General features: G+C 52.1%; 1 protein-coding gene across 1 annotated transcript; it reads left to right on the top strand.

Annotated features, from left to right (window-relative positions):
* The first annotated feature begins 41,169 nt into the window (after positions 1-41,169).
* SMAD6 (SMAD family member 6) lies at positions 41,170-116,708 on the top strand. Its single transcript, XM_042988580.1, has 4 exons — positions 41,170-43,247; positions 50,850-50,906; positions 54,559-54,636; positions 116,096-116,708. Exons 1-4 carry the CDS (start codon positions 42,422-42,424, stop codon positions 116,635-116,637), a joined length of 1,503 nt encoding a protein of 500 aa, XP_042844514.1. The 5' UTR covers positions 41,170-42,421; the 3' UTR covers positions 116,638-116,708.
* Positions 116,709-141,681: the final 24,973 nt, after the last annotated feature.

Here is a 141,681-nt window from a genome sequence, read left to right as displayed (position 1 = left end):
TGAGACCTCCCAGCGTCTCTCAACCGTTCAGAAGAATATTTCAAATACCAGCCTCATCAGGCGGGGCCTGACAAAGGCTGAGTTCTCCTCAAAGCCTTCTCTTTGACGGGCAAGAGCTCTGCTCCCCTCTAACCTGGAGGCCTCAGGGGCAAGTTCCGGGCCATCGCCTTGGTTACCACCTAGGCCCACTCTGCTCACCAGCTCTCAGTCAAGAGCTATTTGGCCTTAGAGATCCCTTGAATGGGGAGGCCAGAGTCTACAGAGGGAAGAGACTTTCCAAGATCACCCATCAAAACTGTGATCTCAGTAAGGGACTGGGGGGAGAAGGAGGTAGCATGGCGAGTACCTGCTACCTGCCAGGCACACTGCTTGATGCTCCAGAGACATTAACATGTTACCCCCACCCCCAGCCTTGTGAGGTCAAATTCATTCCCATTTTATAGTTGAGAACACTGAGGCTCAGAGACATGAAGTACCTTGCTGTAGGTCCTGCAGCAAGTGAATGACAGAGACGAGTTTCAGGAAGCCTGATCTGTATTCCCAATAAGGCCATGGTCTTTGCACTTAGACTGTGCTGTTCTCAAGGCTGGGCGGTGGTTGGGGGAATTATGGGGCTCTGTGAATTCCTTCCTGATTATTATTTTTACATTTCCTCATTAGAAGATTTGGCTGAAGTTCTTTGGGGGCTGGGCTCCAGATGAGTTCCTCTCTCTCCCTTTCTCTCAGCTCTGACCTTCCCCCCCCCACCCCCCGCCGTCAATATTTCTCATCCCAAGATGCCATTAATTGGGTGAGTAAGGATACAGAGGTGCCCATCTGTGCAATTCACACCTTCTCTCTGGGCCTCAGTTTCCCCACTGGTATTGCCCGGGGGGTTGGAATGGAAGACTTTGAAGATCTGTCCTAGCTCAGATATCTTTGGATTCTCACATCAAGTGTATGTGTGTGCGATTGTGTGTGCAATTGAAGGCAGTTAGGTGTGTGTATGATTGGGCGTGTGATTGTATGTGTGGGCTGGTGAGTATGTGGGTGTAATTGGGGGGGGAGCACATGCGTGTGGACTATGTGTGGGTGGTAGAATGTGTGTGTGTGATTGTATATGTGTATGGAGAAGGGGGATTATGCATGTATCTATGTGTGTTTGGGTGAGTGTGAGTATGTGTACAATTGTGTGTGTGTGTATGTGGGTTGTGTTATGTGAGTCTTGTGCAGTATGGGCAGTTTGTGAGTACGTTAGTATGAGAGATTACGTGTGTGTGCGTGTGTAGGGGGTGGCGATTTGGAGTGACTGTGTGTATGTGTGTCATTGCGTGTTGGAGGGCCATGAAGCCCCTTCTCAGCCTGCTTGATCGGGACCTGGCATGGGCAGACCAGGCAGAGGAGGGGACCCCGGCCGCCCATGATGCCAGCAGGGCAGCGAAGCATATCCCTTTGGTAATCAGCTCCAGACACAGCTGCGTCGCCTCCCTCTGACAGGAGGATGCTGGAAACGCGTTCTGGCCCCAGCCAGGTCTCTTTGGGGGAAAAAATTAAAGGGGGAGGAAAAATTCCCAAAAGGCAGATCGTTATTGAAGCATTTCGTGACACGCACACCAACTAATTGATTTCCTTATTAGTAGCAGATTTTTCTCCCGGCCTTTTCTCCTGCCCGAACTTATAAAAATGAAGGGTGGAGAGCCAGCTCGGTACAGACCCTGGGCCAAGTTTCTCTGGGATCCTCCCATGGCCAGGGAGACAGCAAAGGCACGATGTTTGTTTGCTTTTCCAGGTCTGAGTACAGGTAGAGAGGGCCTGGGCACCTGTGGGATCAGGTTTCAAGAGCCTGGGGAAGCCCCCTTGCCATCCCTCCATTTTTCCTTCCACCCCCTTTGGCCTGAAATCCCATTTACTGGGCTTTCTTTAGGTCAAAATGCAAATGCGCATGGGCAGGAGCTCTGGGGAACCTTAATCATTTCTAGGTAGTTCATGCTGTGGGACTCTTGGAGCCTCTGTTTTCTCATCTGTGCAATGGGAGGCTCCTGTTGCTGATGTAACAGGATGCTTGTGAAAATTAAGATGAGGCTTGTGACTCCCAAAGCCCTTTGTAAATGTAAGTTGTTCCCGTTATGATGACAGTGAATGGCACAATTCAAGGCCTGGGCGTTCACGGGGGGCGGGGGGGGGGGTGGATGCGCCTTCCATTTAACAGAGTAGGGATGTGTTGTGCAGTGGCCAAGTTCAGGTGTGGCCTCTCAGGAGATCCTTCACTCTACAGCCAGAAAGCCAAGGCTACCTCTGTGTCTGGGCCTGTGGCAGGAGTGGCTCAAGCTTGGGGCGCCTGGGTGGCGCAGTCGGTTAAGCGTCCGACTTCAGCCAGGTCACGATCTCGCGGTCCGTGAGTTCGAGCCCCGCGTCAGGCTCTGGGCTGACGGCTCGGAGCCTGGAGCCTGTTTCCGATTCTGTGTCTCCCTCTCTCTCTGCCCCTCCCCCGTTCATGCTCTGTCTCTCTCTGTCCCAAAAATAAATTAAAAAAAAAAAAAAAAAAAAAAGGAGTGGCTCAAGCTTTATCCAAGGGTTAGTGAAAAGAGAGAGAAAGACACTTCACCCAGATGCTTCAGGCCACCATCGTTAACCCCACTTGTGGGAGGAGGAAACCGAGGCAGAAGGCGATTTACAAACATCCCAAAGAGCATGTAACTATGAGAGGAGAGGCAGGGATTTGAATCCGGGCCTGAGTGGCTCTGAACCTACATGATGCTTTTTATTCATTAAAAAAAATAAAAAATGTGGCCCCTTCCATGGAGGTAGAGATAGAAAAGACACTCTGAGCCTTTCTCCCCAGAAGCTCTCAAGGGACAGACAGATAAGGGAATGGGTATTGGGGATCATGGTGTGACAAGTGCTGTGATGGGAGTAAGCATGGCCACTAGAAAGGGTACCAATACTGAGTGGTAGGATCAGGGAGGGCTTCCGGGAAGGGGTGACACCTGAGTGGGCAGAGGAGCCTGAGCCTGCCTGGCTGGCTGACCTCCAGCTGGCATGCACGGGCCTGTTGGTACCAGTGGTTAAAATATTGACGCACTTAGATATAGGCTGTAAATAACCGATGCCGATGTCCCCTCCCAGCTCTGATGCTCAGGCTCCCTGACCCCTCGCCCAGACCCCTGGACCTCTCCATATCCAGAACCTTTAATGACACATCCAGGTCCCTGCAAGAATAGTGAGTGAACATTCTGACTTATGAAGGTGCAGAAGGGGTCCCAAGGCCAGGATGATCTTGTTATCACCCCCTGGCAAGGAGAGCGAGGGACTGTGGCTGGGAGCTGGAATCTGGGCTGGGCAGATAGGCCTGCTGCTTGACGTGTCCCCTTCCATTCCACGTGAACTTCCTAGGAATGACTGGGGGCCTCTGTGCAGTTCCTGTTCCCAGCGGCTCGCCGTCGCCAGGCCCAGGGAGACAAAATGTCCCTGAATGTGGTGGGGCAGGGAACAATATGGGGCGGGTGGAGGAGGGCCACAGGAAGCACAGCGGGGACAGCCTGGGAGCTGGCCGCAGGGCTGGGGGTGACTCAGGAACTTGTGACTTGATAAGGTAAGATGACTCCAAAGGAAAACAGCCAGAGTCCAGGGGGTGGTGAAATGGCTGACAGGACGGGATTTCTGGCACCTGTTCAGACATTAGTTCTGGAGCCCTCACATGTCTCCACGCGGCAAAGGACCTTACACACCGTCCAACCAAACGTGTTCTAGTCATCGACCGTGTCGGGTAGGTAGGTACTACCACCCCAACTTCACAGAAGAAGAAACTGAGGTCAGGGAGGTGAGAGAGCCTGCCCAAGGTCACGCAGGAATGGCCGGGAGCCGAAGCACGTACAGACAGCTTGACTCCAGGGCTTACGTGCCAAACTAGGCTTCAAGACAGCACTACCCCTGGGAACCAGGCATGCCTGTATTTGACTGGGTCTTCACATCCCTGCCCGCAAAGCCAGGACCCCCCAAAAGAGCCCCAATAGGGCCACTTTGCCATTAGAACTCAGAGCTTAAAATCTTTGAAACTGGGACACTGCAAATGAAATGAATAAACGGTAAAAATCATATTCATTATAGGATCTGTGGGCTTAATACGCCTCATATTGAGTAGGGCAGGATCTCCAAAATAAGAATGCTCAGGGCCGAGAAAGGGCTGACGATGGCCTTGCCAAGCACCGTCGTCCTGCCTGCGTGTGAGCAACACCCCCAGAGGCCCGCTAAGGCTGGGGGTGCCGTCTGCTACGACCCTTGCGGCGGCCATGTCACCTTGCTCCCTCCATCGTCCCTGGTAAATGGGACCATGAAAGCCAGCCCGCTCCAGGGCGATGGGAGGGTTAAATGCAGTCCTGTGTGCGGAGCCTGGCCCCATGGTCGGGCTCCGCTATTGTTCTTGCCTCCTCAGGCCCTGACCAATTTCAGGAAGTCTTTTTTGGCTGGAAACTTCTTAGGATGAAAGAACGTTGGAGAGAGAAGGCTGTTAGAGATAAGGCAGAGCCACCTCTCACGTGGGAGGGTGACTTTGGGAACTCTGAAGGCTCAAGCCTCCAGCCCTGTTCCCACCCTCCCTCTGGGCCTAAACTCTGCCCCTCCAGCTTCTCCCGACCGGCCTCAGGCTCTGAGTAGGTCCTCCTCCTCCCCACAAGGGTTCTAGAAGCAGAGTCCAGGTCAGATTGATCTCTGGGTTTCTTTCTCTCATGTTTAAAAACAGCTCTGTTGAGATGTGGTTGACATACAATAAATTGCACGTACTTACAGTGGACAATGTGATAAGCTTGGACATGTGTTTACATTCATGAAACCATCACCGTAATCAAGAAAATGAACATGTCCATCACTGCCAAAAGTTTCCTCATGCCACTTTATAATCCTTCCCTCTCTCCTTCTCTCCCCACCTCCCTCTCAGTCCCCAGGCCACCACTGAGCTGCTTAGGTTGCCATGCGTTAGTTTGCATTTTCAAGAACTCGGTATAAATGGAGTCGGACAGCATATATGTTCTTGGGTGTAAGGCTTCTTTCACTCAGGGCAGTTATTTTGAGACTCATCCATACTGTGTATATATCAACCTTTTTTTTTTTTAAGTTTATTTATTTTGAGAGGGAGGGAGAGAGAGAGAGAGAGTGAGAGCAGGGGAAGGGGCAGGGAGACAGGGAAAGAGAGAGAGAATTCCAAGCAGGTTGTCAGTGCAAAGCCAGACACGGTGCTCAAACGCATAAACTGTGAGATCGTGACCTGAGCTGAAATCCGGAGTCGGGGGTGCTCAACTGACTGAGCCACCCAGGCGCCCCTATACATCAACCTTTTATTCCTTTTTATTGTTGGGTGGCATGCCATTGAATGGATAATTTGTTTATCTATTCACCTGTTGATGGGCGTTTTGGGATGTTTCCAGTTTCTTCCTATTGTAAATAAAGCTGCTATGAAAATTCACATACAGGGGCACCTGGGTGGCTCAGTCGGTTGAATGTCTGACTCTTGCTTTTGGCTCAGGTCATGATCTGACCAGAGTCGTGGGATCCAGCCCAGCCTTGGGCTCCATTCTGAGTATGGAGGCTGCTTGGGATTCTCTCTCTCTCGTTCAAATAAAAATACTACTAATAAAAAAAGACAATTCACAGATAATCTTGGTATGAACATAAGCTTTCATTACTCTTGGGTAAATACCTAGCTAGGCATGGGACGCTGAGTCACACGGTCGATGTATGTTTAACTTTTTAAAGAAACTGCTAAACTGTATTTCAACATGGTTGGATCATTTCATTTCAACCATCAGTAGAAAAAAAAATCCCAGTAGTTCCATATCAACACTTGACATAATTAGTCTTTTTCATTTGAATAGATTTTCTTAATGTTTATTTAATTTAATTTTATTTATTTTGGGGGGGGGCACAAGTGAGTGAGGGACAGAAAGAGAAAGAGAGGGGAGAGAGAGAGAAGTGGGGCTCACCTGAAGCAGGGCTTGAGCTCACCAGTGTGGGACTCAAAGTCACCAAACATGAGATCATGATCTGAACTGAAGTCAGACACTTAACGACCGAGCCACCCAGGCGCCCCAGTCTTTTTGATTTTAGACATTCTAACAGGTGTGTAGTGATATCTTATTGTGGTTTCATTTACATTTCTCTAATGACTAATGACATGGAGTGTTTTTTTCATGTGCTTAGTTGCCATCCGTGTATCTTCTTTGCTGAAGTGTCTGTTCAAGTCATTTGCCTGTTATCATTATAATTATTATCATTATTTTAATTTGCTCAGTTTTTTTATTAAATTTTTTTTTTAATGTTTATTTATTTTTGGTGGAGAGGGAGGGAGAGAGAAGACAGAACGCAAGCAGGGGAGGGACAAAGAGAAAGGGAGACACAGAATCTGAAGCGGGCTCCACATTCTGAGCTGTCAGCACAGAGCCCGACAGGGGGCTCGAACCCACAAAATGGGGGATCCTGACCTGAGCCGAAGTCAGACGCTCAACCAACTGAGCCACCCAGGCACCCCTAATTTGCTCAGTTTTAAATGGGTCATTTATTTTCTCATTATTGAGTTTTGAGAGTTCTCTGTATGTCCTAGATACAAATCCTTTATCAGATATCTGATTTGCAAGTATTTTCTTCCAGTCTGTGGCTTATCTGTTTATTCTCTTACCACTGCCTTTCAAAGAGCAGAAGTTCTTATGTTGCTCAAGTCCAATTTGTCATTTTTTTTCCTTGTATCAATCGTGTTTGGTGCCTATCTAAGAAATCTTTGCCTAACCCGAGGTCACAAAGATTTTCTCCTATGTTTTCTTCTAAGGCTTTATCATTTTAGGTTTTCCATTTAAGTCTATGATCCATTTTGAGTTAATTTTTATATTTGGTACAAAGTTTGGATAACAGGTTTTGTTTTGTGTTTTGTTTTGTTTGGCACGCAGATATCCAATTGTCCCGGCACCCACTTGTTGAAAAGACTCTTGTTCCTCCACTGAATTATCTTGGAACATTTGTCAAAAATCAATCGACTGTTTACATGTGGGCCTATTTCTGGACTCTCTTCTGTTTTGCTATTTGCCCGTCTCGAGGGTGATGCCACACTGCCCTGGTTCCTGTAGCTTTATGGTGAGTCTTGAAAGCAGGAGGTAATGTTAAGTCCTCCAGCTTTTGCTTATTTGTTTGTGTTCCAAACCGTTTTGGCTGTTTTAGGTCCTTTGGACTTCCCTGGAGGTTTGAGAATCGACTTGTCCATTTCAACCGAAAATCGCCTGCTGGGGTTTCGGCTGGGATTACATTGGATCTGTGTGTCAGTTTGGACGGAACTGACATCTTAGCAATACTGAGTGTTTTGATACACAAAGATGGCATGTCTTTCCATTTGTTTACGTATGCTTTAATTTCCTCTTAGCACTATTTTGTAGTTTTCACCGTACGGCTCTTGCGTATCTTCTGTCGGGCTTATCTGCATTGAATATTTTTAAAGACTTAAATTTTTTTCTGATTTATTTATGTACATAATCTCTACACCAACATTCATGACCTCAGAATCAAGAGTCACATGCTCTTCCAACAGAGCCGGCCAGGCGCCCCTGTATTTATTATTTTTAGATGCTATTTTAACTAGTACTTTTCTTGTTTTTGTTTTTGTTTTTTATTTTTTACTAGTAGTACTTTTTTTTTTTTTTAAGTTTGTTTATTTATTGAGAGAGAGAATTGAGCGGGGGAGAGGCAGAGAGAGAGAGAGAGGGAGAGAGAGGATCCCCAGCAGGCTCTGCGCGAGCAGCACAGAGCCCGAGGCGGGGCTCGAACTCCAGAAACATGAGATCATGTCCTGAGCTGAAATCAAGAGTCGGACGCTTAACCAACTGAGCCACCCGGGCACCCCTTTTTTTGTTTTAAATGTCAAATTCTGATTACCGACACTTTCACTTTCAGGAGCAGGGACTGGATTTGCCTGGCCACCTGAAAACAAGGGAACAGTCAGGCAAGATACAAGAAACAATGTCAAGATGTTGGATATCAGGCAGTGGAGGACAGTACAGCAAACAAATGAGATGAGCTACGAATGCCCCGGATTGCTGCCTGGAGAGCATTTCCAGGCCACAGCAAAGGGACAGTGACCCAGGCAGAGCCCAGCAGTCACCTTGAGTTGAGAAGTTGGATCTGGAAGTCTAAGGAAGCCAAGGTAGCTAGAATTCACAGGGAAGGGACCAGAGAAGAGGGAGCCACACAAGGAAAGTCAGAGTTCCCTCTCGTGTTTAATTGAATATTGATCAGCATGTGTGTGTGAGACGACTGCCCGAGGCTGGGAAAGAGCCCCTAAAGACTAGAAAGAAAAGTACCTAGCTCTACAGGGCTCAAAATAGTGCCTGTGCCAAAACCAGGGTATAAAACATCCCAACTCATGGGGCATATGAAAGCTCTCGTCTCAGTAGCAGGGAGACTTATCCTACACCAAATGTGACTCTTGTCCTGCCTAATGAAGCTTAAAATCAAGACCTCAAACAATCAAAGTCTTTCCAAGTAACTTAACCATGTCCCAAAACTAATCTGAAGAATAATTTTAGGAATCCAAAAGGATTTTACCCAACAAGTCACAATGCTTAGCATCCAAGCAAAATGACCAGGCGTGCAAAGAAGGAAAATACAACACACAGTGAGGAGAGAGTCCATGCAGACTGAAGAAAGGGTATTAAGGCACCTATTATATTACATTGTATTCCATAAGTTCAAGTAGCTAAAAGAAACACTGAACATGTTAAGTAGAGACATAAAACATAAAAAAGATCCAAATCAAACTAAAGATGAAAACCCCAGTGTCTGAGGGGGGCGCCTGGGTGGCTCAGTCAGTTGAGCATCCAACTCTTGTTTTCAGCTCAGGTCATGATTTCACAGTTGGTGAGATCGAGCCCCGAGTCAGGTTCTGCACTGACAGCATGGATCCTGCTTGGGATTCTCTCTCCTAGTCTCTCTCTCTGCTCCTTTCCCCCTTACGTGTACACATGCAGGCGCTCTGTCTCCTTCTCAAAATAAACCTTAAAAAGTCAATGTAATTCACCTTATTGACACCCTAAAAGTGAAAAACCGTATAATTATTTCGCTAAGTGCAAAAAAAGAACATTTGACAAAATCTAACATTCATTCCTAATGAAAATGCTCAATAAATTAGGAAGAGAAAGGAACTTCTCAACCTGATTAAGGACATCTGTAAAAATCCACCGCTGGGGCACCTGGGTGGCCCCAGCCGTTGAATGTTTGACTCTTGTTTTAGGCTTGGGTCATGATCTCATGGTTTGTGGGCTTGAGCCCCACATCGGGCTCAGTGCTGACCACACAGAGCCTGCTTGGGATTCTCTGTCTCCCTCTCTCTCTGCCCCTCCCCTGCTTTCTCCCTTTCTTTCAAAAAAAACTTTAAAAAAAAATTTTTTTTTTAACTTTTTTTATTTATTTTTGAGACAGAGAGAGACAGAGCATGAACGGGGAGGAGCAGAGAGAGAGGGAGACACAGAATCGGAAGCAGGCTCCAGGCTCTGGGCCATCAGCCCAGAGCCCGACGCGGGGCTCGAACTCACGGACCGCGAGATCGTGACCTGAGCTGAAGTCGGATGCTTAACCGACTGAGCCACCCAGGTGCCCCCCCAAAATTTTTTTTTAATGCTTATTTATTTTTGAGAGAGAGAGAGAGAGAGAGAGACAGAGTGAGAGTGGGGGAGGAGCAGACAGAATCTGAAGTAGGCTCCAGGCTCTGAGCTGTCAGCCCCGAGCCCGACGCGGGGCTCGAACTCACAAACTGTGAGATCAGACCTGAGCTGAAGTCGGACCCCTAACCGACTGAGCCACCCAGGCGCCCCTCTTTTTCTCTCTTTCAAAATAAAAAAACTTAAAAAAAAAAATTCCACAGCTAACATCTTAATGGTGAAAGACTGAAGGCTTTCCTCCCAAGATCAGAGACAGGACAAGGCTGTCCACTCTCACCATTGCTAGTCAACATCGTGCTAGAGTTTGTAGCTAGTGCAGTCAGGCAAGAAAAGGAAATAAAAACATCCAGACTGGAAAGGAAGAGTCTGGTCGGCTGCGCCTGGACCGCAGGCTTTTCTGAGCCTCTAGGGGGAATGTCAGTTTGTGTGCGCACACACATGCATATCTGTGCGTGCAGTATTGTATTGGTGCGTGTGGCACCTTGTTCCTTGGAAATGTGCCTCGGAACTGGGGAACGGAGAAATGTACCTCCACGATTTGGCAGACGTGACCCGTGCGACCCCTATGGTTTCTCCTAGGTCTCCGGGTTTCTCTTAAAGTTTCAGATGGTTTTTTGCACTTTATAATATTTGTGCTATTTTAATAAGGAAGCAGTATTTTAGGTGGCTTATGTCCAACCAGACATTACAGTGGGGGCAAGGAGGGTCACGTTTATTTGAATTCCAGGACCCCGGCCACCTGGATGGTGCAAATACCTTCTTGGGAGGCGCGGGCTTGCAGGGAGAATGAGCCCACAATTCACAGCACGTGCGCGTAGGCTACGAGCAAGCGAGCAAGCAAGACATTGGGCACTGACCTCATTTCTCCAATCCTCACTTTGCCGCCCTTTAAAGAGGGATAAGAATCTCTTCGTGGCCTCCGGCTCAGGATTGGTGAGGTATTGGTAACAGGTGAAAGTGCTCTGAGGGTCCGCTTTCTTCTTGCCCAGAGGTGGACTGCGAGTCCTTGGCCGGCCCCCGTGTGTTCTGTTCCTTGCAGGTTGTGAGGGGCTTCTCTGAGGGAGGCCCGGGCCTCCTACCCGCCCCAGCACTGGAGGCCTCAAGGGCACTGAGGCCCAGGCTGTCCCACCATCAGGTCTTTGGAGATGCTCCAGTGATTCCACAGATATTTAGGGATGGCAGTTTTGAGGAACAATCTGAGAAACGTCTGTGCGGTAAGCGGAACCAAGCCACCCCCCCCCCCCGCACCCTCCCCCAAACGTCCGCGTCCTAATCCCCAGAACCTGTGAATTGTTAGCTTACGTGGAGGTGGGGAATTCAAGCTGCCGATGGAATTAAGGTTACTATCAGCTGATCTTAAGAGGGAAAGATTATTTTCAATTAGCTGGATGGGCCCAATGTGATCACAAGAGTCTTTAAACATGGGAGAGGGAGGCAGGAGCAGAGAGGGAGAGCGGTCTGAGGAAGGAAGCAGAGTCAGGGCGGAGCAGTCTAAGGACTTGATCTGCTGTTGTTGGCTTTGAAGACGCTGGAAGAGACCCCGAGCCAGGGAGTGCAGGCGCTAGCTGCTAGAAAAGGCAGGGAAATGAATTCTCCCCTAGGGTGCCCAGAAGGAACACCGCCTTGTTGACACCTTGAGTTTAGGGACCCAGGTCAGACTTCTGACCTCTGGAACTGCAGGTAAGACATCTGTGTTACTAAGTTTGTGGCCGTTTGCTACGGCAGCAGCAGGAAAACAAATATATTCCAGAAGCTACTGCCCTGGCAGCTCTCTGCCTGTACTGGAAACGCCAGCAGATTCACGGGCACGGACTCCATCTGTGGGGCTTCAAGTGCATCGATGCACTTGAGAGTGGCCCTGAGGCCCTGCGGGCCTGTGGGTAATCAGGAAGAGGTGCTGGCCGGCCTGCGAGGAGGCCAGACCTCCAGCCGGGTCCCAGACTCACCCGGAGCCCCAGGAGGGAGCAGGCCTGCCACCTGCGTGGGGAAAAGGGCACTGACTGGACGGCCTGAATCTAAACCCTGGATCTGCCCTTTGTTGGGTGTATGATTGTGGGCAAGATACTTAGCTTCCCTCTTTCTCTGTTTCCTTACCTGTGAAATGGGGATAACAGTACATACCTCACAATATTGTTAGATTAAGTGAGTTCGTGCAGAAAGTTTGGAACGATGCCTGACGCATAAAGCTCAAAAAAAAAAATGTGTTAATTAGTGTTATTTGTATTAAGATGACATGAAAGGGCTGGTGTCTTTAGGTGATGAACGTCTAGTGGGGAGACCGGAGCGGGATGGGGAGCACGAAGCAGGAGGGAGGGATTCTTTCTCTGGGGGTCGGGGGCTCAGGAAAGGATGGGTAGAGGTCCACTGACGCTTGAGCTGAGCTTCCCTGTTGCACAGAAACATTTCTGTTCCTTTAGTCATTCAACAAACCTTGATTGAGCCCCTCCTTTGTGCCAAGCACTGCACTGGGAGCTAGGAATACGGCTGTGAACCAGACAAAGTCCTGCCTGCATGGAGCTTACAGTGTGATGGACGGCTCTGGCGACAGGGACCAACAAAGAAATGCAAAAGATCAGGGGGCCCAAGTGCTCTGATGGAAACCACAGTGGGTAAGAGGGGCGAGGTGTGTGGGGGGGGGCACTTTATACTGGATGGTGGAGGGAGCAGTGAGCCATTCTAATGGGGTAAGAGTGAATCCCGGAGTTTCACATACCAGCACCGCCACCGCTGGGAGGCCTTGAACAAGTCACTTGTCTCTGTGCCTCAGTTTGCTCATCTGCAGCGTCAGGATCATAATAGTATCTACCTGCCACAACCGTAGGGTTGTGGAGCGGAGTAAATGAATTAATACAGGTGAAGTGCTTAGACAGTGCCTGGCACGTGGGTAAGTGCTACAAGTGTCTGCTTCTTCTGCTTCCAGTTTTCTAGCAAATGGAACAGCCAGGGTGAAAGTCACGAGGTGGGAAAGGGCTTAGAATGTTGGAGGAGGAACAAGAAGGTCAGGAGCGGACAAAGGGAGTGTGCGGAAGGATGACGTTAGGAAGGCAGGGGTCTGGGTAGCTACCCCTCCATGGCTAGTCATTATCCAGGGTCAGCTAGGCCCTCTTACTGCTCAGAAGCCTGCCATGGCTCCCTACTGCCTAGTCATGGAATTTCCACCTCCCGGTGTGGTTTTCAAGGATCTCCATGTTTCAGCCTCTTCTCTCTCCTCCAGCGTGATTTGCCTGCCTCCCAATTTTCCATCTGCCCTGCTCACTTGGAGCCTCGGGTCTTCTTCTGGAAGTGCTTGGTGTCTGCTCGCCCAGGCTCTTCCTTTCACCAGGAAGCCTGGAGCCCAGAGAGGGGTATGACTAATCTAAGGCCACGCAGCAGAGTAGGGGCCAAGTCTGGAGCCCAGGTTTTCATAACGGAACCACAGTTGATAGTTTCCTGGGTGGGTCATTTTAACAGATGTTGTGTGTATCACAGTGTGATTTGAGTTGAGGAAAGGGCGAGAGGCAGGGAATGAGGAAGGTGGAATCCACTAATGGAAATTCTCCTCAAAAACATTTGTGTCTGGTCCCCTTTCATGCTCAGCACACTGTTCCTCAGAAACAGAAGCCATTTGTGAGGCTGGGACACAGGGAGTAGACCACATTGTCTGCCTTTGCTTGTGTCTATCCATTCCTTCCCTGGGAGAGCCGGAGATCCCCATCTGCTAACGGGCTGTTGTCCAGGCTCCAGGGTCACGCTTAGGGAGCAATGGCAGAGCCTGTCACAGTGGCCTGAAGAGGAGTGAGATTTAGAAAGGGGGGACTTCTGGGCACCTGGGTGGCTCAGTCGGTTAAGCGTCTGACTTCGGCTCGGGTCGTGATCTCTCAGTCTGCGAGTTCGAGCCCCACGTCGGGCTCTGTGTTGACAGCTCAGAGCCTGGAGCCTGCTTTAGATTCTGTGTCTCCCTCTCTCTCTGCCCCTCCCCTGCTCATGCTCTGTCTCTCTCTGTCTCAAAAATTAAAAAAAAAAAAATTAAAAAAGTACACTATAGAAAGGAGGGACTCCTCAAGGAAAACGCCACTAACCACTTGAAAATCTGCATTAGTCTATTGGGGCTGCCATAACAAAATACCACAGACTGGGGGCTTAAACAGTAGAAATTAATCTTCTCAAAGTTTGGGAGGCTGGAAGTCCAAGATCAAGGTGCCACAGGGTAGGGTTTCCTCTGTGGCACCTCTCCGTGGTTTGTAGATGGCCTCCCTCTTGCCGCCTCTCACATGGTCTTTTCTCGGTGGGCACACATCCCCTGTATCTCTTGGTATGTCCAAATTTCCTCTTTTGTAAGGATACCAATCAGATTGGATTAGGGACCACAGTGACCGCCTCATTTTAACGGAATCACTTATTAAAAGCCCTATCTTCAGGGCACCTGGCTGGCTCAGTCCGTAGAGCATGAGACTCTTGATCTCAGTGTCATAAGTTCGAGCCCCATGTTGGGCATGGAGCCTACTTAAAAGAAAAGAAAAGAAAACGCCCTATTTTCAAATAGACTGACATTCTGAGGTACAGGGTGGGGGTTGGGATTCAACATGTAAGTTTTGGGGGGGACACAGTTTAGCCCATACCAAAACCAAACGCCAGTCAATACTCAACCCTGGGCAGGACTGCAAGGACTGAGGACTCCCAGGAGGGGGGCATCAAGAGTTGGGCATTCTGGGAAAGTTGCCTGGAAGAGAGAAACTTGAACTTTTGGTCAAAGGGAAGAAGGCATTAACAAGGGCCTGGAAACACATGCATGATGTGTCCCTGGGGTCTCGGGGCTGGTGGCTGTTCCAAGGGGTGAAAGCAAGGGGGAGTTAAGCTGTGAAGGGCCTGGGAGGGCAGGAGAAGGGCTTGGGCTTGATTGTATGGGGCCACTGATGATATTTGGAGCACAAGAAAGATGGTGGCTGTGCTTTAGGCCAGAATCAGGGAAATGACAGATTCATGGTTCTCAAACTTGAGCACGCATCAGAATCACCTGCAGGGCTGGTGAAACCAGATTGCTAGACTCACCCTTCAGGGTTCCTGATTCAGTGGGTCTGGGATGGGGCTTGAGAATTTGCATTTCTGACAAGTTCTCAGGGGATCCTCTAGTGCTGTCTGTGTATCACCTTGTAGAGGACCCCTGGGAGCTTTGCTAGAGGACAAGAGTGGCGGTGGGGAGTGGGCAGACAGGGGTATATTTCATCTTCCAAAGCGTCCGAGGCACAAGCAGTGGGAAGTCTCGCCCCCACCAACTGCCATGCTTCACCGACAGGGAAACTGAAGCCTCGAAGGTGATGGCTTTAGTACTGGGTATTCCTGGAACCTCGGGCGCCTCGAACCTGGCATCTGGCACCTCATGCAGGAGGGCTCATTGGGGCACCTGCTTCTGGGTGTACTGAGCTAGGGAAAACAGGTCCCAAAGAGCTGGGTTTCTCTGAGTGTGAGACAGACAGCTGGCTAGGGAGCCGGAGCAGAACTAGCAGAAGGCGGAGCTTTCCTGCAGCTCTGGGGGCCAGGCGCGCCGTGGTCCCGCCCCGCCCCTCCACAGACTCCGCCCAGTCTGGCCCCGCCCCTTGCACGGCCCCGCCTCCCCGCTGGTTAGTGTCCTCACCCCGGTGCGTTGAATGTGGCCGCCTGCCTGGCTCCGCTGGTCTGGCTGAGTCAGGCTCCGGCTGCCAGCATAGTGACCCCGGGACAGCTGAGAATGGAGACTGGCGACAGACAGGAGAGAGAGGAAGGGGTGTGGCCAGGTTGGGGAAGGAGTGCTGGACCAGGAGCCAACCGACCAGTCCCATGGGGGTGTCATCTTGAAGGACCGTATGACCTAAAAGAACTTGTTGAACCTCTCTGGGCTGCATTCACTCGATGAAAACAGTAGACTCAGCGTGCGCCAGGTGCTGGGATGTGGTGGTGAACAGGACCCACGTGGTTTACAAGCTCTGGTTAAGGGTGTGACCACTGAATCCCAGCTTTCCACCCTACTGACTGGGCGACCTTGGGCAAGATAATCAACTTCTCTGTACTTCATTATCCCCTCATCTGTAATTTGGGAGTAATACCTACCTCCTAGGGCTGTGGGGGTTAAATAAATGTGCACTTGTAAAATCCTAGGAATAGTGTCTATTAAGCACTATTATTAAGTGCATAAGAATCTTCATTATTAGCTAATGCTATCTTCAGGCTCCCTCCTGGAGCTTGTATTCACTGACTTTAATTTAAAATTTCTGGGGCACCTGGGTGGCTCAGTTGGTTGAGTGTCTGACTTCAGCTCAGGTCATGATCTCACGGTTCATGAGTTCGAGTCCCACACCGGGCTTGTTGCCGTCAGCCTGTCAGCACAGAGCCCACCTTGGATCCTCTGGCCCCCTCTCTCTCAAAAAAATAAATAAAACATTAACCTTTGCTAGGGAGCCTGGGTGGCTCAGTCAGTTAAGCATCCGGCTCTTGATTTTGGCTCAGGTTGTGATCTCACAGTTAGTGAGATTGAGCCCTGCACTGACAGTGTGGAGCCTGCTTGGAATTCTCTCTCTCTCCCTCTCTCTCTCTCTCTGCCTGTCCTCCCCCACTCTCGCTCTCTCAAAGTGAATAAACTTTAAAAATTATTAAAAATAAAATTTCTTTATCATTATGAACCTATAAAGAAAGAACATAAACACTATGTCCCCATCACCCTATTTTAGGAATTAAGCATTATAAATACATTCCTTCTACTCTAACTTTAGTCACACCTTCATATCCCTTGCCCCTGAAGCCTCTAGAATCTCCTGCCTCCAACCCATCCTCTACAGGGCTCCTAGTCTGTGAGAGATCCAGATAGGAACCAAATTGGACCCTGCCATGACTCTGCTTGAAAATTTCCACCTATAAGATAGAAAACCCCCCTTGACATCCAGACCCTTCACTTCTCATCCTCACTGACTCTTCTTGTTCGGTCTTTGCCACCCAAGACCAAAGTTCCTCTTTCCCTTCTTCTTTTTTTTTTTTTTTTTACTGGGGATTTATTTTTGAGTGAAAGAGAGTGTGAGCAGGGTAGGAGCAGAGAGAGGGAAACACAGAATCCGAAGCAGGCTCCAGGCTCCAGGCTCCGAGCCATCAGCACAGAGCCTGATGCGAGACTCGAACTTACAAACTGCGAGATCATGACCTGAGCCGAAGTCAGACGCTTAACCGACTGAGCCACCCAGGCGCCCTTCTCTTACCATTTCTTAAGCATCCCTGTTCATTGTATGTGTTGGCCCCTCTGCCTGGGGGTCCTGTGCATCCCTTCTCTCTCTTTCACTCATTCTAGGAGGAGCATCATCTTTTGATTCCCCACCCCCCCCCCCAGGCTCCTGAGCAGGGTCCCCTTGGTGTGGGTGTGTGTCCGTGTGTCCATCCTCCCCTAGACTGTAAGCTCCTGGCAGCAGGCCCTCTGCTGACTCATTTTCATCTGCTCCTAGTAAAGGAAAGGCACGCACCACACTACATCGTTGGAGTTGACTGTATGGGGCACTGTGTGAGGGTATGGTAGGTGTGGTCACGCAGCGACTCCAATGCCATCATTTTCACGGGGAATTACAGTCCACCAGCAGTGAAACCGCTGAGGAAGAACACAGAGGTCATTAAATGGAGTCCCCGTTTTAAAGGCATGCCAGCACAGTGTGATTCCCCACCGTGCCCCGTCCCCGTCCCCGTCCCCAGCCCGTTCCTGCTCCATCCCTGTCTCCTCTCCCTGAGGACACTGGGTTCCTCATGATGAGTGGACATTCCCCAGGGACTAAGATGTAGGACGTGCAGTGACTTCGTGGCGGATCCAAGAGGCTTGTGGTTTTGTGGAAACCAAGTGGATGCCAAGCCTGGCCCCAGAAAGCCTAGGTTCTAGAAGCAAAGAAGAGATGCTTCCAGAGCAAGGGCTCCCAGCCTGTGTCCATCCTGTCAGCTATATTTGTGAAGCCAAACCTCTTCGCAGAAAGAGGGGAGCCTAAGTCCCCATTTAAGTACATTGGAAATAAACCAGTAAGTGCCTCAGACTCCAGGGAGGGAGCTGGGCACCTGGGGGAGGAGGAGAGGGACACTTCTGTGCCTCTATGGCCATTTTGAATTTTGTACTGTAGTCACATCTGATCTATTTAAAAAAAAAAAAAAATGAAAGGGGCGCCTGGGTGGCTCAGTCGGTTAAGCGGCCGACCTCGGCTCAGGTCATGATCTCGCGGTCCATGAGTTCGAGCCCCGCGTTGGGCTCTGTGCTGACAGCTCAGAGCCCAGAGCCTGTTTCATATTCTGTGTCTCCCTCTCTCTGACCCTCCCCCGTTCATGCTCTGTCTCTCCATGTCTCAAAAATAAATAAACGTTAAAAAAAATTAAAAAAAAAATAAAAATAAATTTAAAAAAATTAAAAAAATAAATGAAATCATATGTTGGCTGGTAATCCGAAGAGTCAGGTTCTAGTACTGCAAATACCAATTACTGGTCTGCTCACCTTGGTCTCTCTGGGCCTCACTTTAATAACCACCCAGTTCTCAGCTCAAAGAGTAGGCACAAGGAAGACCTTTGTAAACTCAGTGGGGCTGGGCGCACTTAATTATTATTTACTCTTCATGCAGCACGTCCCAGCTGACAATAACCGAGCCCTTCTCCTCTATGGCCACAGTGTATGGGTCTCTCCACACAAGTGTGGGTGTGTATGTCTGGGCCTGAGCGGATAGGTCTGGGTGTGTGCACTTCCGGACATGTCAGGGTAGTGTGGGGGATGACTGTGACGCTGGCCATTAGGGGTCCCTGCCCCAAGGATGGCTCCTGATGCAGCAGGACAGGTGACCAAATGAACCACGTCCTCTAACGCTTTTCACCTCTGTCAAAGGCCAAATAGAGGGATGCAAAATGTGGGTGCACAGAGGAGGGGACATAAATTCAAACAGGGGGCTTTGCACTGGCTGTTTCTCCTGCTTGGAATGCTCTTCCCCCAGGACCCTCAAGGCCCACCCCCTTGCCTCCTTCAACTCTTTGAGGAGATGTAACCTTCTCAAGGAGGCCCACTTGACCACCCCATTTAAGTAGCAACTCCACCCAGCCCTCCCCGAACTCATCTCTGCTTTACGTTTAGCCAAAGCCCTTACTTCCAATAGCAAAGTTACTTACAATAAAACTAACTTAAAACACTGTATATTTCACTCGTTTTACTGGTCTATTTCCCTCCTTAGAATGAAAGCTCCATGACGGAAGGGACAATATCTGTTTTGCTCACTGCTGTGTACCACCCCTCCCCCCCCCCCCGGGCCTAGAATAGTACCTGGCATAGAGTAAGACAGTCTGTACATATTTGGGAATATGGTGGTGACAGGGTGGTGCTCAGGGGCGGATGGCAGAGAGGCCAGGGCCAAGCCTGGGGAGGTAGCACGAGGTCTGAGACTGCAGCAGGGGAATAAAGGAGCACCTGTGATGTGGGGATCTGATGGGGAGGTGGATGGTAGAGGAGGGAACATTCCAGCGGACACGGGGAGGAACACACGGCCTGGAGCGGGGTGCCTGGGTGGTTCAGTCGGTTAAGCATCTGACTCTTGATTTCGGCTCAGGATATGATCTCGCAGTTTGTGGAATCAAGCCCCGTGTTGGGCTCTGAGCTGGTGGCTCAGAACCTGCTTGGAATTCTCTTCCTTTCTCTCTGCCCCTCCCCCAGCTCATGCTCTCTCTCGCACTCTCTCTCTGTCTTTCAATAAAATAAACATAAACAAACAAAAAAGACGTGGGCTGGAGAAAACCTGAGACATGTGGGGAGCCGTTCTCCAAATTCTAGCTCAGTGCCCATCCGTTCCCTTTGCTACTATGAGAATCTAAAACTGTTAATATGGGGGAGGAGAGATTCAGGGGCCCTTCTGGTTTGGGGAAGGTGATGGTGGACACATTTGCGAAGACCAAAGGCCACCAGCAGGTTCCTTGCTTATGAGAGAATACCTGTGGTGGGGGGGTTGGGGGCGGGAGTTGAGACATGTTTACAGGGGAGGAGGCACCAGGAGTCCCTGTGACGTTGGTGGCTGGATTATAGACTCGGGTGAGAGCAGAGATGTTTCTATGAACATGAAGAACAGAGAGCAAAGCCCAGGTAGAGGGCGCTCTTGGGACCAGAGGCCAGAGAAGAAATGGACCAGACACTGAGGCCAGGATGGGAAGGGCATCACAGGGCAGGTCAAGGAGTCAGGAGAGAACCCTGGGGGTCCGGAGAACACAGGAGTATCTGGAACTGAGAGTAGGAGGTGGCAAACAAAGGAAGGAAGCTATATTTGGGAAGAATCGCTTCTCAGGGGTCTTTACCAGTCTTTACTGAAGGGGGGTGGGGTGGGGGGAAGCATGCTCTCTAAGGCTTATAGACAGAGGAGGGGGGCAGAGTAGCCATTTCACTTTCGTGGCCCGTTCATTTACTTTATCACACACTTAATGTTTCTGGACTCTAGGCTGGGGTCTGGGGGATGCCATGAGGAATCAGTACTGAACTTTGACCCTATGCAAGAGAGCGGGTACCCTGGGAGAGATGTGACGGCTCCAGAGAGGCTGTGGTTACGCCCAGCTGGGCAACCAGGGAGGACTGCCTGGATAGGAGGCATCTGAGCTGGGCGCTGAATAATGGTCAGGGGTTTGAAAGTCGGCTGATCCGTAAGAGAGGCCATTTGACTCAGGCACTCCAAAGCCGGGGATTTTGATGTGCGGTATTTCATGTGATTCACCTAGCAACTCTCAGAAGAGGTTGATCTTGGGACCAAATCCAGAGAGGGTAAGTGCCCGGCCCTAGGTCACCAGCCTGAAAATAGCAGTTGATTGGAACCCAGGGCTGTTGGACTCCCGGCCAAGTGCTCACCCTGCGAGTCCACAGCCACCCCTGGTTATTTGGAGTTCTTTTCACTGCTGCTTTCCAAGCTGCTACGGAGGAGTTGCCGGCTAATCTCCAACCCCCAGGATCTTGATCTGCCTCTGTCTGACCCCGGAGAGGATCCAGGACACAGGCCGATGACCCGATCTCGGCTCCTCAGTGGTTGGCCAAGGGCAGGTAGTGGCCAGGACGGAAAAAGTTTGTCAGACTTTGAGTCCGAGGGCTTGTGGCCGGTTCCGGCTGTGCCATTAATGTCCTGGCTGTACAGCCTTCAAAGCACTTGACCTATCTGGGCCCTTCAAGTCTCCTTCACTGTCAAATGGGGGCGCGGTTCACCCCAGTATCCCCCGCCTTCAGGGAGTCAAGAAACTGAGGACAGAGGGGGCACGGCCGTCCCAGAGAAGAGTTCACTGTTATTATTTGGAGGGACTGGGGGTTGCCTGCACCACTAGAGTGATTAAGGGAATGTTACCAGACTGCCTCCTGCAAAGCTGACCTTCTCGGAGCCCTTACCAGGCTCGGAGCTAAGTGCTTTCCGCACCGTAATTCATTGAGGGCGCATGGATTGGAAAACACTGGAAGGAGTGCTATCATCAATATGTATGGTCTGTGAAGATGATGATGATAAAGCTGTCTTGCAAAGCATTGTAATTAATGGACTCAGAAGTCTTTGAGAGCAACTGAGAGCTTTGCAGACTGTGTGTCCTAGCCCGTTGGCACAGCCCTGGTCCTTCCCTTCCTTCATCTGAGCGACCGACGTTCTCAGTGTAAAGGCAGCCAGCTCCCCACCCTCGGCCCCCCACCCCTGGATGAGGTATTTCGGCCCCAAGCCAGGCCAGCTCTGAGATTCCTATTCCCGGGCAGTGCGGCTACGGCCCCAGGAGGACAGCCAACAAGGGGCCCAGCAGCTTATCGCTCTGCGGAGACTCTCCAGCGGGCAGACTGTCTCCACTGCTGCTGAGCCAAGCTGATAATGAGGACAGACCCTTGTGTTTACTGTGGCTGGGAGAGTGGGGCCTCCTGGGGGCGGTCCCGGCTCCTCTGGGAACAGACTGTCTGTTTGCTGAGATACCATCGCATTCCTGCAGCCTTGGCCACCCCAGGATGGATGGGGCGGGGGTGGAGGGTGGGGGGGGGTTGGGGTGGGGTGTGGAGATGGGAGAGGAGGAGGAAATATGACAGCTGCCGGCCCTCTGTCCCCCTGGGGCCCATGCTGGGGAGGCTGCCTTTGCACTGGATCCTCCGGGGGTCTATGGTTTTCTGGCCTGATCGTTAAGCCCTTCATACAGGTCATTAATAGCCAACACAGGCCCACTTCACTCTATAGTTTACAAAGTATTTTCTCAACAATGATCTATTTTGTTCTTCCAGGGAAACTTCCATGCAGGTAGTCTGGGGTGATGAAATGTCACGGAAGAGAGATGCCCAGCAAGGCCGGAGCAGAGGCCCACGGCTCGGCCAGACACCGGGGTAGGCGTTGCATGAGCCCCAGCTGACCCGGCAAACCCACGAAAACACTAACACGGAGAGTGCTTTCTGTAGTAGTGACTGTCAAGAGATTTTAGTCCACTTAATCCTCACGACAGATCGTATGAGGTCGGTGCTGTCACTGTATCCATCTTACAGCTCAGGAAACTGAGGCAGACGCAGGCAGAAACCAGGAGGGCTGAGACTGGAACCCTGGCAGTATTTCTCCAGAATCTCCCATTTACCCACTGAGCTACCCACCCAGCCAGCGTAAAGCCAGCTAATGATAGACAGGGTCCTACCTGGCTTACGAAGGCAGCTGGCATTTACAAGTGCACGGGTGGCCTAGCGGAGGCAAGAACGGGCTTTGGAATTAGGCCTGGATTCCACTCCCCGCACTGACACCAATGAACCCTGAGGCTGACCCTCCCCGGAGTCTGCATTTCCTTCACTGGGAAGTGGAAGGAACACCTGCCTTAGCAGTGGGTGTGAGAAAAGTTGGGTGAGAAGGTTCTGGCATATGGCAGATTTTCATTAAACGATTACTTTTATTACTTTGACAGATGAGCTGGGGAGGTGGCCTGCTCCAAACTGAGACTTGAGAAGGATCTCTCTTAAAAGAGAGGCCCAATCTTCCTCGGCTATGGGGGCGCAGAGGAGGGGTGACAGCTAGCTGAGGGGATCTGGTGGCTTCAGAGGACACAGCACGAGCAAGTGGTTGGGACTCTGGCTTCAGAGCTCAGCAGACTCGAGTTCAAGTTCCGGTATCCAGCACGTGCTCACTGGGTCTCCTTGGGGAGTCGCTTAACTTCTTGGAGTCTGTGAAATGAGGACGCTGAGAGTACCTTCCTCGTAGGGATGAGAAGAATGGGTGGAATCATTCAGGGAAAGGAGTGCTGGGCACACCGGCTGGCACATAGTAAGTACTCAACAAAATGCTGCCATCAGTGGGAGTGGGGGTGGGAGTGGGGTGGTAGACAGACGAATGGCCCCAGCAAAGGGGTCCATGTGCTCGAACCTGGAACCTGAGAATATGTTACATTACATGGAAAGGGGGATTGTGGATGCTGGTAGACTGGAGGTAGACCGCTGACCTTGAGCTGGGGAGATTATCCTGGCTTGTCAATGTGGACCCACTATAATCACCAGGGTCCTTACGAGTGGAAGCAGGAGGGAGAGAGAGAATTAGTGTCAGAGTGATATGAGGAGAAAGACTTCCCCGGCCATTCTTGGCGCTGAAGATGGGTGAAGGGGACGTGAGCCAAGGAACACGGGCTGCCTCTAGAAGCTGGAAAAGTTCCCTCCAGCCCCTGGAAAGGTGTGTGGCCCTTCCAACGCTCTGATTTTAGCCCAGTGACACCCGTTTTGGACTTCAGACTTCCCAAACCATAAGGCAATAAAATTTGAGTTGTCCTAAGCCACTAAGTTTGCGATCATTTGTTATAGCAGCAAAAGGAAACTAATACAGGCTGTGAGTTGGTCCTTGGAGACTGGCCGGATGGTAACAGGCAGAGGTGGGCCTCAGACACACAAGAAGAAGAAACTGTGCCCTACGGCCGTTAGGTGAGAAAGCACAAAGCATTTTTGAGGCCCGGTGGGAAAAGTCTGTTGGCCTCTTTGCAAAAATGGACACAGTTCTCCATCCTTGCCCATATCCTCTTTGCAGTGTGACTAGGCAGCTCTCCTCATCAAGAGATGGGAGAATCTGCACTTGGATCTATGGCTCGCATAGACAAGTTCTGAGCCTGGGCTTCAAGAGGTTTTATGTGCTTCTGCACGCCCTCTTGCGGTTTTTGAAACCCTGCCTCCAGTCTATGACCGAGGTCAGGTGTGCCAGGCAGCTCTAAAATGACTCCCAATGGGGCGCCTGGGTGGCTTGGTCGGTTAAGCATCCGACTTCGGCTCAGGTCATGATCTCACGCTCCGTGAGTTCGAGCCCCGCGTCGGGCTCTGTGCTGACAGCTCAGAGCCTGGAGCCTGTTTCAGATTCTGTGTCTCCCTCTCTCTCTGCCCCTACCCTGTTCATGCTCTGTCTCTCTTGCTCTCAAAAATAAATAAACATTAAAAAAAATTTTTAAAAAATAAAATAAAATGGCTCCCAATAATCCCCACCTCCTGAGATTAATGCTCTGTGTCACCTGCTCCCATTGAGTGTTGGCTGGGCCTGGTGCCTCGCTTCTCACAAATAGAACGCCGCAAAAGACGTGAGTCGGCCCTTCTGAGATCAGCTTACACAAAGAAAGACTGGGTCGGTTCCATCTTGCTTTCCCTTTCTTGTTCTCTTGCTGGCTTGCTTTGAGGGAATCCGGCTTCTGTGCTGCAGGTGTCTATGGAGGACTCCACGTGGCAAGGAAATGATGCCTCTGGCCGAGGGCTAGCAAGGACCCGAGACCTGCCAAAATCCACGTGAGTACGTTTAAAAGCAGATCCGCCACTGGAGCCTCGAGGTGACCAAAGCCCTAGTCGATGCCTTGACTCTAGCCCTGTGAGAGTCTTCGAGCTGAAGACACCCCCAAGGGGCATTAGGCTTCCTGATCCCCAGAGACCGTGTTTGTGGTTTTTAGCTGTGTAACTTGTTACGCAGCTATGGGTAACTAATACACCATCAGATGAGTCTGCTGGATGATGAGTGACACGTGGCCTGCTCACTTCCTTTCACCCAGCCAGACAACCGCTGGATGTGAGAGTGAGGCCATCCCAGACCAACTAGCCCTTAGTCAACCTGTCAGCTGCTTACAGACGTGGGGTTGGGCCAAGCCAGGATCAGCTGTGCCTGGCCCAGAGCAGCAGAAGTCCTGCCTGAACTTGGACCCGGCCGCAATGATATACATTGTTGTCTTAAGCTACTAAGCCTTGGGATGATTTTGTACCCAGCAGTAGCTGACTGATACAGCCTGTGTAGCCGGGGCTGTGTGCACACAGTAGGAAATGGGGCTGGGAAGCTGTGCAGGGGCCTAATGTGGAGGGCTTTGCTGCCAGGTTAAGGCATCTGGAGTCTAATTTGCGGGCAGTCGGGGCAGGTTTTGAGCAGGAGAAGAAGGTCATGATCAGAGCTGTGGTTGAAGACATTTCTTGTGGCAGTGGCATGAATTGGAGGCAGCGGGATCATTTAGGGGGCTGCTGTGTCATGAGGCCGATGGGCAGTGACGGAGGCTTGAAATTAGGAAACGGTGAGGAATGGGAGAGAACAGTGGAGGTGGAATCAGTGAAAACCGTTCTGGACTGGGTTGGGGGCCTGGCATTGGGAGAGTGGAAGTCGACACCCAGGTTTTGTTCCTGGGAGCCTGAATGGTCGGTGGTGCTGTTGACAAAGACGGGGAGATCAGCGCGGCGGATAGGGAGATGGGAGGGGCGATTTGGGGTGGACTGAGTGTTCAGTGCTAAAGAGGCCTGGGAAGAGGCTTAGGAGACAATGACTCAAGACTGCAAAGGGAGCTTTATCCCGTCTAGCGTACTGTCAGGTCTCAGATTGGGCAACTGAGAGAGCGTGAGCAAAGGCCTATTTACAAGGGTGTGCGAAGAGTTTGCGCATTGCACAGGGGCGGTGAGTTAGCCTGGGCTACCAATGGTGAATTAGCCTGGGGCTACCCACGGGCTACGAACAGCAGCTGTTATCACCCCCTAGGACTGAGAAGTCCCTAAGGACAGGAGCAGGAGCCAGAACCAGGAGGGGATGTGATATGGAGAGGGCTGCCTTCCAGGGGCTGTGGCCTTTGGTAGAAGATGCAGATGACCCATGGCAGCCCAGCAAGGAGAACACAGGGGAGTAAGTAGCCTGACCACTCCTTATTCCTGCCTGGGAGCACTTGGTGTCCCTCGTTGGCTGAGTCCACCCTGAAGGCAAGGGCAAGGTGGCCCATTGATGGAGTCCCTGCACAGCAGCCTCAAAGGATGCAGAGGGGCCAGAGTAGAGGAGAGTGAGTAGAAGGTACCTGGCCAGATGAAATTTCTGTAGCTTAAGTCAATCGGTGACCCCGGTTCTGGCAAAGGAGATTTGAGGGGATCTCTGCTAGAGAGGGTCTGGGAAAAGGTTCTCGACTGTTAGGAAGGAGACGGCAGAGGAGCTGTTCTTTGTTGTGTCTGATGTGATGGCTGGAACTGCGACAGCCCTCTTGCCACCGTGGGGGAAGCCAGCCGAAGTCAGAACCAACCCACTGAGGACAGAGAAGCAAAGAGATGGAAAGATGGGTCTTTGAGGAACTGCTCTGAGACCGTGTTCTGCCTCTGAGGTTCCTTTTTTTTTTTTTCCCCCATGAGATAATAAAGGTTCTTATTGTTAGAACCATTTTGAGCTGGGTTTCCCATTACGTGCAGCTCTAAGTTTCCTAATGGCCAGAGTTGCCATCCACCATCTCCAGGCCCATGGGCGAGCCCTCATGCCTCCCACAGCCTGCAGGCCAAGCTGCCGGCGGGGTTGCACTACAGGCTGCAGGAGATTCAGTGCAGAATCGCAAATGCTTTTTCGGTCTGTGACAAAAGAAAGAGTCAGAAGTGGGAGATAGGCTCTTATCTGCAAATACTACCCTGTAGCTACAGATGACTTCTGACTAGGAAGACAGATGTCCACAGAGGCCAGTGATACAGGGTGGTTGGGGGGCACAGACTGTCATGACCCTGCTGCCAGTCTACGTCTGCTGCCTTCCAACTCTGTGACTTTGGGGAAGTTAGTGAACCTCCCGGAGCCTTGGTTTTCTCCCTGGAGGTGGTGAGGGTTGCATCAGATAGAAGAAGGAAAAAACCAAGAGCTCTCACAGGAATCCCAGACCTGAGAGGCTGCCTTCAAAAGACTTCCTCCCCGCTCTCTCCCTCTTTCTTTCCATTGCTGGGTCGGATGTGAGGGAGGTTGGGAAGGGCCCAAAGGGATATGGGCAAGACAAACCACCCAGACAAAGGGAGGATGTGGGCTCCCAGATAGCAGTGACTTGACTTACCGCCCACAAGGGCCCCCACGTGTCTGATGTACGAATGTACGAACGAGTGGAAGAATAAATGGGAAACAAAGAATAAGAAGGTTAGAAAGATGGGGAATTTCACCCACAGAAAGAAAGGCGGATGGAGGGCTTTGTAAAATTCTAACGACCAATACCCAGGACGCAGGTGGCGGATCAGTCAGGAGAGGCTGGGTAACACGGTGGTAACAAACATTCCTGAATCCCAGTGGCTTTGTAACAACTATGTTTGTTTCCTGTTGAGGCACTGCATGGTGGGTTATTCGAAGTCACTCAGAGATTTAGCTGAGGGAACCTCCATGTTGACATGCTTCTATAATGACAGCAGCAGGGTACAAAGATGTGGCAAAAGCTCCACGCTGGAGCTGAGATCACCTGCCTGGCAGTGTTTCACATCACACCTGCTCCTACTTCATTGGCCAAAGCCAATCACATGGCCATACTTGAATCAAGTCGGTGGAGAAGCTCGATCCTATGTTCCAGAAAAGAGAACTGGCAGTTTGTCAGCATTCCTAACCCCCACCATCCGTGGTACCGGTCAGAGGGGTGCTTGGGCTGAATGCAGCTCAGACCTGGCTGGTTTGGCCTGTTTGGTACTTTAATTTTTTTTTATAATACTTTTTTTTTTTAATAATTTAATGAAAAAAAATGTTTTCATGTTTACTTTTATTTTTGAGAGAGAGACAGAGTGCGAGCAGGGGAGGGGGAAAAGACAGAGGGAGACACAGAATCCGAAGCAGGCTCCAGGCTCTGAGCTGTCGGCACAGAGCCCGACGTGGGGCTCGAACCCACGAACCGTGAGATCATGACCTGAGCCGAAGTCGGACGTTTAACTGACTGAGCCACCCAGGTGCCCTTATACTTTAATATTTTTTATGGGGTTTCCAATATATATGACATCAAGATATGTCATATACAAATCTGTATAAGCCTGGCTAAATTTGAAAAATTGGACTCTGTGGTAATAGTGAGTCCAGCTGTATTAATTAGGATTAAGTTGGATAGATTATAACAGAAAAACTCAAAATAACAGAAGCTTAAGTAGGATAGCTGTCTCTTATACGAAAGAAGACTGGAGATAAATAGGCAGCCCAGACTGCCTGGATTCAAGAATCATTAGGGTCTTAGGCTCCTTTTTAAGGGGCTCTATTACCTGCTCTGTTATCCTCAGTGTATAGCTCCCATTTGCAAAGATTGCTTCATGGTCCATGATGGCATGTAGGGCTCCAGCCAGCCCATTCATACTCTGGGCCAGAGAAGGAAAGGTTGAAGGCAAAAAAGGATGCCTCCCAGTTGAGTTGGCTCTCTTCCTACTGCCTTCCCAGAATTCCTGCACAAAGCTTCCACTCACATCTTATTGGCCAGAAATAGTCATATGACTATACCCAGTACAAGGGAGGCTAGAGATAGTCATGGGACTATGCTCGGGCAGAGGTAGTTTCTTTCTCCAGGATACAATTTGCCCAGCTGAAACTAAATCCTTATTCTGCTATTCAAGAGGAAGAGGGAGAACTGAGGTTGCCGTAGGTACCTGAGTCTTGCCAGGGGGTTGCAGTCCTGATTGTCTGGAGCAGAATAACAGATGCTTCACTTGCACTGGGTCTGAGCTCACCAATTTGCCACAGACTCCACCACTCCCTACTGTCTCCCGACCACTCAGTGTCAGTTACGATTTATCGTCGGGCTTGTGCTGGCTTTGGCTTTCTTTGTGGAATTAATAGGAAAAAGAAATATTTCCCATGTCTCTGTTAAAAATCAGAAGAGTAAAAGACATACCAACAGAGACATGTGTTTCCAGAAAGACAAGCATGGAAGCATATTTCTTTGGGGAAGAGAAAAATATTCCTAGCCGTGTATCATGCAAACAAGGTGTATTGAAAAAAAAAATGCAATTGAACACACTATTATGAAACAGCCGAGTTGCTTTTACTCACCGCTCTGGCCTGGCAGGCATTTTACTGGTTGCACAGCTCCCTGGGAAGACAGTGGGCCTCAGATCTTCCTGGTTCTACACGGCTCACCCCTCTCCCGGGAGGAGAACAGCCCCATTTTGTCCAACCCCTCTCGCCCCTCATTTGGAATGATGTCGCCCTTCTTTGTATTCAGGGCTTATTTTGAGCAAGTTCAAAACCGTCTTGCAAAGTTCAAGATCATTATGGCAGGCAAAAATGCAGTGAAATAGCACACCACTGTCAGTTAATTACTAAAAATCCTTTAATAGCTGACATTATTATAAATTATATACCCATTATGACAGGGACAATTGGGCTCTCTGTTTTTCTTGCCCTGCATTGGAACCCCAAACAATGCCGTCTTGTTGGGGAGAATGACCTGGGTGCACTTGGAGGCAAGTTGGGAGTTTACACGGGCTACCTATGCTGACCACAGCAGCCTGTGGGCCTCTGAGGACACCCTGTCCCCGGGTAGGGGTGAGGCAGCTGCCTGACAAGACCTCAGAACCAACCCCGTCTCCATTCCTACCTGTCTCCCCCACTGCTGTGGTTACAAGAGTCTCTTCCCATGGCCTTCCCAACTCCCTCTGCCCTGTTCCCTGCTCCTCTCCACATGTAGGCCTAACTCAAAGAACCCCTCCTCCAGGCAGCTTCCCCTGATTCCCCTTCCAAAGCTCAAGACACGTGGTTGGGTCTCTTTTGTTTTTGTTTTGAGTCAGGTGCACCTTAAGAGTCAACCTCAATGATTTTTCACAAATGTGTACGCTCTGTGGCCCCCTCCTGAATCAAGATGTAGAACTAACTCAAAAATGTTCATGTGCATGGATATCCCCTCGGAAGCAGGTAAAAAATGCAGCTTCTGACCTAGACCCAAGATGCTGATTCGGTGGCCTGGAAGGGCTGGTTAATTGCACCAGATCTTCAGGTGGAAGGGGACCCACGGCCAACCCTTGGAGAAACCCACTCAGTGCTTGCTGGTGAAGTCCCTGTTTCTTAGTTACTTTGCTGTTAGGCGGGAGGTATGCTCTGGGCCCTTCATGTCTGTGTGTCTGCCCAGCAAGGTTCTGGGCCAGGAGTGGCACCCACGGGGTGAATCCAGGCTGGGTGCAGTCTGAAGCTACATGATTTGGGGAGGCTATCCTTTTACTTTGAAGTGTTTATTATTTTTGTGAGAGAGAGAGAGAGGGAGCATGTGTGCACATGCTTGCAAGTAGGGGAGGGGCAGAGAGAGGGGGAGACAGATCTGCAATGACAGCAGGGAGCCCGACACGGGGCTTGAACTCATGAACTGTGAAATCATGACCTGAGTCGAAGTCGCATGCTTAGCCAACTGAGTCACTCAGGCGCCCCGGGGAGGCTATCTTTAGGATAAGTGCAGGGCCTTGGAAGGGCCCTCTACAAGGGACGTGTGCCCTACTTTGAATCTGCCTCTGGCAGCCACTAAGGGTTCATGGTCTTAGATGTCAGGGTGAGATGTCATCTACTGGGCAAATCAGAGCATCTCCCCTCACCCTGCTCACTCCTTCCATCTGCAGGAATATCTGTGCGATGCTCAGCCCTGACCCCTGTTAGAATCACCTAGGGGAGCTTGAAACAAAACCCAAGCCCTGACCTCACATCAGATATTTTGATTTAATTGCCCTGGGGTGGAAACCAGGTTCTAGTAGTTTTTTAAGCTCTCAGGTGATTCTAATGCGTCGTCAATGCTGAGAACCCCTGAGCAGGAGGCCTGACTTGGAATTTTAAGCTGTTTTTATCTGCTCCAGACTCATACAAAGAGAAGGTCCCCTGCCACCCTCTTCCTTTTGCCTCTCCCTCTGAAGGGGCCAGCCCCCCGGCTGTGGTCAGTGTCCTCGACGCCCACCTTCAGAGGTCTCCCTCTACTGGGGACAATCCACCGGTAATACTGGGCGATTATCCAGGGCCAACATCATCCTTTGGGCTCAGCAGATGCACTGCCCAGGGCCCAAAATAATTTTAGGGAACCTATGAAATTTTTTTAAATTAATTAATTTATTTTGAGAGAGAGAGAGAGAGAGAGAGAGAGAGCACAAGCAGGGAGAGACCAGGAGAGAGAAAGAGAGAGAGAGAGAGAATCCCAAAGCAGCCTGACTTGGGGCTTGATCTCATAAACCGTAAGATCATGACCCAAAAGAAAAAAATGACTGACAATAAATAGATAACAACGAATCTAGCCCACAGAGCATGGCTAGTGCTAGCGGGACTGAGGCCAGAAATGCTTACCACACACAGCCTGCGTAGCCCTGGGGAGGAAACGAGAGCATAAAGGGTGTCCTGGTCGGGGTAGGAAGAGAAGATACACACACAGGAAACCAAGGGCGAGACGAGACGGGATGCTCTCTCTGACGGTAGTCAAGTCTTACTTGTATCTCTTCTTATTTTTGTCACTTCCTTCGTCACTGGGTCACGTCCTCTTTGCTTTGGTTACTGAATTGTTTCATGTATCAATTCTTCAACCAACTATTCTTTTGTTGATTTATTCCTTTCTTCAGCCAGGGGTTGCTATTTTAATAATTCAGCTGTTTTTCTAAAAAAAAGAATATGTGTTGGATTTAATTATTTTTGAGTGGTAATTCTGCCCATGCTGCAAAGATTCAGAAGGTACCAAAGAGGGCAAGCCAAGAGGGCTGGAGGCAGGAGAAAGGGAGGCTTCTTTTGGGCTGAACCTTTGGCCTTGTTTAGATTTTGTACCGTGTGTGAGCATTACCTATTTAATAGAATGACATAATAGAATTTAATAACATAACATAAGCAAGCCAGCACACAAAATAACCAGTTATTGGTTGAAAAATAATCTCCCTCTCAGCTGGCTTCCACCCCCAGACAACCTCTTGATCAGCTTACCCTGTGTCTTTCGAAAGACGTTTTATGAATATGCGAACATGATAGTTAAAAAAAAAATTGTGCACATTGTAGCGTACTGCCGACATTGTTGTTAGTCATTTAATATCTTTTTTCATTAAAATTTATTTATTTATTTTGAGAGAGAGAGAGAGTATGTGTGTGTGTGAGCAGGGGAGAGGCAGAGAGAAAGGAGAGAGAGAAAATCCCAAGCAGGCTCTGCACTGTCAGCACAGAGCCCCATGTGGGGCTTGATCTCATGAACCGTGAGATCACGACCTGAGCCGAAATCAAGACTTGGACACTGGGGTGCCTGGGTGGCTCAGTTGGTGAAGCGTCTGACTCTTGGTCTCAGCTCAGGTCATGATCTCATGGTTTCATGAGCTCCAGCCCTGCATCAGACTCTCGTTGGCACCACGGAGCTTCCTTGGGATTCTCTCTCTCTCTCTCTATCCCTCCCCTACTTGTGCTGTCTCTGCCTCTCTCAAAATATATACATAAACCTAAAAAAAAAAAAAAGAGTTGGGCACTTAACTGACGGAGTCCCCAGGTGCCCCAGTCATTTAACATCTTGATCTTTTCATACTGAAAGTTGCCTTGCTCTTTTTCTTAAAAAAAATTTTTTTTAAGTTTATTTAATATTTTTCAGAGAGAGAGAGACAGAGTGTGAGCAGGGGAGGAGCAGAGAGAGAGGGAGACACAGCATCTGAAGCAGGCTCCAGGCTCTGAGATGTCAGCACAGAGCCTGACACGGGGCTCGAACTCTGGAACTGTGAGATCATGACCTGAGCCGAAGTCGGACGCTTAACCGACTGAGCCACGCAGGTGTCCCAAGCCTCTCTCGTTTTCAACCGCTGGATGATATGCCATCATTTATTTCATGAGACCCTCTGTTGACAAAGTTAAGATTGTTTACAATCTCTTTATAATAAAGTGACCTCGTAGAGCATAACCCCCCACTCTTTATGCATTATGTAACTACATGTGTACATCCTTTCACTCCTGTGCAAGCACATCTGAATGATGTTTGTATAAAGTGGAATCACTTTAGTCAACAGGCGCGGGCACTGCTACAGGGAGGGGAAGAGGGACAGCTTCTATGAGAGAGGCCAATTTGGCTGTATCTATCAAAAATGAAATCTCTAGGGGCGCCTGGGTGGCTCAGTCGGTTGAGCATTCGACTTCGGTTCAGGTCATGATCTCACGGTTCGTGAGTTTGAGCCCTGTGTCGGGCTCTGTGCTGACAGCTGGGAGCCTGGAGCCTGCTTTGGGTTCTGTGTCTCCTTCTCTTTCTGCCCCTCCCCTGCTCACGCTCTGTCTCTCTCTCTCTCTGTCAAAAATAAAATAAATATTAAAAAAAAATGAAATCCCTACTCTCAAATTTCTAGCACCTCCTGGTTCTAGGCTAAGGGTAGGGAGATGAACTCAGGCTGAGCTCTTGAGGGGCTCTCAGATGTGGACAAATTATTTCCAGCCCGGGGAAAGGAGGCACATAAGAATGCCAGGACAATGCAAGGAAAATAGCCTTGGGCCTGTCACTGGGGCGAGAGAGAAAATGTTTGTTCAGAGGAAGAGAAGGAAGGGCATTGCAGGCAGAAAGGTCAGCATGTGTGAAGACTGGATGTCAGAGAGTGGGACACAGGGGAGCTTTGGGGCATCCTGAGGAGCAGGCCTTCTCCTGTTCAGGGTCCACGTGGCGGGAGGGGACAGGAGGTAAGACCTGACCCTGGTGGGGTTGGGAAGCTACTTTTGAATGCATGGGCCATGGGGACCCATTGAAGGTTCTCATTGTGGGAACCTCAGGGTCAGAGAGAAATGCTAGAAGGTTCTTTCTGGCCACGATGGTATAGAGGAATGATTGAATACAGACATTTCTTCGGATAAACTCCCAGTCCCCGAGGGAGGGTTCCTTGCCCGAGTGCCTTTGGCCTCTAGCAAGTGTCCAGCAGAAACCTGTTGTTGAGACATAAAGGGGCCACATCCCTGGGCATTGTGTCTTCACTCGGGGTCCGTGAGGGCTGAAGGAGTGAACCTCCTCCAGGAGGCCCCCCGGGGTCAGCCTAGGGCAGGGTTCTCATGCTGTTCAAGCTGCCATTGTTTGCCAGTCTCCCTTCTCTGCCAGAAGCTCACAGGAACCTTGCATACTATTTCTTGATACATCTGGGTTAGCTTTATTTACTTATTGTTTAAGTTGATTTATTTTAAGAGAGAGAAGGTGCAAATAGGGGAGGAGAGAGAGAGAGAGAGAGAGAGAGAGAGAGAGAATCCCAAGCAGGTTCTGCATGCTCAGTGCAGAGCCCGGCGTGGGGCTCAAACCCATGAACCATGAGATCATGACCTGAGCCAGTCAGACACTTAACCGACTGAGCCACCCAGGTGCCCCTGGGTTAGCTTTAATATTAAACATGGACTGTATTACGATATATAAAAATAAATTTCTCCACCATCCTCGAGTCAAGTGAAGTCTCCGGAAAAATTCTTTGAGCCCTCCCCGCCCTACCGCCCCTGCCCAGCCTGAGAAGGACGTGAGTTACGTAGGGGGTACAGGTAACCCAGCCACACTGCGGCAAATCCACCGCCCTGAACTCTGTGCAACTACTTCCAGCCCTCTTAACAATCATAAGATTCATTCATTCAATCATTCATTCACTCATTCCGTATTTCTGAAAGCTGGTAACGTGCAGGGCGCTGCCCTCTCCTGGGGCATCCACACAGAGCAGAATAAGAATAACAGCTCTAAATGCTTTGCATAATAATCCCAGTCAATAATCACAGTGACCCCAGGGAGGTAGGTACTATTACTACTAAGCCCATTTTCGGGAGGGGGAGCTGACCTTTAGCGAGGATAGGTGAAGTGACCAAGGTGACTCTGTTAGGGGTGGAACCAGAATTAGAACCCAAGCAGTGACCCCAGGGCCTGCCCTCCTACTTCCTGCACTGCATCCTCAGCGCACTTGGGGTGAGACGACCGAAGCACTGGGAAAAGGGGCAAGGAGCCCTGCGTGTCAGAAAAACGTCCACTTGATTCCTGGCTTCCTGCAATTGGCCCTGTGATCTTGGGCAAGTAACCCTCCTTACCTGGTACTACATAATCTCCCCAGGCACCCCCATCCTGCCCCCTTCGGCTCTGCACTTGTGAAAGACTGTTTAGAGAGTGGAAAAACAGGTGCAGCCCAAGGGATGTGATCGGTAGTGCTGGAAAGGGAAGTTTCTTTTGGTCCCTTCCACAGCCAACCTTCCTTCTCCAGGCCACTTCTCACGGTGAGCTGCTGAGTCCTTCTGTGTGGTGGAACCTAACTCATCCCACTCCCACCCTGGACAAGGAGGTCCAAGATGAGGAAACTGATGTCAGTTTTGACAACCCTGTTTACCCAGGCTTAACCTGGTAAAGACTGACTCCACGCTCATTTCACTAATAATAGCCACTATTTACTGAGCACTTACTAGGTGCCAGACACGGTGCTAAGCATTTTATTTTTATTTTTTATTTATTTAAAAAATTATTTTTAATGTTTATTTTTGCGAGAGGGAGAGACAACGCGAGCAGGGGAGGGGCAGGGAGAGAGGCAGAATCCGAAGCAGGCTCCAGGCTCCAAGCTGTCAGCACAGAGCCTGATGCGGGGCTCAAACTCACCAACTGCGAGATCCATGACCTGGGCTGAAGTCAGACGCTTGACTGAGCCACCCAGGCGCCCATGTGCTAAGCATTTTAATCTTCAAACGATCTCCCAATATTATTATTAGCAGTTAAGTCTCAGGCTCCCCATCTGGAATCTATAACCTACAAGTAAGCTAGCACCTGGGGGGCACCTGGGTGGCTCAGTCAGTTAAGCGTCCGACTTTGGCTCAGGTCATGATTTCACGGTTTGTGAGTTCGAGCCCCACATCGGGTTCTGTGCTGACAGCTCGGAGCCTGGAGGCCACTTTGGATTCTGTGTCTCCCTCTCTCTGCCACTTCCCTGCTCGCACTCTCTCTCTCAAAAATAAATAAACATTAAAAAAAAAAAAAAGATAGCACCTGGTTGTAGGAGTTATCATAGGAGGTAAAGGAAGTTGCTCAAGGCCACATAGCTAAGAGGTGGCTGAACAGCATTTGAACCCAGGTCTGCTGGATTTAACAAAGTAATGGTTAAGAACCACTCTCTGTACTGCCCAAGCAGAGGTTGCCTGGAGGGCCAAGAATAAAACCAGCATTCACTTCATAGGGGCTGTGGTAATGGGTCCCATAATCATAGACAGGACCAGGAAAAAAAAATCATTCTTTCTGGGAGAAAGTAGTAAGAAAACAATCAAATAAACAAACGAAAAAGCCTGAAAGTAGGTGAGATTAGCAACTGGTTAAATTAGTGTTCTCAGCACTGCATGTATCCAGGTGGTCCCGGGGCTAATTTTATTTGGTGATGTGCAAAACTATTTTATGTATTTGCTCTAAACTGATAAATATAACTAGCACATTTGTGACTCTGTGGATATTGTTGCTTATGACAAGGCTAAATAAGAGTGAACAGATTTTTTTGTTTTAAGTCCCAGTGTGGCTTGAACTCACAACCTCGAGCTCAAGAGTTACATGTTCCACTGACTGAGCCAGCCTGGTGCCCTAAGTGAATTGATGTTAAAAGTCAAGTAAATAACTGTTAATAACATGTGTACACTGTTCAGATGTTCTCTCACACTCCCAGATATGTGACAGCAAATCATGCTGTTTCTGTCTTCAAATGTGTCCAGGATCCAACCTCCTGTCCCCAAGCTAGGCATGGCCTTGCCTGGGCCTCTGCAACCATCCCCCACCAGGCCTCCGCTCCCAGCTCTGTCCCCTGGAGTCTATTCTCCACATGGCCGCTAGAGGGAGCCAGTTAAAACAAGGCAGAACTTAATCCCTCCTCTTCTAGAACCTCCAGGGGTGCTCAGCTCACCCAGAGGACAAGCCAAAGACCCCACAACAGCCTGTGTGACCCTTCAATCTGTCCCCCAGCATTTCTCACATAGCATCAACTCTTTGATGGTCCCAAAACGTGCCAGGCACGTTCCCACCTCTGGAACCTTGTACCTGCTCTTCTCAGTGCCTGGAACATTCTTTCGCCACTATCAGTGGTTCCCCCACCATCAAGACTTTGTTCCAGGTGGCTGGGTGGCTCAGTCTGTTAAGGGTCTGATTTCTGCTCAGGTCATGATCTCGCGGCTCGGCTCGTGAGTTAGAGCCCCGCATTGGGCTCTGTGCTGTCAGTGCAGAGCCTGCTTTGGTTCTTCTGTCTCCTCTCTCTGCCCCTCCCCAGCTCATTCTCTCACTCTCTTTGTCAAAATTGAAATAATATATATATATTTTTAAAAAGAACATGTTTTTTTTTTTTTTTTAAAGACTTTATTCAAATGACACCTTCCCAGGGAAGCGTTTCCTGCCACTTTCTCCGAACCATACCTACCCTCTCCTGGCATTCCTCTCTCCTCTTCGTTGCTCTATTTTTGACCTTGGCACCTTTACCTTCCAATATGCTATATACCTGATTATTTTGTTTCTGGTCTGTCCTCCCACTAGACTCCTTGAACTTAGGAATTTTTGTGTTTTGTTTACTGCAGGATCCCTAGCATTTATAACATGGCTCAGCACCCCATGGGAACTCAGTAGGTATGTGTTGAATGAATGAACACAAGGTCCCATTGATGCACGTGTGCATGTTTTCAAGAGACAGGGGGTACAAAGCATTCACCAAAACCTCAGAAGTGTTGTCTGCCACCTCTGGGGGCCCTGACTCCCCTATTTAGGGCCAAGTAGATTTACCTTCCAAAAGGCCAGATGATACTACTTAGCCAGTTAGGCCTATAGTTGTGCTCTATGAGAGTTAATATGCGTGGCCTTGGTTTATCCATCAGGCTCCTGTGAACTGGGTTAGGATGAATCATTCACCTTGCCAATCCATCTGACGACAGCAAGATGTTGCCCAGACTTCTGTGGCGCTTCTGTTTATAAGCAGGGGTCCCTAGAGATTGCCTGTTCCCACCACCAAGAAGGAAGTGCTCCCTTGCATGATTTCTGTTGTTTCATGCCCGTGTCTTCCCAGCTAATATGGAAACTCCCAAGGGCAAAGGACCATGTTTTCTTATCCAGGACCAGGTGTTGAGAAGTTAAGCCTCAGGGCAAGCAGCCCTGGGTTCAAGTCCCAACTCTGCCATCTGTTGGCAATGTGACCAGAGACAAATTACTTATGCTCTCTGTTTCCTTCTCTAGAAAACAGGTCTAGTAAGAATGTTAAATTCTTCATTGTGCTGATTTGGGGGGGTGGGGTGGATTTGATTAGGTAGTGCATATAAATGTTTGATACAGGATGATGATGAGCACGAAGCTTGGTGAAGTGAGACATTTAAATTCAACCACCTCGAAGATACTGGGTGCCCATGACATGACAGGCGTTGTGCTAGGGACTGCAGAGAGGAATGGGCAACGTGGTCTCGTGTGATGGCACAGGGTGGTCTCCAATGGCCTGTTTCTGACTCTACTCCCTCAGCACTGCTGTGGGTGGCGGGGGGTTGGGGGGGAGGCTGATAGCTCACCATTTCTCCCCGTGTGGGGCTTACGTTCCAGAGGCAGAGGAGAATAGACATGGAATCGTACGGTTATGTATTGGGAGAAGCAGTGCAAAGAGAAAGCACCAGGTGCTTTGGGAAAATACTGGAATAATGGGGAGGGAGCAGTTTTGAATCTGAGGGGTTAGGATCACTTCTTTGTGAGTTACTTTGTGAGTAATGTGGCTGCGGGGGTCTGCGGAACATCAGCTGGCATAGCACTTTCCTCTTCTTCTATACCCCCAGGGAACTGGAGCTTGTTTTCTGGAGGGCAGTCCAGGAGGGTACCCTTAGGCTGTGGCTCCTAGGCCCTGCCCTGCTGGGCTCTCACACACCCTCTAGTGGTCGAAGTGCGGGCCAGTGCTGGGCTGGATGGGCCCTGAGAATCCAAGGATGGTGGACCGAACTATCAGTGCCCTTCCCTTCCTGATGCTATCTCCACTCAGAGGCATCTTCCTGTAATGAGGGATGACTTGGGTCCTCGTGTCATTTAATTTTGGTAACCGCCTGGAGCATGACCCCGATTCCCATTTTACAGATGAGAACCCAGAGGCTTTATAAAGCTGAGGGAAGTTTAGGAAGGTCACTACTGAACTTAGGCCTACCAGACTCTGGCTTCAGTGCTCCTCAGATGGCATCCAGCAGGCACCTAATGGCACCTCGCCCCTAATGTTGCATCTCTGCATGAATGAGAACAGAAGCCAAACTATGAGTTACTGCCCAGGGAAGAAGGTAACCCATCTCCAGCCTGCTGCCCCATGACATACCTTCATCCCTGCACCTACCCCGCTCAGCTGGCTGGGTTCAAATCCCACCTCTGCAACTAACTGAAAGCTAATGCAGGTTAAAGCCTCTGTGCCTCAGTGTCCTTATCTGTAAAATAGTGGTAACAACCATACCTACCCCCAAGTGTTTGGGGCCTCATCCCATAATACTTTGATTCAGCAGGTCCAATGGACCACATTTTGAAAATCACTGCCCTGGAAGGTATGCTCTGGAAACACAGACCCACACACCGTTAGCTTGTGGGGTGAGCATACATACTGGTTTATGCCTATCTGGTTTTAGCATTTTAGCACTCTCAACACTATCTGGTCAGTGGCGAATTAAATGGCAAGTTCCTGTGCCTCAGTTTCCTCATCTGTAAAGGGGAAATAATACTACCTATGAGGGTTGTTGGGAGAATTCAGTGACTGAATCCTTATGATGCCTGGAACGTGGCCTTGCCCGCAGTAAGGAGTCAATAAGCTCCGACTTATTTATTATTATTGCAATCCACAGCCAAAGCAGCGAATACCCCGATAAAAGAAAACACTTGACACTGAGTTATTCTTCGTATTCTTCCCCCAGGGGCGAGAAATGACCGAAAGGACCACGAGATGGGCTTCTGGGTGCTGGTTAGTTACATAAGTGTTGTATTCACTTGCGAAAATTCATCTCGCTGTTCACTTGCGATCTGTGCGCTTGAAATGCACCCTCTCCAAAGGATCCTCACGGTCCCGTGAGGAGCGCAGGGTAGGCACCGTCACCCTCGTTTTTCAAACAGGACACTGACAGCGATTTTGATTTGGCCAAAGCAGTAGTGGATGGGGGTGAGGAAGCTTCTCGGCCCGGACATCCTTCCGAAAGAAAAACCACGTCTCCCGGAGAGCGCGGCGCGAACAGTACCTGGCTCCAGGTACAGCTCAGCAAATGGCTCGGAGTCCTTCCTGAATACACCGCCCTTCCCCCAGCGCTCACAGAGACTCCGAGCCCCGCGGGGTACTCGCCCCGTCGCACACTCAAAGGGCCAGCCCCACACGTGGGCACCCCCGGGGGAGACCCGCGCGCCGGCGCCCCCGCGGCCCCCGCGGGGGAATGGCGCCCAGCCCCGGGCCAATGAGAGTAGCGGAATTTCTTTCATTCAGTGCGGGGCCAGGCTCCTGCCCGGAAAGGGGCGGGGTGCCGTGCCGGGGGCGGGGCCGCCGCGCGCCGCGGAGAGGGCGGTGCCCGCCCCGCGGCCCGGCCAATCGGCGCCGCGCCCGGGGGGGGAGGGGGGAACCAGGCCTTTTTTCCCTCCGCGCGGGACCAATCCCGACTTTACAAGCTTGAACTTTTGCCACCCTCGGACGAGCGAGCGCGCCCGAGGAGGTACCCCGCCGCGCCGGCTCCAGGGGCAGGAGCGGCCTTAACCCTTCCAGCGCCGGGCGGCCCGCTGCTGCCGCCGCGCCCCCTAGCCGGTCCCGGACCCAGTGGGCCGGGACCCTGCCCCCAACCCATCCCCATTTCCTTGGTGAAACGTCGCAGGGGAGAGCAAGACCCCTACCCACATCCCTCTCGGTGGTGCAGAGAATCACTTGGGGAAAGGGGAGGAGGAAGCACCCGGCCCCGAGGGGGCCCGGGACTGCTGGCCTCCCGCCTAGCTTCGAGGGAGAGCCGTGGCGACCGTGAGGAGCCGGAGAGGAGACACTCCCCGCCCCTACCCCACCCTCTGCAACTCGCTACCTCGGGCAAGCCTGGAGCCCCCTTGCACCAAGCGTCCCAGGTCCCTCATTTGGCCCAGCAGAGAGACCCCTGACTGCGGCCGGGGGTGTGGAGACCTTGTGCCATCAAGATCCCGCTACCGTAACAAATCGGCCGCCCCCTGCTCCCAAGAGACTCAGGCCAGGAAGGCACACACGCACACCCATTTTTATTAGCCTTCCCTGGGATGGGGGTTTGGCCCAACTCTAAAGTGCAATGTGTGTTTGTAAGTTTGTGCACAAGCCAGGGAGAGGCAAAGCGCCCCGTTTGCATCCAAGTCTCAGTGTGTCCACCGCGCCTTCGCGCCGCTAGCCCGTGGTTTGTGTAACTCGCGTGTGTGTGCGCGCGCGCGCGAGGGGGTGTGCTCGCTCGCATCCGTGCCCGCGGCGCAACGCGGGCTTGAAAGCGGGCCGTGGGCGCTGTCAGGCTCGGGGCGGGGGTGCCGGGGCGAGCGTGGGGCGGGAGCCCGAGCTCGGCCCGCCCCGGGAGCCGGCCCTTCGGAGCCTCGGGCCCTGCAATGGGACGTGTTCTCCTTTAAGAGTTAAGAAACTTGAAACCTTGTTTGCGCAACAATCAGCGCCGCGGAGCCGCCAAAGTGTCTAGACTGGCATATGATGGGAGGCAGCCAATGACTCCGCGGCGCTCCTCCGGGGGCCCTCAGTGTGCGTTTGAGGAGAACAAAAAAGAGAGAGAGCCGAGCGGGGGAGCGAGCGAGGGAGCCGAGCCGAGAGAAAGAGCCGCCGGGCGCTGCCTCGCCAGACCTCGCAGGGACCGCGGGGCCACCGGGAGGCACTTTTTGTGGAGGGGGGAGGGGGACGACCTCTGCAGCCGCGGCGCCCCGGGCGTCCGAGCGCAGCGTGGGGCGGGCTGCGACCTCTGCCTCGGTGGATTGCATTTTTAATTAAGGATTCCCAACAGCTCTTTGGGATTTTTACAGTTTCCACTCATGTGTTGACACCCGCGTTCAGGAGAAACTCGCTCCAAGTGCATCTAGCGCCTGGGACCTGAGACGGAGTTGGCTTTCCGTGCATGCAATTCCAGGATTTTGGTTTTGTTTGGGCTTTCTTTTTTTTTCTTCCCCCCCCCCCCCCCCCCCTTCTTTTGCAGGGAGTAAGAAGGAAGCTGAAGGTATCAACAAGCCGGCCTTTCGGATCCTGCAGGAAAAGCCCATGTAGTTAAGCGTTTGGGTTTTAAAGGCAGGGCTGCCCGGACACATCTGGGGGGTTCGGCGGGAGCGCTTTGTGCTCATGGACCAGTCGCGCAACTTTTGAAGGCTCGCCGGCCCATGCGGGGTCTTTCTGGCGGAGGGCAGCCTGCAGTCCCCCTCCAGCGCCGGGGCTGGAGTTGCTGAGTAGCCCGGCCGCCGGGGTCCATGTAGCCGCTGGCCCGGCGCGGACTGCGGCTCGGCGCGCGCGTGTTCCCCGCCGTCCCGGCCCGGCGAGCTCCCTCATGTTGCAGCCCTGCGGCGCCCCTTCGACGACAGGCTGTGCGCGACCTGCACGGCGCCCGGCGGCGGAGCTTCATGTGGGGCTGCGGCCCGCGCAGCCGGCGCCTCGCTGACGGAACGGACCCCCGGTAACCGGAGACTGCCTCCCCCCCACCCCCGGCGCCAAAGGATATCGTATGTTCAGGTCCAAACGCTCGGGGCTGGTGCGGCGACTTTGGCGAAGTCGTGTGGTCCCCGACCGGGAGGAAGGAGGCGGCGGCGGCGGCGGCGGCGGCGGCGGCGGCGACGAGGATGGGAGCTTGGGCAGCCGAGCTGAGCCGGCCCCGCGGGCACGAGAAGGCGGAGGCTGCGGCCGCTCCGAAGTCCGCCCGGTAGCCCCGCGGCGGCCCCGGGACGCGGTGGGACAGCGAGGCGCCCAGGGCGCGGGGAGGCGCCGGCGCGCAGGGGGCCCCCCGAGGCCCATGTCGGAGCTGGGGGCCGGCGCTGGGGGCTCCCCGCTGGACGTGGCGGAGCCGGGAGGCCCGGGCTGGCTGCCCGAAAGTGACTGCGAGACTGTGACTTGCTGTCTCTTCTCGGAGCGGGACGCCGCGGGCGCGCCGCGGGACGCCGGCGACCCCCTGGCCGGGGCGGCCCTGGAGGCGGCGGGCGGCGGGCGGAGTCGCGAAGCCCGCTCGCGGCTGCTGCTGCTCGAGCAGGAACTCAAGACGGTCACGTACTCGCTGCTGAAGCGGCTCAAGGAGCGTTCGCTGGACACGCTGCTGGAGGCGGTGGAGTCCCGCGGCGGCGTGCCGGGCGGCTGCGTGCTGGTGCCGCGCGCCGACCTCCGCCTGGGCGGCCAGCCTGCGCCGCCGCAGCTGCTGCTCGGCCGCCTCTTCCGCTGGCCCGACCTGCAGCACGCCGTGGAGCTGAAGCCCCTGTGCGGCTGCCACAGCTTCGCCGCCGCCGCCGACGGCCCCACCGTGTGCTGCAACCCCTACCACTTCAGCCGGCTCTGCGGGCCAGGTGAGCGCGCGCGCCGGCCGGGAGCGTTGCGGGGGGGGGGGGTTCCCCTCCCCGCCCCCTTCCGCGGCCCTTCGGTCCGCGACGCCGCGGGCTGGGGGAGCTGGGGCTGCAACCCCGGGTGCCCCTGGTGCGTGGGAGCCCGCGGTGGAAGCGCCTCACCCTGGCGGGACGGCCGGGAAGTGGGTATCGGGGCACACGTGTCAAATGGCACCTTCTTCTTACGGCTCCGACAGACTTAAAAGGCTGTGCATTGGAGTTTTCTCAGTGCAGCCTCAGGGACCTAACTTAACGCTGTAGCTTCATAGACAGTGAAAGAGAAGGGCAGGCCTGACGGAAGCCCAACACAGAGTCGTTCGCCCCCCTCCCGGTTTATCCCAGTCTATTCATACCTAACGCGATACTTTCCTATATCCAGGTGGATACAAGTTGTGAAATGGGGTGTAGAGATCATTCACGGCCAGAGTCACCGGTGTTCATAGATTGTCACACTTGTTCCTTTGTATACGCTGAAGCAAAGCTCCTCTCTCAAAGTGGAGACCACCTTCTTGCCTGACTGTTCCCAGCATCCCTTGGGTGTCAAATATCAGGGCCCGCCATGGTCATCACTGTCAATTCTATGTCCAGTTTTTCTAGAGGGTCCTGGAGGTGTCTGGAGGAGGAGGCGAGAAGGCCAGATATTTTATTTACCTCTGAGAACTGCCTCCCTTCTTTGTTCTCTCCCTGGGATTTCCCACACACACCCACCCCCAGCACTGCTTACCTGAGCAGGCTCTGGGTTCTGGAACAGAGGTGAGGACAGGTGGAGGCTTCTGGCAGGCCAGAAGCTTGCAGTTCCCCTGTTCTGACCTCTGCTCTGCAGGGCTTGCACATTTCGGCCTATAGCATCTTAGGGGTGTATGCATCTTAGGTGGCTTTGGGGGGCCTGTGGGGGTGAGACCTGCTGGAAGAATAAAGGCTCTTGGGCCTGGAAGGGCTCTGAGCTCCTCCAGTCTGTCCCCTCTGGAGAGTCTGCACCCAGCCTGGGGGCACATAGAGGGTCAGATCACAGATCTTCGGATACCTAGTGTGGAAGGGGAGGGTGGGCCCAGGATTTGTCCCAGATGTCTTGTTCGGTGCAGTGTAGTGCCTGGAGGGGAAAGGAATGTGCTTCAGTGGTGGTTCCTGAAGACAGCACTGATGGGGGGTAGGTGGGGAGAGGCAGCATTCATCTGGTTGCCCTGGTCCCCACATGGTCACTCCAGGCCTGATTCAAGGGCTTTGGGCAGTCCCTGACCTGTGACCTGTGGTAGGCTTTCTGTGTCCCTTGTTCCTCTTCCAGACAGCTTCTCCTGGAAGTGGCTTCCTCCCCTCTGCCACCCTGTCTCCTCCCTAACTCTGGGGCCCAGGTCCCCGTTTGTGGTTACCCTGTCCCTCATCATTTTTATTTAGTGGGAGATAATTGGTGGGGCTCACTGTGTGCTTTTTAGCAGGCTCTGGCAGGTATTTTCTCTCTTACCAGGTCAGTTTGCCAGTGACTGTTTGTTGAGCACTTGCTCTGTGCCAGGCACCGTACTGGGTGCTAGAGTGGGAAAAGCGGAAATAGGAGTACGGCCCATCCCCTTAAGAAACATAATCTGGGCAGGGAGATGGGGCAGAGATGGGGGAAGAAGGGCCAGGTCAGTGGGTCTGAACTATCAGAGCGCTGTGGGGTGTGCAGGTAACAGGATCCCCTCCAGGAGCTCCATAGCTCTGTTCGGAGACTACTTTGGAGGATGGGTTGGGGAGGTGGGCATGGAGGAGGAGGGGAGGGCCAGCCGAGAGTCAAGGTGCCAGGCAAGCTCAGGTGTGTGAGCCGGAAGGGATGGCATGGAAATGTTGGAGCAACAGACAGGCCCCCTCCCCCCACCCTGTTTCTACACCTTGGATTAGAAGTCACCTTAGGGGGTGGTTTGAGCCCCACAGACTGCCAGGTACAGGTTGGGGGGCAGTTTTTCCCCTGCAGTGGAAGTTCTTCACCACAGACCTGGTCCTAGGCTCTCTAGTAAGGATAGTTTGACCTTGGGTGAATAACCTCTCCTCACAGTCTCCTTGTGAGTGGAATGGGGGTGGCTCTAGAACACTCTCCACATCTCATTCTAGACTGAGCATTGTTGGCACTTGACTCCCTTTCTCCCTTTCTCCTCCCAAAAGGAGGCACTGGTGCAGGGGCTGTGTCTCCTGCCTGTTTGCCAGCCCTCCCCCTCCTTCCCCCATTCAAGCCACCCTGGGGGCAGTTGGGGGGACCCATGGTCTGGGAAGAGTGTTCAGTAGGCGCCAGGTTGACCCTGTTGCCTCATCCCCTGCCTGGTGGCTTGGGCCGCTGGGACCGAGAACTGGGGAGCCCTTTGCTGCCCACCCCACCCCTGCTGCCTGGCCGCCAGCCTGGCTCCTGAAGCTGGGCGGGTGCATAGCTGGAGCTCAGCCGTGCGCATCCTGATAAGGAGACTGCTCCTTCCAGGGCTCTGGGGGAAGAGGGCTGGGGCACTGGGGCAGACAAGACAGACACACTCATGGATAGCAGGCACATAGCTGGAGAGTATACCGGAATACCCAGCAGGCCAACTGAGGGCACCAGTGCCCACCGGATCCCCACAGGGAGCCCAAGTGACAAGAGGCCCCTTTCTGGGCAGTGCTGACCCCTGCTGCTCAGGGCAAACCCTGCTCCCATCCATCAACTTGTTTGGGACATTGGGGCCAGTTCCCCTTCCCATGGGTAAAGTGAGGAGGTGGACAGAATCCCTAGGGTCTGATATGGGCGGACTCCAGGTGACACAAGCCTGCCTCCCCTGCCCTGCCTTCTCCTCCATGCTTGTCTCAGAAAGTGGGGGTCTTTCCTCTGTGCCCGGCCCTACCCTGCACCTTCGACCCCTTGGGAGTCAGACCCCAGCTCTCCTTCCCTCTTGTGTGTCTTTCTGTCCCGGGAAAAGCCAGTTCGCTGAGCTCGGTGCCTATGTGGACGGAAATGTGGAGAAATACTTTAATCACAGTTTAACCTGTGTTTATACAGCTCCTTTCTCCTGAAAGTATCCATTAACTTTGGAATAAATCTCCTGCTCTTTGCTTCACTACTTTTTTTTTTTTTTTCTGTAATTATATTCAGTAAATTACTATTATCCAAATTGCGCCAGGGAAAGAGACAGAGCGAGAGAGAACTTCTAAACGACTGGAGGAGGCCGCCTAGGAAAACACAGGGTTCCCAGGCCAGGACTATAGGAATTAGAATGGGCTAAAAAGTTTTCCTTTTATTTGGCCTGGCATTATCCCTTTGAAATGAGATCAATTTCAAGTTGGGCTTCCAAGCCCCTGCCCCGCCCCTCTGGCGGCCCCTCGGCCCGCCCGCCCTGCTCCTCGGAGCTCCTCCTTGGAGGTGAGGAAGGGGTGATAATGTGCAGTTTGCCTCTTGCTGGCGCCAGCCGGCCGTGCTGTTTATCTGGCTGCCGGGGGAATCTGGGCAATTAGGCTCAGCCGGCCTTAAAGCGCCAGGAGCTCCTTTTCTGAGGCTCCCGTCCCGGGCTTGAGGTTGAGCCTTCAGGTTCTGGGGGTGGAGGGGAGGGCACTCGGGAGGCCCCCTCCCCACCCACAGCCACCCCCTGCGGAAGGTGGCAACCGGGAGGCCCAGGGAGGCAAGTGGATCCTTTCCTAAGGGAGATGATGGGCTCAAAGGGGGGGTGGGGGTGGAAGGCATTATCCCAAACTGAAACCTTACCAGGCACTGGGAGAGGCTGGGAGCTCTTCTGGCTTTAGAATTAGGGTCCAGATCCCGAAAGGCTAAGTATCACCCCCCTCCACCCACTAGGGGGCTAACCAGAGGCACGTTTGGGCCGAGCTGAGCTGAGCACTAACCTTCTGGTACACTTGGCCCCTGGCTGACTGCTCTTACTTCTGAAGGAAGTTGGAGGAGATTCCTGAAGTTGATGCCTGAGGCTGGATGTCTGAGGGGGCTGGAGTGTCTGATGTCTGTCTGTCTGTCTGTCTCTCTCATGCCCATTGCTTTCAGAGGAGCCTGCAGGGCTCTGGGGGAGGCTCTCCCCTTCAAGTTTAGAGCATCTAAGTTTATTACCGAAAAATCAACACAACTTTGGCACTCACTCATCAGGTAGCTTCTCGGAGGGGAGCGGAGAGAGGGCCTGGAGGCAGCCCACACTTACTCTTCTGTCCTTTTGTCTCGCATACTGAGTAGGCCACCTGAGTTAATGACCTAGGGCTCCACTCTCCCAGATCCGTGGGGCCTGGAAGTGTGGGAGTGAAGCAGAGGGGCCGGTTAAAAGTTACCCAGTACTGTTCATAGCAGCATTATTCCTAAAAGTCAGAAAACAGAAAGAGCCCTAATGTCTATTAGCTGATGAATGGGTAACCAAATGTGGTATATCCATCCAACGGAGTATCATTCGGCCATAAAGAAGAATGCAGCTATTGAACGGATGAGCCTTAAAAGCATTATGCTGGGTGAAAGAAGCCCCCCACAAAGAGCCTCCTACTATGTGAGTCTGTGTGAAATGTCCAGAATAGGCAAACCCACGGGGACTGAGAGTAGATTTGTGGTTGCCCACGGGTTGAGGGCATAGGGACCGACAGCCAACGGGACAGGGCTTCTTTGGGGTGATGAAAATGTCCAGTAATTGTATTGTGGTGGTGGTCTCACAACTCTGAATATACTAAAAAGCACTGAATTCAACACTTTCAAAGAGTGAATCTTAGGGTAGGTGAGCAGAAGAACTCAGGTGTTCAAAAAAGGTAACCGGGTGTTGGTTCCCGCCTGGCCTGGCCCTTTGTTGAGCTGAAGTAAAATAACATCTTGTGCCTTCCTCTGTGGCCTACCTGGCCGGACCTCGGGTGCCCCATCCGTTGAAAGCAGCGGTTGACCTGGGTGACCGCCTGACATTATAAATCCCCGTGTCTCGTGGCGGAGTCTGTGGGCCTTCATACTTTTGAACTTGCCCAGGTTGGAATGTAGCGTTCAGCTTCCAGCCTCTAAAGTTGTTAAACAGTTCTGTGCGAACTGTTCTGCTGGAGCACGTGGGGGCCTGGTCAGGTCCCTCCCCAAAGCTTTGCGGTGCTTCCCTCGCTGGTGAGATGGACGTTCCAAGTTTGTAGATGCGCTTTGTGTCTCATTCACATCAGGACACACCCAGCCTGCGTGTGGCCATGGGTGGCGGCTGTCTCAGGCAGCTCCTTCAAGAGGGGACTTCAGTAGCCCTTCTCCCCTGTATTTTCAGCTTTGGGCTCCAGGTAAGCAGCCCCTGGGTGAACTCCTGGGGTCGATTACAGTGGCTTGACTCCAGCCTCCACGGCCCATTGCTGGCAGGTTTCACTTTCGGGGGACAGATCTGGGAGGGCAGCTGTCCGGAGCACCCCCCCCACCTCCCCACCATGTGTGGCCTGAGCCTTAGCCGATCAGATTTTTGCAAAAGGAGCCCTGACCCAGGAATTGCAGGTCTTCTGCTAAGTGAGTGGGGTGGTGGGAAGGGCATGAGGCTGGGGATCAGGAGACCTGGCTTCTGGTCCCGACTTTGGCTCTACGACCAGTTCAGCGTGTGGCACTGAGGGAGCCGCTCCCACTGTCCAGGCCTCAGTGGTCACTGTACAGTGGGAGCGCCAGCCTCAACTGTCTTTCTTGGTTAAGCTCTAGCCCCGCTTGCGTACTGCTTCGTGTCCTGAAGCAAGGCTGGTCCTCGCTGAGTCTGGTCTCCAGCCCCTCCAAGGCCTGCGCCAGTGGGTGTGACGTGGGTCCTACTGAAGGCAGATAGTTCCCTTCCTCGAGTCTGGCTTGGCATCTCCTTGGGATCACCCCTTTGGCCTTCTAGGTCCTCTTTCTCCACACCTTTGTCTACACGGCCCGAACTTTGCCATTATCCTCGTCACCGTCATGAGGATAATGACTTTAGATGTTTACTGAGCTCTTTCTGTGCCCGTGACGCGCTGGACCTCGCTGGGGTGAGGCGGTGTGATACAGGGTGCCTCTTGTTGCTGCCTGTGTCATTGGGATGTAGAGCCAAGTCGGGCCCGGGCCCAAATTCCAGTTCCATCATGATTGGCTGGGAGACACTGGGCAAGTCAGTCTTCACATCTGTAAAATGGGAATAATAATGGCCATTGTATTTACTTTGGAGAAAGGACAAAATAAGAATAGGTACCCATGAGCATGATTAACCACTCTGTACCTAAGACCCAGAAGAATGAAAGACAATAAACGAAATAGAAAATGCCCTGCATGGAGGAAGAAACAGGGTAGGCATTCAGCGCATGTTTGCTTCTGTCCCCAGTGGCTATTCTGTGATTCACTTTTCCTTCTCTCAAACTCCTGTCCACAAAAGATTCCCTGTTTCTAGACCTCAGAGCCCTCACTTTGTTGAAGTAATTTCAGGCTGGAAATGCTGGGGTGGGGAAGAAGTCAAGCTGCATCGGGTGTACAGAGCAAAAAACAAATGCTCCTACAGCTAATTGTGCCTTATTATCATTGCGAAAAACACTTATTACCCCTTGTGTCATTACTGATACCTGCCTAATAATAGTTATTACCACTTTACTACCACCGAGAGTTTGTTTTAGTTTGCGATTTGATGGTGTTTAGTTTCATTTAGGGAAAATGAAGGGTCATTTCATTCATGCAAATTGTTACTTAGTTTAGCAAATTGTTACTTCCCCTAAAGCAAGAGGCTAAGGAATTCTTCTGAAGACAAAATATATGTTTTCAAGGAGGAGTATTTTGGGCAAATGAAAGGAAACCCAAAGAAAAATACCGTAGACGATAAGGAATCACAGAGGGTCTGAGATGGGAGGCCACGGAGAACTTGTGGGCCACCCCTTCTCTTTACAAAGGGGGAGACTGAGGCTGAGAGCTAGCTGGAAGTGACTGGCTTAAGGTCTCTCATCTAGGTAGCTGGGTTGACTTCCTGGGATCTAGCCAATCTTACCTTCCACCCTGCCCCCAAGAATGTCAGTTGTAATGCAGCTGATCTGGAAGGAGCTTCTGTGTCTCTCATGCTCGGTGCTGATTAGAGTTGCCAAATTTAGCAAATAAAACTAAAGAATGCCTAGTTGAATTTGAGTTTCTGACAGACAGCACGTAATTTTTTAGTGTAAGTATGTCCCAAATCTTGCAAGGGATATACTTATGCTAAAAATTACACCACGTATGTCCAAACTTCAAATTTAACAGAGCTTCCTGTGTTTTATCAGGGAACCGTAGCTCTGACTTGTTACAGTAACAGTTACTGTTTGTGCATGTATTTTTCCAGAATACCAAGAACTGTTTGACATAGTCTTCTTTTGCCCTCCTGGCACACCTGGAAGGTCTTTGTGATTATTGTCCCTGTTTTAGAGCTGAGGAAACAAGTTCAGAGAGGTGAAGCAACTTGCCTGAGGTCACACGGCCAAAGGTGGCAGAGGAGGGATTGAGTCCGGGTCTGTATGCCAAGCCTGTGGCCTCACCTGTTGGGCAGCAGAGGTGGTGGGAAAAGAGGAGAGTTTCCTGGGGGCTGGATTTATTATTTGAGGAAACCGATGATCAAAAGCAGGTCCACCCCCCCCAGGTGTGAACTCCCCCCGCACCCCAGCAGTGACATGTTGTCTCCTGTCTTTCAGAATCACCACCGCCCCCCTATTCTCGGCTGTCTCCTCACGACGAGTACAAGCCACTGGGTAAGTGTGTCCTCCTTCCCACCGGCTCCCTTTCAGTCCAGGGCCCAGCCTCAGTGCTCAGGGGTGTGGAGGGGAGGGGGGAAAGCAGGCCTGGTTGCCTTTGAGATGGGGCGAAGTTTTACAAACACACCTCCAGTCCGGCCAAAGCAGACCCAGGCTCTGCAGCCGGCTATTTACGTCTTGAAATTCCTCGGCTCATCATTAACCTCTCTGTGACCTTTAAACATGGGCCTGTGGGAGATGAATGGGTTTTGACTTAAGCACCTCATTGGAGATGGGTTTGGTATTTCCCTCTTTTCCTCTCTCCCTCCCCCAGCCCTTGGTTGTTCTCCTTTGACTTGTGTTAATTAGCACTATGACAGATAGGTAGAGCATATGAAGTCCCCTTTGAGAGGGGTGGTGTTTTTCCCCCCATTTTAAGCCAGGAAGTTCACCTGGGCAGAAACAACCGTCGGACTGTGCAGAAAATCCGTGTATTGGTGCAGAAAGCCCCTGGCGTGGTCCGACCCCGGCGTGTGCTCCGTGGAGGTGGTAATGTCATTGTAGGCAGGTCCCACTCAGAGTCAGAAGTGTTCTCTGGAAACCCTTGGGGCTAGATGAGCAGCTCGTATTCTGGAGTAGCTGCATGTGGTTTTACAAGTAGCAGTGGCTTGTTTTCTGGCCCTGCTGGGTCCCCCAGAGGAGGATACCAGGGATGGGGTGAGTTCGTTTGGCTTTACTAAGTACCAAGAGAGAAACTTTGCGACCCAGGCAGTTCCCGTGGGAGTCAAGCTTCCAAAGTCCGATAGCACAGCAGTGATGCTCACACATTCCACCAAGTGACCACAAGAAGTGGGTTTTGTTTTGTTTTTGGTAAAGGCCTCTTCCCAGTAGCCTGTGTCAGCATCATCTGGGAGGTCACTTCTAAGTGTCACAGACTCTCAGGCATCCAGGCCAGTTTTCTTTCCAGGCCGCCCCCCACCCCCACCCCGCCTGGTGCAGTCAGAAATGCCCACCGGGTCCCTTCAGGAGTTTGACCTCTTCAGCCTAGGAGGACAGAGCCTGTCCCATGACGGTGTGTGAGTCAGTGGTTTAATGATGGCAACTTCCTCATTGTTTTTCCCCACGGATGGTCATCCCGTGCATGGAGGAGCTTTATTTAGTTTTCTGGGGGAACCGAAGAGGTCATCTGGTGGGACCCTGTCACTTCATAGATGAGGAATCTGGCTGAGGGCTGGAGCAGGCCCTGTAGCTAATGAGCAGCAGGGCTGAGGCAGAAACCCCATTCAGCTCGGCGGTTCCCCATCCCTCCCTCACAGGCCTGTCTCAGCATTTCCCAAGTCAACATAATTGCACTGGTCGCTTAGAAGATCTGTAGATCCATTAGAGGGGGGGAAAACCCTCAAAGGTTCTTAGTAAATGTAGCCCCTCAGTTCGAATGTCGAGGATCATTGCCCCGAGGAATTGCAGGTCAGCCTGTGATAAAGCAGCAAAAATCAGGACACCGCCTGGCCCTGCAGAATGACCATTTGGAAATCAACAGGTGTCCCGGTTATTTTACAAATGGGACAACTGAGGCCCGGAAAAGAGGAAATGACATTTGCTGGTGGTCACATAGCTCAGGAATCTGTAGACTATGGCCTGCCATCTGTTTTTTGTATGTTTCGTGAGCTAAGGATGTTTTGTACTTTTCTTGATGGTTAAAAAAAAAAAAAAAAATCGAAAGAGTAATATTTCCCGACATGTGAAAATTACATGAAATTCAAAGTTTAGCATCCGTGAAAAAAAATCCCGCTGGAATATCACCGTGTTTGCCTGTTTCCATGTTGTCTGTAGCTGCTTCTATGCTATAGTGACACAGTTGAGTAGCTGTAACAGAGATCGTGTGGCTCACAAGGCTTGAAAATGCTATTCGCTCTGGGGCCTTTTGCAGAAGAAGTTGGTGAGCCCTGACTTTTATGACTGATGGTGGAGGTTGGACTCAAACCTGGGGCTCCAGCTTCAAAGCAGGGTCCCTCTCTGGGGCTCGAGCAGTGATCAAGGTTGGGAGTGTTCTTTTTCTCCATCAGCCACTGCAGGGTATCAGATGTCAGGGCCTCTCTAGAAGCAATAAATGGGAGGGTTTGGAAGGATGCAGGATAGGGACTTACTAGCTGTGAAAGGTGGGAACCGTTCCCATGCCTGGGACCCTCACAGAGCTGCCCACGTTGGCTCTACAGTGGCTCCCGCAAGGAATAGGGTCCAGCCTGTGATGTTGCACTTTGGGAACATTAGATCCGAAAAGCAAAACGCTTTTAAGAAGTTCCCACTTGGGCATTGGGGTTATTATTTTTGTTTCCAAGAGATTTTCCATGTGTCCGTAGTTTCCTCCTAACACATTTTAGCAGCAGATAACTTTTTCGTGTCCTGATAAATAGTCCGGGCTATTTTTTGTATTATTTTCTTTTCCTTGCATTGTTGCTTTTTCATAAACAAAAAGTCAGTTCACTTCTAAGCCTCTGTGATCACATGAGACCAAAAAGCAAAATAAAACCCAGAACACCCAGTCAGCATCTGGCAATTGGGAAACAACAACAAAAAAACCCCAAACCACCCCCCCCTCCCTAGAATTGGTTAATGTTTCATCTTCCCGTTCCCCAAACCATGTGGTAAAAGGGAAAAAAAAATCCTACAGGATCGAATGGAATTCTAGCTAGCCAGGGCCTTGGCTAACGGTTTTGGTCCCAGGAATCCCCAGGTTGGTCAGGTGGGACCCACTGAGCCAGACCTGGGTTGAGCTGGGTAAGAAGGTGATGAGCTGTCAACCTCACAGAACGTACCTTTTGACGCCTTCACATGGACAACGCCCCATAGCTGGTCGCAGAGGAAAAAATTTGCCAGTCTGCCTGCCCCCAAAAGGCATCGGCTTGTCAAGGTGGTAGCTTAGTGTCCAAGAGAAAACGTGCCAAAGATTTTCCTTTCCTCATCTCACCGCACTGCAGACAGGGAAAAACAAATAATGCATGCCATACGAAGTACTTAAAACTACTTAAAAAAAAAAAAAAAAGAATGCCTTAAAAAAACCAGTCCAGGCATTGAAAGTTGCTCCGTGAGCAGGTTTGGATGTTAAAGAGTGGAGGAGGGAAGAGCGAGAAAAAAAGTTAATCTGGGAGCAAATGCTTGAGCCCTTAATTAGAGGGGTGTAAGCGGGACAGAGTGAGGATGGCTGGTAACTTGTTAAAACAGAGCTTCCCGAGCTCCAGCGGGAGGAAGGAAGGAAGCAAGGAAGGAAGGAAGCAAGAAGGAACAACTTTAAGAATTTTAATGGTTGTAATTAAGCACAGCAACTATGAATTGTTTAGGGGCTTAATTTAACCTTACCCACAGAGGCTCCAAGTTGCTACTTGCTCAGTCCCCTGAACTTGGGTTATTTCTGTGGTCAGGGCAGTTGAAACTTTTTCAGGTGTGAGGGCTGCAGCAGTCAGCATTTTCCAGGGAAGTTCCAGGGCCGGCTGGCCTGGTCTCGCGTGATCGCGGGACGAAGTTACAGAGTGGCATCAGGAACCTGAGAGGGACACGTCGCCCTTTGCAAGCACTTGCGTGTGCACATGCACACGTACACACACAGATGCGTGAGAAGAAAAGAGAGGAGCGCCCCGCAGCCAACTAAGTTGTCTTTTTGTTTCTTCCGTAGATCTATCTGATTCCACATTGTCTTACACTGAAACGGAGGCCACCAACTCCCTCATCACCGCCCCGGGTGAATTCTCAGGTTGGCATTTCTGTCCTTGCACGTTGCTGTTGTGTTGAACTTCACAGAAAGGGGACAGGTTGGGGGCGGGGCTTGATGGAGGCCTTTTTGATTTCCTTCCTCCTTTTCTTTTCCCCTTTCCTCCCACCTCTTGGATAGGAAGACTGTCCCTGTCTTTATCCTTGGCGTCCTTGGGGTTAACGACAATCTGTACGAATGAGCTCTAAAGACGGTCACTTTGAAAGTGCCTGTTGGTCCACATGTTCATCAGTGGACTCCACCTTGTCTCATGGAAACAGGGAAAGCCTAGCACAACCCTCTATCCCTCATTTTAGCAGGGGAACCTCTTTTCTCAGCTGCCAAGAGGCCCCAGAGTGGATGTGTTTGTATATATTTATCTTTGTGGGTTTCTCCTCCTGTCCACACCTCTGGGGAAGGACAGATGTGGAGGGTCAGAAGAGTGGAGGTCGTGTGGGTAGAACAAGCTTGGACAGAGGGTCTGGCAAATGAGGAGTTTGCCAAAGGTTGGTAGCTTCCATGTCTCTCCCTGAGCAGTGGATGCTGGGCTAGGAAGCAGAGAGAACCCCAGTTTGGAGTCTCCCAATCCCCTGCAATTAAGAGTTGGCCACAGGGAGCCTCACATTCCTGGGCCTACCTAAACCAACCCTTCCTTAGGAGATCAGAGGTTGGTGGTGCACCGGGGGCATCGAGGGCCAGGAGGGACTCTGGTCCTGAGGTCTGTGGGACCCTTTGAGAACATGATGGATGGGTGTGCCGTGAAGACAGCTGGGGCTTGTGGCCTGGATCTGTGCTGTGTGGTGTGACAGCCACTCAGGCTGGAGCTGCCTCCCGAGTGGGCATGGCTGGGTCTCCACATGAAGGCCTCTGTCTGTCTGCATCTTCCCTTCCCCTGCCCCACGCCCATGTCATGATAGCAATAGCCGCGACCATAGCTGTTTAGTGTTTCCTCTGCACGGGCCCCTTTTTCATGCATCAGCTCAGAACAGCAGTAAAGGACTCGCTCAGGGTCACATAGTAGCAGAACCACTCGCCACTGTGCTTATAACCACTGCTCTGTCCCCCCTTTCCTGCAAGGGCTGACTGTATCCCCAATGCCTCCATTCCTTCACGTGAAGATCTGTCTTTCTTGCCACCCCCTCCCCATGACTCTAAGGGTGACACGATGCTGGCTGTGCATGGCTGCCTGGCCTTTTCCCGTGTCTGAGCCCCTCTTCATTCATTCCGTATTCCATCACAACCATGGAGGTCGCAAGAGTATGTCTGTTTCAAAGATAGGAAAACTAGAAGCTGAAGCAAGAAGTGACTTGCCCCGGGGTCACATAGTGGGGCTTAGCTGGTACTGAGGTCCAGGGCTTCGGGGTCCTCCCTGCCTTCTGGTCTCTGGTGGCCCCCTCTAATCGGAGGTTTCCTCTGTGCCTTTTGGCCCCTCCTTGGTTGCAGTGTTTTTCCCTGAAAGACCTTACTGGACGAATGTAAGAAGTTAATATTTCACTCCATTCTTTTCTCTCCTTTGCCTATGTAGAAGGAAGCCACATATAATTTTGAAGCAAGAGGCTTAACGGTATTTCTGAATGCATGATTCTGTGCCTTTGCCAGCCCTCAGGATGTGTTTAATTTAGGTGATTGCATTGGGGTAGGTTGGATGGATGGGTAATTTTTTGACATCCCCCCCCAACCCCCATCCCCCCAGTTAATGGTGGAAATTCTCATTTGCGGGGGTGCTGCAGAGTTCTGCAGTACGTTTGCAGATATAGTCTCTCTTTTTAAAAAAAAAAATTTTAATGTTTATTTAGTTTTGAGAGAGAGAGAGAGAAAAAAAATGAATGAGTGGGGGAGGGGCAGAGAGCGAGGGAGACATAGAATCCGAAGCAGGCTCCAGGCTCTGAGCTGTCAGCACAGAGCCCGATGCGGGACTTAAGCCCATGAGCCGTGAGGTCATGACCTGAGCTGAAGTCGGAAGCTCAACCTACTGAGCCACCCAGGCGCCCCAGTCTCTTTTGATCTATATCATCCCGGTGCTGATCTGGTGTGTGGCTCAGGCAGGAGGGAGCGGACCCCAGAGCACTTAGGGAAACCAGGAGAGAGCGCCCTCTAGAGGGACGTCTCTGGGAACCCTGGGGTCGATAGGTTTGGCTGCCTCTAGGGCCCAGGGGCCCTGTGTTTGGGATTACTGCCCAGTCATCCCAGAGCGGTGTGTGGTAATGGCCAGTGAGGAGGCCCCTGCTGTTCTTAACTGTGGACGAGGACTACTTGGTTCTCATGAGAAAATCGGGGGGGAGGGGCATCCAGTGACTTGGAATTCTGAAGGGCTAGGGGAGCTGGGGAGGAAGTTTGGGATTGGCACTGAGGGGATCAAATGGGATCTGGCGGGCTTTGGTCTGAGATCTGGGTTGTCTCAGTAGGCAAGTGGAACCTTCCCCACGTGGTCACCCAGGCCCCTTCCAGGGACTTAATGCATCTCCTCCCACACCGGGGGCTCCCTGTTCAGCTTTTCCAGCTTACTCGTGCTCTGGGAATCTGAGGACCAACGGGCAGTACGTTGGCACTGCCCCTGCCTCCTGGGAGCTCATAGGCTTGGGGCTGGAGTAGCTGTCACACTGGAGGACAGGCTCCGGGAGGGAGGCCCCGCAGGGTGAGGAGAAGGCCCAGAAGGGTGACAGGTCTCAGTGGATGAAGGTAGGAGTCGTCCATCTGGCTAGGATGTAATGCAGGGTTGTGCCTGGCAGGGTGGGAAGTGAGGTCAGAAAGATGATGGGCAGAATGTGTTGGGCCAGGCCAGGGTGTTTGATGGTCAAGGACAGATAATCATGCTGCCGCTGTTGTTGTCAACAGTTGACAGTTCTTGGCACTCACTACTGAGCACTTTGCGAAGAGCTGGTCATTCTCCATCTCGTTGACTCCTTACCACGAGCCAGTGAGACAGATGTGATTCCCCCTGTTTTATGGGTGAGGAAACTGAGGCTCATTGCTTGGGCAGGCTGCCCAAATTCCTGAATTGTGAGTGGCAGGCTTGGACTGGGACTGCCCAGCCCTCCAGCCCCGAGGGTCCTGCCTGGCATTCCGCAGCTATCGTTCCCATCCCCTTCCCTGAGGCACACCCTGGTGGGGCCTGGGGACAGGGTAGAGCCTTGGGACAGTCCATCCCTGTTTAAGAACTGAGGATGGGGGTGCGGGGCTGGCGAGAGGTGTAGGGCTTTGTGCTTATCCTTGTCATCACTGGGCAAACCCTGCAGACCACCCAGAGGCCACACCGGCCAGCCGCCTCAGCCCCCTCTGCCTCCCGGAGTCCTGAGGGGCAGCTGTTCCTGAGAGCCTGGCCCCTTTCTTGAGCAGGGTCTGCAGCCCTGCTTGTCGGCCTTGTTCAGTGTCAATCCCAGCGCCTGGCTTGGAGCATTCTATTTTGATCCAGCTCCAAGGTCTCGGCTTCACTTTCCTGTTCTGTGGTTGAGGCCACTTTAGGGGGATGGTGGGCATTTAGAGGCGCAGTCATAGCCGGGGCAGGTGAGGGCATGTGGGTGGCCGGGCGGGGGCGCGGGCAGCAGGACAGGAGGCTGTCTTGTGTCAGCTCTCTGCTGAGTGGTTGACAGGACACCCTCATCTGATCTGTTTATCAGCTCCACATTTAGATGCATGATCCCTGCTACACAGATGAGAACCCTGAAGCTCAGGAGGGACAGTGACTCCACCAAGATTACTCAGTGAGGGGCAGAATGCACAGCTTCCACTAGATCTAAAGACCCTGACACCCAGAGTCTTGACAACCTAGGAGTTCCTTTTGGGGTGCCTTCAAAAGCTTGATGCTCTGGATTCCTTCCCTAACTCAGGGCCTGGGACGCTGTCCCCTGACTATCTAAAGCCCCCTCAGGCCATCCTTTTCCCCTCCATGACACCTCTACCTTTCTCCCATTCCCTTGATTTCAGTTTAGTTTAGGGAGCAAAACAAGATTAGCTAGTTAAATTCACACTGAAGTGTGAGTGGCTGGTAGGCAACCCTTCTTGGCAACTTGAAAGTAGAATATGCTATAATTCAAAGAATCGTAGGATGAAGGGCCACATAGGCATGGTCATTCTGAGGAGGGATGAGTGAGGAGGGCAGGATTCTCTTAGCTCTTGGCTGCCCTAGGCTAGAAGAACAGAAAGAGCATACATAACACAAGGAGCATTATGCCCTGGGTGGGAAAGAGCAGCCAGACCAGGCTCCGTGCTGGGTGCGGAGTGAGCTTTGGGCCAAACGTTTAATGAGGGCCTGAAGTGCTGTGTTGCTTTAGAAGCCAGGCCTGCCCCATTCCAATGCTGTGGGGCTGGAGGGGTGCAGCCCTGGGCCAGCTTCAGGAACCAGTGACTCCCCTCTGGTAGCCTATTCTAGTGCCTATCAGATAGCTATTCAAGTGCCTTTAGTAAGTACCTATGGTATACAAGATGTGGTATAAGCTGCCAGTCACAGGGCTGTCCCATTGCCCGACTTTGGATGTGTGTACGGTCAGTCCTCAGAGCATGCTGTTTCTTTAGAGCTGTGCCGATGAGGGCGAGCCCCTCACTTTAAAGAGGGAAAAGCCCAGGGAAGGAAGGGAGCTACACAGGACCACGTGGTGGGGGGGGGGGGCGGGGGGGGGAGCTCAGCTGCGTGTATCTTTCCTCCATCAACCAGACTGTAAGCTTCTCGAGGGCACAATTCATTCTCTAGGATTCTTGCATTCTGTAGATTGACAGAGTTTGGGAACAGAGACTCAGAGAGGTTAGGAGAGTGGCTGAGGGCCACACAGCGAGCATAAGCAAGTAGAGCCAGGTTACAACCTAGGGGGGTCCATGCTGCCCAAACACCTGCCTCCTTTCCTCTCAGTGGTCTCTGAAGAGGTACCCTCTGGGGTTGGCGCTGTCTGATGTTCATCATTGGTGGCTCCGGAAGTTGGGAGAGGAGCATGTTGGTGTGGTATTGTTTCCTGCTGCTTCCTGATTCTAGGTTCCAAGATGCTCTCCTCAGACACCCCCATCCACCACAGACCCTAGAGCCCCTTGTTCTCCAGGGTGCTCAGTTCAGTTCACTCCATGTGTGCTGAGCTTCTCTAGCAAAGTGGCTGAAGAGCATGGGCTGTGCACCGTTGGACCCTGGGTTCCAGTCCCAGCTGTGCCCTTTCCTAGTTGTGGGGCTTTGGGACAGCCACTTAGCCACTATGAGATGATGCCCGTGAATCGGCCAAGGCTTGGCACACGGCATATGGTAGGTGTGGCCATTACAGCGTGGCAGGCACTGTGATTAAGGCTGGGAGCTCAGAAGATAAAAATTACATTATCTCTATCCTCATGGTACTCACAATCAGGGGAAGACGCAGTAATAATGAGGAGGGGTGTAACAGGCCGTCCAGAGGAAGAAGAGATTAGGGATGGACGCTTGGTGTGGTGAGAAGGCAGCCCAGGAGGACTTCCTGGAAGAGGTGATGTCCAAGTTGGGTTTTATGGGATGAATAGGAGCCTACAAAAGAGACAAGTTTGGGGGGGTGGGTAGATGCGTTCCAGGTAGAAGACATAGCAGGTGCCAAGGTCTGGAGGTGAGAAAACAGCCTGATGCTGAAAAAGCAAAGGGATTTAGAGGGGCTAGCAAGCAAAGCACCTGGTGTTGGCAGGAGATAAGGCAGGGGGAAGCCAAGTCCTGTTAAAAACTTTTTACTATAATACACAGAGTGCACAGGTAAGTGTCCGGCCCAGCCAGTTTTTATAAACCGATCGCACCCGGGTGACAGGCAGAGCCCGGAAAACATTGCAGGCACATGACAGTGTTCGTTGCCTGTAGGTCTAGGTGCTGTGTGCCGAGTGGTTTAGGAGGAAGCACTGGAGGGCAGAGGGGTAAAGTTTTAGCTGCAAGAGGGCTTTCGCTTGGCTTTGGAGAGCAGGAAGGAAGTCTTACCTGGAGTTCAAGGCAGACGGTGCCATGGCACATTTAGACTTGAACCCAGATTGGTGCCCACAAGTTAAGAGCTGGCTTTTGGGGGTGGTCCACCCTTGCTCTGTCCATCCCCCTGGGTCAGGCTCTGGCCTGGTGGTGGTGGACCTGGATGGATGCTGGGTTCCTGGGCCAGGACCAGCTTGTCATCTCCAATTCAAGACAGCCCCAGACTCCTTGACTTCTCTCAGGGCAGCAGTTGAGGAGAAGGACCAGTTGCCTCTGGTTCCAACATTGGCAGCATTTGGAACTTGCATCAAGCATGTTTGACTGTTTTTTTCAGTTTTGACCAACCAGAGCAGGGGAAAAGCCTTTTTCTCTCCTTAAAAACTCCTGGGATGTCACAAAAGGACCCATTCTTCCTAGGCTGGTTGTCTGAGGCTGGAATGGAGATAGTGAGGGGTGAAAGGCAGCAGTGACAGAGGTGTCTGTTCACCAAGAAGACAACAGGGTATAGACAGCATCCTGGGAGGACCAGGTGTTTGTGGAGGGGTCTGGTCATCCTGGCTTGGCAGGAAGCACTGTAGGATGGAGGGCAGCACACTGGAGTGGCTTCCGGGCTTGGTTTTGGCCTTTACCCTGTGGCATGACTTCAGGCAAGCACTTTACCTCTCCAGTCTCAGTTTGTTCAGCTGTATATTGGGCCATTAGGCCACTGATCTCAGGGCCTCCTCAGTAATGGTGTGTTCCAGGCAGAGGGTACCAGATCCTGGGCCTCGAGGGGTTGTGCAGGGAGCTGGGGCTTCTGGCCTGGTAGGATCTTAGCTCTCATCATTGTCCCAAAGCAAAACTATGCCTGGGACAAAGCCATGCAGAGGGAGGGGATCAGTGTCCTGTATCCCTCACCCCCTGGAGCACTAAAGCTTGGAGTGGGGGTACCCTTGACTGATGAAGAATCCAAGGCCCAGAGAAGGCAACTGAGTCACCGGAAATCACACAGCTTTTATACTCATTGGGGTCCCTGACAAAGGACCCCAGGGCCGGTGTGTTTCCTGATGGTAGGCTTTGGGATGACGTCAATGTTTTGAACATTTATTAGGAACCTACTGCATGCCAGTGGCAGGTGATATAAAGTGAAGAAAGCCTGGCCCTTCCCCTTTAGGAGCAATTGGTCTAGAAGGAGAGATGGACCGCAAGCAAAGAATGGTGAATGATTGCTGGTGCTCAGTGCTGGGGAAATATGGGCAAGGCTTAGCACCAGCACAGAGACAAGAGCTGGGGACTCTGTTGGGGTGGGAATGGGGTATGCAGGGAAAGCTTCAAGGAGAGAGTGATTCTGGGTTGGGTTTTGTAGGATGACTAGGAGTTCACCAAGAAGACAACAGGGTATAGACAGAATGTTGGAAACGAGGGACGGCTTATGCAGGAGCAGGGAGGTATATAATAGCACCATGTGTTCTGAATGTGTTTGTGGCCAGAAGGTTAATATGTGTGAGATGGGGGAATAGGGAAAGATGAATCCATCGAGATTGTCCTGAATCTGGAGGAACGGATTAGAGCAGAAGGCTTGTGGTCACTGGGGCCAGAGGACTCTGGAATATACTTGGTCCTGAAGGGGCTCTGGACCTTGTCTGGCATCCAGTACAGGGACTAGCCCATAGCTGGAGGTCGCTGTGGGATGGATGAAGGGATGAATGAATGATTTTTTCTTGCCCAGGACCAAGAGACCCAGAGTGAGAGAGAACACATAAGATCGTAGCACATATTCAAGAATCACGGGTAATCCCGAGGTCTGTGCCAGGCACCTTGTAAGTGCCATGCATATATTCACTCATGGAATCCTCCCGACAGCTCTGTGAGGTAGTTACTTTTATTAGCCAGAAATAACTGAGGCTCAGAGAGGTTAAGAAACCTACCCAAGGTCACCCAGCTAGAAAACTAGAACTGGGATTAGAACCCAGGCAGTCTGGCCCCTGTCGGGTTCCCCAGTCTCTGGCACAGGGCCCTTCCTGCCCCCTGAAAGATACAGGACTGACATGGTTGTTCCTCTGGCGCTTCTGTGGCCCTGGGTACCCCCCAGATTTGACAGGAACAACTGTCACCAGGCCCCAGAGAGGAGCTCTGCTCATCAGATGGTTGCTGGATGAGTAAATGAACGACCACTGGGATGGCAGGTGGGCAGGTTTCCGAGGGGGGGTTGCTGGGCCCAGGGGGCGTCCTGTTCCTGCCCAGGGTGCTTTGGCTCGAGACGGAGGCAGCCACTGCCTACCCTTCACTACACCTCAGGCGGCCCACATCTCCGGGAGAACCAGCAGGTTTTCCGAGGAGACCTGAAATTCCAGAAAATGCAGTTGGTTGCTTCCAGCCTAATCACAACCATCTGTCTGCCGGGCTCGGTGACTCGCCCTCCTCCTGTCCTCGCTGGCACGCTTTCCCTGGGCGTCTGTAACAATCGGGAGCCGCACTCGAAAGTTTCCTTGTCAGGGTAGAGCGGCTGTTGCCAAGAGCTCCTTCTTTGATGCAGAAAATATATCCTGAAGGTACTTTGTCAGATGTTTTTATATTAAACATTCTCCCTCCGTGCCCCTTGGCCGCCAAGGGAAGCAGAGATACATCACTTTTCCAGTTGCCCTTTGTGGAAAGAATTCCTGGTGTTTATGGGCCCTTTCCCCTTGCCACCCCTGGCAGGGCCGGGCACCCCTCGGCCAGAGAGGGGAAGGCCTTGGGGGGTGGCACCCCTGCAAAGCAGGGGTGCCCTGGCCTGAGGGAGGGACACTACCCTTACCCTGTGGTAGAAGCTTCTGGGTTGGGAAAAACAGAGGTCTCATGTCTGGAGCAGACATCAAAGCCACTGCCCCAGACTGCAAGGTGAATCATTGCCAGGACTTCAATTGATCTTTAAAAAGAGAGGTGGGAGCTCAGAGATAGGAGCCTGAAAACCATTTTAATCACTCCGAGTTGTCCAGGGTTGTGCCAGCACGGGACAGAGCTGGGAGAAACTGGGCTGTTAGGCCTTCTGTGCCAGGTGGGGGAGAAGGTGGGGAGGCGGGCTCCGGCACCCAGCCTAGAATGGGGGGTGTGGGCAGCGAGGGGCAGAGTGCACCTTCTGGCTCTGGCCCCCTCCTCTCGGGCTGAATGGGCTTAAATATGGCACCAGAGGCACCTCTGGAGACAGGCTGGCTGCATCTGCCCATCAGGATGTGTGTGCCCCGGGAAGTCCCAGGCTATGTCTCTCCCCACCCCTCTGCCTGTCTCTGCTCCCCTCCCTGGGTCCTCTCATCCTCTGCCTTATATCCGACACTGAGGGGATATGCTCCCCAGGTGACCTGTGGGCTCCCAGCCTTGCACTTGGCAGCTGTGTGGTCTTTTGCAAACCACACATTCTCTCTGGGCCTCGGGTCCTGCCCTGCTGGGCTGAGGGATGGGGGGAACGGGTCATGGGTCACTCCCACCTGCCGCCACAGCTGCAGGAGAAGAGAGGACACTTTACAAAACAAGGACTCCAGGCTGCTCTCAGGGGGCAGATGCTGGGAATGGGGTTTGTGGGGCAGGGCCTGGGTCTTCCCCACCTAGTGCCCAGCTCAGGGCCCAGAGTGCAGTAGATACTGGCATGGTGTCTGTGATTCACAGAAGGCCCCCCCGCCCCCCCTCCAGAGGGCTTAAAACAGAGCAGCTTTCACAGGGATGCCATGCCCTCTCCACACCCCTGGACTCTCTCAGCTCGTGTGGTCTGTCTCAGGCTCAAGGAAACCCTGGTATGGACTGGGGGATCCCTGCCTCTGGAGCCTCCATTGCTGTTTGACCAGAGAGAGGAACCAAGAATGGCAGAGAGGGCCCATCTCCTCCTACCTGGCTGCCCAGCTGTGTCTTAGCTGCCTGCCCTCTTCCTCACAGGACAAAGGCCAGAGAGAGCCCCAAGGGCTTCCTTGGAGTCTAACAGTAGTGCTGAACCTGGCCTGGGGGCCAGGAGACCCGGGTCCCGGTTCTGGCTTTGTCCCACCTGTCTTGGTCTCAAACTGCTTCCATTCAGCCTCTCCCTCTGTAAAATGGGCCAGTAGGTCTAACCCATTGGTTCTCAGTTCTCTTTGCACATTAGACTTCCCTCTTCCCTGAAGAGTTTTTAAAAAGCTCAGACCCCATTCCAGAAATGGTTGGGGAGGGACTGGGCATCAGGATTTTTAAAAATTCCCCAGGCGATTCTAATATGCAGCCAGGGCTAAGAACCCAGATCTGGCCATCTCCTCCTCAAGGCGGAGCGTTTTCTATAGTGGGGCCCCCAGCCTGTGCTTGATCACTTCTGGGGATTGAGTGCACATGGCATCTCAAAACTGCCTTAAAACAGGTATCATAACTTCCAGTTTTCAAGGGAGAAAACTGAGTGTGGGAGGTGGTTAAACTTGACTTGCTCAAAGCCACTCAGCTAAAGGTGAGCGTCTGATCAGCAATTCCGTGAGGTTGGTGTAGTTTTCATCTTCTGCAGCGAGGTGGGTTCTCTGATGGCTCAAGAAAGTCGCTGCCCTCCTTGTTGCCCGGACGCCTCCCTTGATCTAAATAGCCTTACCAAAAAGTGAAATGAGCCGGTCACCTCTGCCCAAGCCTGCTTCTGGACCTTGAGGTATGGTGTGGAGTGAGGCGTATAGATGACCGGATGCTCAGGGACCCAGCAGGGCAGGGGTGGAAAGCCCAGGCTTGGGGGCCAGACAGACCTCCCTCTTGCAGCCTTAGTTCACTTCTGACAAGTGGGTTTGGCAACATCTCATGGATGCCCTGGAGATGCCATACGTATGGTGCCTGGTGTGCATTTGATTTTCTGTGAATGTGAGGAAGTGAATTGGTGACCAAGTATTAGCATGCTGGGTGGGATTGCATGAAGGAGAAGGTACCCAAGGCAGGGCCTTCTCAGGAAACTTAGAATCTAATTAGAAAGATTGGGGGGAAAAATCACTTCCTAGAGAAGCAGGGTAAATGCTGTTTCCCAAGGAAAGAGTGTGGGCTGGGAGACAGCAGCTACCCAGGGAGGCTGCAGGGGATGCGGGGAGCAGAGCTGGGGCCAAGGTCAGATGGAGGGTTTCACCAGGCCACAGGGGAAAGGGCACCCCAGGCCCTGGTTGCTGCTGGGCAAAGGCAAGGCGATGTGAAGATGCTTCTCTGAGAATGGGCATATAATCCTGGCAGGGCAGAAGGAAGTGAGGTCCATGGGAAGGCCTTGAATGCCACTTCAGGGACGGCCGGACTTTGCTCTGTGGAGGGCCATCGCTGGGTGCCCCAGAAATACTTTTGACTGATGGACGGATCAACCGTATCCTTAGAGGATGGGTTTGTATGGCTCAAGAGAGTAGGGTTTTGTTTGTTTAATGTAATCTTTTTATTGCTGTGTACTATGTGTGTAGAAAAAGCACACATATCCCAAGTGAACGGTTTTTCCAAACTGAGCGTATTTGTTATTTGTGTTACTGTTGCCCCGATCAAGAAACATAATGTGACCTCAAAAGCTCTCTCTCGTGTGCGTTTCCCACCGCCTCCCGCCCCCCTCTCTGCACGGGTAGCTGAGCTCTGTTCTGACTTGGGATACCGGAGGCTAGTTTTCCTGTTTCTGAAGCTGGCACAAATGGAAAACCTATACCGTGGGCTCTTCTCTTTTTCTTTTCTTTTCTTTTTTTTTTTTTTTTAAATGGAGATACAGTTGACATGCAATCTTGTATTCGTTTTAGGTGTACAGCATAATGATTTGACGTATGTATAGATTACAAAACTAGTGCTGCCTAAGTTCAGTAAACGTTCGTAACCACATAGTGACGTTTTGTTTTTTCTCGTGATGGTTACTTTTAAGGTCTATTCCCTTAGCAACTCTCAAATGTGCAAGATAGCCCTGTTAACAGTAGTCACCCCGTTACACATTACACCCCCAGGAATGTTTATCTCATGACTGGAATTTTGTTCTTTTTGACCACCAGTCACCCATTTCCTCCACCAGTCGCAGAATGTTCAGGAGGCTCACCTGGCCTGTTGTGAACACCTGTGATGGCTCACTCACTGCTGGAGAGGATTCCATGGGTACACACCATGGTTCCCCTAGGCTAACGTACCCATCTGACTACTGATGGCCACTTGGGCACAGCTCCCAGTTGGGGGCTCCTACCTGTGAGGTGACAGTAAGTATTCTTGGATAGGCCTTTCTGTGGACGTAAGGACATCTAGCCGGGAGTTGAGTCACTGGGCCGCGCATTAAATGTGTGGTCAGCTTTATTCCAGGCCCTGCCAGGCTCTTGTCCTGAGACCACGGTGTTCAGTCAGAAATGCTCCTGGGATGAACTCTTGGTTCATCCCACCCATTTTACAGATGAGACCGGAGGAGGGCAGTGCCCGTCCTTGGCCCCACGGCTCCCCAGTGGTCACCTAGCCCGCCTCCCCGCTTCACCCCCGAGGTAGGATTTTAGCCCCATGTCCTTTCCGAAGGCCCTGGGCAGTGCACGCTGGGAAAAACAAAAAGGAGAAAAGAGCGAAAGGAAACCAAACATTGGAAAAGAAGTGTGTTTCCAATAAACTGGGCCTTTCACCGGTAGCCAAACTATTACATTCCTGTACCCTGGGAGCAGCCGACCGGGTTTGCCGCTCTGGGCTGTAAATCTTGCCGGGCGTTGCGTTGGGACTCTCGAGTCACTCCCGGGGACACACAGACAGGCAGTGTCCTTTGGGGCCTTGGATCCGAGGACGCCGGGGTGACATGTGGTTGTTTGGGCGGGCTGGCTCTGCCCCAGTGGGGCCCCTGACAACAGGGCAGCCTGGCCCTTCTGAGGGAGCAGTGTGTGAGTTACCGTAAGAGATTTTCTCTGCCCGCCCGCCCCCTCCCTTTCTTGGGTGCTTTGATGGGTTTGAGGTGTTTATAGGCTTGATTCATGACCGAGTTACCAGGGTTTTCCACGGAAATAACTTATTAAAGGGGCCGTGCACACAGCGACATTGAAGTCTGGAGAGGGGCGCGCATCAAAGGCGGCCCTGGAGAGCCAGGCAGTTTCACTGGCCGCTGCTCAGACGCGGCCCAGGAGGGGCGGGAGGGGGCGGGCCTGGGCTGCAGGAAAAACACTTGGGCTTAAGAAAACACTCCCCAGACAAACCCAAATTCAGGTCCACGGAAAAAAAAAAAAAAAAAAGAGGAGAAAGTGAAAGCCTAGCATTCGGGGCCAGCCCTCCGCCGGACCCTCCTGCCCAGATGCGGGGACACATGTGGGTACCCGGCTGACGCATGGTGCCCGGACATTCTGCTGTCATGCTTGCACCTCCCCTTGGCCCAAAGCTGTTGCTTAGAAGGCAGTGCCTAGGCTGCGGGCTGCCTGCTGCTTTTTGCCAGGGATGGGTGGGGGAGACGTTAGGGGTGGAGGGATTTTTTGGTTCGCCCCTTCCTGAGAGCTCCTTTCCTTTGATTGAATTACATCTGGTTTGTCTTTTGAGGCCTTCCTTTTCCAGGAAGCCTTCAGGGATTGGGCAGCCCATAGCGGCTTCTCTTCTCTCCCCCAACTTTCAGTGGTTTTCACCTCCACGCTGTTCCCTTGCAGTGAGTTGACTTTGCTTTGAGTTTAATCCCTGTCCCCAACCAGACTATGAATGCCTTCTGGGCAGGACCTGGGTCTGCCTCTGTCCCTCAGGGATGTAACCGGGAAACTGGGGGTGCTGCTGCCTGGCATAGCCCACCTCGTGCAGGAAGACATGGTTGGGAGTCATTCCCTGACACTCAGTCCTGGCTCTTGCACAAAAATAACAATTGCAGTAGAAGTAGTACTAATAGTGGCCAAAATTTGAGGACAAAACATGTGGCAGACACTGCACATGTTTCTTGCTCCTTAACCCCTTTCAGGTAAGGTGGGTTCTATTACTACGTATCCCAGTTTATTTTACTTCACTGGGGAGAAGTAATTTGCCCAGAGGCAACACGCGGATTAGTGGCAGAGGTGGGGTTTGAACCCAGAGCTGCCTGACTCCAGAGCTTGTGTCCTTGGACAAGGCACTACACCCCTCTGGGCTGCAACCTCGTTCTGTCGGTGAGTTCACAGACTGGTCGGAGAAGCAAGACAGGCCCTCATGAGGCTGCACAGGATTTGTTGTTGGCTTTGGTTTATTAAGGTACGCTCTGTATACGGTAAAACTTCATGGAAGTGTACTGTGAATTTTGACAGTTATGTAACTACTGTCACACGGTTAAGATAGAACATTTCCATCACTCCAAAAAGTTCCTTGGTGTCCCCTTGTGGCCAGCCCTTACCCCACCCCCAGCTGCTGGAAACCCCTGATCTGATTTCTCTCTCTGTAGTTTTGCCTTTTCCAGAATATTCTACAAATTTAATAATACGGCGAGTAGCCTTTTGTACCTTTTCCTTTAACCCAGAAAAATGGTCTGAGATTCATCCATGTTGCCTCATGGATGGATGGACATTTGGGTTATTTCCAGTGTTTTTGTCTATAAACATGTGTGTTCAGGGTTTTGTGTGAACATAAGCTTTCAGTTAACGTGGGTAAATACCCAGGAGTAGGATTACTGGGTGTATATTTAAAGGAGTATTTGCTACACTGTTTTCCTAAGTGGTTGTACCTTTTTGCCATTTCACTAGCAGGGTATGAATGTTTCAGTTCCTCTGTGTCCTCACCGGTGCTTTGTATGCTCAGTTGATTTTTGTGTGAGTTATTCTGATAGAAGTGTAAGTGATATCCCGCTGCCGTATTAATTCACATTTTTCTAATGACTAAATGATGTTGAACATCTTTCCATGTACTTTATTTAAAAAGTTTTTTTTTTTAATGTGTGTTTGTTTTTGAGAGAGAGAGGGAGACAGAGCATGAGTGGGGGAGAGGCAGAGAGAGAGGGAGACACAGAATCTGAAGCAGGCTCCAGGCTCTGGACTGTCAGCATAGAGCCTGATGCAGGGCTTGAACTCACGGGCTGTGAGATCATGACCTGAGTCGAAGTTGGACGCTCAACCGACTGAGCCACCCAGGCGCCCCTCATGTATTCATTTTCAATCTTTGTATCTTTGGTGCAGTGTCTGTTCAGACGTTTGAACATTTTTTTCTATCGGCTTGATTGCTTTCTTATTGAGTTTTCAGAGTTCTTTATATATTCTGCTATCAGAATATATAAGATAGGTGTTTTGTAAGTATTTTCTCCTAGTCTGTGGCTTGTCTTTCATTTCATAATGGTGGCTTTTGAAGAACAGAAGTTTTTCATTGTTCTGAAGTCCAATTTATTAATCGTTTCTTTTCATGCTTTTTGTGTTGTATAAAGAACTCTGCCAAACCTGAGGTCACAAAGATTTTCTCCTCTGTTTTCTTCTAGAAGCTTTATGGTTTTAAGTTTTATATTTACGTTTATAATCTATGTCAAGTTAATTTTTATATAAGGTGTGAGATAAGAATCTGTGTTCTTTTGAGGTGTGAGATAAGAATCTGTGTGTGTGTGTGTGTGTGTGTGTGTGTGTTTGTGTGTGTAAATCCGTTTGTTCTCTTTGTATTTGTTGAAAAGACTACACTTTCTCTTTTGAGTTATGTTGGCTCCTTTGTCAAAAATCAGTTGATCTTATGTGTGTTCCCTTTCTGGACCCTGTTGTGTTTCATTGTCTACGTGTCTTTCACCAAAATCACACTGTCTTGATTACTGTGGCTTCATAGTAAGTTTTGAAATCGGGTAGCGTGAGTCCTCTTGACTTCATTCTTTTTCTGGGTTGTTTTGTCTAGTCTAAGCATTCACATTTTTATATTAATTGTACAATCAGCTGTTGATTTCTACAAAAAGGCCTGCTGGGATTTTGATTGGGATTGCATTGAATCTGTAAATCAGTTTGGGCAGAATCGACATCTTGACAATGTTGAGCCTTCCTATCAATGTATATGGTATACTTCTCCATATATTTAGGTCTTTGATTTCTCTCATCAGAGAATACAGATCTTGGACGTTACTGTTAAATTTTTATCAATGTAGTTCACGTTTCTTGGTACTATTGTAAATTGTAAAACATTTTCCAGTTACTACTAATACATAGCAAGACAGTTATTTTTTTATTTTTTATCTTAATGCTTGTTTGTTTCTGAGAGGGAGCGAGAGTGAGCACACGAAGGAAGGGCAGAGAGAGAGGGAGACAGACGATCTGAGGCAGGCTTCGTGCCGACAGCAGAGCGTCCGATATGGGGCTCGAACTCACGAACAAACAAGATCAAGACGTGAGCCGAAGTCAGGTGCTTAACCGACTGTGCCACCCAGGCACCCTGACAATTAGTTTTTAAATAGTGATTACGTAAGCATAGGATTTTAATGGCTTGGGTGCTTGGTATTGGGTGTTATGTTTCAGAGGAAGAGTTGCAGAATGGAGATTTTTGTTTTTCTTGTTGGACTCTCAAGAATATCACCTCTGCCCCATGACATTCCCTAAGATGGTCAAGTGTGAATGTCTTCTGCTGAGACAGATGTGGCATCTTGGGTGAGTTGCCTCAGCCTTTGGGTGTCAGTTTCCTGCCTGAAGCGGAAAGCAGTGGACAGAACTGGATCAGATGACCCGGTGAGGGCTCTTCTAGCCCGGAGTTTGATGTTCACAGAGGCCGCAGGGTGGGAGCTTCGGAAGGGCCCTGCGTCCTGGTCTTAAGGAACCCTCTCCTTATTTCACAGAACAGAGAGGGGAGGGCATTTGCCCCGGGTCACACAGTGGCTGACAGTGAAGAGAAGACAGGTCTCTTGTTCCCCAATCCAGCCCCTCACCCCTGATTCGATGGGGAAAGACAGCCCAGCGGGAGGTGACTCCACAGCTGGGAGGGAGAGACTGGGGAGGCGGCCATCGGTGCTGGCAGCCACGAGGCTGGCTGCCGGGAGCTGTGACCCTCAGAAGTGGCCAGTTCACGTTTGGGCTGTTTTCAAAGTATAAAAGCACCGTGCTTGGAAATGCGGGTTTTGGCTGACCTCACCCCGAGTGTGGAGTTTAAAGGCCTTTGTAACTCTTTGGTTTGGAACCGGGTCTGGGCATGGCTGGGGAAAACACTGGAACCCATTAGTGCGCGTTCCAATTGCTCTGCCTCTGGGAGAGGGAAGCAGCCTCCTCTCCCCTTAGTCACCGCAGACAGCCCAGGAACCTGAAGGGTACGAGCAGGGAGGAGGAGGAGGGAGAGGGCAGGGGAGAGGAGGTGAGTCCTTGGCCACAGAGGCCCCAGCCTGGCCTTTGGTTGATGGTGCCAGGAGCACCCCAGCATTTCATGCCTATTTGCTTTGATTTTCATGGCACCTCTCTGAGTTACCCCATTTCACAGATAAGAAACTGAGGCTCAGAGAGGTTTCACTTCCTTGCCAGAGCCACACAGGGAGCAAGTGAAGGAGATTTGACTGGGACCCACGTTTTCTCTGAAGTCAGAAGCTGTTGGGATGGGGACAAGCTGCCGATGGGCACAGGGTTTCCGTTGGGGTGAGAAAAATGTCCTGGAATTAGATAGTGATGGTGGCCGCACATCGTTGTGTACGTACTCAGTGTCACTGAACTGTATGTTTAAAAATGGCTAAATGGTTAATGTCATATCACGTGTGTTTTACCACAATTAAAAAAAAAAAAGCTGGTGTGCCCTTTTGCCCGTCAGTGCTGCCTCCCTCCACAGCAGGCTCCTTGGCATGGGGGAGTATGGGCCGTGGCACCTGGCCCTCCTGGTCGGTGGAGCTGCCCAGGGTCCAGGCAGAAGGGCGGGCAGGGGCTTTGGCCAACGGATAGCCACAGCCAGGTTGGCTTTTGCACGCCATTCCCCTCTTTAAGGATAGAGAGAAACTTAGACCCTGGCAGCATCCCCAAGAGGATGCTGGGACACTGTCCCAGAGCTCTTGATCCACACAAAAGAGGTGGGACCTCGGGTGACCATGGCCTGCTGGCCACCAAAGCCATGCCATAGTCCAGGGCTGGGCTGGAGCCAGAGTGACTGCCCTGGTGCCCGCCCGGTTGGCCTCTGGTCTCTGTCCCTTGGTACTGCTGGACGTGAAGACTCTTCCCCCACCAGAGCCTTCCCCTTTGGGAGGGAAATCAGGGAAGGAAGTCAAAACCTAATTGCCCGTATTTTTTAGAGATGCATAATGAAGGATGCGGGGGAAATGAAATGAGGGACTTGAGCCAAAACAAACAAGCAAATAACTAAATAAAAGGGACATAAATGAAGCAATCTTGATAACTGTTGAATCTGAGTGAGCGTTAGCTCAGGTTGGGTTCTTAGAAGCAGAACCCAAGGTGGGGATGTGGACAGACGCGGCTTACCCGGGGGCACATTCTCAGGAGAAGGGGTTGAGGGAGGCGGGATGGGGCAGGGAGGATGTGGTCTCAGCTGGAGTTCAGCCTCAGCCTGACCCTTCGGGGAGCTCTCCCCGGAGCAGGAATTGCAACTCAGAGCTGGTTACACCTCACACCGGGAGGCAAGGGATTAGCCTTTGTTCCCTGTCAGTTAGTCACTGGCTGTCAGCGTATGCGTGTGTGTAAACACACACACACACACACACACACACACACACACACACACACACACACACTTTGGTGGGGGGGGGGGGCTATAAACACCTGACCAGGACGATTCTCCCAATAAGGGGCATCTGTGAGCCATTAGCAGCCCCGACATCCCAGTAGCCGGGCATACAGGGGACTTGGGTGGGGTATGTAACAGCACCCACTACATGGATATATGGGAGTCTCTTGTTACTATTCTTTCTACTTTTGGTGTCTGGTTGAACACTTCCTTAATGAGAAACAAGACATCTCTGCTGAAACAGGGTTCTGAGAAGGAAGGAAGAAAAAGGGAACTCCCGCCCCTTGAGTGCTGGCTTTGTGCCAAAGCACCTCACCGTCCTCTTTCACCTGGGTTCTTTCCCTGACACGAATGGGGTATTTGAGACTCAGAGAAGTTAAGAAATCAGTCCTACGTCTACAGTTGCCAGATTCAGCCAATACAGGATATCCAGTTATATTTGAATTTCAGATGAACGGCAGCACCGGATTTTATTTTTATTATTTTTTTAATGTTTATTATTTTTTTGAGAGAGAGAGACACAGAGACAGAGGCAGAGACCAAGCAGGGAAGGGGCAGAGAGAGAGAGAGGGAGGCACAGAATCTGCAGTAGGCTCCAGGCTCTGAGCCGTCAGCACAGAACCCAGTGTGGGGCTCGAACTCACAGACTGTGAGATCATGACTGAGCCGCAGTCGGCCGCCCAACCAACTGAGCCACCCAGGTGCCCCAGCAACAACAGATCTTAGTATAAGTATGTCCCCCATAGTTTTTGCGGCAAACGTATACTGAAAAGTTATTTGGTGTGTACTTGAAATTCACATTCTCACTGGGCGTCTTGCCTTTGACCTGAGAGCCCTGTCTAGGCCACGTATCTTATAAGGGGTGGAGCTAAGAGTTACACTCCAGTGGGCTGATGCTAAAGCTTATGTTTTTCAACCCTGTCGGGTTTAGCACTAACAAAAGGCTTTTGGAGGCAGTATCTTGCCAGGGCCTCATAAGGCCTGAAAGCAGAGCCCATTGGAATCACGTGGTCAGCTTTGAAAAATTCTGATGCCTGGGCCCCACTCCAGACCAACACAGTTAGTCTCTTTTGGACACCTCCACCTCCAGTACTTTTTTAAAGCACCACCGGTGAATGAATCTAGCATGCAGTCAGGGCCAAGAATCACTGGCCAGGGCCCCCAGCTCTCCATGTTCATGAACGTGGAAAGGAATATACCAGAGACCAAGAGGGGGCCCTCTGGTGCCCGGAAAATACCCCAGAGTCCCTGCGCCGTTTCATGGGCCCAGGAATGTGTTTGGGAGAGGCAGGGAGCCTGGCCCTGTTTGTTCGTCATCTTCCCTAATTCGGCATCCTCCCATGGCCCGCTGCCACCAGCAGGCGGAAGTGCAGCCTGGCACACAGGCCCTGCCCCAAACTGCCGGCACGCTGGGCTCTCTCATGGCCCCCTAGCTTTGCTGTTCCCTCTACTTGGAATGCCCTGCCGGTCTGCTTTTGTCCACCTGGCCCGCTCCTCCTGTTCCTTCCAAAGGGCCAGCTCACAGGTCACCTCCTCTCTGGAGCCTGCCCCGGTCCCCACAGCAGAGCCGGTCACCCCCATCCTCTCCTCCAGCAACTCATGGCAAAGACTCCGCGATGGCAGTTCGCTCCTTTGTGGGGATGAGCAAGGCGTCTGCTTGCTCCTCTCACTGCCGGCTTCGTATTGGTCCGTGTCTGATGGTGGCACTTGGCACCGCAAGGCCTTTGGTAAATGGGTATGGAATTAGAGGGAGAAGGAAGGATTTGGTTGAGGGAGTGGGGTCCCGTCTTCCCACGCCATCGTTGCCAGAAAGGTCCCCTCTTTCCTGCTGCTCTTCTTTTTGGCTAACACTTAAGATCATTTGCCTGGAGCCTAGGCCCCGTGCAGCCCAAAGGTAAATAGGTTTATAATGACTTGAGGGAAAAAAAGAAGCAAGTGAGCCAGGAAGTCGGGCATTGCCAGCTGTGGGCCTGGGGAGGTGGAAAAAGGCCCCTGTGGCAAGCCCTGAGCCTTGGAGCTGGGCCTCAGTGGCCTGGGCTAAGCCTCTGCTTCCCAGAAATCCTCTGGATAAACACGGAAGGAAGTGAGGGGTGCAGTCTCCCCCCCACCTTTGAAACGGGCCGTGGCCCAGAAGGAGGCTGAGTGGCTGGGGAAGGGGGGGCGGCCAGGACCCCACTTCGGAGAGGCCTAGGACGCCTGCTCTTCTGGTGTTAAAAGAATGACTTAAAAAAAACTGTGGTAAAATACACATAACACAAAACTTACCGTTTTAACCATTTTTAGGTAAATAGTTCAGCGCCATCAAGTGCATTCACATTGTTGTGCAACCATCACCACCTTCCCTCCGCAGAACTCTCTTCTTCTTGCAAAGGGAGGATGGATGCCTTTTTCAAGCCTCGTATTAGATTCTGTTGAAAATACAACTGAGGGGCTATTTGTACATCACTGGCTGGGGGCATGGATAAATAAAGCAGCTCCCTGCCCTTAGGGAGTTCTCATTTTTGTCCATCAGGTAGGTCCAAGGAGCCGGGGGGAGTTAGATAAGAGAGACTGGCGAAGACACAGCTGAACTTGGGCAGCAGTGGGACCTGGCCGGTCTCAGGCTCCAAGCAGGGCACCGGGTGGTGGGACACAGGCCACTCATATAAATATATCTGTTTGTGTAATCCCCATGAAAATTGGCGGGTGGTGGTGCACGGAACGAGTATCACAATAAGCCAGGCAGTTCAGAAATAGAAACACACCTGCCCATTACACAGCCACCTTGCTCAGCTTCCTCTCTGGCCTTGAGTGTCTTGTCTTGTATGGGTGTTTTCACACCATTGTGATGCGGTGGCAGAGAAGGTAACATTTTCTTTGCTGTCTTCCTCAAGTAACGTCATATTAGAATCGCTTTTTCATGTTGCACCCCCACGCTTCCAGATGTTTCCCAACAGCCCTGCCTTGCCCAGGGAGAGGTTCTGCCGTTAACCCTGCTAGGGGGTGAGGTGGGTGTGGGGCTTTGGCTGCATGTAGGGCCGGAGGACAGGTAATGTCCCCTGATAAGGGGCTGAAATGTGGAAGGAGCAGGCCCTTCCTTTTGAGCAGGGTCATGCATGGTGGCTGCCGGGCACGTTTATGTGGCATCTTTGAGGCCATGCAGGTGCGTCCCCGGGCATGCCTCTTGTGGTCCTGTGTCACCTGTGGGGAGCTAAGACTCTCACTTGGCTACAGATGGAACCCAAGTGTGGGTCACTCAACCTGGCGGCCTTGAGGACCCTAGAGGTGGCTCGTGAACGTCTGGCATTGGGTGTCCATCTTTCTAGGGCCTCAGATTGCCCCTTGCAGGGCCTCCTGCAGAGCGAGCCTCACCCAGACTATCTGGTGGACCTCACGGAGGCAGGTGGGGCTGTGCAGGGACGCCAGTGTGCGGGGCCTCGAGGGCCCTTGGTGAGGGAGAGGGCCGGGGAAGGCTGCCAGCGGCGGCATTTTGGTTAGCTTAAAACACACCTCGTGGCTTTTGTTTTCCAGAGAAACATATGGCCCATTATGGAAAATTTGGAAAGTGTAGAAAAGTGCAAAGAGATGCAGGGAAGGGACCACAGTCCTACCCTCCAGAGATAACCACTGTTAACATTTGGCTTGTTCTGTTTAAATTGTTTTTTTCTGTTAGAAAATACAATTTTGTATCCTGCCTTTCCCCCTTAGCATTATATAAATATTTTCCCGTGTCATTAACTCTTCGTAAACATTGTTTTTCACGGCTGCGTTTTATTCCAGCCTAGGGATCCACTAGCGCTGACTTAGCAGCTGGTAAGTCGGACACCTGGCCCCCCCAGGTGGGAAGATGAGCCCCAGCTGTGAGGAGGGCCCTGCTGTGGGGGTGGGTGCTGTGGCTCTTGTTCCTTGCGTTCTCTCTGGCCACTCCTCCGGGCTGCGTTGCTCCCTGCCCGGGCCTGGCCCCAGGGAGGTGGACGTCCTGCGTGGGTGGCATTAATCACCGTCTCCTTTGAGTTCCAGAAGCCCTGGGCAGGGATGGTGTGGCTCTTCCAGGAAGGCTTCTCTGGTCTCCCCAGCCTGGGGTGGCAAGTTTGCGCTTCTCCCTGAACTCCCAGTAAGCAGGAGCCTTTGCACACACTGCCCCGATTGTGTGGGTTTACAGGGTGAGCGTCGCCCCTGCCATACTTGGCCTCTTCTTGCCTCACAGAGCACTGGCTTTAGAGCAGGCCTTGCCATTCCCTGACTGTGTGACTTTGGGCCAGTTCCATAACCTCTCTGAGTTCTTGCTTGGATTCTTTGTCTGCAAAGCGGGCGTGATATTGCCCTGTTTGCTTGGTTGTTGTATAAATGAAAAGAGATCATGTATCCCAGGTGCCTGGCACTGTCTGAGGGAACACGGGGGGTGCCTGGTAAGGGGTGAGGGTTATTCTGTGTGTGAACGGCAAGATTGTACTGTCTTGTCGTCTCCCCTATTCACCCGCAGGAATGAGCGGCCCTGTGGGGAATGGCTGACCTGAACTGCATTTGACTTAGCTAGAGTTGAATGAACTATCTTTGCTCCCTTTTCTTCTGCCCACACTTTGGTTGGGGAAACTGAGGCCACCCTGAAGTTCCGCCTACACTCCGTGACTCTTGGCAGATCCCTTGAGGGTGGCTTAGGAAAGGTCTGTGGGGATTCAGGAACACACTGGATACATCAGTTGGTGAGCCAGGGAAATTAGCAGTAACGAGCTCATTTCGATAGCAATGAGCTGAGTCTCCCTCCAGCTGCCAGACATTTATGAGGCTGGCTGGGTGCCGGCGGCCGGAGGCCTCCAGTGGCCCTCATCCCTCTGCCTTCCGGCTGGAAATAATTCGTATTTAAAAAATAACAATAATAAAAAAAAAATCTCCATCTCCTCTGGCTTTCTGAGTCCTTCAGGCCCAGGTGGGGAGGTGGTGGATGTCTTTGCTCTGTGAACTCTGTGTGGAGCAGTCGGACAGGAAAGGTCCCCCAGCTTCCCCTCCCTCATCTGCCAAAAGGTCCGGCCGCTGCACCCTTTTGAGCAGACTTGCCAGGGGACTTTGCCTCACAGGGCCCCTCTGCAGCAGACCCCGCTCTTGGCAAGGGGAGGGTGGTTAGGATTTCAGTAGGATCCTGCAAGAGCTTTGGGTCTTTTTTCCTGCTCAGGGCCTCAGTTTCCCCATTTGTAAAGTGAAGGAAGAGATAGGAAGCACGCTGTTTAAGTTTCAGACCCAGAATTCTATGGAGAATGGGGGTCCTGGGGTTGAGAGTTTCCAGTCCTGTCCGGGAACCAGAATTACCTGCGGCATGTGTTAGATGCAGCTTCCCAGGCCTGCTGAGTCAGAATCTCCAGGGTAGGGCCCAGCAGTGTACATTTCTGGGGCAATTTTTAAAATTGATATTAAATTCAATTAACCTAACGCACAATTCACCATGTTCAAGCGTGCCATTCATTGGTTCTTGGTATATTTTCAGTGTTAGGCATCATTGCCACTGTGGAAGGGAATGTACATTTTGCATAAGTGCCCCAAGAGATGCTGATGCCACCCATCCCTCTGGGGACCTCTGCCAGCGAGTGTCCCTGAGGTGTTGATTTGGACCCTTCGGTACCAGGCAGTGAGGCCGCTCCTTGCTCTAGTTCCCTGCGGAAGGAATCCGGTGTCCGGGATCTCTGTGAAGTGAGATGAGGAGTATCCTGGAAGAGAAGGCCAGGTTGTGGGAGAGGGAGTCCTGTTTCCTCACAACTTTTGAGGGGAGCAGAGGCTCCTCCCCCATCACTGTCCAGGGCACCCCATACCTTACAAGCCAGTGAGCACTCACTCACTCGGATCTGATGACCCTTTAAACTCCCAGCTTGGGATTCTGAGGGTGGCCTGGGCTGCTTTGGGCTCACAGCCAGGATGTTTGCACAGTGGTGGCCCACGAGGCTCCTTCCACCCCCAGGGACACCCTTCTCCTCTTTCTCAGCCCACCTCTGCGGGTGTCGGCATCCCTTTACTGCCCTGACCACGCACCCCAGCTCCAGGCACTAGGGGCTGAGGCATTGGTCCTTGTGAACCACGCATGCCACATCCTCTGTGAATTCTCCTCCAAGCAGTTTGGGGCATTTGGGAACTTCGCCCCCCAGCAGACAGGCCTTTGAGAGGGTCCCAGAGTCTGGGGCGGGGGGGGGGGTTGGGGGGGGGGGGCGGGTGAGGAGGGGCAAGTGACCGTAATACCCACCTTGTCAGTGAAGGGGACAAGTTCTCTCCCTGTGTGCCCTTGGCTTCCTGTCCATAGCCGGAAGCATCTGCCCTGAGGGTGTGTCTGGCAGACTTGGGCAGGCCACGCCCCCTCAGGCAGTGAGACCCTGCACAAGGTCCTCTGCGGCCCTGTTATTTGTGGCCTTGAGGCTCCATGGGGTGTCCAGCTGAGACAGCAATTGGTATTCCCAAGAATGGGACTCAGCCCATAGCACTCTTGCTCGTTGACCCTTCCTCTGGGAAAGGGGTGGCTGGACGGCTCTGTGTCCCCTGCCTGATGCAGCTCCTGGCTCTCAGGGTCACCATTGGTATTTCTGACCCTGTCCACAGTCAGCACCTCCTCCTGAGCCCCCAGCCTTACTTAAGGAAGCCCCGTGGATCAGTAGACACGGCTTTTGCCTCTGACTGACCGCTGGGCTCTTTGGCCTGAGACCTGGCTTTGCTTCTGGGCTTGAGTGCTTTTACTGAGTTCTTGCCTAAATCGTCTGTTCTGAAATTCTTTTCTTTGGAGCTCTGGCGGGTCTGGCAGTCCCGAGTGGCTGCCCCTCCATGGTTAGCATGTGGTGGGCCACCCTCCTGTGTGACCTTTCCCTCAGTGCGCCTCAGTTTCTACATAGGACATAACTGTTCCTTTCTAGCCCTGCCCTGCCATGAGTCACCCCTGCCCTGGATGTGGCAGCTACCCAGGGAAGGCTGAGTGAATGGATGGATGCACTCGCCAGCCAGAGACCCTGCCGTGCCTTATTCCTGTGGGATTCTGAGAGTCCCCTGCAGTTTGCAGTGAGAACGTAGCAGCTGAGAGTTCACTTTCTTAGAAGGGTTGGTGGCTCTGTAGTGGGGCAGTTTTTTCCAAGGTCCCACCCAACGCCCCACTCCCAGCCAAGCCCACAAGGTTGACTTGGGTGGCATTCTCTTGGGGTGGCTGATGGCAGGGCTTGGATGGTGAGCAGAGGCTTCTGGGCTGGCACGGAGTCAGTTTCTGCATCTGACAGTGGGTATCTACCTGCAAGGGCTTTTGTGAGTGTGAAACGAGATGATGTTGCTACCACCTGAGCAGATATTATCTTCCTAGCCATCCATGTCACCGGTGTCCTTGTTAAGCAGATGAGCGAAGAGGAGGCTCCCAAAGATGTCCAGTGGCTTGGTCATACAGCTGGTTAGTGAAGGGACCAGGCACAAGTTCTGCCCGATGCAAAGCACATCCTCTTTCTTGCCTTTTTTTTTTTTAAAGTAACACATAATTAACGCAGAACGTTTAGAAAACAAGAAAAGCACAAAGGAAAAACAAATTACCCTTAACTCTACCACCCTGAAAGGAAATTATTACTATTTTTTAATTAGATTGGAATATTATTTTTCTTGTGGTTCTCTTTCTTAACAAAAATAAGGGGCAGCAGAAATCTGCCATGTACGTATTTACTGCCAAATGAGAGGAAGATAGCTACACAGACTATATCTAGCAACACTGAGAACATTTCCTTAGTTCAGCAAATAGTCTGTGTGATTAAAAAACATTTTTTTTACATGTTTATTTGTTTTTGAGAGACAGAGAGCTAGCAAGCATAAGCCAGGGAAGGGCAGAGAGAGAGGGGGAGACACAATCCGAAGCAGGCTGTAGGCTCTCAGCTGTCAGCACAGAGCCCGATGCGGGGCTTGAACTCATGAACCGTGAGATCACGACCTGAGCCGAAGTTGGATGCTTAACTAATTAAGCCACCCAGATGCCCCTCCCCCTTAAATATTTTTTTTTAATGTTTATTTACTTATTCTGTGTGATTTTTAATGGGTGCTTAATATTCCAACTCACGGATGTGCTGTATTTTCTCACCAATACCCCGGGCCTAGACATGTAGGTTGTTGCTGCATTGTTTCTTTTTTTTTTTCTTCTAACTATCATAAATACTGCAGCTTGATGAGCATCCTTTTGCATATATCTTTATGTGCATCGCTGGTTACTTCCTTAGGATAATTCCTAGAAGTGGGACTGCTAGGTCAAAGGCCACGCACATTTAAGGTCAGAGTGCCCTCCGGAAGGGCCGTATCCGTTTTCTCCCCCAGCAGCCGTGGAAGAGAGGGCCCGGATCTTGTAACTCACAACCTTTTGCTATTTCCAAACTGTGAGCCCAGAAAGAGTTGGAAAAAAAAAAAAACCCACTGCGCTGGGAGCGACTTCCTGCCAGAGGAAGGGAGGCATTTGGTAAATAGTCCACTCCCAGTTTTTGAGTGGATGCTCTGCGGCCTGCCTTCAGGCCAGGCCCTTGGGAACATAGAGAAAAGCGGAGACCTGGTCCGGGTCCCATCCACCGGGATGGGAAAGATGATGACCACCTGAAAGGCCACAGGAGTGAACCCCAGGACGGAGGACAAGTTCCTGCTAAGGGCAGGGCCATGGTCGCCTGGGCCACCTCCATCCCTAGCATCTGGTTCAGTGCTCGGAAGGACTAGGCGTGTGGTGAATATTTGTCAAATAACAAAAAGCAGCTTGTTACCAACAGAAGCTGCTGTGAGCTCTTTGAAGTAGCATTTGAGTCTTGTTCACAGCTGGCTGCACCCCGAGCCTAGAACAGTGTCCGTTCTCCATAAATACTGTCTGGGGGAACGAAGGCTTCATGGGACAAACAACTGCAAGAAAAGGATGAAGGGGCGGTCCACATTCCGGAAGAAAATGGAATGAGCCGCTCACACCCCCCCTGCCTCCCTTTGTCGGTGCTGGAGAGCACTGGCTGGGAGTCTGGGTGCTGATTTTGTGCCCCTGCTCCTGTGTGACTAGGGGAGTTGCCCCACTGTCTGAGACTTAGTTTTCTTAAGGGATTGGACTTTGTTCTCAGGGCCCCCTCTGGCTCTCAGGCCAAGAATCTGACAGGATGGAAGGGAAGGGTGTTAGTTGGCCAGACTTTAGCCCCATACATTCAGTAAGATGGGGGCCCCACAGGTGACCCCTGGCCCACGAGCAGCTGCTGCCCAAGCCTGGTCCTTGCCACTGTCCCCCATCGCCAGCCCTCAGCAGGGCTCTCTCAGGTGGCTGGTGGCTGTCCCCGAAGGCGGGGATATGGAAATGAGGTGATCCAGCCGTTCCCCAGCCTCGTCCTTCTGTTTTGAATAAGGTTGTAGATTGTTTGTTTGAGAGAGGAGAGGCCCCAGCTAAACATCCTGCTTTTAAAGTCCTGAGCGCCAGCCGCTCCACCCCCTACCCAGGAGGCTCCTCTGGCAGCCCCAGGGCTGGCATCCCTCTGCCTCTCAGCTTTACTCCCCCACTGCTACCCTACCCAACTCCCATCCTGGACCCCACGATAAAACTGCTCTTGGTGGCCCCTTCTGCCTTCTGTTCCCCTCCACTTCATTCCCTACACTTCCCCTCTGCTTAGGCTAAGAGAAGCTCTTCCTACTGGAGGAAGGCTCTTTTACTTGGGCAAAGTGCTTTGCCATCTTGGACTTGTAGCCTCAAGATCTGAGTGCTGAGTCCATTTCGTTGGTGAGGACACTAAGTGCCAGCAAAGCGAAATTTCTTGCTCAGAGTCCATGGTGCAGCAGTGGCCAAGCACAGGACAGAGAATCAGCCTGGGGAAAGCTGGGGCTCCAGCCCAGCCTCTGCCTCCAGCTGGCTGGGTGACCTTGGACAAGTCCCATTCCCTCTCTGGGCCTCAGCTTGCTCATCCACAGAGTGAGCGGGTGCGTGGTACATGATCTCTTGAGCTCCTTTCCACCTCTGCTGCTCTGTCTCGAGGTGAGGATCATGCGGCATCAGGTGGGAGGCCCCTTGCAGTGTCCCTGGGCCCGGTGGCACGCCACCCCTCCCTTGCGCCCCACTTCCTGCAGCCAGTTTGGAGCCAGAGACAAAGGCCTGCCCTGGGTGGAAGGTGCGGCCAGTGGGGATGTGTGCTGGTGCCTGGCTGGCGGGTCCTGATAAGAGGCTGGGGCTCCCCGTGAATCAGCGGGAGGTGCTGCGAGCGAGCGAGGGGAAGATGGGGTGCCCTGGCGCCTGTCTCACCAGCCTCTGCCCACCTGCTCAGGGACCTCCCCCAGCCCCCTCGCCCAGTGAGAGGTTTCATGGCAAATGCTGGACCCGCAGAGAGAAAGGGACACGGCAGCTGTGCAGCTTTGGTGACGTCTGTGCTATTACGTGTTGGCAAGGCCGGGGGCCTTCTGGCCCCAGCAAACCAGACATTCAAAAGGCCACGTGATCCTGGGGTTCTCTCCTGGCTCGTGGGACAATGTGTAGGATGGGACGTGTGTGCTTTCTGGAAGTTAAAGTTCACCCTTCCCGGCGACCTGTTTGTTCCACATCCTCAAGGACCCTGACTTCACCCTATTGTTCGTGCTGCTGACACAGAGGTTCCGAGCTCCTCTCTGAGTTTGCGCTGGGATGGGGGGTTCCCGCTGGTGGCAGTGGGGGGCTGGGGGTTGGGATCCGCGCGTGCCTGCTTGTGAAAAGGGATCCGCTCGTTCAGGGAAGATGTCGTGTCGGGACACCCACGGGCTGCCCAGGGAGGCTGAGATAGCTACCGCCCGGGCTTTTGTATCTAGAGTTTTGTCAAACTGAGGCCCAGCCATTTCTGGCTGTGGCTGACTTCCTGCCCTTGGTGGTTATGGTGATGAAACTGCTCAGGTGGCCCGTCAAGGATGGGCTTCATTCTCACAGTAGCCGATGGAGGACGTGCCGAGGGGCCTTGGCTCCAGACGTGAACCATTATGATGACCCCACTGGTGAATCCAGTGTCTCCTCGCTGAGGATTCATGAGACAGTTGAGTCAGAGTTAAGTGTAAAGAATTGGATTCCTTGGAGTCGGCGGGGCGATCCCAGAATTTGAAGGCCCTGGCTCTGAAGGGGTTAATCTTGTTTCCTAAATAAGGGAAGAGTATAGTCAAGCTACTTTCTGGGAGATGCAAATGCATTTGGACGTTTGGTACGTCAGTTACTGTTTTGACAGTAATAATACGCAAAATTCCTCTGGCCTGATTTTCAGTTTACAGAGAACAATTCAATGACCCAATTGATCTTCTACAAGAGGATCCGGCCAGGAAGACAAAATTCTTAGCTCCACTCAGCAAGTGGGGCGACTGAGGCTTGGCAGAGGGTACATGGTTTGCTGAGGTCGTACAGCCAGCCAGTGGGGTGTGGGTGGGCCTTGGGCCTCTGGTTTCCAAGGCCTGGCCCCTTGCTGCCACACCTGTCCTTACCAGAGAGCCTCATCAGCCCCCTTGGTTAGCAGGAAGCTCTGACCAGACTCCTTAGCAACCCCGTGGAGAGCCCAGCCTGCCCATCCCAGCTGGTCTTTGAGGGTCCCTGGGGTATTGCCCAGCGGGTGGAGGGACTTCAGGGCCAGGGGGCTGGAGATGTGGTTTACAGAGCCCACTGGGCCACTGGCAACCTACCCATCTGTCTACTAGCATTGCTTTTTCACCTGAAGATTATTCACAGAAGGTTCTTAATTCCACGTGCCCCTGGTTTCCCCCTTAGTCATATATACTTGTTAAAAAGTTGAAAAGTGAGTGGCGTAAATGTGATAGAGGCTGAACAAAACACCCCACCTTGCAATGGCAGGGCAAGTGCAGGTGACCTGAGGATCATTAGACGGGGGTGGGGTGGGGGTGGTTATCCCTGGTGGTCACTTCTGCTCCAGCCACCATTTCCTCAGAGGGTTGACTGCAGCCATCTGTCACCATTTTCACCCCAGCAGACACGGCCTGAAGTTTGCCCCAAGAGCCTTTTGGATTCACCCCTCACATTTGCCCCAGCATTAGGCTGCGTTTGGAGGGCACACACAGCCACCCCCATATCCTAACTTGCTCCACTGCATCCAGACCCCTCTCCAAATCATGAATCCTGCCTGGGCTCCATAAATCACCCTAAGAGCACATTCCTTGGGGGATTTGTAAAATAATCAAAATATTTGGGGAAAAGACCTTAAGATTACTTATGGCTATTAGTGGGATCCATATATGTTGGCACCAAGCATAGCTTAATTGAAAAAATATGTGTGCTCGGTGATTTCTTTCTTTCCTTTGTTTTTTTATTTTTTTATTTTTTTATAAGGAGTAAGCCCAGAGAGAAGGGTGGTTAGGAAAAAAAAACGAGGGAGGAATTGAATATCAAAAGGGTTTGTGTCGAGGAGCTGTTTACAGAATTGTGGAAAATATAATGCTAAATGGAAAGTAAGCCCTGCCTATATAGTCCGGGATTATTAATAGAACTGAATTACCACGCACATAATGAACCTTTTAAGAGACCTGGGACAGCTTTCCCCATTGCAAAACTAGTTTCCTTCGAATAGCACCATTCACGCCGCTAAGGGCATTGGGTTACAACAATAAATAAAAATGAACAGTGCCCTGAGAAATTGAAGGAATGCACAAACGCTTCAGTGATTTAGGATGAGAAAACACTACTTAAAACATTTAATTGAAACGCGTACTTTCATCTTTAAAACATGAGCGTTTGAACTGCCACCTGAATCTTTCTCTTCGCTTCATTAGATTGCCAGGCTCCTGGGGGGGGGGGGGCGGGGGAGGGGTCGAGCTCCTGTCCCTCCCCAGGTTTTTCCCCTTCTGCTCTGCGTCCAAACTCATTTTTTTTGCCCGAGATCATCAGGAAAAGGAGGCTGGACAGGGAGTTTCCTTGCAAAGCTGTAGAGAGAGGCCTGTTAGGAGACAGGCTTTTCCAAATGCCATGACTCGGTGTTAGCTTTGGAAGCCTGGGTCAGTCACCGCCCCTCCCTGAGACTCAGTTTCTCCTCTATTAAAGGAGGGGCTTGGATTGGAGCCTCTGGATCTTTGTCACAGGACACAAGCCTGGTGCCAAGGTTCCCCATGTGCCAGTGTACCTTCCTGGTTAAAAATGATTGGAGTAGGAGGACCTGGAGGCCTTCCTGGGTCTAGGTAACTGGAGGGCAGGGACACAGCGACCACCGGGCGTCTCCTGTGGCTGGGCCGTGTGCTTAGTGCTTGCTACAAGTTGCCTCCTTGAATCCCCTTGGGTCTAGGGACTTCATGATTCTAATCCCAGGAGGTGCCCTGGGCTGATACCTGCCGAAGGAGGTATGCCATGACCCCGGGTCGAGTCTGTGCGTATACACAGTGGTTCCAAGTTGCCTGGACAGTGGAGCGGGCAAGCTCCACTGAGGTTGGGCTCAGCATCTAAGAGAGAAAGCGAAGATCATGAGTCTGCAGCACATGTTTCAAACTTGGCTAGGTGCTGTCCTTTGAGGTTAATGTGTACAAATGAGAAGCATGCATAAGCTCTCCCTTGAATGCTCACTGCACCCGGGGCTGCGGGTATTTCCTCAAAGATTAACCAGAGGCCCTTACTGAGTGCCTGCCACATCTGGGGCATGCTATGAGCTGCGGTGGGGGACACAGAGAGGCTCTGCTCAACCCTGTCCCTGAGAAGCTTCTTGTACACAATAAGACAGGAGAGCTGTGTGACCTTGGGCAAATCATCTCTCAGTAAGACTCCTAACATTTATCTAGACACCTGGGAAACCACTTGGTATGAAATACCTGTTTTATTGTGAGTATCTTCATGAACTGTCTATGTCTTATCTCCCAGCTAGAGTGGGGGTTCCTCAGGACAAGGATGAATGTTCCATGTGGCCATTGACTGGTCAGTTGAATGAGCCATTTCGCATTCATTTCGTTCTATTTATGGGCACCACTCAGGAGCCCGGCCTGTGCCTGGTCCAGGGGTGCAGAGCAGAGAAGACACGGCGCCTGTTCTCGTGGTCCTTTCTGTCTGTGTAGGAGCTTCGGCTTGGAAACGGCTAGTGCAAGCTACGATTTGGTGCCGAGGCAAGGTCTTCTTAACTTGGCTCTTCCCAGAAGCAGACCCTGAGACAAAAATTCGATTGCACAGTTCATTGGAGCAAGGGGTTGACCCAGGAAACAGCAGTGGGAGAGTGGGGAGGGGCAGGGGAGAAGGCCAGTGCATGGAGCATTAGGAAGCCGGGTATGTCTGTGGGCACTCGGAGCTGAATCCCGTTGGGAACTCGGCAGACAGTATCCAGCTCACCTCAGCGTGTGATCCCCACCCCCCCCCCCCCCCCCCCCGGGGCGAGAGAGCTGGGGCATGAATCCTCCAGTCCCGAGGCAGTCATTTCTAGCACTTCCCAGCGGTCAGGCAGAGCAGGCCCCCAGGGTCTAGGGAGTGTCTTTGGACAGAAGCAAAGCCATGCACTGACTCGGTGAGGGCTGAGGGGATATGGGCCGAGCCCCAACAGAAGCTCAGCTCATTCAACCAGTGTTTATTGAGCACAGGCTATGTGGTGGCATATGAGATGGGGTCTGTCACTGCCTTTCACGAGAGGACACTGAAGTTCTTAGAAACTAAGGTTGAAACCAGGTCTCCCAAGGCCCTGGGCCACACTGCCTTCCTGACATGACAGCTGTGTGTCAAGGTCAAAGCAGATTGCAAAGCCAGCCTGGGGGCGGGGGAGAAGGGGAAGGTCTACCAGGTGGAGATGGGCGGGCCATATTCTCTGGCTGTGACATTCACCTGTCTAGGCAGGTGGCCGCACCAAGATACTTAGCATGCTCAGGGTCTCCTGCACTAAACTCGAGCTCCTGATTTGTGCACTCTGTATCTTCAGTGCCTAGTCCACGCTGGTCATGGAGCGGGAGAGCAGTGCTGGAGGGGCTTTGGCCGCCAGCCAGCCCAAACCTTTGTTTTGGTGAGAAGAGGAAACGGTCCCAGAGACACCAGTGACTTCCCCCAAGTCACACAGTGACTTATTGACAACAAGAAGTGCAGCCAGGCCCTGGATGGCCAGCTTGCTTTTCTTCCTACTCCTTCCGTAGGAAGCTGCTATGTAAAGTATGTTTTATTATAGTTGATCATAAACAATAAAAATTTCTTACATTTAATGGTGCTTTTTTTTTTTTTTTTGGTGCCTTTTTTAAAAAGCAGTTTATAACCCAGCTTTTCACTTGCTCCTTAGGAAAACTTGAGGGGCAAACCAGCTGTGCCCATTTTCAAGCTGGAGCCATTGAGGCCCAGGAAGCTTGCCTGGGTCTTGGGACCTCCAGGGCAGTGATCTGTCTGCCATACACGGGACTGGAGTGGGTTAGGTTGGCCAGGGTCGTTGCCAGAAGCCTTTTCTGGGAGGTGCCCTCCCTGCTTTGGGACAGACCACAGACATTGTTACACAGAGGGTTTTGGGGGAAAGCCCTGGGCCGGTGGTCAGAACACGGGGGATCAAGGCTGCTGCTGGCCCCGGCTTGTGGTGTCACTATCGGGAGTCACATCACCTCTGTGCCTTGAGTTCTTTCCCTAGGATAGATGGCCTCCCACCACTCCCTTTTCCCTGCCATGGTTCTAGCGTCTTCTCACAAAATGCTCACAGTTAATGGAAACAGATACCTAGTTAAAAATTGCGTACAGAAATCTGTAATAAAGACCTGAACAGATTGCTGTGGGATCCCAGCCGGGATTGCCTAGGCGAGTGTGGGAGGGCTTCATGGAAGAGGTGACGTTTAGCCCTGGGCAGGGGGCAAGTGAGGAGCAGTCCAGGGAAAAGGTACAGGGAGAGGACAGTCGCATTTGCCAAACATGTAGCACATATGCTGTGCATGACATATGTTGTCTTACAGAATTCCCTACAACAGAAAACCCTGGGAAGTGTGTTCAATTATTCCCGTCTTGCAGATGAGGTCAGTGGGCCCCAGAGAGGGGAGATAGCTGGTGTCCACAGTCTCACGGACCAGGTTCTAAAGCCCCCTTGTCTCCTTCGTACCTCTCCTCAGCCTACCAGACCACTGCCACGAAGGCCCCGGGGCCTGATCAGACTTCCTGGCACTTTTAGGATCTGAGATCTACAAGAGGTGCTGGGGCTGCTTGAGGTCCTCTAAGAGGGCATGCCCATGGTGGGAAGGGATGGTCACAGTGCCCATCTCGGTACCAGCCACCTCGTCCCCCAGCCTGACCTGTGTCATCCCAGCCGTGGGATCTGGACAGAGTTGGGCCTTCTGTGAGTCGGGCGTCTCCAAGGAGCCCCAGGGGCTCCTTCTCGCTCCCGGAACCCTCAGCACCGCCACTTGGGTACCATCCTTCTGCCTTCCCTACTCCTCCTTCCTTGGCTCCCTTGGGAACCGCTGACGTAAGCCAGGGGCAAGCAGGTGTGGCCAGGGTGGCCTGGGCATGCCCGTTCCTCTCCCAAATCCCTGGGCAGCCTTTTCTAAGGGTCTTGCTTCATGGGTCTGTTAGCTCAGACATCACTCCACTCAAGATTTCATTCCACAGATGGGGTACCTGAGGCCCAAAAGGGGACATGACTTGTCCAGAGTCCCACTGTATTAGGGACTGGGCTGGAACTCCCGGTGCTCCCTGGCCTGGAGTGACCATGGTGGACCTCCAGCCCCCCGCCGTGGTAGGATGGTTAGTGGGATTCGGTACTTGCCCCCCGCTTTGCACAGCTCAGACACCCCCACCCCAGAGGTCCTCACAGACTTGGGGAGGAAACTTTCAAAAATGCTTTTCTCCTCTTCCTGCAGGGGCTTCGTCACTCTTTTGGAGATCTGTGGGGACGGGGTTTTGCTGAGGGAAAGAGCCCCCGCTGGGTGATGCAAGGCTTCATCTCCTTGCCCAGCTTCCTAGCACTGCCTGCCTTCATCAACAGGGGTCCCAAAAGGCAGCATGTGGGGTTCCTGGGAGCTCATGCTCTGGGGTCAGATGTCAGCCTCGCCACTCCCCATGGTGGGGGGGGGGAGTCACAGGCTCATTTGTTCTCCTATAAAGTAGGGATAATGGTAGTCTGACCTCAGGGGAACGAGTTAATACACACATGTACAGTAAATGCTCCATAGAATGGGTGGTATTGTTGTCTGGTCCCCGGAGACACCCTCGTCTCTCTCCATCTGTCTCTGTTGTGTCCTCCGGACTCCCTCAGCCACTGCCACTCTTACTGAGGGGGCTGGTCTCTTGCTTGTGCAATCCTAAAATGAAAGGCAGGGGTGGAGCTTAAACTCATACTTGCAAGAAGGTCAGAGTTTGCTAGGCTCCCGGTGACACTACCTGGGGAATGGCAGGCACTCGCTGCTCTGCACAAAGACTTAGCTGCAGCTTGCAATAGATGGGGGTTCACGCTTACTTCTTCCCTGACCACCTTGCGCACGCGCGCGCGCGCACACACACACACACACACACACACACACACACGGACACACACATACAGTGCACCCGATTCCTCATGTGAAGTATATCCAGTGGAACTTGGTAGGAGCTCAGCAAATGCATGTGCCCACTTTATTTTCTGTCCCTCAGTCATGATGTTACCAGGTGGGTGCTTCTGTGCCAGGCATTGTAGGGTTATGCAGAGTAAGGGTCTACTAGCTATTTAGCACAGAGTTGGACATTTTATGTAGGGTGTCTCCCTTAATCCTTACAACCATGGGTTGGGGGGAAGGAGTGGAGTTTATTATAATCCCCATTTTATAGGTGAGTTCACTGAGGTTCAGAGAAAAGGCACACGTCCACTTGAGGTAACAGTGCAAGGGTTAAATAAAGGTCTGTATAAGACAACAGTGCAGAGGACAGGATGGGGCCCTGAAGAGGCAGCAGTGAAGAGCTGGGGTGGTTTGGGGGTACAGAGGTAAGACTTGGGGCTAGGGATGGGCTGCTTTGTTCTTATCCCTAATCCCCCCTCCCCTTTACCACTCAACATGCTGTGTGACCTCAGGCAAGCCCCTTTCCCTTTCTGGGCCTACAAGGATTACATACTCATTAAGTCCGTCTTTGGATTTTCTGAAAATTCCAGCAGCTGATGGATTGTGCACAGGAAAGAACTCTTTATTGGCTCCAGGGCTGTCCTTACTCTTCAAAAGCTCCTTAGGGGTGTGGGGGTCATGGCCCAGCTCTGAGGGTCACTTTCATGTTGAGCAGTCACCACCATCAGGCTGGGAATCCGGCAGAAATTCCTGTTTGCTCACAGGGAGGGGCCAGGCAGGCCCTCATGGATTCCCAGGCTCTGTCAGCGTGAGTGCAGGGCCACGCCTGCCCTGAAACCAACAAACCACGGTCATTCTCCATTGCTAGGCCTCGGTTTCCCCTTTCACACCAGGAGAGGAGAGGTGACAACCTGGATCTGTGGTTTTCAAGCGTGTGAGTGCTGCTACGAAGTGTGAGGGGTGGGGTAGCTGTACTTTTTTTTTTTTTTTTTTTTTTTACCTACCTTAGTTCCTGGGCTTAGCAGGGAGGTTCTGTACGGGGGAGAAGGGGTGGGCAGTATTCCGCTGCTAAGTAAGAAAACACATTTGAAGAACTGAGTAGATCATCCATCCCTTCCCGATCCAGCCTCTTTCATGATAAGGATAGTATTTTGCTAAGGTCATCCTTGGATGACGCCCCGGGAAACCCTAGAGCAGGAAGATGGGGTGCTGGGTGGAGGACGTAGGGCAGGAGTCCGAGTGTCACAGGCTGTATCCCCGATTGCGTGCCAGTCTGTGAGATGGCCACGGCAGCCATCTGCCAACCTGCAGAAGTGGCCCTCGGGGCTCCAGGTGGGGGAGCCCATGGCTCATCCCTGGGCTTTACGGCTGCTCCGCGTTTCATCAGCTGCTCACCACTGACCTTCCAGCACCGGCCTGGGCCGGGAGCCACTGTTCCCCCCACCCGCCCTTTTAGGGATGAGGAACTGAGGCCCAGGGGCAGGAGGAGCCCTGCCCCAGGTGAGGGGCTGGGTGGGTGGCAGGGCAATGGCAGCGCAGGAGGGGAAACCCCTCCTCCCTGGGTACGCCGGGCTCGGCCCCCACCTCCGTATGGGGCTTCAAGCCAAGGGAACCCACAGTGGGGTTAAACAGAAAGGCCTCCTGGAGGAAGGAAAAGATTCCCAGAGTTCTGTGCTTCAAGCCATTTTGGTAAAAAAAAAACCTAATTAGAGGTGACAATGGTGACTTTGTCTGTGTGCTCACTTTTTCCTCCCTCTTCCCTACACCTCCCCCTCCTCTCTGTCCCTCATTTGTTACATCCATGGGAAAACTAGGTAACGTTATAATTACTGAAAATATTGTGGGTCCGTGGAAGCTAGGGGGAGGGGTGTGCCTGGGAGTGCAGGAGGCCCTTTTTAAAAAAAAAAAAAAAAATTTTTTTTTTTAGGTTTTATTTTATTTTTTTCCTTTTGTTTGGAAACGGAGCCCTTTGCAGTCATGCTGTCACAGTTAAAATAAGGTTTAAATTACAGGCCAGCCCGTGGCTTTTCCCCTTTCTTTCAGAATTTTTGCCAACTTGCAATTTACTTAATGAAATCCTGCTATTCCGTTTAACGGGGATATTTTTTGCAGATGTTGATTTAACTTAGCTTTGCAAAATATGTGAACTGTACCGTTTCTTTTCCTATTTTTAACGGTTTCAGGATTCTAGTTCAGCAACTCCATGGGCCCTGCCATGCCAACAGCGGTGTTTACTCCCATCCCTTGAAAATATTTGTTTTCCATTGCTCTGTCTGCCCTCCCCTCCGGCCCACATATCCACAAAGGGGAGGGGTCCCATACCATGGCAGAATCTTCCAGTGGAGACTCAATCACGTTTAGGAATGGTGTGGAATTGGAGTGATGGAGCTGGAATGAACATCAGAGTATCTCATAGTCCAAACCTCTTGTTGTGAGGAAATGGACACTCAGAGTGGGGAAGTGACTTGCCTAAAGTCACACAGCAAATTAGGAGCAGAGCGGCTTGAGGCATAAACCGGCTCCTCTGGACAGAGGTGAGAGTGGGGGGCTGGGAGTTCTTGCCTTGTGGTTATTTTGGCTGTTTCTTCTCCCTGGGGAGTGACTTTTCTCCTTCTCCAGGGGGGCGCTTTGAGCCTGACCCTCTTGTGTTGGGAGGGAAGTTCTACTTCATGTCTATCGAGGCAGCTATGTGTAGTGGAAAAATCCCCCACCAAGAGTCCTGAGACCCTTGGGGGGTTTGGGGCAGGGCTTCTGCTGTCAACTAGCTTCTGTGACCTGGAAAAATTGTTTAATCTCTCCGAGCTTCGTTTTCCCCATCTGTACAGTGTGGGTGATGTAGTCCTTGTCTCCCAGACTGTTGAGATAATCTAATGGAGGAGGAGCCTGTGAGAAGTTCCCCCATAAAGCACAGCAGGTGTCTAGGGAAAGCTTCTAAAAAATCCTCACCAACTGCCAACTTCGATGCTCAGAGAAGGACACGGGAGGAGAGGTGTCTTTGGGTGCCCAGCATCTAGCATCTGTGTCAGACATGGCAGGAAACGCCCCTTCCCCTTCCATTGGGGACCTCCTCCAGCCACCCTTTCCTTAATGAGGAGGCCCCAGAGGGACAGGGGCCCACGTGGAGTCAGGAGAGACTGGACACATTGTTTCGCATCATGGGGCAGAGGGCCAGAGAAGGCCCAGTGTGAACCCAGGGCATCCCTCCTGATGGCTCCTTACGGTGGGTCTTAGGAGGGGGCTGCCCCTGACGCCGGGCTGGGGGCCGGTCCATCTTGAGTCTGACCCCTCTCGGGGCCTCGCCCACAGTCTCCTGGAGGCCTTGCGTGGCCCCTGCTTCTGGAGGTGGGGCTGGCAGGAGAGCAGGGGCCGCAGTTCAGAGCTGGGGGCGCCGGGCTGGGCCTGCCCTGAGCACGCATTCCGCACACACGCCCTGGATGCCGGAATGTCCGCTGAGCTGAAGGAAGTGCTGGCAAGACAACAGAGCCGCAGGGAGCGCAGTGGGCCGGGCACCGGGGACCGGGCCCTCTGGAAACGTGGAGATGGCCTGGCCGGGGCCAGCGGGGGAGGGAGGGACGGCCGCCTCGGCCGCGTGTGACCTCAGGGAGCAGTTTCCCAGTTTCTGGTCAGTCTGACGGAGAGGGCCGGGACCCTCCCTGAAGCAAACTGCGCATTATATAAACTCCATTTATATAAAGTTGTTGTTGTCTTTGTGTCTGCGGGTGGAGGCGGTGGGAAGGAAAGTGTGACTGGAACTCTTGTTGACTGAAGAATTCATCATCCGGATCCTTGTGTGTTCATGACTCTTGGTTCCCTCAAACCCCTTTTTGTTATTAAATATAATGGGGGCGCCCGGGTGGCTCAGTCGGGCGAGCGTCCGACTCTTGCTTTCGGCTCAGGTCGCGACCCCAGAGTCGTAGGATCGAGCCCTGCATTGGGCTCCATGCTGAGCATGGAGCCTGCTTGAGGTTCTCTCTCTCTCCCTCTCTGCCCCTCTCCCTGCTCATGTACTCTCTCTCCTCTCTCTCTCTCTCTCTCAAATAAAATATGATAAAAAATAAAATGATGTGTTACTGCACAAGTAATAAAGTTATATTCTCTTTCTATAAAATTCAAAATACACTGATAGCAGAAGTCTTCCTTTCTTCCCTGCGCCCCCCCCCCCCCCGCCCCAACTTTCCTCCTGGGAGTTAATTACTCTAAACAACAAAACATGATAGATTTAAAAAGAACAAAAACAAAAAAACCCCCAATCACTCCAGATAATAATATGGCAAGTCCAAACACTAGTGACAACTAATGTGACAAAAGCTCCCAGCTATATGCTGGGTTTCCAGAAGGGACACACCTCAACAAAACTATAGGGGAAGGTTGCAACTACCAGAATGGAAAAGAAAAGGTACACACAAAGAAACACGAAGAAAGCAAGTGTAACAATATTAGTATGAGATGATAGGATTCTAGGTAAGGAGCATTAAAAGGAACAAAAGGCAACATTTTGTAAGGATCCAGGGTTGGCAGACTTTTCTGTAAAGGACCAGATCATAAACATTTTCAGCTTTGCAGGCTACGCAGTGCCCCGCTGCTCCACTCTGCCATCGTGACTTCCACAGACAGCACACAAAGCAACGAGCGTGGCTGTGTTCCAGTAGAACTTTTTTTTAATCAGGACGAGTGGTAGGCCAAATTTAGTTTTTTGCTGGTCCCTGACTTAGATCAAAGCTAAAATGGTCAGTACCCTATATAATAATCAAGAACCTTTATACACCTAACAGCATAGTTTTGAAATATCTAAATCGAAGATCGAAATTAAAAGAGAATATGACAAAACCCTCAGAAGAAGAGGACTTTATGAAACAAGTGCTTTCGGAAGTTGACAGATCCAGTGGATAGAGACCCAGAGAATTATGAACAACACTGTACGCTTGTTGATATACACACACACACACACACACACATACACACACGTGTATAGACATACATACATATACATACATACACACATGTGTATATATACACATATACAGACATGCATACATACGTGTAAGTAAACATATATACAGACACACACATATACACACACATATATACATAGATACATATATACACACATGTACACATATATACACACATACGCATGCATACATATGTACGTGCATAAATATATATACAAACACACACATATATACATACATACGTATATATATACACATGTACGTACATATATACACACATATATATGCATACATAAATGTATATAGACACACACACACAACAGATGCTTGTCCCATTGTGCTATATTAGGTCTTCACTCACCCCTTAGATTTTTAAAACCAGAGTAGTCTCTAAACAGGCTTGACAAAGACCAGGGAAAAAAGCTCTATATTTTCAGCGCTGGGGGCTTTGTACAGTCCTAGAATTCCCACTTATGAAGTCTACCTGTCTCCTCTTATTAATTGCACCCAGTTGTAGCCAAGGTTCCTGCTCTTGATGAGCTAGTGGTCTTTTGAGGTGCGGGGTGTGCACCCATGAAACAGCGCGGAACCGTCAGGGCCCTGACCCTCCTTGCCCACCACCTTTCCGTGGCTCCCTCTGTCCACACCACAAGTGCTCAGTTGGATTTTCAAGGTCTTGTGTGGTCTGGCCCTAGCCAACCTCTGTATGCTGGGGTGTTTTTGTTTGTGTGTTTTGTTTTTTCCTCCACACGCCCTTCCGTGTTGTGTGATCTGGCCACAGGAGACTGTTTGTGGCCTTGTCTTCTTCTGCCTGAGTGCCGTGGCCCCAGCCGTACCTCGCCCCTGGAGCAGCGCTTTCTTTCCCCATCCCTGACACCCCCTCCCACTCGGCCGTCATTCTCCCCTAGATGGATTTCGGAGTCCGCCCTTCTTTGCCTCATGCCCCTCATTTATGAATGAGCATTACAGTGCCCTTTTGTAGCCGTGTTCTCTCTTCCCTGGACGCGGAGCTCTGAGGGCAGAGGTGCGTCTGGTCTCCTGACACCCCAGGAGTCAGCGTAGGTTCCAGGCAGTGCCTGTGGGAGGTGTCTGTGGAGAGCTTCTCCGCCTGCCGCACACCCACTGGGAGCAGAGCGGTGGGAATGAATATTTATGAATCCCGGCATCCCCTTGGATTGGCTAGGAGGCCTCAGTTTCTTCCTTGTCTGTAAAATGGGGCACTTCCTCACATCACCTCCTAGGGTTGTTACGGGAACTGGGTGTGCCTGGCACATGGTGAGCTTGCAGGACATGTCAGCTATTAGTGCGGAAGTCTCCATCCAACGACTGTCTGTTGTGGGTGCTCTTGATCCCATTTCACAGATGGGGAACCCGAGGCCTAGAGAGGCTAAGGCCATTCGTTGCACACAGCTAGGTAGTGACAGAGCTGGGATTTTGAACCGACGTCCTTGATTCCAAGTCTCACGTGGAGGTGCACACTGACCCGAGGCTATGTCCTCAAACACACCCAGACGCACTGAGTCAGGGCCATCCGCGGTGGCTCCAGAGTGTCGCCTTCCCTGCCGGTCCCCCGGCCTGGCGCTGGGACTGCCACGTCCGTCTAATGCTAGGAAGTCCATTCGGTTTGGTCTCCTTCCTGTCCCTGTCATTCCTCCCTCGGAGAAGCCAGCTCTCTCCCTACCATGCCAGGCTGTTGAGCCCTCCACTCGTGGGATCATAACCTATCAGCCAGAAAGGGGGCCTCTTAAATCTTGTTAAAAACATAGATTCCCTGGGGCTCCACCCAGGACCCATGAATCAGAATCTCCAGGGGCGGGGCCTGGGAATCTGGACACAAGGGCCCAAAGTAGGAGAAACGCTTTTAACCCTTTTAGTTTTCAGGTTAGGAAGCTGGGCCTCAGAGTGGGGTCTGCGCTGCAGGGAGGTCCAGGGAGCCTGGGCGACGGGAAGCCGCTTCTCTCTGGACCCTTACCTGGCAGTGACTCCTACCCCTTCCCAGCCCTGTCCCCACGCCTCCTCCCCCATCTCCCAGACTCGAATCTCTAGAAACCGTGTACAATGGAAGTGGTTGCGAATGGGTGTGCAGAGACCTTTCTGGAAACGCAGGCTCTGCTCACAGACTTCCTGTGTCTTACAATGTTATCTTCAGAATAGGAAACTTTGCCCCATTTTTGCAACGCACATCCTTTGCCTGAGAGTCTGTGGTGGTGCCGGCCAGCCGGGGCGGGTCGCTTTTCAGGCAGAGGCGGGGGTTGCTCTGACAGCAGAGCGAGGAAGGACTCTCTCCCCGTTACCCACAAGAACAAACAAACAGACCCCTTTGCAAAAATAATTCGTGTTGGCCAGACGCGTCAGGATTATTTGTTCCTTGAGCCCCGGTCGTATTGAGGACCAAGTCTTTCCTCAGAGTCAGGGAGCCCTCACTGTGAGGCCTGGCCCTGCTGCCTCACTTCTGGCAAGTGATTTCTGTTCTCTGAGCCCCAGTTTCCTCTTCTGTAGAGGGAAGGTGTTGGGCTGAATGGGCTGTAGCAGTGACATTTAGCAGTGCCCCAAGAAGTCTTTGATTTCCCCTAACTTCCTCCAAGTTGCTCTTTGAAATAGCATGATGTTGCTGTTAGCATGTTCCATGGCACTCTAATTTTCAGAGTTTCTACCGATCCAAGAGTGGCATACCCCCCTCCCCCCCATCAACTTCCAGACCCGTTCACAGGACCCGTTCGTTGTTCGTTCGGGTGGTGGGTGGCTTCCCCAGGTGAGAGGATCCATTTGAATGGGGGAGCAGGGACTCGACCCTCAGAACTCACAGTGGGTGGGGCTTTGCACAGGCTTGCAGTTAGTTACAGGCCCAGGCTGGTGCTCTCCTCCTATAGGCCAGCTGCAAAGAATGTTTGTGCTGTTTCTTTTACTCCCCTCAGACTGGAAGTCTTAGGGAGGGCTATTTTGGTTTGAGGGAAAAAAATATGTGTGTAGAGCCCACTAAATAACTTGGAACTGACCAGAAGGAATGATGTTTACAAAAACAAGAGTCTCTCTGATTTCCTTTGACATCTCCGTCATTTGCTCCCCACTTGGACCTCCAGCACTTGCCTCGCCCCAGAAGGACCGGTTCCTCCAGGGAGCCCGTGTTGTTGCGCCCTCGCACACAGTAGGCGTTCAGTGAGCGCCAGGGAGAAACCCAGCCTCCTCAGCAAGGGCGCTTCTCGCATCTCCGTGGTACTTCTGTTGGCTGGACCCCAAAGCCACAATGAGTGGTTCCTGAAAACATCCGACCCACTCTTTCCCCTCAGGGAATTTGCTTTCAGGGTTGCAGGGTGGAGCTCCACATGTTGGGGGGGGGGCCTGGGCAGGGCAGCTCTGGTGGCTGGGTGGGAGCAGTCGGGAGGGGGGGGCGCGTTGGGAAGGTAAGAGATGCTCAGGCTGGCAGGAATGACCTGCTGGGATGTGGTTCTTGGTGAGTCTTTGGAAGTAAGTGGGTCCACCTGCTGGTTTGACGGTAAAAGGCCAAGAGGAAGGCAAGGGTTGAACCAAGTCATGCTGAGATTCCAAATGTATGCATGGAGATCCTTCTGAACAAACTGTGGGTCAGTTACAGAGCCCATGGCGTCCGTGGCAGAATGTCCTTCTGGTGGCAGGATGCATGCATGTGTAAGCCTCTTGCCTCAGTGTTTTCGTTGATCTTAACTGATAGCAACTGCTGAAGCCCAGGAGGGAGGTGTGGAGGAGTTGGAACATCAGAGAAAAAGCATCCACCAGTATGCCTGGCTTCCCTGCCCCACGGGACACAGCAGAGAGGCCCCCGCTAGCCTCGGGAGCCCCTCCGAGGCTGGTTCCATCACCCGGTGGATGCTGTCAGGGTCTTGGTGATCCAGGAGGTGTCTGAAATGCTTATAAGGCCAGTAGCAGCAGGCCCCACATGGGCAGTGGTCTCAGGGGCTCGGCTGGGCCCCCCCTCCAGAGCTAGGAGACAGAAGGTGGGGAGAGAAGAAAAATCTTCTGGCCTGGAGGCTGGTTCTGGCCTGGAGGCTGGGCCTGACTCCCTGCCCAAGGTCAGTGCCACTCGGAGGGGCTCCACATTCCTCAGGGGTCCTTAGGCTGGCGGGCCGCAGGGTAGCGTCAGGACAGAGGCACCCCAGGGAGACTGGCGGCTCTGGGTCTCCCTGGCACGGCTCTAGCCCCCACGTGCCCGGAGACACAGGCGGTTGCTCCTGACTCGGTGGCCTTGGGGACCCGCCCGGCCGGAACCTGCCATTCCCCCGTCAGTGCCGCCTCCCCGACTTGGCAGGGCCGTCTGCTTGAGCTGGAGCAGCCCTCGGTATTTCCAGCTTGGCCCACTGCCCGCCTCTCTGGGGCCTTGCAGTCTGGCCCTCGCGGGCCAGGACCAACACACCCTCTCAGCTTGACGGCTCCCCAACCTCGCCCGGGGCCTCTTCCTGCCACCCCATGCTCCCTGTGCTTATCTGCGGGCCCCTCACCTTGCCTGCTCCCCAGAAAACAGTATTGATGCCCTGGAGTTGAGAATGCAGCTGCCTCCCAGGGAGAGAAAACATGGAGCCTGGCTTATTCCTAAATCACCCAGGAGGCCGTGACCGGCCTCGGTTCACCTACTGTAGTTGACGCCTGAGGGGTTTCTACATGGGGCGGGGCCCCTCCTCACCTGCTCTCACGTGCAAATGCCCCAGTTGGCTGGGTCCCCTGGCCCAACGCCCTAGGAAGCGCTGCTGCTTTAAGATGGGTATGGAGATAACTGGGTGGCAAGTTGGCGTTCCAGAGCCGAGGACTACATTGCCTCCTGGGTGGCTGCTGGAGGACCCTGGGGTCCTGTGGGGGTTCAGCCGTCCAAGTGGCTTCTTTCCAGATACACAGAAAGGGAACAGTGACAACTCAGGGACTCCTCACCAATGCAGGCAGATTGGGTGGTGGGTGATTGGAAAGGCTAAGAAACCGAGTTTTGTGATTTTCAAATACCACGGACTGTGATGCTAACCGGGTAATGTTTCCTATTGGAGGTCATTTGGAGATGTGCTTGAGTGAACAGATAAGAGCGATTTGTAATTGGTATGCTAGTTGTTTATATAGTCCTAGTAGGATAAACAGTTCTCCTGAACCTTATTTATATTTTGCATTTGTTTATCAAAACTCTTTTTTTTTTTTTTAACTTCAACCCAGCTGCTTTCGGAATTATTACAAACTCTGGATTTATGAGTCCTAATTAATGGTACTTTATTGTATGTGCACAATAATTTATCTTGGCAGCATGCATGCTTTATCCAAAAGCCTCAGTGCTTAGGGTAAGGGAAGCCAAAAGTGTCCCTTCCTCCCCAGAGTGTCAACGCTATGTGAAGACTCCGGGGGAAAAAAATCATTTATCTTATCAGATCAAAAGCAGACAAGTTATGGAGTAGATAAAGCATGAGATTCCAGAGGTCCTTCCTAGGCTGTACCCGCTGGTGTTGTCCCCAGAGCTTGACTGGCCTGTGGACACTCTGGGTAAAGTTGACAGATTGTGGGGTGTGGATGGGGCCAGTGGAGGAAGGAGAAGAGGAGGAAAATGACCAAGGGATGCTTGATGACAGTTTCCGGCAACAACAAATATGTGTTTATCCTTTTTTATTATCTGAAGTGTGTTCCCTCTACCATTTTTGTCCTTCACTGGTCTCACCGCCAGCCAGCACTGGCATGAGTCTTTCAGCATTACTTCTAATTAGGAATTAAAGATCCTACTTGGGGGCGCCTGGGTGGCTCAGCCGGTTAAGCGTCTGACTCTTGATTTTGGCTCAGGTCATGATCTCACAGTTCGTGAGTTTGAGCCCTGCATCGGGCTCTGCGCTATCCGTTAAGCAAGGAGCCTGCTTGGGATTCTCTCTCTCCTTTTCTCTCTCTCTCTCTCTTCTCTCAAAAACAAATAAATAAACATTAAAAAAAAAAAAAAAAAAAAAAGATCCTACTTGGTCCAAGGATGCAGCATTGATCTTAGGAGACCTGTACTCTGATTTCCCGGCTGGATCCCACTATCACAGGGGGCTATACCTTCACACCAAGGGTGGTCACCTTGTTCTGCTGACCCTCAGATTTCTGGGGGTGTTTGCTCATGCAAAGACCTCCCAAAGACTTGACCCAAAGAGGGGCCCACCCTCTTCGTCCCCATCTCTGCAGGCGCCTGAATGACTAATAAACCTGAGCTCTATGTCTCCTGCCTGTTACTTGCCTTAATCCAGTCAGGATAAAGCAAGATGGAATTAGAGGCAGCACCCTGCCCAGCCCAGCCTCAGATGGCCTCTCAGCTCTAAGTCTTGGTGTCTCCCTTTCTGGCTCGTGAGAATTTTCAGGGGAGGGCTCACCAGTTACCCCTTTCTGCACATGCGCACACAGACAGTAAGTAGCCTTGCGTGTCGGGGGAACGTCTCCCCATTGCACAGACGAGAAACCGAGGGATGGCATGGTATTATGGTGATGGTGGCACCCAGCTGGGGATGGAGCTGGAAAAGGAGACTTCTGTGTGTTTGGGTTTTCTGCTGTTATTTTTAACTCTGGTTTTAAGCGTCTGTTCTTGCAGCTACGGCCACAAGATAGGGCTGGGATGTTGTGCGACGCGTGATACAACTAAAGGGGCCTGGCCTGCGAGCTCCCCTACCGACGGAGGAGGAAGTGGTTAGGTGGCCAGGAATGCAACCTGCGCCTCCCAGATTAATTAATAATTGAGGGCTGGCCCCCAGCCAGGCGGAGGCCCCCAGCCACTGCAGAGATACAGTGAACAAAGAGTGGTTAACTGCAGTGGGGGAAGGAAAAGTTTGACTTTGCCTGTGGCTAAAAGGGAAATTCACAATGGCCATGATTTATGGGCCGAATTACTTGGGATCCTCCTTAGTGGGCCCAACTTGGGCATGTGCTCCAGGAATGCAGACGCTGGCGGCCTGCAGGGCCATTTGTGCCCCCTGGAAGGGGGGAGGTTGGGGGGGGGGTGCAGCGTGGCCGGCGCCAGCCCCGGTGGAGGAGGTACGAGTCACAACCCGTGGGAGATGGCAGGGAGGGGGACCGCCCCGACCGCCCGGTGGAGCTGGGTCTAGGCTAGAAGCCGAGTGCCCACTGGGACACACTCTTTGAGGAGGAGTGGAAGGAACAGTGGGTGTGGAGTCTGGCTGCCCTGGGTTCAGATTCACACCAATTGGCTGTGTGACTCCGGGCAGGGGGCTTAAACTTCCCTGAGCCTCCATTTGCTCCTCTGTAAGACTACACCTGGGATTGTTCTCGGGGTTAAATGAGATGCTGCATGTTAGACAGTAGGTGCTTAGTAGCGGCTGGACCCCCCCTGGGGTGACTGGAGACGAGGCCTCAGGAACAACCCAGCGATGGCAAAGGGTGCAGGCAGCAACTGTAAGCAGGGTCGTTGCTTAGCAAAGCTCTGCCTGTGTGTGCTAGGCCCACACGTGCCAGGCGTGAGTAGACTGCTGCTAGAGTAGACACAGTTATTCAGGCTCCTTCCCCAAGAGCCCCCTTCGTGCCTGCCCATGATTCAGGAAAGGCACTCCTTTCTCCCACTATCACTCAGGTCCCTATGGCTGCAAACAGCCCTCCGTAGGGGGAGGCAGTTCTAGAAGGCACTTGGGCACCACCATCAGTGGGGTCCAGCCCACATGTCTCCCTGGGCTTCTCGTCTTTTCTAGAAGAAATCAAGGGTTATGCACTGGATCCTGGCAAACAAGCCATGTGCCCCTCTCTTAGCTGAAAAGTTGGCCATGGGAGACCAGGTGGAATCACAGCTGACCGTTGTGACCATCACTCTCATGTTATTGATGCATTACCGACTGGAGTCCTGCGGCATGTGCCCGTGTGTATTCAGACACAGGCTGAGGAATTATGTTAAGAAATACAAAACTGTTACTGAGGTGATGTCTCACCTTCCCAAGGTGCCTGGTGGGAGGCAGTGACAGAAGACAGGGACAAGCCCTGATCCTGCGTCCTTGTTAACCCTTGAGGACCACAGGACAGTCACCCCACCACTCTGAGCTTCAGAATCCGTAACCTAAAACGGGGTCACTTACGAATGAATGGGCTTGGAGAATTGGAAAACCCTCCATGGTTAAAAACAGCATCCCACCATCACCACTGATGGGGGGACAGAGCCACCTTCTTGGCTTGGGCTGTAGGGGCCGCGGGAACCAAGCCTGGCCTCCTGCTGCTGCGGGAACCACTGTTGGACTTAGGGTTGAAGCATGGGGCCAGGTCTTGTGGGACTGTGTCCACCTGCTAGCCTGACGGGATGCACAGACTGACTGGCTCCCTCCCCTGCACCTCCTGCCCCAGATCAAACAAGCCAGCCCTTTACAGGCAGCTTGGAGTTTGGGCAGGGACACACCGAGAAGCTTCAACTGCTTTAAGCTGCACAGTAGCCCAGCCACAAACAGGAGACCTGGTCGCAAGGGTGAGCTTTTGCCAAGCCGGTGGGTCATTTTGCAACGTTTTTGCAGGGAACATTTAAATCTCATGTTACTGCATTCTTTACAGCAAATATTAGTATTTAATTGTGGCTTAATGATCTCTCCAGTCAATATTAGTCTTTTGCCTATTACAAAGCACTACTGTTTGTTCTAGAAATATACAAGAATGATTCAGGCAACCCTCACTTTAAGAAAACCCAGTAGTTGGATTCTGCATTCACTCAAGAGGCATGGATTATGCACTTTGTGTTACAAAAAGATATTTTAAAGAAAAGGATTTAATGGGAGGATTATTTCTGAGCCGAATGCCCCTGCCCCTGGTGCTTTAATTTTGGGGTGTTTATCCTAAACAAATGAGGCAGGTGTGTTTGACCTGCAAAGGTCAAACTGTCTTGTTGGTAAACATTAACAGGCTGGTGTTAGACGAGGCTTATTTTTGAGAGCTCTGCAAATAAGAAAACCAGCCTCCCACCCTGTTCTTTGGCTCTTCCGTACAGAGCCATGCCCTCTGCTCCCTTCACCCTGGTAGACTCAGCAAGCCAGAGAAGCTAAATCCACCCCCGCTGCCAGACAGATGACTGTAGGCTGTAGGCGATTTTTTTTTTTTTTTTTAGCCGCTGAAACAGCTTGCACCTAGTGAGCTCATCTGGGATTCCATTGGCCAGGCTGCATCATGAGGATCAGCAGGTGGGAGCGACGCCCCTTCCTCCCTGCCTGGGGTCCTGGCTTCCGAAAATGGAGCATCGGTGTTATCACCTGTTAGATGGGAAGGATTCTGCTGCTCACCTTTTTCAAACCCAGGGAGAACCCGTAGATTTCCCAACTGCCCTCTCAGCTCTAGGATGTTAAATCCATTAGGCACCCCATTGTTGAGAGCACCCCGTCAGGTTCACAGTGCCAAGTCCCAGGGGAGGAGGGGTCTCAGGGAAGCCTGCACGCAGGTGCGCAGGGCGGAGACACATGCCCCCTTGACAGCATCAGATAGAATGTGGTCACACCCCGGGACTGAGGAAGGCTTTCCATAAGAGGTGACATCGGGGTCTTGACGGTTGAGCAGGAGGCTGACCAGCGGCGGGGATGGGGGGAGGACACTGTTGTTAGGCCCTTCACTAACTCCCTTGGAGCGAGGTACTCTGCAAGGAGAAACCAGCACTCCAGCAGGGCCACCTTGTTGGTGTGTGACTTGTGCCTCACTCAGGACCCGCGCTCAGAAGGGGCCTCTGCTCACTTTAATGCTCTGCCTTCACCACTGAAACTCTGAATACTTTTTGAACAAGGAATCCTGCATTTTCATTTGGTATTGAGTTCCCAAATCGTGTAGCTCTCAGGTCCTGGCACTGAGAGACGGAGACGCCCGGATGGAGCTGCCTGGATTTGCAATAGTTCACCTTGCCACGGCCTGTGGTGTCGGGAGCCTGCCAGATCAGGCGAGAGTAGGGTGCACAAAGTACACATGGAGTGGGGTGTTCGAGGGACAGGGAGCTAAGAGACCTCCATGGCAGGAGATGGTGAGTCCAGGGATTCAAGGGGGTGAGGCTGTGGGGGCCTCTCCTGATGATCCCTTGGGACGTTTCTGTACCAGGATGGGTTCCTGCCCCTGAGAGCGGAGACAGGCTGATTGAGGGCAGTTTTGAGGTACTTTGCTTTCATGGCTTTACACTGGGTCCAAGTAGAAGTCTGGGGCAGGAGGCTTGCCAGCAAAACTCCAGTTGTATTTGGGAAATAAAAGAAAAGTAGAGGTGCCCCCAGTTGTCCCAGCTCTGGAGGCTGCAGGGCAGGAATGTGCCTAGAGATGGGCTTCCCCAAAGCACACCGCCATCCGCCACGAGCCAGCATCCCTGCCCCTCTGCCGCATGCCCAGGCTGTCCCCATCCGCACCTCCAACTGGCCGATTTTGTTCTCTGTCAAGGGAAGTCAAGGTTGGAGTGAGTCAGTGAATGTTGGCACCTTAAGATGAAAACCCAGGCTCAGCCGACCAAGAACCCTGAAGGCCAGTGAGGGGCCTGGTTTGGGTGTGAATTTGGGGATTTGGCCATCAGCAGTGGCTACCTGCAGGCAGGGAGGATTTGGGGGCTCCTTCTCTTCTCAAAACTGCCACCTCTTTCCTGGGGACCGAGGTACCCAGCTTTATTATCTTGCATAAATAGTGTTCTTTTAGAATCTTTCCAGGGGCAACATGAAAAGCAAGGCTTTCCCACCCTGGCAGGTCTCTGGGTAAGAAAACAAACAAACGTATTCCGAGTCTGACTTTGTGATAAGACAAAAGGGGACTTGGAATGGGAGCAAAGTTCAGAGGCTTTTGTTGCAGAAACTGGTTCCCTCTCGAAAATGTGGGCTGGTTTTATAAGCCGCTTATCGCTCTCTCTGCCCCGGTGCGGGACACTTGTCCACAGAACTCTCCCACCCGGACTCGGGCCCCCCCCCCCCCCCCCCCCCCGCTCCCTTGGGGTCTTCATCTCTGGTTTAAGCGGTCGGGTTTCCTGTAGGAGGGCCAGGCTGGTCCAGGCGGGTACACCAGTGTTACTGGTGCAGAGCCTGGTCCCCCAGTCTGATGGCAGCCTTGGGGTGCCTCTCAGAGCCTAGAGCTGCCCGCAGAGTGTTTGTAAGAAGAGCACTGAGGCTCAGGGAGAAAAGCCACTGTTCCCTGAGTGCAAGGAGCCCGGAACAGTCTTGTTGGGGCGGCAGGGCCAGATGGATCTGCTGGCAGTGGGGCCCCGGGTGTCCTCCTCTGTCTCCCCTGAGGCCATAGGTCCTGGGGAGACCGGAGGGGACGCCGAGCAGGCGTGGGTATCAGGGCCCGGGTGGGAGCTTGCTTTCTGTCGGGGGCGGGGGGGGGGGGCACTCGGAGTTCGCTTTGCAGGACTTGTTTGGAAACCGCACAAGATGAAAGGAGTGGAAACCTTACCCACCTCAACCCAGGCCGCCACTTTGTTCCACTGGAGATGTGGGGCCGAGCAGACCAGGGTCAGGGCGCCTTCTGCAGGACCCTGCAGGCCTCTCCCTAGAGAAGGCCGGTTACAGCCCATGGCCGCTGACTGTCCTTACACCCCCCATCCCTCCTCAACCCATCCAGGGCGGGCGCTCCGAGAACCACCCCAAAGAGCAGAGGGAGCAGACGAGGCAGCATGAAGGGCCAGCAGAGAGTGTTGTCAGGCCAGCCAGACAGGATTCCCACGCTGCCGTGCTGTGTGGCTCCTCCACCTTGGGGTCTGTTCACCCCCAGGAGGGGATGATTCTACCTCCTGGACTCGGGGGTTTCTAAAGACAGAATGGATGCAGGGCCCAGAGCGCCCAGCTCCTCCCCACACCTCCAGGGTCCCAGCCAGGGTTAGCAGCCCTTTCCCAAGATCACCCACCATTTCTTACTGCAGCATGTAAAAAATGCTCACAGAGGGGTGGGGGCACGCCTGGGTGGCTCAGTAGGTTAGGTGTCCGACTTCAGCCTAGGTCATGATCTCATCGTTCTGGAGTTCGAGCCCCGTGTCGGGCTCTGTGCTGACAGCTCAGAGCCTGGAGCCTGCTTCAGATTTTGTGTCTCCCTCTCTCTCTGCCCCTCCTCCACTCACACTCTGTCTTTCTCTCTCAAAAATAAATAAACATTAAAAAGAGTTAAAAAAAAAAAAAAGAAAGAAGAAATGCTCACCGGCTTTTGGAGGGGTGGTATGGGAGAAACTATCCTTGGAAACCAAGCAAGTGTATGAGTTTGCGGGACTTCGTGGGGGGCCATCAGTAGCTGTGATAAGGCGCGCTCTCTGAAAACGCCACTGCCCTCCTGGTAATGGTAAGGTGGGCAGCAGGTGGTGGGGAGGTGGCCCCCACATTGCCACATCCAAGGACCCCTTTTACCGTCCAGTCTTTATAAAGCCTTCTTGCGCCAGCTTGGAGTGGACCTGGCTGGGCTGTTGTAGCACAGGGCCTGTGCCATCACCCTGCAGACCTCCTCCCCGTCTCTAAGCCTAGATAGTCGTGAAGCTCAAGTCCCAGCTTTGTCACTTCCTAGCTCAGGGTGGTGGACACGTTAACCTGACCTTCGGACCTCGGTTCCTTCATCTTAAAATGGGAATGACTGAGGATCGACAGTATGTGGAAATAGTGCATTTAAAGTGCTTCATATTCTGCCTGACTCTTGGTCATTAAATGTTGGCTGGTATATTATTAATTATTACTATTATTGGCTGGCTTATTTTATTACTGCTATTACTACTACAACTACCGCTGTTTCCCCTTGATTCTTAACTCCCTTGGCATATCTTATCTTTGTAGATATTATTACCTAATGTGAACACCTTTATGAATTATATAGCCGACTCAATCCATTACACAATTTCTATAAATGATATAGAGGGAATAAGACTGTACGGTGGTAATATTAGTAGAAATAATAATAGCTATTATTTATGGACTATTTTGATTTTCTTTTATTTTTTTAATGTTTATTTTGAGAGAGAGAGAAACAGAGGGGCGAGTAGGGGAGGGGCAGAGAGCGAGGGAGACACAGAATCTGAAGCAGGCTCCAGGCTCCCAGCTGACAGCACAGGGCCCGATGTGGGGTTGGAACTCACGGACCGTGAGATCGTGACCTGAGCTGCAGTCAGACACTTAACCGACTGAGCCACCCAGGCGCCCCTGGAGTGCTTATTTTGAACCAGGCATTATTTGATGCTCTTGAAACGAATCCCAACAGCCTGATGAAGTAAGCAATGATTGCATCCCCATTTTACAGCTTAGGAAGCTGAGGTCCAGGGAGGTAAAGTCACTTGCCCAGGATTTCACAGCTGATGAGTGGCAAAAGCTGATAGTCACATGCAGGAAGCTGTCTGTGCTCCTGAGCCTGTATTCTTAACGCAGCCCCGTGCAGGAGACCTGATGGGACCTTGCTGTATGGCTGATTTCCACTGTGACCTTGGGCAGTCACTTTACTTGTTTGGGACTCAGTTTTTCCACCTGCAAAATCATGAATTTTGGACTGTGTGTTTCGTTGCCTCCCTCTCTCCCTGCTGTCATTCCCCCCTGGCTCTCCCATCTCATCCCTGTCTTGGGGGTAAAAATCCACAACCCAGCAGAGCAGCTGGCTGGCCTGCTGTCTGAAGGTGGCGGTAAGCGCGGTCCTCAGTCCCAGAGACCAGCAGCTGAAAGGCCCCTGAGGTGGACCCTGTGCAGGCGGCAGTGGTGGCCAGACCGCCCGTGATGTAATGACCGATTAGGAACTTCCTCTTGGAAGCCTGGCTTCCTCTAGGAGCCAAAGGTGCTGGAGCTGAGGTGGGGGGTGGGGAGGGGCGAGTGGGAGCGAATAAGAGGAAACTCCTGTCAGCTGGGCCCTGCTTTTGGAAAGAGTTCAGCAGAGAGGCTCGTTCTAAGCTGTTGACCATTAACATGGCCCCGTGCACATTCCTTCTCTGCTTTTACTGCCAGAGCCCAGTGGATAAAGGACGGGTCTCCCCCCTCCCTTAACAAAGGAAGAAAAAAAAAAAAAAGAGCCTCTAATTAATGCCGCATCTCTGGATTCGCTGCAAAACCTGAAGCCATTTCTGCAGCTTAAAATGACAAAGGAAGGTTAAGTGGAAACTCCTTTTCCCCCCTTAAGTTTGATAACAAAAACTACTTATCTAATGGGCAAACAAGGCTTTTAAAGGGGTGTTAGGTTAACCAGATGCAGGGCCACGTAATTACTCCCAGGCCTGGGAGCCGTGGATGAAAAAGCTGCCGGTTGGATGGGAACTTGAAGCCACAGGCATGACATGGGACAGAAGAAAGGAGCTTTCCAGGAGGGCAGGAGGCCCCAGAGTGGCCCGTGACAAGGGGATTGGAAAAACCAGCCTCTGGGCTCTTCTCCGGCTCTGCCACCAATTTACTGGGGTGACCCTGGGCGAGTCACTTCACCTCTCTGGGACTCTGAGTCTCCCTTCCCGGCTCTCAGTGGGGTCTGGGTCTGTCTGCCCTTGCTTTGCGCTCGTTTGAGGTGTGGCTGCGTCTGTCCTTTCTGTCCAGCCCCGGGAGAGGCAGCGAGGCTGCTGTGGCCCCACGCGGGTGTGAAGCAGTAGCAGTGGCTTTGAACATGGAGGAGAATGGGCGGCCCAGCCAGGCCTCTGGAGACCACGAGGGACTCGGGGCCCAGCCTGCACATGCTCTGAGCCTTCCCCGTCTAGCTCTCTTCGAGTCTAAGGGACCAGAGACTTGAATCTGGGCACATCTCTGGTTCCCTTCACAGGATGGCTAGGTCCAAGGCAGTTTGGCCAAAGGGAGGGGGGGGATCACGAGGAAAACAAGCTGCACTGCGTGTGCTCAGGCTCTTGGACCGCGCAGCCCACGGGGGAGCACACAGGAACGCTCCTGCCCTGTGTTTTGACAGAATACTGCTGATTCGAAGAAGCTAAAGGCTTTTCTTGGGATTGCAGCTCTCCCCGCCTCCCCCAGGCTGCAGTCGGCGCTCCTGGTGCCCCAGCACCCCCACAAAATTACACGTTGGGCTCGCAGCACACTCACGGGGCAGAGAGGCCAAGGAGAAGGAATGCCAACCATTGGAGGGACTGGCTCCTGCGCAGGGGAGAGGGCCTGTGGCTGGCCGGCTCCTCCTGCCCACCACAGGCGGCCACCACCCTCTGGTGGCAGGAATGTAGGCACCGCTGAGGCCGGGCCGCCCCTGCCCGGTCTGGAAACACAGGGGCTGTCCCCTGGGCCACCACAGAGCCCTGCTGAGGCCGCTCCAGGACAGCCACAGAGAGCTGGCTGAGCAGCGCATTGCCACTCCCTGCCTTTTCTTTCAAGGCGTCATACCTACCACGAAATGCACAACTCTTCGGTGTACAGGCGATGACTTTTGACAGTGAGTACAGCCGAGTTCCCGTTGGACCGATCGAGATATGAAACATTTCCGTCATCCCAGAATGTTCCCCCGTGCCCCTTCCCTGTCCTGGAGGTAAATCCCTGTTCTGATTTCTATCACCGGAGGTTAGTTGTCTACTCGAGAATGTTATATAAATAGAAACAAACAGCAGATCTTCTGTGTCTGGCTTCTCTCACTTAGCACAATACACTTGAGATCCATCCACGGTGTTGTATGTTTCAGTAGTTGGTTCCTTTTGATTGGTGAGTCGTGTTCCATTGTATGGGTGTACCTTACTTTTGTGTATCCCTTATCCTAGCCTGTTTGGGCTGCTGTAACAAATCCCACAGCCTGAGTGGCTTGAACCACACACGTGTATTTTTTACGGGTCCTGAGGCCGGGGAGTCCAAGGTCAAGGCACTGGTAGTTTTGGAGTCTACTGAGGGCCCAAGTCCTGGTTCACAGATGGACGTGTTCTCGCTGTGTCCTCAGAAGGGCAAAAGGGGTGAGGGAGCTCTCCTGGGTCTCTCTTGTAAGGGCACTAATCCCATTTATTCATGAGGGCTCTACCCTCAGGACCTAATCGCCCCCCAAAGGCCCCGCCTTCAAACACCATCACACCGAGGGTTAGGATTTCAATACATGAATTTGGGGGTTCACAAATACTCAGTCCATGCCATCCATTCCCCTGTTGATGGACAACTGAGCTATTTGCCAAGTTTGGATGACTGCAAGTGGAATTGCTGTGAACATTCACTAAATTGCAGCCATTTTCGTCGAGCTCATCATTCAGATGGGAGGCCTGAGGCCAGGAGAAGGAAGATGAGCTGCCTGATACAGGCCTGAAGCCTGGACCCTGACACGCTCCCCCCACAGCCTGGGGCCACTCTGCCAGGTCTGCCCCAGACATAGCGCCAGACCCAGACCGCGTCCCTCCTCTCCTCCTCCCCTGAGAGCCCTCCCAGCCGGGACTCAGAGTCTGGCTGGGAACTAGGCCAGGCCCCGAGCAGGGGGTAGCGAGCAGGAGTTTCGGTCAGAGCGCGGTCATCTTTGATGTTGTTCACTCGGGTCTGACTCTCTGGTATTTATTTGCAATTAAGGAGCTGGTTCCTAATTAGGTTGATGGCGGGACCACAGCCTTGGAGCCACGAGAAGAAAAAGATCTTCTGCAAAAGACTGTCCCCTTGCGCCCTGAGTGGCAGCCCTACGGAGGATGAGAAGCGTGGCGGTGGGGTGGGGCCCCATCACTGTGGGAAGGGCAGAGGTTTGGGGGGCCTGGCGTCTTGCTGGCAGAGATCACGTCAGCTCGTGTCGGTCCCGCTGCATTAGACCTGAATCCGTGTGTGTGTGTGTGTGTGTGTGTGTGTGTGTGTGTGTGTGTACACAGAGCCATAGCGGCACTCGCCTTTGTTCTAGACATTTAGTCATTCCTTGCTCCATTTGTCATTCCTCTGCATATGAGGCACCTCTCTTTACCCTTGGGTTCTAGGCTGGGAGCTAAACCTTCGCACCAGTACAGTGCTCTACACTCTGTGAGGGGCATTGCCATCTGCTCTCCTATCGTAACCTCCCGTGGTGGTGACCCGGGGTCATGACCCCTGGCACCCCTAAGGAGCCCTGGCCTTTGAAGGGTTAGCACCAGTGCTGGGGCCAATAAACAGACAGCTACTTCTTTCTGCACCCAATTGATCTGCTGCTGGAGTTTCCAGAAAAGTCCAAAGATGGACTTATGGGTTATGAAGAAGCCCATTTTACAAGTGGGGAGACTGAGGCTTGGACACAGCAGCTTGTCCATGGCCACAGTCAGTAGTAAGAGCCTTAGGTCTGTCTCACTTTGAAACCCTTTGGCTCATGGGACAAGCATTAGATTAGAATTCTGGAGTCTCAGATTTGGGTCCCAGTTCTGCTACCTGCTGCTGTGTGTGTGTGTGTGTGTGGGCGAGTCACCCTGTACCCCCCGGGGTGCCATCTTTGGGGCACAAGGACATTCAGTTCAATTAGTGGCTCCCAGAAGCCAGTCTTAGGACTACATTTTCATTGGTCCATGATGAAAGAAATAAGAAAATTTCTTATACTCTAATCATATTAACTTTTACATTTCTGATTTAGGTCCTATCTATTTTATCAGTATCAAATTATACTTTTTTTTGTGCTAGTGATAGTAGATGGTCTTGGGGTAAGTTTATTTATTTATTTTGAGAGAGACATAGACAGCACGAGTAGGGGAGGGGCAAAAAAGAGAGGGAGAGAGAGAATCCCAAGTGGACACCGCAGTGTCAGCACAGAGCCTGATGTGGGGCTCGAACTCACAAAATCGTGAGGTCATGACCTGAGCCGAAACCAAGAGTCGGACACTTAGCTGACTGAGCCACCCAGCTACCCTAGTCTTGGGGTTTTTAATAAGTCTGCACATGACAAAATAAAACAGTAGGAACCCCGTACATTCACAATCCCTCTGTTAAGCAATGTATCGACTCGTGAAAGTCTAGACCAGCCAGGGGCCCTGACCAACAGCACAGACACCTGCTCAGGCATAGGGAGTGGCTGCATTGAAGACTGTAGGTACATGGGAGGGAGAGATCAGAGAGGGCTTCTTGGAGGCAACAGTCCATCTCCTGGAACTTGGAAAACTTGGCCAGGAGGCCAGGTGTGATAAGTGTTACCCAGCCTGCACAACAAGAGAGACTGCCGGAGGTGAGGCCCGACTCAGGCACTGTCCCTGAACCAGACGGTTGGGGCAGGCCAGGGCCTAGGGCAGCTCTGTGGGGTTCATCCCCCAAGCACAGGATCCTATCCCCCTGAGGAGTGCTGGAGCAAGGCTGGGTATTAATGAGGTGGGGGTAAATGATGAGGGGCATTTGGCTTAGCTGGGGTGGGAGGAGCTGAGAAAGGGGGCAGGAAATGCTCCCCCCACCCAGTTCCATTACTCTCCATCTCCCCCCCTCAACATACACACACACACAGACATACACACACGTACACACACACACATTCTGACTGCTCCCTTGCCTTTTACAATGGAGTGGCTACACCCTGGGGCAGAGCCGCCACTTTATGACTGGGTGGCCTCTGAGCCTTATCTGTAAAGGTGGGGGGGAAAGCAGTAACCCTCACTCAGTGAGGTGTTTCATTTGTGGGCCGGGGAGTGACTCACCAGCTAAACACCTCCAAGACTCAGACCATGAGAGCAGCCTGGTTACAAACAGGGAAACTAAGGCTTAGAAAAGGGAAGGGACTTGTTTAGTGCATGGGTTTCAGTGGGGAGTCTGCCCGGAGCGTGGCCTGGCACGGATGCTGGCTCTGGCACTCACTTGTGTGTATCCTTGACCAGTTAACGGCACCTCTCTGGGCCTCAGTTTCCTCACCTGTGAAATGGGGTGGGACCAGGAGTGAACCGAGGCTGTTGTGAAGAGGGCGCCTAGCTCATGAAAGGCCTTTGGTGATGTGTGTTGCTCGTCCTGTCACCCAACACTCCCCAGGCACAGAGCCTTTGCTCCCCCACCTCTGTGTCCAGTGCTCCCCAGGCGCTGTCGTTGGTCGTGAGAAGCCCGGTGCTGGGGTTTCGTGGCCAGGCTGGGACAGCACTGCTTTCCTGGCTCTTGGGAACTCCCCAGACCTGTGCCAGATGGATGGGCGGAGAGATGGTCCGTGGCTTGGAGTGTTCCTGACTGTCCACCTGCTGGGACTGACCTAGTGCCTGCCCTGTGGCACCACAGGCTAGAGCTGTTTCTCTACCTGCTGGCCAAGGGGTAAGTCACTTGAGGGCAAGGATCAGGGTCTCTTCTCCCCCCACCCCACCTCCCATCAGCCTGCAAAAACCAAGAAGGGCCTGGATGGAGACTATGAGGCAAATCAATACATTCTCAGGGAGTGGCCTGGGGACCCATGTCTGGGACCTTAACACCAGGCAGAGGGTGAGGGGCACGCCCTTTGGGGCTCTGCCCAGCTCACGGCCTCAGCAGAGTTGGCAGCCTGCAGGAGGCCTCTCGGGTAGACAGCTTCCTGCTAGGTGGCTAGGCGGGCCTCCCAGCGCATAAGAGGTTGTGAGGGGCCCTGTCACCCTGCTGCTCTGGGGCTTCTAGGCGGGGCTGAGCTGAAGGCAGACAGAGCTGACCTCACCCCGGCTCCTGAATGAAGTTGTTAGCAGTGTTTTCTTCCTCGGCTTTGGTTGGACTTTGATCAGTTTCTCGTGGAGGAGCCATGCCATAAAGCACCTTGCTGCGTTCCCGTCACATTCTCAGGAGAACTTTCTCCCCTCTGTGCATAAGCCCCATCCAAGGGGTGTGTGGGAACATGTCACATCACGGGGCAGTCATGGATGCCCACCTGCTACTCAGAGCTCTGAGCTCAAAGGAAAGACCAGATGTCAAAAGACTTCGGAATCTGAGAAGCTGGCCACACACAGCAGCAAAGACGGGGCTGCCCTTCAAGACGGGCCCTGGCCTCTGGGTGGTCTTAGGTCTGGTATCAGGAAATTGCTCGTCCAGACATGCAGAAATGCTTCAAGCTGCAGGGGAAAGGGATCCCAGTCATCCAGGCCACCCCTTTGCTGTCCATGGGGAAACTGAGGCCCAGAGAGGAGCAGCACACACCTTCAAGAGCTGGCGAACTCTGGAGCCCTTGTGGGGCAATTTTCTTTAATACTTAGAGACCTCAGCTTCTCTTTCTCACAGAAGGGGCTGCAGTTCTGGTGAAAATCTGCACTTCCTGCCAAGAGAGCCACCTCGAGGGGTGGGGGATAGGAGTGACTGGGAGACTAGGCATCATGCTCCAGACCAAGGCTGGGAAAATTCTGGGGGTTGGAAGGGATTCTGGGGCCCCACTCCCCTACCTCATCGTGCCTTGCTATGCCTGAGTCCCCTTCAAATGGGGAAATGTCCCCTGACGACTTAACCCCACTCTTTTCAGGTTGAGGCTTACACTGGCCGGGTTCAGATCCTGGCTGGGCCACTCACTAGCTCTGTGGCCTTTGGGCAGACAGCTGGTGTCTTGGATCCTCATCCGTAAAATGAGGAGAAGGTGGTCTCGTCACAGAGTGATTAGGACCCAGTGGGGTCAGACAGGGTCAGAAATGCAGCACCTGGAACATTGTAGGTGCTCCGTGTTCAGCCCTTCCTTTGGGTGTGGGAGGACTGTCCGGTCTCCTGCCAGCTGGAGCTTGGAAAAGTCTACAGGGCAGGGGCCGAGTGTGGTTCATGTTTGTGTAGCCTTAGCACCGAGCACACAGTAGGCGCCTTGCCTTCTGCGTAGGCTCGTAACCTTTGTTTTCCCCCTTTGCGCCTGTAGGGGGCCGTTCTGCTGTGAGTTACGTTTCTTGAGGACAAGCTGGCAGGCGGTCGGTGCCCGCATGTCTGTTGAATGCTGCAAACTACCCCCCCCCCCCCACTCCGGACCCCCACGGTCCAGGCAGCAGTGCTGCGTCCCCCTCCCCCCTCCTTAACGCTCCCCCTGCCCTGTGCTTGCCCCGCAGACGCCAGCATGTCTCCGGATGCCACTAAGCCCAGCCACTGGTGTAGCGTGGCCTACTGGGAGCACCGGACGCGTGTGGGCCGCCTCTACGCGGTGTACGACCAGGCCGTGAGCATCTTCTACGACCTACCTCAGGGCAGCGGCTTCTGCCTGGGCCAGCTCAACCTGGAGCAGCGCAGCGAGTCGGTGCGGCGCACGCGCAGCAAGATCGGCTTCGGCATCCTGCTCAGCAAGGAGCCCGACGGCGTGTGGGCCTACAACCGCGGCGAGCACCCCATCTTCGTCAACTCCCCCACGCTCGACGCGCCCGGCGGCCGCGCCCTCGTGGTGCGCAAGGTGCCGCCCGGCTACTCCATCAAGGTGTTCGACTTCGAGCGCTCGGGCCTGCTCCAGCAGGGGCCCGAGCCCGACGCCGCCGACGGCCCCTACGACCCCAACAGCGTCCGCATCAGCTTCGCCAAGGGCTGGGGGCCCTGCTACTCGCGGCAGTTCATCACCTCCTGCCCCTGCTGGCTGGAGGTCCTCCTCAACAACCACAGATAGCGGCGGCCGCCTGCCCCGCCGCCCAGAGACACAACCCGCCCCCCCTACAGCCGACCACGGACGAGACCCCCCCCCCCCCAATATCATCTACCTAGATTTAATATAAAGTTTTATATATTATATGGAAATATATATTATACTTGTAATTATGGAGTCATTTTTACAATGTAATTATTTATGTATGGTGCAATGTGTGTATATGGACAAAACAAGAAAGACGCACTTTGGCTTATAATTCTTTCAATACAAATATATTTTCTTTCTTTCCTCCTTCCTCCTCTTCTTTATTATTTTATTTTATTTTATTTTTTAAGAAAATGATACAGCAGAGCTAGGTGGAGAAGCCTGGGTTTGGCATATGGTTTTTGAAATATTAATGCCCAGACAAAAAGCTAATACCAGTCACTCGTTGATAATAAAGTATTCACATTATAGTTTTTTTTTTTTTTTTTTTTAATGTTTTCTTTCTAACAACGAGGGACATGCAGGGCTTCGGTGGGTTTCTGGCCCATCGAGCGCACTGAAACTTGATTTCAGTCTTTTACCAGATAAAGAGTAGAGGGGCTAAATTGACAAGAGAGGAGGGGCATATGTTTACTGTTAAGGCCAGAGAAGGTTCTGGTGTTCCCTCCTGCCCGTGGCTTCGGTGTGTCCACAGGATGGGGGGAAGGGAGGGTACATGGCCGTCCATCCTGGATAAACTCTCCCAGTCTGATGGAGGAGGCTCAGGTCCATGCCTCCCATCTCTGAACTGTGCACAAGCCAGAAGACACTGATTCTCAGCACTGTGGGGAAGTGGCCTGAGGAAGAAAGACAGACAGTGGGCCTCAGGCCCACCTACCACCTTGGGAAACCCACCTGAGCCCCAGGGTGAAGCTCCTTTTAGGACCTCCCAACCCTCACCAAAGAGCTCAGAGCTAGGTCATCTGGGGTTGTATTTATGATTTATGCAAAGGCAGGTTGTTTCTCTCTGCTCTATAAAAGGGAAAAGTTGAGGTTCGGGAAGGGCAAATGACTAGCTCATGACAGATCAGGGTTAAAAGTCACATTTAATTGTAGGACCAGAGCCATATTAAATCCGTTTTCTCTCTTGAGAAAACTCAAGGAAAGAAGGCTTCCTTGGCCAGATAACTAAGGGGAATGTTACATTGTATATCTTCTTTCTTGGAGATTTACATTAGCATATTAAATGCTCTGAGAAGTCGTGTGTATTATCCATTGCTGCGTAATAAATTATCCTAAAACGTAGCAGCTTGAAACTAACGTTTCTTATCTCTCGCAGTTTCTGTGTTTCAGGAATGCAGGAGCGACTCAGCTGGGTGGTTCTGGTTCAGGGTCCCGTGAGGTTGTAGTCCAGCTGTCGGCCAGGGCTGCAGTCATCTGAGGCTTGTCTGGAGCGGGCCAACCCACTTCCAAGCTCACTCACGTGGCTGTTGGCTGCAGGCCTCTGTTCCTCACCACACAGGCCTCTCCACCGGGCTACTCGTGACGTGGCTTCCCCCATAGCGAAGGATCCAGATGAGGGAGAGAACATGCGCGAAACTCTCATCCTTGCTCACCTTATCTCGGAAGTGATCTGCAATCACTTCGCCACGTTCTACGGATCACACGGACCGTTCTTGCTAACGACGTGGGAGGGAAGGCATGAGAATCTAGATGTCAGGAGGTGGGGATCATGGCCACCATATCCTCTAAGAAATAGACCATTCATTGTGCTTTGTTTCCCAAAGTTATTTACCAATGGACTCTCCCCACCCCTGCTAATCCTGTCCCTGTAGCAGGGCATACTGGCACCATTGTCAGGTGCTGGACACACCAGGGCACCCCACCCTGAAGCCCTGCCCTGAAGATGCCCATCGGGATGCTGGTCTTACTGGGTATTGGTGTGGGGTCAGTGTGGGGGTCACTTTGGGCTCAGGCAGTTAGCAGAGTGCCAGATGGAATAAGGAGCCACTTTTGTGGGCATGTTATGGCTCTGGTCCTCACAGGCAAGCCACAGGCTAGGGGTGGCGGAGGGGACAGGAGCAAAGGGGAGACACCATGGGAGTGGCAGAAACCAAGAGGCATCCGTCGGATGGAACCCCTAGAAGTCAGCAGAAGGGTAATCTTCAGACCCTCGTGCTCTGCAGCCAGGGTGCCTGAGTTCAAATTCTGTGTCTGCCATTACAGGATACACCAGAGACTTCTCAATGTGCCCTGGTATTATTACCATAAGGTGGTATGAGATGGGGATAAAAATTGTTCCTACCTGAGAAGTAGGTTTGGGAGAAATCAGGACATCACACAGTTCCTGGTCCATCATCAGTGCATATCAGCTATTGGTAACACAGGGCCGGGACTGGAAAGGGAGGCTGGGGCCCTCAGATGTCAGGACAAGGAGCTGGGGTGACTTTTGGGGGGCGGGGGAAGGAGCTGGTTTCTGAGTGGGCCGGGGAGGTGATCAGTGCAGGCCTTCAGGAAGCTCTTTGTGGGGACTTCCCAGCGGGAGGAATGCGCAGGCTGCAGGCAGGAACGAGTGGGCCGAGCCCTGGCTCCCCAGCTCCTCGTGTTCACCAAAGCCAGTCTCTCAAGAGGGGCTCTTTGCTCTCAGAGGAAGCAGCCAGTCACCCCGCAGTGCCTGGGGGTGGAAGTTGTGATCACAGTCCCCCTTCATCAGGGAGCAGGAGGCACAGGCCCAGAGCAGGGAAGTGTTTACCTCAATCCTATATAACCTATATAACCATAGATGTTTGGATATGACCTGGGTCGCCTCCATCCCCCCACAGGGTGTATTCTGTGCGGACCGGCAAGGGACATCCTTTTGCCATCTTCCAGATTCTCGGGGTCCCCGCGGAAGCAGATGGCATCAATTCTGGAGTTAAGCCTCATAGGCTGTGCTTTCTCCTGGTCCCCCTCCAGCCCAGGTCCTTTCATTCCCTGTTGCCACTCTCGGGCCTGCGCCCACGTCCCCCTGCCGCCCTGTACCGTCCAGGCGTTGGTCCTCCTCTCGAGCATTTTCAAGCCAGTAACTGGTAGCAGTCACTGTTTGCCAGCCCTTGCTACACACAAAGAATTGTTTACACACCTCAAGTCCAGGAGAACCCCTGCAGCGATGGTCTCAATTGTTGCCCCTTTTCAGATGGAGAAACCAGGTTTATACCCGTGTGCCCCTTTGTCCGAGGTCCCTGGGGGAAGCAACAAGCCCTCTGTGTTGGATGCCAGCTGGGGGCCCCCCCTGGGTGCGGGTTGTGATTGGCTTTGTGAAGGTGGGCCTGTCCCTCGGGGATAGTCTGCCAGCATGAGGGGCTGAGTCCTGGGGCCCCAGGGCGTCAACCCTACAGCCGTCTTGCTCCCAGGCCTGCCCCCCTCCTGAGGTTCTTGGGTGGCTTCGAGTGTCAGGGAGAGGCCCTGTAGCGGCCGTTCTTCATGGGGGTCTGAGACTCCCGTGCCAGCCCCTCGGTTCACAGGTGGGGAAACCGAGTCCCAGACAGAAGAGACTGAGTGGCCGAGGTCACGAAGTGGCAGCAGGACCTGCCACCCTCCCCCCTCTCCCAGTCACGGTACTCGGGACTCGCAATAACTCTGCGGTTTCCCCCAGACCACCCAGGGATCCAGTGACTCAGGCTCCAAAGGAGACACTTTCTAAACAAGGCCGGGTCTCTGGAGAGTGTGGTGGGAGCCTGGTCCCTGCAGGCCCTGGGAAACGAGGTGGGTGGGGCTCACTGCCTCCCAACCCAAGCTCAGGCCTGGAAGGGGGCGGGGGGGGGCGGGATTTCCTGCAATGACTAGGCTTTTGGAGGAGGGTGGGTCCCTCCACTGCCCCCTCCCCCCATCTCCAGTCCCACCCCTGCCTTAGCCTCTAGGAGTGTCTGGGGGTGTGAGAGAAGCAGGACTGGGAGAGAGCCGGTGTGGGGGGGTGGGGGCGGGCCTGGAGATCTTGTTTCACGCTTCAGGTGACAAAACCCAAGGCCCAGAGAAGGGTGTGAGTAGTCTGAGGTCACACAGCAAATTCAGGGCAGAGCTGACCCTACACCTCCAGTTTCAGGACTCCTGGTCTAACTGCTCCCTCCGAGTTCAGGCAGATTCCATCAACGCTCTGGAGAGCATTGAGACACCTCTGCTCCCCTCCGAGAACTCATGCCCTCTTACCCCTGTCCCGGGAGCTCCCGTTCCCTGCCCCCCACCCGCATAGTTCAGGAGGCTTAGTGGCTGTAGCTGTCTTGCTATAATCCTGACTCTGCCGCTTACCAGTTATGTGCTCTGAGGCAAGTTACTTAACCTCTCAGTGCCTCAGTTTCCCCATCTGAATACTAATGAGTATTGACCTCCTAGAGTCATTGGGAGGATATAGGAATGAGTGCATGTTGGGCACTCAGAACTGACGGGTATTAAGCTCTTGGCAGGTGTACTCACAAACTATACTCACTAGTATAATTTGCGGGCTGGAAGGTAGCTCAGGTTGGTAAGAAAAGCTTTGGTTGGGGACTGAGCAAGTGTTAAGAACTCAAATCCAGAGTCCTTAACTTGCTGTTGGCGTTGAGCAATCAGTCACCTGACCTGTGCGAACCTCTGTTTCTTCAGTGAGAAAGGAAATCCATGACCCACTGGGACATTTGTAGTCGGGGCCACCAGGGTGTCCCCTGGCCAGCTGCTGTGGCCTCTTAACTGGGCCTCCAACCTACTCTCTACCCAGAGTGATGCTGTGCACCCGCATCTGTCAGTGCCCCCCCTCCGCAGGACGGTGACCCCTCTGATGACTCCCTGTACCCTCAGGACAGAGAATTCCCTCTTCGAGTGGCCTGGGAGGCCTTGAGGGAACCTGCCCTCCCCCCATCTCTACCTGGCCAGCCCCTTCAAACAGCACACTCCAGACCTCTCTCTTTCTCCTGGGCCTTCGCCCAAGCTGTCTCCTCCTCCTGACCATGACCCAGTCTGCCCAGTCCAAGCTCTGGCCACACGGCTGCCCCTTTTCTCTTTCCCGGAGTCTCCTGGAAGCCAGAGATGTCTCATTTCCCATTTGCCCCCATGGTCCTGAGTCAGCCCAATGCCGGGCACAGAGGACAGATGGACTCCCCGGGTGTTTGTGGAATAAAAGGGTCACAGAGGTAATGGATGTGGGCGTGTTTTATAAACTCCAAAGGACCAAGTGGGCATCCAGAGGGGTGTGTGTTTATTATTATCACGTGTCTCCATGACAACTCCAGCTGGCTTCTCCTTACAGGCCCCTGAGAACCCTCACTCCCTCCCTTATCCTGAGGCCCCAGGTTCTGGGGGCTAATGTCCTGCAGCCTTATTCTACCCTCTCAAGGGTGTGGTATAAAATTCCTGGTTTGGGGGCAACCCTTTGATGGCTTAGAATGTAGACTCAAAGAACATCTAAGCTGGAAAGGCCCTTCGAGTGCATCTAGTTCCATCACTATTACAGAATTGAGACCCAGAGAGGGCCAGGGCGCTAACCAGGGTCACACCGCAAGACCGTGGCCGACGGGGGCCAAAACCCCTGACTTGGAGCTCCTTCCAGAGCTGGCCCCTCTGCGATGCTGCAGTTGAGAGGCAAGAACGGTAGAGGTACAGATCGGGGGTTTTGTTGTTGTTGTTGTTTTAAATTTTTTTTAATGTTTATTTATTTTTGAGAGAGAGACAGAGTGCAAGCAGGGGAAGGGCAGAGAGAGAAGGAGACACAGAATTCGAAGCAGGCTCCAGGCTCCGAGCTGTCAGCCCAGAGCCCGACGCGGGGCTCGAAACCATGAACCATGAGATCATGACCTGAGCCGAAGTCAGACGCTTAACAGACCGAGCCACCCAGGCACCCCGGGGTTTTATTTGTTTTTGATTGTGGAAAAATATAGATAGCATAAAACTTACTAGTTTAACCGTTTTTAAGTATACGGTTCAGTGGCATTAAGTACATTTGCATTATTGTACACTATCCCCACCATCCATTTCTAAAATGTTTTCATCTTCTCTGTGCTCTTTTTTAAAGTTATTGTAGTAAAGTAAGCATAACATAAAATTTGCCATCTTAATCATTTTTAAGCGTTCAGCACTGCAGCATTGAGTATATTCTCATTGAGGTGTTCCCTATGCTTTTTAATAAAAGGCAAATGAAGACTAAGATTTAAAATTCTCCACCCTGGGATTTTGAGGCCTTTGCTGACTTCTGGCAGACAGATTACCCAGAGGAAGCTGTGTGCCACCTTGGCCCAGTCCGGGGAGTCTGCTGAAGGAAGGTGCTGGGGAAGGAACTGTGCAGTCTAGGCTGACCGTCACCAGGGATATTGACTAGAATTGCCTCGCCAGCCTTGCTGACTGTTTCCAGAGCAGCTCATGGTGAAGTTAGTGGAGTGTAGATAAAAGGCTTAGAATTTCTGAATGTGAGACCAGGAGCCCATGGGCTAAGCGGAGGAGATAGATTTCTTTTTTAATTCTTTTTAATGTTTACTTATTTTTGAGAGAGACAGAGCGTGAGCAGAGGAGGGGCATAGAGAGAGGGAGACACAGAATCTGAAGCAGGCTCCAGTCTCTGAGCTGTCCGCACAGAGCCCGACGAGGGCTCGAACTCTCGAACCTGAGCCGAAGTCAGTCGCTTAACGGACTAAGCTACCCAGGTGTCCCAATAGATGTTTGTTTGTTTTTTTTTTTTATTTTTTTTTTAACGTTTATTTATTTTTGAGACAGAGAGAGACAGAGCATGAATGGGGGAGGGTCAGAGAGAGAGGGAGACACAGAACCTGAAACAGGCTCCTGGCTCTGAGCGGTCAGCACAGAGCCGGATGCGGGGCTCGAACTCACGGACCGCGAGATCATGACCTGAGCTGAAGTCGGACACTTAACCAACTGAGCCACCCAGGCGCCCCCCAATAGATGGTTTTTAATGTGACCTCCCTGGACTGGAGGAAACCTGGCTGAGTGATACTGTAAGGGGGCCCCCTCTCTCTTTGGGCCTCAGTTTCTCTTCGAAAAGCAAAGGTCTAAACTACATGGCTTGATGGTGCTTCCAGAGAGCTCCTTCTGCTCACCCCCCAAAATCTTATGTCCCAAGAGAGGCAGCTGGGGCGGACTATCAGACTGGACCCGCTAAAAGGAGCAGGGACGGTCGCTAGTAACAGAACACTTGTTTTGTTTGGTAACAGTGACAATAATTTTATTATTTACCGAGGGATGTGCTGTGTACTATGCACTTTTGTATCATCTCATCCAGTCCTTATCCTTATTTTATAGATGAGGCTCAGAGAAGTTAAGTAAGTTGCCCAAGGTCACACAGCTAGTAAGAATCAGAGCTAGGATTCCCACCTTGATCTCTCTGGTTCCGGAGCTGGTGTTCCTACCCCTGGCCCTGCTGGTGGCACAACTTCTGAACTTGACTTCCCACAGATGCAGGCTTTCAAGGCAACTGCTGGGGCTCCAGGCCGAGCTCTGCCTCCAGCTGAGTGACCTTGGGCAAGGCACTCAAAGTCTCTGAGCCTGTTTCTTCATTTCTTAGAATGGACCTAAGAATAGTACCCACCTTACAGGTTAGGGAGATTGAAAAATAAGTTTATATTTGTGAAGCAGTTAGAACAGGGCCTGCTTGTCGTGACATTTAGCATTTGTTCGATGTTTAAAACGTTACGTTTGTCGCCAGCTTTTTTTTTGTGTGTGTGTGTCAGTTTTGTCCAAACCAGCAAATTGGAAATGTTTATTTTTCAGGGTTTCGCTGTTTCTCATCATCAAGCAAGGAACAAGACGTAGCTTTAGGATTGCCTAGAAAACACACGTGTGAGTTCAACACTGCGTGTGTGCCCACAGCCCGATATGCACTTTCCTTATTGTTTTAGCAAAAACACGTCTATGCATGATCTTCTGTAGAGGAGAGAAAAAAAAGGCTCTTCCATGGGTCGTTCAGTGTTGGCCAAGTTCCTTACATTGTCTCGAACGGGCAGGATTTGGGTGTTCTCTGAGTACGTGTATAGGACGTGGACCCTTTGGAAATGGTGACCCCACCTCACTCCTTGTTTCCTTTCCTTCTCTACCCATGGAGCCGGGACCGTTCCATTCCCGGCCCTAACAGCAGCTGTTTTGACTCGTTGAGAATCGTCTGCTTTGTGCTGCCCCAAACATAATGTCAGCTTACATCAAAAACCACATCAGATCCCCAGAAAGCCAAGCGACTCCGGGTCTGCCTTGGTGACAGGCCTTGGCTGGCTCCTAGGCTCTCCTCACTCTGGGGCTCTAGGGGGCTGAGGTCTGACCCCTGGGGCCACTTGGCCTCGTCTGGGCCCAGAGTCCAGGATCTCTGCCATGTCCCAGCCATGCTAAAAAGTGTCCCTGCCATGGCTGGCAGGGAAGAAGAACCAGCTTGAGCCACACAGGGTTTTAAGTTGAGGACTTGTCAGCTCGCATATTTGGAATCCCATTCTGTCTGAGTCCGGGCCTGGAGAGTCCCAGGGGTGCTCCGCTAGGGGAGGGCTGTGGCTGGCCTGGCTCCAGTCCGAGCAGGCAGTGTCAGTAGACATCTTCTGACAGTTTCTAGGCCTTGGGGGTGGGCTCCCAAGTGAGCAGAAGAAGCCACAGGCCTTTGAAGTAAGGCTGCTCTTGAATTTGCCAAGTTGGGGAAGGAGGAGAGGGCTTGGGATCCGAGGCCCACAGAGCCACCGAAGACCGTCTTTAAACATAGACATTTCGCCACCTTCTCCATCAAGCCTTATGCCAGAGGTGCTGCTGTTGAGGATGGAGGGCCAGCTTTGGAGAGATGTGAAAGCCTCTTGGCAGAAGTTTGAATCCGCTTCCACCATCCTCCAAGCTCTGTGAACTTGGGCGTTTCGCGTGTTTCCTCTGGGCTTTGGTTCTCTTATACGTGAAATGCAGACGGCATCCTCTACCACGTGGGGACCCAAACAGGAAGCGCGTAGTGTTGCGAGACAGTTCTCCGTGGGACTCTCCGGGAATCGTGCGCGCAAAGGCACCGACGGCCTTTGTTCTAGATTATCTCCTCAAGGACGTACGTTAGGCAACAGCCTTACAAGATGCCCCTTTGTGCAAAGGGCAGGTATGTTGACTGCCCACTGTAATACAAGTTCGGGGTTCCCGAAGCTCAGGGTTCCTCCCCATAAAGCACCCCACTGAGCTTGCGGGCGTCACCTTCTCTCTTTGCACAAGGAAACCAAGGCATGATGTGCCATGAGTAATAGCAGCCCGTAGTCTCTGACTCCGGAATCTTGGGTCCTCTGCCGGCATCCAGGAAATGGGGCAAGCCAACACGTTAGGTCGCGAAGAGGGTAAAATCTTAGATCCTCACGGTTCTTGACAGTGATGATGGGGTTGGGGGGTGCTGGAAGAGGAAAGATGGGGACTTCGCAAGACACTTCATGGGATTCTGAGACAAGTCCATGAAAATCGCGAGCAAATACGTTGACCAGATTGCATGGCCAAGTGGGCAATAAATGACCCTCTATTTTACTGCCTTTTGATGAGGAGGAATTGGGGGCGTTTGCAGGCTGAGCACTGGGAAGAGATGCAGAGAGTGGCCCAAACCGTGCCCTGGTTGCGGCCGACTCTTCTCCGGCTGGTGGGACCTCCTTACGAGTCACTGGCCAGTCTCACTTCCCCCCATGGGAACAGCCAGGGTGGTTGGGGGTGGGGGGTGGAGAGGAGCTGCTGTCTTTCAGATGGTGGTTACGGATGGGCACTCACACCGGGCGCAGGTGGGGGGACGTCCACGACGGCTGTGAGCAGAAACCACAGGGATTCTTAGAATTTTGGTTGGCTCACTTGGAGACAAGAGGGTGGGCACGTCACGCTGGCTAAGGGAACATGAGATTCGGCCCCTCCCGCGGTCCGTCGTGCCCACTGCAGATCCATTCAGACAACAACAAAAGGTCGTCCTGCTGCCGTAATGGGATTTTGACCTTGGGGAAATGGCCCCAAGACAAACGCCCAGAGGAAACCAAAGGTGAAGAATGGACTTGTATTAGGGCTCCGAGGCTGGGTTTGTCCAGGTGGGATCCACTGTAGAACCTTGGTGCCAGCTCTGCAGAACGCAAAATGGGCACCGTCCCCCTGCCCAGTGGGCGGAAGTCAAGACGGTTCTCACAGCTCCAGCCCTGACAGGCTGGTAGATTGAAGACACCCTCCGTGGGGTCACAAACTGTGGGAACAAGTTGAAGCTACTGATGGAGCCCTGTGGGTCACTCCCGTAGATGCCCACGGTGAGGGTGTGTTCTCTGCTGACACTGACCGCGTGCCTGCCCTGTCCAGACTGCCCCCCACTGCTGCCTGGACCGATCATCCTACAACGTGTGGCTAGACTCCTACCGCCCGAGACCTGTACAAGTAAGGGACTCTTTTTCCCTTTCTTTTTTAACTTTTGACTGTTCTATTATTTATTTTCGAGAGAGACAGAGTGCAAGCCGGGGAGGGTCAGAGAAAGAGGGAGACACAGAATCCGAAGCAGGCTCCAGGCTCCGAGCTGTCAGCACAGAGCCTGATGTGGGGCTCGAACTCACGAACCGTGAGATCACGATCTGAGCCGAAGTCAGACACTGAGCCACCCAGGCGCCCCACTCTGTGTTTCTACGCTGCACACCAAGCCTGGAACGCTTGCCAAAAGCTGACCAGACTGTCTCAGGACAGTCTGCTTGAGGCAGATTCCCTGCCTTGAACCTTTGACCCCGTCTTAGGGCTGTGGGTGGGCGTCTCCTTGCTGTTGACACTTGTCAACAGGTTACGGTGGTGGTGTTCCAGTCTGATTGGTCAGCCAGTTCCAGCCACAACATTGTGGCCCTTGAAACCAATCGTGTCACATTTTCAGCTTTCTGGGCCCTTTACGGGGTGACAACAGTGTGCCTTCTACCCCAGCAGGCACGCCACAAAGTGCCGACAGACACGGTGCTCGATGACCTTTCCTGCTCCCTGCCATTCACAGGGACGGTCTTGGCGAGTCAAAGTTCCTAAGTCAATTTCCCTCACCTTCTCTTGGTCCAAACTCCTGACTCAAGTGGTTTGGTCATTGATGGTGGCTGTCCCCAGAAGGGGACCATCTACTCAGCCGCCTCCTGGGGAATGAGAAGGGTAGGGAGTTACAGAGAGACCTTTTCTGAGAATTTGCCATTTGGCCCAAGCCATTCTCGGGCATGCTACTTCTTACGCTCCCCGAGCGGCCACCTTAGTTAACGCAGCCCGTGTTTGGTCGTCTGGCCAAAAGGGGATCTAAACTGAATTCTGGCTCAATTTTATAAAAATGCCCTGTCACTGTTGCACCGGGTCCTTCTGGGACAAAGGTCTGGGCACAAACAGGGATGACTGGGAACAGGTGGAGTGAAAACACTGGAGTAGAGCTCACTGGCCGTGGAGGAAGACCAACAAGCCAGCACCTGGGAAGGGAGCACCTTAGACGTCAGGACCTTCCTCACAGGGGACGGGGCCCTGAGCAGGCCTCCCGCCCCCACCCCGGTGCCAGTGCATTCGGTTCACTGACTGCTGTGTTAGCCACACCCGGCCAGGCAGCTCTGACTGTGATCTGATAGACGTTTTTCTTAACCTTCCTCCCAAACCGAGAAGTTATGAGAAAACAGCGTAAGATGGTCCCAACTCCAGCTCCTGCAGGAGTCTGCCCCAGCCCACCCCTGTCACTCCGACATCCCATGGGGCTGATGAGTGCCACCTGGCACCCGGTGTTGACGGACAGGACACATCACGCTGACTAGCCTTGGGAGGTCGTCTCTCTAAAAGCAAGGTAATTAGTTACGCAGCAGTAAGTAACGAAGGCACCATCGCTTCTCTTGTATCACGCTCACAGACATGGTTCGGCATCTGCGGGATGCCGCCTGCCTTGCGGATGAGAAGCAGAAATGCAGAGAAGTCAAGCCATTGCCTAAGGTCACACAGCCAAGTGGTGGTTGTGACCAGGTCTGCGTGACCCTTATTCCCGTGCTTTCCAAGTTCCACCTCACTAGCTTTCCCTCATCTGAGGTGCCGGGATTTTTTCCCCGTGCCTCACAGACCCCGGTCTGTAGAATTTCCTGCCCCTCGGCTTGTGTCCACGGACACCGTGGTCGGGAGGTTTAGCAAGCTGGGGGAGTGGGCTCCCTACTACCGCCTCCCCATATGGGGGGGGGCGGTCTCAGTTTCTTCATCTGTGAAACGGGTCTAAGATCTGCTTCAGCAGACTGGTTGCAAAGGAACAAATGAACTCAGGAGCAGGGCTCTGGGAAGTACTGATGTGAATATTGATGTGGTCTGAGACATGGCCCAGGAGGAGGGAATGAAGGGCTTGGTAGAAGGCCTGGGATGGAAAGAAAGCAGAAAGGGCCACTCAGACACAGGGCCTGGACCAGGGTTCCCTTATGAGCTGTTGTTTGTCATCTCTGATGCTACCTACCTTCCTGTGCCTGAAATCCTGGGCATTCCTCCTCTGGGGTAAGCGGTGCCTTTTCTAAACTCTCCCTTTAACACACTCATTCCCTTTACAGCAGTGGTACGGTGCTTACATAGCCCGAGCCCCTCCCACGTGTGGGCAACTTGCATACATTATCTAAGGGAATACTCCCACTGCACGCTCGCTAACCGTCTTTACAGGTCTATCTGCCCCATTGTACAGATCCGGGAAAAATGGGACTCAGAGAAGCTCAGTAATTTGTCTAAGGCCTCACGGAGACTGAGCCAGGGTTTGGACTGAGATCGCTCTTGATTCAGAGTCTGGTTGCCTTTGGGCTCCTTGGTTTTTTTTATACTCTTGGCTTTCACCCCCAGAGAAGCCAAGCACTCTGAGACTGGGGCCTAGACGGAGGGGGGTCCAGAATCCTCCCCTGTGGGTGGGATCCCAAAGTGACTCGTGGCCAGGTGCCCGCGGGCTGAATTTATCTTCAAGGAGAGGCTGGACGGGGCAGTCCCAGACCACAACGGCCCTGGGCACATCATAATCTTTCATCACCACAGCTGTCTCATGATGGGTCCCTCCACAGGTCTCCAGAAGCTCCTTCTGTTCCCCTCTAGACTGCAGCCAGACCGATCTTCTTAGCATACAGCCCCGGCCAAGTCATTCCCCTACGTAAAGCTGTCTGTTGACTATCCACAAAAGTCCAGCTCCTTATGGGACATTTAAGGCCCTCCTTGGTCTGCAGCCCCCCATTCCCTCTAGCCTGAACCTGTTCCCTAGATCAGAATGTTCCCTAAACAAGTTGGACCGATTTGTGACTCCAAGCCTTTGCTTATGCTGTTCCCTCTTCCTGGATGCCCTTCACCCACACCAGTACTTTAATTGTCAAACTCCTTTCTATTCATTTTAAATAGTAACCCTTAGGAATTTTTCATGTTTTTATAGGAGTTACATGTTCGTGGTACAAAATGGCATAGAGTGAGAATTGTCTCCTCCCACCCAGGCCCCACCCACCCGGAGCCCTTTGGATTACCTGTCTGTTGGGTGCCTTCGTACCCTTTAATATCTTCACCCCCTCCATGCTTCAGCTCACCTGTCCTTTCCTCTGGGACCCATCTCCTACCAGCTGTCCTCTCACCCAGCCCAGGTAAACCGTGACAGCTGAGTCTCACACAGCACCCAGACTTCCCTCCCATTGAAGCCTTTCGCACATTTTATGGCGCTTGTCTATTGACTGGCTGTCTTGGGAGCTGCTTGAGGGTGGCAACTGTGTTGTGTCAGTTTCTGTGTCCCCAGTGGGAGGCAGAGGGCCCTGGTGCATGGGGAGTATAAGCCGAAGAAGGTATTGCACAAGCGTGTGTCTTCAGGGGGTGATGGTAGAATGCCTGAGGCTGCTGCCCTTCACAGGGTCCCCCAGAAAGGAAGGTTTGCTCAAATAAATGGTGCTGGGGAAACAGGAAATGGTGGGGGGGTGGGGGCAGACTTCTTCACCTTGCACTATGGAGCAGAACAAATTCCAGACGGATGAGACCATAAAATGTGAAAACAATGAAACCATGAAACGACTAGAATAAAATGTTCATGATTTTGATCTCTGGACGGGATGGGCCTCTCTAAGCACAGCAGTAAAGAAGAAATTATCATGGAAAAGATGTATATATCCGCCTAACTTGAACTGGGAACTTCTGTACATCCAAACATATCATAAATAGAATGAAAATAAAAATGCATATGTAAAGAGCACTTGCAAATCAAAAAGAAAAAAACTTAAAAACCTCAATAGAAAAAACAATTAGGCAGTGGACCTGAAAAGAAAACTAACAAGAGGGAAAGTGTAAGTGACTAAGTTTATGTTTGTTTAAAAGTAAGTTACTAAGGGGGCGCCTGGCTGGCTCATTTGGTAGAGCATCTGACTTTTGATCTCAGGGTTGTGAGTTCAAACCCCACACTGGGGGTGGAACCTACTTAAAAAAATATTTAAAAGTGGGTAACTAAGGGGGCACCTGGGTGGCTCAGTCGGTTAAGCGTCCAACTCTTGATTTCAGCTCAGGGCATGACCTTGGGGTTCATGAGTTTGAGCCCCGCTCAGGATTCTCTCTCTCCCTCTCTCTCTGCCCCTCCCCCTCCCTCAAAATAAATAAACTTCTTTTTTTTTTTAAGTACGAATATGTGTGACCTCATTAGGAAACCAAAGATTCAGTTGAAATAGGGAGATGGTGTTTTTTACTTACCACTTTACCCCAACTATTTATATATAATACATAACGCTCGGTGGGGCTGAGATAACGTGAGATGGGCAAGACCACTGTTCTTCTGTGCAGATGACACTCTAAACAGGGCGGCTTTCAGGAAATCAGTTTCTCAATATGGATCAAAAGCCTTAAAAATGTTTATGCCCTTTGTTCCAGCAATTCTGCCTCTGGGGATCTTTCCTGAGAAATATTCTTTTTTTTTTATGTAACAGCAAGAACTCTAAAACAGTCTAAATATCCAATAACATGGAATTACAGAAATGATGGCACATCTATGTGACAAAATATTATGGAGCCTTTAAAATCCATGCTTAATGGGGCGCCTGGGTGACTCAGTCAGTTAAGCGTCCGACTTTGGCTCTGTCATGATCTCACGGTTCATGGGTTCGAACCCCACGTCGGGCTCTATGCTGACAGCTCAGAGCCTGGAACCTGCTTTGGGTTCTGTGTCTCCTTCTCTCTCTGCCCCTCCCCCACTTGCAGTCTCTCTCTCTCTCTCTCTCTCTCTCTCAAAAAAAAAAAAAAAAAAACCATTAAAAATAAATAAATAAATAATAAAATCCATGCTTAACTGCTAATGGCAATTGCACCCGGGAGGATGGGAGGGGAGGTCAAGGTACAACTGAAGTTTGTTTTCCTTCCACTTTCTATTTTTCTGGACTGTTTACCTTACCATAAGTGTGCATTATTTTTATAAAGGAAAAGATCATGTTTGAGAATATTAATTTTTTTTTAAAGTTTATTTGTTTTTGAGAGAGAGAGTGCTTGAGTGTGGAGAAGGGGCAGAGAGAGAAGGAGAGAGAGAATCCCAAGCAGGCTCCGTGCATACGGGGCTCGAACTCACAAACTGTGAGATCATGACCTGAGCTGAAACCGAGAGTCGGACGCTTCACTGACTGAGCCTCCCAGGCGGCCCTAGAATATTTTTGGTTATTTGGGAAAGTTTTCATGTGATAAGGCCAAATGGAAAAAAAAGCAGGTGCTAACCCTACATATAGCTACTAAGATTCTTCATTTACTTATATACATGGATAGAGCAGAAAGCACTGAATTCAGTCCCTGGCACGTACAAAGCACTGAATGTCTGCACACATATTGTTCTTATGATATTGATGCAGAGATAGATAAGCTATAACTCTGACCACTTCCGGGTTGTGTCGTTAGGGGTGATTTTCACATCCTGTTTTATACTTGCCCGTATTTTTCAAATTTTCTGCAATGAGTGTGTGTTAGCTTTATTATGTCACGTTCAACTTTGTTATAAATCATACAATCACACAAACACGTTCTCCACAGTAAATGTTGAACCAAAAGGGATTCGGGACTGAGTCTAAATTAAACATTTCTAGCTGCCAGTGTTCGGCTTAATTGAAATTGGACGGTGTGAAACGACAGTAAGTGGTCCCTCCCATGTGCGTCGTCTAACGGCGTGCTTCCACACATGACTGCCTCCCTTGGCCCTTGTGGCACCCGGCAAGGCACTGAGATTAAGGGAACTCAACAAAATACAATGGGAAAAAAACGTACACACACATACACACATACACACACACACACACACACACACACACACACTGGCTGGACCTTGAGCAAAGTCACGGTCCTGCAGCATTCCAATCCTTTCTACACCCCACGTTGTGGCTTTAGATGACCAGGACACAGCGTGGCTCCCTAACTGGGCTTCCTGGCCTCCCCGTGGCCCAGGAGGCAGCAGTGGGAGTTGGCAAGGCAGGAGGGGAGGAGAGGAGAATGGCCACTGTGCACAGGAAGTGATGGGGTGCCTCTCCCCCTCGTTTGGCTCTCAGAGAAGACCCTGCCCTGCCTGATGAGGCCCCTGCCCTTCCAGGTGCCCCACAGACCCACCTGTGTCCAGCCCAGTAATGGGTTTGGCAGACAGGTGACATTTTCTGGAAAGAACAGAAGATCATGCCCTGCGGATGCTTCTAGGGTAACTGCTTTCCATTCTTTCCATCTTTGGATTCATATGTGATTTGTTTTGGGGTTCTTGGGATACAGAGAATTCTCTGAGCCTCAGCACAGAAACTCCAGTTCACAGATAGACTAAGAAATCCTTGGAGGCCAGAGGAGAATAGCACTACGCTAGACAGGTTGGTCACATCCGCTGGCGGTCAGGCCATGGAATAGAGTTTAGAAAGAGAATAATAATGATGATAATAAATAATAAAGCAACTATCATTTATTGAGCACTTATTATACATGCCATCTATTATCTCATTACATTATCCCATCATCCTTGTGGAGTAGGTAGTGTTCTGCCCATTTTTTAGGTGGTGAGACTAAGGCTCAGGTGAAATAACCTGTCCAGATTCCCGCAAAGCAACTGGCAGAGCTGGGATTGAAATCCAGATGGTTCTCTCTCCCAAACTGATGTCCAGAACGTATCTGGCATATGGCATTCTCAGTGCGAGTTGTTCGAAACAGATGGATTTAATGAGCATCTACTGAGTGCCAAGCCCTGGCTTAAATGCTCTTGTATGGTATCTCACTTCCTCTCCAGAACAGCCTCTGCGGGGTATGTGTACTTATTGTCATTTTACAAATGGGAAAACTGGGACTCAGAGGTTTGCCCAACATTACTCCGAGCCAAATAAAGGAAGGCCTTTTAATGGCAGCTTCATGGGGAGAATGAGTCAGGAGCGACCTGGTCCCAGGATCGGAGCCACCAGAGCAGGGCAAGATTGGGGGATGGGCGGGGCTGCTGGTGGGGCACGGTCTCCACCTACAGGAGGCAGCAGAAGGTCCAGGGGCAACTATGGCTTTGAACGAGCCACCACCCCCGGTCACGACTGCCTACCATATAGTGTTGTCGTGAGGGTTAAATGAGGTAATGCACGGGACATGCTTAGGGCGATGACCAGCCTCACAGGAGACACCTGACAAATGTGAGGTCCCGCTACTCCCACCCACCTCTCTCCCCTACTGGTCTCTGTCAGTTGGTCAACGCTCCTGACGGGCTGTAAGACAGCCAGTCAAGCCGCTCCCTGGCTATTTGACCTTGTGCGGCTCACGGGCCCTCTCTGGGCCCGGGCTGGGGTCAGGGGGTGCTGGCTGGACTCTCTCTGGGAGCCTCACCATATCTGAGTGAGCGCCCCCCCCCCCCCCCCACCGGCTCTCTCCCTCAGCCTGTACTTGCCTTCATGCTGAGCCTGGCGACAGCCAGCCTTCACACAGAGGCTCTGGGGGCGAAGGCAGCCGCCCACTATCCCAGGGACTGCCCCTGAAGGCTTTTCCAGAGGGACACCCCCCAAACACATTCCAGGTGACATACCATTTTGCTTTCTCCCACAGCCCCTGGCAGGGGCCCGCCCACTCCAGCAGGGGACAGGAAAGTGACTCAGCTCCCCAGCCCCCTCCTCAGACTCACACACTCACAGCCTTGCTTTGGAAAAAGAGTGGTTTTCATTTCTTTCCTTTTTTTTTTTTTTTTTTTCCTTCAAGCACTCTTACTTGTCTCTTTCTCCCACGGGCCTCCCCGGTCTGGGCCAGGAGCCTGTGGCCAACCCTTCTCCATCCTCTCCTGGTGGAGGGTCCCGCCATCAGGGAGGGCGGTGTGGCCCTACTGTGCGTGGTGGGAAAGAGGGGGACTCTGGAGGCCCCAGCTGGCCCCCTATTATATTGGCTTCTATTAAATTGAAACACATAGCACATCTATTACACAATAAACCACAGCTATTTCATGGATCAAATTAAGTTTTATTTGGGCAAATTACAACCTTTCCTACAGTCGTGCCTTTGTGAGGCCATTCCTTTTTAATAAAAGCAAGCATTTCTGGGGCTGGCCCTGCTGGACCAAAGCTCCGTGGTGGGTTGGGGGCTCAGGCCAGGGCTGGCAAGAGGGTGGGAGTGTGCGTGTGTGTGTGTGTGTGTGTGTGTGTGTGTGAGAGAGACTCTGTGTCTGTGTGTGTGTGTGTGTGTGTGTGTGTAGGAGAGAAAGAGAGGGAGCGAGAGAGAGAGAGAGATGGGAATTCTTGGGTCCCCTCTGGGGAATGGATTTGTCCATCTTTTCCCCTGCCTCCCCATCCTGAAGTTTCCATGGAAGTCTGCAGTGAAGTTCTCATTTAACAAGAAAAAGGCGGCAGCAGCAGGGAAGCATTTCCCGGAATCCAGGAGGAAGCATGAGTCACTGGCCTGCTAAGTGAGCCCTGCGTGGCCACTACGGCACCAGCCCAGGAGGCCTGGAGCACAGCGCCAGCCTCCAGGACCACGCCAGGCTGCCCGCATAGACATGCCCACTGCCCGGGCTGACGCAGGCTCCGGGAATGCAAACAAAGGTGGGTGAAGGGGCCTTCTGAGGGCTGTGGCGCTGGGCCAGACGAGAGGGGGCAGGCTTGGAGGAGAGGCCTGCGGAGGGGCCTCCGGTCTCAGAAGAGCCCCTCGCTGGTGTCCCTGGAGCTCTTACCTCCTGGCGTGACCCGGCCTAGCCCTGCCAGCTCTGGCTTCCAGGCTCCTCCTCATCGGGCAGGGGCAGGCGTTCCCCCAGAGCAGTTCCCCCCAGTTCTCGACATCGGCCCCTGGAGCGACAGCATCGGCATCACCTGGGAACCAGTCATAAATGCAGGTTCTCAGGTCCCCCCTGAGACCTACTAAATCAGAAGTTCCGGGGGTAGGGTCCAGAGACCCGTGTTTTAACAAACCCCACGGGCGATTCTGACGCACAGTCAAGTTTGTGGGCTACTGTGCTTAATGATCTGTAAGTGACCTTCAGACCCACCTCTGCTGGTTATTCGTTCGAAAAAATAAGAGGCTGCTCAAGTGGTGCTTACTGGGTGCCAGTTACCCGGCTGCCTTCTTTACACTGCCAACACATTCGATTCCCCCCGCCAGCTCCGTGAGGGCAGGCTCTGTGATCATGTCTCCATTCTACAGGTGACATAAGTGCTGCTTTGGAGCCAGAAGCCAGCGTTCTGGGATCTAGAGGCGATGGAAGGTGCTGGGCCCAACGTGCACGCTTGGCCCGTGCTGGGTAACTGGTTTATGTGGCTGACCCTTCCCCGGGTAGCTGGGTAGCTTTTCTGGAGTGCGCTTCAGAGGCTGCCCTGCCACCTAGGAAGTGGCATGGCGAGAACTCATTCCAGAGCCAGCGATACAGAAGGAACCAGGCAGGTGGAGTGAGAGAAGCAAGAAGCGACAGAAGGAAGCTGGGCTGGAGACATGTGGGGCTTCCAGAATCTTGTTTGTCCAAGGGTGGTCCTTAGACCAGCAGCGGCAACATCCCCCAGGAGGCTGTTAGGCATTCGGAATCTTGAGCCCCACCCCGAACCTACTAAATCCGAAGCTACATTTTAACAAGATCCTTGAGGGGGTTCCTGTGCTTATTCAAGCTTGAGAAGCAGCAGAAGCACAAGGAAAGCCCTGGGTGGGGCACAGGGGCACATCCCCAAGCCCCTTCCTGTCTCACAGGGTTGGCCCAGCTCCCTCGGGGCTCCCAATCCCCCATTAGCACTAACATCCCCTCAGTGAACCCTGGAGCCCGAAGGCCCTGGAGGAAGACTCGAGTCCTTAAACTACACAGCTAAACCCAGTATAGTGCGAGGGACTCGACCTCTGCTTAGCGTCCTCCTCCCAAGGTCAGGGATCTTTACTTCCTCTACCCTCTCTTCCCGGGTTCAAGCCCAGGCTCTGCCATTTACTGGCTATGATTCTTGCTGTGATTCTCGGTACTTCTACCGGTACCGGTAAAATAAGAATGCCGGTATTTCCTAGATCATACATTTTGCGTGTGTGTAGATCAAATCAGCGGATACACATCAAGTACTTAGAGCAGTACTTGGCATGTAACTCTGTGAACACTGTTACTTGCTTTCAGACTTCCTTCGTTCCATCCTCTGGGTAGCCCTTGGGCTGGGCGGGGGATGGCGGAAAGGCGGTGCCGACCGGGGAACACTCAGCGCCAAGGCAGGGCTACCGGACTGGCTTCCGGAGGTGACAGGGGCTCCTGGGGGGAAAGAAGGAAATGTGTTTGTGGGATACCTGTGATATGCCAGGCTCAGCGCCAAGCACTTCCGTCCTCTCCGCAGTTGGAAAGTACTGTTCCTTTCGAAGCGTACAAGGGATTGAAGCCATAGAAGGTCAGTCGGTGAAAGGCGGAGCTTGTGCTTGGTGGGCCTGCCAGCCTGACCTCAGTCTCACACCCATTTCACATGACCCCTTGCTTCTACCTCTAGTATAGCCTGGTCTGGTCCCTGGAGGAGATAGAGGGATTCAGAAGGCTAGAGCCGGCAGAGGAATGGGGAGGCTGATGGGCCCTTGGGACATGGTTCATGGCTCTTTCCCTAGGGCCTCCGTTTCCCCAGGGTGGTGCCTCCTCCTTGCAGGGAGCAGGGCAGGTTTGCTGAGTGGACCGGTAGTGGGTTGAGCTGCTCCTGGATTTACTCTGCCAACATAGCCTGTCCCTCTGTCCCATGATGGGAGGGCAGGCCTTTGGCAGATGTGTTAAAATGCCAGCAAAGGGGGGTACTTGTGGTTTCAGCTCGGATGCGTGAAGAGCTGGGAACCTGCCACTCCCATCCTCACAACAAGAGAAAGCTGAACAAGCTAAAAGTCAACACCTTTTATTTATTTATTTTTTAAAGTTTATTTTTAAGAGAGAGAGGAAGCATGAGGGGGGGAGGGCAGAGAGAGAGGGAAAGGGAGAGAACCCCAAGCGGGCTCTGCACTGTCAGCGCAGAGCCCGACGCGTGGCTCAAACGCATGGACTGTGAGGTCATGACCTGGGCCGAAGTCGGACGCTTGATGCCACCCAGGTGCCCCAAAGTCCACAACTTTTAGGTCCAGCAGAGAAGGAGGGCCAATGGGCAAACTGCCAACCTGAAACCTGGAGAGAAGGGGGAATATGCAGAAGCACAACCAGGATCAGCTCATCGGGGGCAGAAGCCACCAGAACCAGTAACTCTTAGGATTACTTAAATGGTAATTTCTATACCCTCCCACCGCCCCCCGCCACCCCGCGCCTGGTAGTCCTAAAAACACATTTTTAAGGTGTGATTGACATACAGTAAGCTGTAGATATTTAGCGTATACGGCTTGACGAGCGTGTACCTAAGCGTGCATCTGTGAAACCATCAGCATCGACTACGCCATGAACATCCCCGTTATCTCCAAAGGTTTTCTCCCGTTCTCTTTATTAATGAATTATTATTATTGTGTTGTTGCTATGAGATGGTGATTGTGAGGACCTGATGGAAGCTGGGTGTGGACTGGATTGCAAGTTACAAACGTGGTCCCCTCCTAGGGACGCCCGTACTTTTATGGGCTTCACCCCCAGGAGCCCTACCCAGTTCATATGATGAAGATCAGAGAAAAACCCCTTCTGTTTGGAACAGAAAAAATAAACACTTTGCAATATGCCCAGAGCTTTTTCCGTAACAAAGACCTACCCTTCAGAAGAAACTGCTTTCCCAGAGCCTTGCCTGGCTGGGGGAAGGACAGTTAGACACTTCTGACCCTTTCTAGCCTTCCCATCTCATGTAAGGGGAGCAAAAGAGGGCTGAGATGTGCTTCTGAAGGTCACAGCCCAGGGGGTCAGGCCAACGAAAAAATCGGAGATTTAATGATAAAAGAGTACAGGATGCTTTCCCTCCCCAACATCTTACCACCAGTGCAGCCAGTCTCCCGTATACTAAGGGTGGTTTACAACCCAAAGAGCTACAAGACTCAGACTCTCTTTCAGAAGGAGTTCTTAGGGAAACCCAAAGACAACAGGGCAGGAAGCAAACAAACAAGGAAATTCTAAAAATGAAACATAAGGAGATAAAGGAATGGGGGGAGAAAAGAAAAGAAACAGAATATCCAAGAACCGTGGGACAATCGCAACAGGTGTAACCTGTGTGTGTTGGGAACACCCCCGTCACCAAAATCAATGACATCTGCCACTGGTAGGCCCGCCTTCCAAGCAATGTTAAAAGAAGTTGTTTGGAGAGAAGGAAAATATGTGGGTCAGAAACTCGGATCTACATAAAGAAAGGAAGAGTATCAGAGAAGAGATAATGAAGATCAAATAAAATATTTTATTTTTCTTATTCTTAATCTAATGGATAACTGCTAGAAGCAAAAATAATAGCAAAAAAAAAAGTATTGGGTGATTATAGCCTTTGAATTAGTGAAATGAATGCTGGCAATGTCACGAGGGGTGGGAGGGAGGGACTGGGGGCACGCTGGTATTGGGTGCCATGAAGCGGTATCGTGCTGTTGAAGGTGAACCTTGATTCATTGTAAAGATATATTGCAAACACTAGGGCAACAACTAAAAAAAAGAAAAAAAAATTTAGGAGAGACAGAGCATGAGTGGGGGAGGGGCAGAGAGAGAGAGAAGGAGAGAGAGAATCCCAAGCAGACTCTACACAGTCAGTGCAAGGGCCCAACACAGGGCTCGAACCCACGAAACTGTGAAATCATGACCTGAGCTGAACTCAAGAGTCAGACGCTTAACCGACTGAGCCATCCCGGTGCCCCTGATTTTTTTTTTTTTTAAAGAAATTTAACTGATATATTAAGAGGGGGGAGAAAATGGAAGCACATAAAACCAGGTAAGGCAGAAATAGATGGGAAGATTAAGAAAAGAAACACGTGCAATAGGCAGAAAACAGTTATGAGCATGGTCAATATTAATCCCACTTTGTTAGTATCAGCCGAAATATGAATGGTGTAAATACACCAGTTAAAAAACAGAGACTATCAGAGGGATAAAAAAAAAAAAAAAAAAAAAAAACAAGACTCAACTATCTGTTGTCTACAAGAAACCTGCTCTAAAAATAAAGACACAGATAAGTGAAAAGGAAGGGAATGGAAAAAGATATACCGTGCTAACACTGATCAGAGAGAGCTGGAACAGCTACAGTAATTCACACAAAGCAGGCTTCAAAACAAGAAAAACAATCAGGGATAAAATGGGCCTCGCATAATGATAAAGAGACGAATTCTTCAAGGAGATATAATAATCCTTAACGTGTACGCACCTAGGAAGGGAACATCACGAGGACAAACACTGAAAGAGCCGCGAGGAGAAATAGACAAACCACTGTTGTCATTGGGGACTTCACACCCCTCCATCAGCAATGGGCAGATCCAGCGGGAAGGACATCAGTAAGGACACAGTTGGACTAAACAGCACCATCAATCAACTGGATTTCATGTGTAGAATATGTCATCCAACAACGGCAGGATACACATTCTTCTCAAGTTCGCACGGAACGTTCACCAAGATAGATCACGTACTGGGCCACATAACCCACCTTAAACGGAAAAGGACAACATCTGGGTAACGTCTAGGGGGTGGGCATTTGGTTCTCTTTCCTAAGACACCAAGTTATTGTTTAGGGAACAAGGCCTCTGGAGTCCGACAGGCATGGGGTGTGTTTCTGGCTCCATCATTCACCTTCCTTGTGACCATGGGCCAGTCACTTCACCTCTCTGAGCCCCAGGTCCTTCATCTGTAGGGTGGGGATGATGACAATAACTACCTCATGGGTAGGACGTTACAAGGATGAAAGAAGACATTCCATGGAAGGTGATTTAAGCCTTCTTCAGCTCAAGGTAAGGCCTCAATAAATATTCCCTGATCCCTCATGGTGTTAGTAAGAAGGAAGGAACATGGTACCAGAGCCCTTGCTGTGCACTGCCCCCTGCTGGTCACCGGGGGACTCAGCCCTCAAACACGGGCTCCCCTCCAGGGCTCACACCTGCTCCCAGGACTTGAGTGTGAGGCAGGGGTAGCTCAGCTGAATTCGAGAGCAGAATGGGAAGGGTTTCCGACATGGAGCCTTTGAGGTAGCCTCCAAAACATGGGTGTCCGTTCCAAACTGAGAACACGGCCAGAGCAAGCGGAAGCAGGGTGTGTTCCAGAACGGGTGAGCAATCTGGCATGGATCGTGGACCCCAGGAAGGCTCGTGGCTGAAAAGTTCAGGGTACAGAGGTTACTTGGCCCAAATTTCTCATTTTGGAGATGAGGAAGCTGAGGCCCAGGAAGGGATGAAGAGACCCTCCAGTTGTTATGCTGCTAGATGTGTTTTCACCTGGGACCTTAGAGAATGAGAGTTTTGATTAGGGAGAAGGATAGTTTAGTGCTGACTGATATTTATGACAGATTAATATGTGTCGGGCACTATAGGAGGTATGGGATTTTACCCTCAAAAGTAACCCTGTAAGGCAGAAACTATTATTCCCATTTTATAGTTGAGGAAACCGAGGCACAGAGAGGGTAAGTAATGACTCCCCAGTGCGTTCGGGTTTTACCAGACAGTGCTGGATGCCTCTTCCACATCCACTCTTGAACTTGTCCCTTGCTGGCACAGCAGCAACGCTGTTCTCTGTCTCCTTTTTCCCCACAACTTGGAGCTCCCCAGGGGAGGCTCTTCATGGGTCTCAGCCAAGCATGGCGGTCCTCGCCTCTTTCGAGAAATGGGTGCAAGGGCAGGTGTGGGATGCCTGCTGGCCTGTCA

The sequence above is a fragment of the Panthera tigris genome, chromosome B3 (genome assembly GCF_018350195.1).
Source record: "Panthera tigris isolate Pti1 chromosome B3, P.tigris_Pti1_mat1.1, whole genome shotgun sequence".
Classification (NCBI taxonomy): domain Eukaryota; kingdom Metazoa; phylum Chordata; class Mammalia; order Carnivora; family Felidae; genus Panthera; species Panthera tigris.
The sequence above is the reverse complement of the archived record's forward strand: the minus strand, read 5'-3'. Positions and strand labels throughout refer to the sequence as shown.

Coding starts and splice junctions, on each gene's coding strand:
- SMAD6 (XM_042988580.1), top strand. CDS start 42,422: ATGTTCAGGTCCAAACGCTCGGGGCTGGTGCGGCGACTTTGGCGAAGT. Junction 43,248..50,849: donor CAGCCGGCTCTGCGGGCCAG/GTGAGCGCGCGC, acceptor CCTGTCTTTCAG/AATCACCACCGCCCCCCTAT. Junction 54,637..116,095: donor CGCCCCGGGTGAATTCTCAG/GTTGGCATTTCT, acceptor CTTGCCCCGCAG/ACGCCAGCATGTCTCCGGAT.